Here is a 101,346-nt window from a genome sequence, read left to right on the forward strand (position 1 = left end):
ATCACAGTTTCTCCTTTGAGAATTCATTCTAATTTGCAACAATACAAGAAAATGTTCCTGCAAGGTTGCATCTGTATTTATGAGTTGAATGAACACCTTGCAGCTGACAGTGTGTAGGAAGACAGCGATTCAGACAGTGTATACCACTTGAGGGAAAAGGAAAAACAAAAAACACAAAGCTCATACAATATTTTTTGAGTTCAGAAAAAGCTTTTCAATTTTTTATTAAAATGTAATTCTTCAGAGTATAGAAATACACCTGGCAGTGACTGCTACATGTCACCCGTCTGCTTCTAACATACAGAAGAAACACCTACCAAATTCTGCCTCATCAGCATTTATTGTTGTACGTATATATAATCAGAACAACACCAAAGTGGCTGCATTTGACAGATTCTTCTAAAGCAGAGTTTTCTAACAGATTATGTTGCCCCTTGATGAAAGTTGTGACAACTGTGAAGGTTCTGAAAGATAAGCTTGAAGGGCCACATTTCAACTGTCAGGGCAAGACGCTGGAGGTGGCATGCACAGAGGGCCTGGGCGGCAGAGGCCTCGGGGGAGGGTGTGGCCGCCCCCGTTTCTGCTGTGCGCACACAACACTCTGAGGAGACGAAGCACACACAGGAAGGCATTGCCTCTGCAGGGGAAGGGTCTTTGGGTTTACATACAGCAATTACAAGACCTCACACCTAGGAGAAGGCAGGAAAAGGAGACTCCCTACACATAGTCTGGGCTTCCTCCGAAGGACAAGGACCAGTGTGGTTACAGGAATGGGGACGCCTGGGGACCCTGCCTTCGGGATGTGGAAGTGTGCAGTAAGAAGGCCTACTTCCCTTCAAGCTCATGCAAGGCACTGGATGGACTCCCTTACTTACTGTTAACAAAAACAAAACAGCCTAGAGAGGAGAGCAGTGCTGGCCCTCGGCGTGCACTCAGTAAGAGTGAAGTGTCGTCTATGGTTTGAACTCAGCCTGGTGAAATACACACAGAGTGGCCCTGAACTGCCTGTGAGAGCCCCCAGGGTCTAATCACTTGAGGGCACTGTCCTCCTTCTTCTATCCACTCTGGCTCTGGCTAAAACTTCATCGGAAAAGAGGAAGCAGGGAGCTCACCTGGGCTATGTGTTTGTGGACCTGGCATTTTACAGTGAACTCTTTCTTCCTGTTCCCACCCTCTTTTTGTCCAAAAGGAAGGCAGACCACAGTTGCACAGACTGAAAAGGAGACTGGCCAGCCTGTGTCTGGAGCCCTCCTCCAAAGAGCCCTTTTTGTCAGCCTTCTCCCACTCTTTTGGGCAGACTCACCTTTCCTAGTCAAGTAGGTTTAGCTTGATGTTTCCAGAGGACCCACTTTACACTAACTTTGCATTTTAAAATGACCTCTGAATTCCAAAAGTTTGCATGAGATAATTTTTTTCCAACATACTTCACTCCTCATGACTGCTCCCTAGCATCCTGCAGGTGGGATTCACAGTGTGCGGACATTCTGGTCTGTCTTCTCCACGTAAGCTTCTCTCTTTTGTTGAAGAAAAGACACAAAACATAATTGAAGAGGGAAAGACACAGTAAAGAGCTTGCCGTGTTTTCCAGCCCAAATGGCAGACATGTCTTTCTGAGGGATGCCCCGAGGATGTCGGGAGAGTGAAGGACAGATCTCCCTCACCCTCAGGCCTGTCAGATGGGGGCGGAAGAGCCACTCTTTATCCATAACCCAGTAAAAGGGACGACAGGCATCAGGAGAAACTGCCAGACATATGAAAAAGTGTCAAGTGCCAAACCTCTATCTTCCCTCAAGATACGGATCAATGTTAAACAATTTTAATATGTTTGTCAAAGTTAGATACATCAAATAGGCATTTTCTCTGTGGCCACAGCATTCCATAGTTATCTTGGGTTTCCCCTGGAGTGGCCCCGTTCCCTTTGACCTCATGGACACTATCCTCTCTGTGTATTTTCTGCTGGACACAGATAACTGAGGATCCCCAGGAAAGATAAATGGGGTAACAACCCCAAAACCCAATCTATAATGCCCAATGTCTGTCTCCACAGAGAGGAACACAGGCTTTACTAAGGACATGGACCACTAAAAATTATATATACATATACACACTCCCTCCATAAAGAAGACATCTGATTTTGAGTAGATTTCCCTCTCACTCAGAAGCATTTGGCCCAGACAGGAAGTCAACCCATTCTGGGTTGCAATGAGATCACAGGAATCACAGGGCCAGAGCAGAGGGTGGGCCAGAGTGAGGAAACTCCCTGCTACTTCCAGGGACTTTCAATCTTTCCTAGGAATCCACCTTTGGAAAAACGCTCACTTTATTGTTTCTACTCATCTTCCGCTCCACCCTGCCTACCTTGGGCATCTTTGTCTGGATCAGCTCTTCTGGGGTGTTACCCAAGGGGGGAAGGAGCCGCTTTTTGCTGTTTCGAGTCTCTGAGAGCCACTGGGGAGGCAATTCAAAAGGACCAAAACCAAACTGCAGGGAATACTTGCCAGAAAACATCTCAGGTTCCACAGGGGCTGCTGGTGCCACCTGGGATATAGAGTCCACTGTCCCCGGAGGCGGCACAGAGGGTGCAAACTGTGGCCGCTGCTCGCCCTCCAGGCAGGTGCTAGGTATCACCTTGGCCTGGAGGTCAGCAGAGCCAGTGTACTTGGCTTCGCTTTCTTCCTCATCCTCCGTGGGCTTAAAGATCTGCTGCTGCCCGATGTGGAACATCTCCAGGAGCTGGCTTCCTGAGCGCATGCTGGGCTCCAGGCTGGCATCAGCCAGCCCACTCCCTACACTCACCACATTACGGCGACTGTACCGCTGGTGTAGCTGTACCAGGGTCCCTACTAAGCACTTGCGAACAGATTTATTCACAGTAAGAAAGAGCACAGGGTTCGCTAGCAGGGAGACCTTGGGCAACCAAATGGCAGTGAGCAGCAAGAAGACAGAAGTGTCAGGGACATTAAGCACAGTCTGGTAGACGACCAGGGTAGCGTACGGCACGCTACATAAGATGAAGACCATCACCATTGAGAGCAGGGTGGCGTGCAGCTCAGCCTCCCGCTGGGAGGCATAGGGGATGGAGATGGTGTTCTGTGGGGTCCGCAGGGCTGCTATGATGACCTTCTTCTTCTGGCTGGCACTCAGGGCCCGTCGAATCAGTATCAAGAAGAGGAAGACTACGGCCACAGGCACAATGACTGTGGTGATGTTATAGATCAGAACATACACCAGGTGGCCTAAGGAGTTGCTCCAAGCTTCGGTGCAGGTGGACATGGCGTAGATGTCTGCCACATTGGTCACTGCAAACACTGGCACACTGGCCACCACTGCATGGGCCCAGATGTACATCACCAGCTCACGGGACCTGGCATCAGATATTTTTCTCTCCAGCGGATAGAGAACGGAGTAGTACCTGCAAAATGCACACGCAAAATTCATTTCACAGGAGAAAATAATGCTCTAAATTAGGGCAATCTATGTTACCAAAAGTAGGAGAGACTGGAAAAAAGGTCGAGTTCTTTCATTCTGCCTAAGAAAGAGGGAACCACTGGGGGAATTAGGTAGCCAGACCTTCAGTTTTGAGGACTTTGCTGTACAATTCATAACTGGCTTTATAATTATTGCCACCAGGATTAAATCCCAAAAAGTGCTCTCAATATAAAGACTGCTTCCATCTGCTGTAAAGACATTTATTTTTCAATTTAATGGTAATTTGTAAAAAGATTTTCCATGGGCCACAGAAGATTTAGGGCAAATTTCGAAGCCAGTAACATAAAGAAATTTGTCTGCACGCATTTCCAAAGCAGCATATGTATAGAGTAACTTTATAGCTGCTTGGGGCAGAACCCAATACAAAGGATAGACTCTAACAAAGTCCTTCCACAAACTCTAGTGACAAAAATTATGCCTGATCTCCCTGGCTGGTGTGGCTCAGTTGGATGGAGCATCGTCCTATAACTGAGAGGTTGCAGGTCTGATCCCTGACTCCCCTCTGCCTCCAGATCTGGAGGCTACCATCCAGGTCCAGGTGCAAATAGGAAGCAACTAATAGATGCTTCCCTCTCACATCAATGTTTCTCCCTTCTTCTCTCCCTGTCTCTGAAAGCATTGAAAATAAATGTCCTCAGATAAGGATAAAAAACAATTTAATTATGTCTATTCAATAGTTATTGTTCCAATAATAATCATTTAGTAACCCTAATAGTAAAACAATTAATGGGTCTGAAATGCCTGCATGATAAACTTCTTTTTCTTCAAGTGTAACTTGATTATTCTACAACCACCTAATCAGAATTCCAAAAGCACCTTGTTTCCGTATCAGCCATGGTTTGGTGGAAATGAGTAGTTCTTCAGACCCTAGGGCCACCTCTGTCAGGAAAGGGCTGCCACTAGCCATCAGAGATATGGTGATTACCAGAGATGAGCTCTGCCCACTTTGCTTCAGTCAGCTAATGCTGGAGTCACCTTACAACCCTGTTAACATTCGTTCACACCAGGGCCAGGTAAGCATGCAAGCTTTCCTGTCACAGGATTTCTGAGCACCACCTAAGTGCCAGGCACCAGGTTACAAAGAAAAAAGGACATACAGGAATGTTTCTAAAGTTAATGAAGAAAAATGCATGCAAACGAACAGTTATAAATGAGGAGATGATAGCTCTATTAGAGGTATGCACAGAGGTTTGGGAAAGGGAGCACCTGGGACAATGTCAAGAGAAGGTGGCACTGGTGGAGTCTGGCGGGGGGGCCAGCTGGGGGAGACACGATGCAAACACAACAAGACCGTGGATGATCAGAGATGTGTGGAGCACAGTGTGTTCTAGATCTCTGTCTGGGAGGGGGAAAGGAGAAAAAATGCGAAAGTTATGCATGCTCTCAATTTTATTTCTCTGAATATAGATAAAGTTTTCTTTATCACAACTCTGTAAATACAATGTGAAGGCCTGGCACCCACACATGAATACATGCTCAGGAGTCCACTGTCTGATTCCTCTCTTCTAACTGGTGGATAATCGACCCAGGCATCCGGCCATTTTTGCTCCTGTTATGTATCGGCAAATAGACTGCAACACGAGCACACAGGCTCACCATAAATAATTTTGTTAAGTGTGTACATCTCTAGAAAATAATGCAGGAAGTGTATGGCCTCCCAATCAACTTGCTGACTCGGTGCTGTGATAACAGAAGTCTGAGAAAGCAGTGAGAAAAAGGATCGTCCTCCCTTCATCTTCATGCACAACACACTTAAGCTTACAGGTAATCTGTACCTCTGAGTAATAAAATAGGAACCTGCTGGCCTCATTTTTCTACTAAAAGGACTTGTTTACCCTTTAAAAATAATAATGGCAAATATATAGTAGATTTTCTGATGAAAAGAAAATAAGGATTTCTTATGGCTAGCATATTTTCCCCTCTAAGCCCAAGTGCCTAGAAATAACTCACTGTTATTACTGCATTGATTCCAGCTATAAAAGTATTCAAAATAATGTGTTCCCACTCTTGTTGAATCCTACTCTTAAAAAACTTCCAGGATTCATATCAGCATTTTTCATAATAGCCAAAAAATGGAAACAACCTGACTTCCATCAGCTAGTAAATGGATAAACAAAATGTGGTAGAACCATATAATGAACTATTATTATTCAGCAATAAACAAGAATAAGTTGTTATAAGAGTAGATTCTAAGAGTTCTCATTATTAAAAAAATTCCTTTTTTTTGTATCTGTATACGATGATGGATGTCAACTAAACTTATTGTGGCAATCATTTCACAATGCATGTAAGTTCTTTATGCTATACACCTTAAACTTACACAGTGCCATTAAACTTGAAGAAGGAAAGGAATGAAGTACTGATACATGCTACCACATAAATGAGCCTTGCAAACATTATGCTGAGTTAAAGAATCCAGACATAAAAGAATACATACTGCATGATTCCACTGCAGTATGGACCTTACATGAAAGGTCCAAAACCAGCAAACACATAGAGATGGAAAGTAGATTAGTGGATTCCTGGGTCCGGGGGTGGGGATGGAGAGTGAGTGTGATGAGCAGGAGGCTTCTTTCTAGGGTAATGAGCTGGTTCTAAAGTTCAACTGTGGTGATGGCTGCACAGTTCTACAAAGATACTAAAATTCATTGACTTGTTCACCTATAATGGGTGACTTATGTGATGCATAGATTATGTCCCAATAAAATGTTTTTTAAAACTTCCAGAAAAGAAAAATCCACAATGTGGACAGAAGAGTTAAACCCTCACTAAGCAGGTAGTACAGCTAAGGCACAGATGAAAGGACACCTGCCATAAACACAGGCGGTCCAACACCAAATTCACTAAGGCACTCATCAGGATGTAATTTGACTTTTCACTCTGATTTTTCACTGTATAGCACAGTGCTGTGCAATGGCTCTCTCCAGATATTCAAAGGCCTCTTTTGGAGTATGGAAGGGTTGTACAACGTTACTGGAAAGCCCCCATGGCAAACTGGCATCACACGGTGTACATCCAGCTGGCTGAAAGGATTTGAGTGCTTCACATAGTATTTTGAATGCAAATTAATTGCAAACATTTTAAAATGACGGAATTCTAGATTTCTGATTTCTCTTCTAAGAAGATAGTCCTGCCCACTAAATTTAGATAGCCACAAAGCAACTATTGGGTGCATCTGTTAAGTGACTGACCCCAATGAACACAAATGCAGACACAACCCCAGCCTGGCTCTTGCATTTGTCACCTGCCTACTCTGCCACTATGGATGGTGAGTTTCTAGTGAGAAAATTCCAAAGAGCTAGAGTGGCTCACAGCAAGATCTGAATGTGCCAATCAGAAGCAAAGCCTATGGAAGAAGAGGCAAATATTGGTGGGACCCATCCAAGTCCAGGCCACAAACAATTCATTTAATTTTCCTTACTGCTGAGGAAACTGATGCTCAAAAAGGTTAAGCCACTTTGTCCAACCAGAAAGCAATATAGGCAGGCCCCAGGGATCCCTCTCTTAAGCCAGCAACTTCTCCTAGTATGCAAGGGCTTTGTGTGACTGTGTCCTCCATGTGAATGACCCTCCATCCACATGACCCTGAGCTAATACACTCAGGGTTCTGGGCCTGAGAGGCCAGAGTGACTCCACAATCCATAACCTCGTAAGTCATTAAGGTATCAAGTATGTTTTGAATGAACATAGAGTTTTAAAAATCCAAATTCATATAAAATGCATTTAAATTTATCATAGGGTATCAAGTCAGAAGAGCCAGTATTATCCCTTTAGCAACTTTTCCTCTCTGAAAATCTTGAAATCAAAAGTACTCATGGGCACAAAATACTTTTCATTTCTTGTTTGCTTATTTAAGTCTATTCCCTAAAATGTATTATCTCAAATGTATTCAGGACATGCTAGCAACAAAGGGAAAAGGCAGGAAGTTGTTGATTACTGAGATCTTTACACTTAACTTTGATGAATCTGATCAAATTACATGTGATGGCAGTAGCTAAGATACAAGATTCATTCCAAATGAACATTGTCTTAAAGAGGATGGGAAGAGAAAACAACAACCGAGCCAGTATGTGACCTTGGAAATAAATCCTCCAAAGGGATTCTGGTATTATCTGGCCAGGTCCAAGTGGACTAATCACGCGTTAAATAACCACTGAACTATTAAATCATGCATTAAATAACCACTGAACTGTTTTCTTGTTCTTCTAGGAATGTTTTCGTCCTACATCAAAAAGCGCTAACTGTGGACTTACCAATCAGATGAGCCTATCTACTGCAAATGGCAACACAAACACCACCAATCCCAACCACGCTGAAGCTCCACCGTGATCCAGCCACTCTGCCCAGCATCCTCAGGACGTGACCTACTATGTCACATCTTTTCTCAATGGTTCTATTTTCTGTAGTTGCTGTTCAATCAACATTGTGAGGCTTCTGTTCTGGCAATTCATTCTCTTTCTGTTGACCACAAGTTGACTAAGATGTGGACTAATGACTATTTCCCACTTGCTTCGTGATGCTAATATTTCAATACACTTAAAAAAAGTCGAGCCCCTGGCACTTGATCTTACCTGTCCAAGGCAATGGCGGGGAAACTAAGAATAGTCACAGAGCAGAAGACTTTGTGCAAAAATTTGACGACTTTGCAGAAGAGCATGGTGTAGATCCACCAGCAACAGTGAGGACTGGTGCTGAGGACGATGTCGAAGGGCACGCAGACCAGGCTGGCACAGATCCCCGAGCAGGCCAGGTTTTTAATGAACCTGTTGGTGACAGATTTGAACACGGTTGTGCGGCAAGTTGACCATAACACCATGAAGTTTCCTGGCCAGATATGCAAAATAAATAAATAAAAATAAATTTTAAATAAAAAGAAAGAAGACAAAAAAAGAAAGGAAAATACAGGTTAAAAAACACTGAAAAACTCCATTTCAGAGTTGATTTCAAAGGATTTACTTTAAATACATATTATCTTGTCTATGTATGTGAAATTATTAAATCACTTATGTATATCTCAAAAAGTCTAGAAGAATTTTTAGTGGTGAGTTTCATTACTTAATTTAGGCATATCCTGTTGTTGCCCTTCATAGCTCTTATCATCATTATTAATGTGTTTACTTGTGTTATGGTGCTGATTCAGTCTCCTCTGTGGATAAACAACCTGTTAGGTGTTACTTCATCTTAGGCAGTCTACACTCGCAAAGTTTGCGAATGAGACTTCCACCAAGATGGAGGCATAGGTGGAAGCATTGTGCCTTCTCACACAACCAAGTTTACAAACAACAAAGTTTTAGCAACAAAAACGCAGCCAAACCACAGAAAATTGAACTACACGGAAGTCTGACAACAACAAACCCTTCAGCCAAACCGGTAAGAGAGGCAGAGCCAGCAGCAAAGCAGGGTCAGGCAGGAAAGATCCACCAGACCAACCTGGACGTACAACCCAGGTGTGCCGGCAGCCGTGGGCAGATCCCAGGTGTGGAGTAGCAGGTGGACCCACTGAGGGCGCAAGGTGGTGGACCCACTGAGGGCTGACCACAGTCACACATTTGAGTGCAGATAAACCGCTGAAGGAGCGAAGCGGTGAGACAGACCGTGCAGGCCCCAGTGGTGGAAAGTGGCAGAGGGGACCGCCATTGTCCCTCTCTGACCCTGCCCCCACATACAGCATCACAAACCAGCGACCTGGGTAGCCCCACCCTGGTGAACGTAACAGGCAGGAACAGATCAAAACATGGCTCAAGAACAACTCAGAGCCCCAGAGCCGATAAATCTAAGCGATGAAGAAATAGCAAAACTTTCAGATGTACAGTTCAAAACACTGGTGATCAGGATGCTCACAGAACTGGTTGATTATAGTCACAACTTAGAGGGACACATGAAGGCTAAACTAATTGAAATGAATGGAAATGCACAGGAAACCAATAGTGACGGAAAGGAAACTGGGACTCAAATCAAAGGAGTGGATCAGAAGGAGGAAAAAAAATGACCAAACAGAAAAGTGTAAGAAACAAAAATTTGAAAAAATGAGGAGAGACTTAGGAACCTTCAGGACATCTTTAAACGTTCCAACATCTGAATTATAGGGGTACCAGAAGGGGAAGAAGAACAGCCACAAGTGGAAAACTTATTTGAACAAATAATAAAGGAGAATTTCCCCATTCTGGCAAAGGAAATAGACTTCCAGGAAATCCAGGAAGCTCAGAGAGTCCCAAAGAAGTGGGACCCAAGAAGGAACACACCAAGGCACATCATCATTACATTAGCCAAGATTAAAATGAAGGAGAGAATCCTAGAAGCAGCAAGAGATAAGGGGATAGTCATCTACAAAGGAGTTCCCATCAGAATGTCAGCTGATTTCTCAAAAGAGACCTTACAGGCAAGAAGGGGCTGCAAAGAAGTATTCCAAGTCATGAAATCCAAAGACCCACATCCAAGATTGCTCTATCCAGCAAAGCTTTCATTTAGAATGGAAGGACAGATAAAGTGCTTCTCAGATAAGATCACATTCAAGGAGTTCATCAGCACCAAGCCCTTATTATATGAAATGTTAAAGGGACTTATCTAAGAAAAAGAAGATAAAAAAGATGAACAGTGAAAGGACAGCAAACCCACAGTTACTAACAACCACACCTAAAACAAAAGCAAACTAAGAGGACAGCTAGATCAGGAGCAGAACCACAGAAATGGAGATCATATGGAGGGTTAGCAACAGGGGAGTGGGAGGAGGAGAAGGGGGGAGAAGGTACAGAAAATAAGTAGCATAGACAGTAGATAGAAAATAGATGGGGGAGGGCAAGAATAGTATGGGAAATATAGAATCTAAAGAACTTTAGACACGTGGTCATAAACTAAAGGGGGGAATGGTGGAGGAGGGGGGTGTGCAGGGTGGAGGGGAATGAAGGGGGGAAATAGAACTGTAATGGTATAATCAATAAAATATATATTTTAAAAAGTTTGTGAATGACTTCCACACTAACAAACGCAACAGAAATAGGACGCAAGCCACAAGTGCAATTTTAAATTTTCTAGTAGGCATATTTTTAAAAAATAAAAACAGTTGAAATTTTAAGAGTGTGTTTTATTTAACCCAATATATCCCAAATATTATCATTTCAATATGTAATCACTACTTTAAAAAGTAATAATCCAATTTTTTCATTCTTGTTTTTGTACTCAGTCTTTGAAGTCTGGTGTGCATTTTTTAATTGAAATATAATTGACATATACCATTGTATTAGTTTTACGTATACATGGTGTGCATTTTGTTTTACACTTGTAGAACATTTAAATTTGCACTAGTCATATTCAAGTGCTCAACAGCCAATATGCAGATAGCAGCTACTAAATACTGTGTGGTTGCAGACCTTTAACAGAAATGACACATTTGACTGGCTCTCTTTGAGCATTCTCCTTTCACGGCTTCTAAGACCTGCAGTCTCCTGATTTCCCCCTACCTTCCCGCCTCTCCTCTTGCTGGCTACTCCTTTCTTTACCAGGCTCTTGTCTATCCTCCCTCTGCAGCCTCTTCCTAGATTAGATTAATCCTTCGGATGGCTCTCTATTGAAATGCTGGTGATTCCCACATTCTTGTCCCAAACCAGGCCTTTCAACTCCAAACTTCTAATTTCCAAGCACCTGATTCCCCACCTTTCTCAGTCTATTACAAATTCCCCTGGTCCTCAGGAGCCTGGGTGATCTGGGTGCCTACCCGCCTAATCTCCCTCGTCTTTTCTTCCCCTGGCTCACTGGGCATCGGCCACTCTGGCCTTTTTTCCCTTTAAACAGGGCCAAGGTTGATCCTGTCTCAGTGCCTCTGTACACATTTTTTATTCTGCCTAACATGTTCCTATCTGTCCAGTTCCTTTTTCATCTAAGTCTTAATGTAATTGCTGCCTCCTCAAAGAGGACCTTCTCTAACCTTCTTTCTATTTTAAATACTTGCTGCTCCTCCCTCCATTATAGTCTATTACAATGTCCTACTGTGGCCTTTATAGCTCCGATCATAATTATTAATTTATTTACTTGTTTCCCCTCCATTCCATGAGGGTAAAAACCATGTCAATGTTTTTCCCTGTTATAACTCCACTGCCTTGCTCAGTGTCTGACACACAATAAGCATTCTATAAATATCTGTTGAATAAATGAATTTGTAAGATAAGGGGACAAACAGTAGTCAAAACTCCCTGCAATAAGATGACCTCTTGTGTAGTAGGTACATCATGTGAGTATACTTTAAGCCAGTAGTTTCTCAAACCTTACTGTGCATCAGAATTACTACACCAGACATTCTGAATCCCAGGTAAGAGGTATGGAACTGGGAGCCTGCATTTGTAACACGTACCCCAGATACAGCTGGGCAGTTGGCCCCCAGACTAAAGTTTCAGAAACACCTCCCCTAAACAGAATTTATACCATCACCACCCACCACTCTAGAGGCTCTCAGGAAATAAGCCTTCAGGTATGTAGGGCAGCCCGCCCTCCTGGTGGAGCTTTTACCTGGTGAGGGAGCCAGACCCACTCGGCCATCAGTCATGACCCCAGGACACTGCTGCCTCCTGTATATACACTCAGAGAAGGCCCTCCAGTGAACTGAGCCAACAGCTCAGCCTCACTCAGGGGGCGGGTGATGGCACCGGGGTAGGGGATAGCAGGGTTCAAGGCTGTAGCCGGTCACCACAAGGAGCTGCCTCAGCATCTCAGATATTGACATAACTTACTCTCAAGGGTCTCTCTTCAAACACAATATTCTACAGCTGCCTCTTACCTGCCTGACAAAATAAGAAAAACAGCCACTGTATTTAGGAAATAAACCAGCTGTTTCTAGGAAGTTTTCTACCAAACTTTCCTTACATTAGGAAAGTATTTCCTTATATATATACACACACACACACACACACACACACACACACACACATTTGTTAGGTGGAGGAACTGTTCATACTAACAACGATACCTCCGGCCCCCTCACGCTTTCCTGTCACTAAGGTGACAGACTGGGCAATAACAATATATTGAAGTTCTGTTTATTTGGGGAATTCTTCCTCCTAGCCTTTTCCACTGAAGCAAAGATTAGAATCTGGCTGGAGCACCTTCCCTCATGTCAGGTCACTTCTGGACTTAACTTCTGGCGACCATCCAAAAATGAAATAGCCTACTTAAAGAAATCTGCCATGAAGAATGTGTACATGTCACAGTCTCTAGGTGTCAAAATTAGGGGTGTCTCCAGTCCGCTGGGAGACTTCCCATAAAGACAGGTTTTCTTCGCTATAAATCAAGACCTGCAGGCATTTCTTTTTCTTTCGTCACTGTCAATCTCTGTAGTTTGGTAGGCTGTGCTGAACAAAACATTTTGAGTATCCAAACCAACAGGAAAATTCATCACCAAGGAGGGGCAGGCTGTGAGCCAGGGTCTCTCAGGCACATAGCAGATTCTGTTGAAACTTAAACTGACTTCCATCATCACCCTCTTACTCTACTCCCCTATCTTCCTCTCCCCTCTCTATTAATTAGGTCAGGCATAACTTTTCACTGTTTAAAAAAAATCATACATTTTATTAGCATGTCCACACTTGTGAATAAGGAAACTTGTTTTCAACAGCAATTATTGAAATACCTGAGACTCCTATAATCACATTTTATCTCCACTTATTTATAAAACTTTAAATGGCACCTACAGCCTAATCTCTTTTGCTATTAAGACCCTGAAATACTGACTTCTGGTCAAGACGGAGGCATAGGTAAACAAGGCTTGTCTCTTTGCATAATCACAGCAAAAATTACAACTAAATTACAAAACAACTCTCACCCAGAATAACCAAGAACCTGAAGTTAAAGAAGGCTATGCTCTTTCCATTCTCTAAACCACCCCCCTCCTCCCATCATGTAAAAATGGATTCATTTCACTCTAAGAACCTGAATTAGGCCTAAGTATCAGGAGAGGAGCACCCACACTCAATATCTGATTAACCACACACACAAACAGGTATGTGTCTGTGCATACACACACATAAACATGTGAGCATATGCATGCGTACACACAAATACATAACAAAGCAAGACATGTTTCTGATCACTTAATCTCATTGGCACTTTATATTTTCCTTGGTTTTACAAGGCACTGAGAATAGCTCAGTATATATTTTAAGTAATACAGTAATCAACCTGAAGATATTGTTTTATTTCTGAGACTATGTTCTAAATCATCTAATACCCCTTAGAAATTATTCAAGTTCTTCCCACTCTTCCTCGCTTGACATGCCCATCGCCCTTTCTAATGCTGGTTCCGTGACAGCAGTCAGTGCCGGGGCTGGGGACAGAGCAACCTGGTTAGGGCACACGCATGGCACACAAAGCCGAAAAGGGAATGGGGGGGGAGAGGGTGATGGCACTGGTACAGATCTGCTCTCCTGGGACTGCTGTTCTCTATCATTCCTCCTAATCTAAAATACAAAAAACTATTTCTCTTTACACAGTATGCTAGATATTCAAAAATGATTAATGTTGAAGACAGAGACACTTTAATGAACACCAAATCACAGATAGTGTCTTACAGACCTTGAGGAACTAACCAGGCAAATTTTTTCCAACTGAATTTGCCTCTGGAAAATATTTTTTCTAACTATTTACTGATTTATTTATTTAGAGAGAAGAGAAAGGAGGGAGAAAGAGAGGGAGAGAAATATCAATGTATGGTTGTCTCTCGTGCATCCCCTGCTGGGAACTAGCCCCTGCTAGGAACTGGCCTGCAACCCAGGCAGGCGCCCTGACCAGGAATCAAACCAGTGACCCTTTGCTTCTCAGGCTGGTGCTCGATCCACTGAGCCGCACCAGCCAGAGCCGCCCCTGGGAAATTTTAACCATAACTGTTTTTTTTTTAACTGGCTCATAGGCTATGCATCTTTGAGAGCAACAATCCTGGTGTGTTAAAAAGACTAATAATCAAAATGAAATATTCCCAAAGTGCCTTGGAAAGTAGAGCGCCTCTGAGAATCCTCCTGAGAAAATAGGTACACTACCCTTTAAAAACTACCAGCTTCCCCAGAGACTTAAAGCAGTTTTTAAGAAACTCATGGTCATGTTTTTACAGAAAGATAAACATATGCCCCAGAACATTCTAAAAAGTGAAATTTGAAAAAAATCAAAAGAAAATTAGAGGCAATATTACATTACGAGGAAAATCCTAAGAACTCAGACTGTGTCAAGAGGAAGGCCAAAGTCTATTAACAAGAATCAAAAAGACTGTAAAGGACTTTTACTCTCAGCAAACACCACGTGAGACAAGAGGAAACTCTAAGCAAGTTAGGTAATATCAATTTGATAACAGAAAACTACTTTGTATAGAGTGGAATTCTAAATTTCTTCTTTCCTTTAGTTTGCAACCAAAAAAAGTAACCAAGAACAGGGTCTCTTGGGTTAAAAGAATTATGTAAAATGAACATTAGGAAACACTTTTAATTAATCTGCCAGATAATTAAAAGTCACAGGAATGACTTTTATCTGCAAGGTAATTAAGTCATAGGAATGACTTTAGCCTATGTCTTTTTTTTTTAATCCTCACCAAGGATATGTTTACTGATTTCAGAGAGAGAGGAAGGGAGAGGGAAAAGGAGCAAGGGAAGAGAGAGAGAGACAGAGAGAGAAACATCAACCAGTTGCTCCCCAGAAGCACCCCAACAAGGGATCGAACACACACCTAGGTATGTGTCCTGACCAGGGAACGAACCCACAACCTTTTGGTGTTCAGGAGGACAATCCAACCAACGGAGCCACCTGACCAGGGTTAGCCTGTCTATGTCTTTACATTAAAAGTGGCAGGTTCTCTTACATCAATCACCTAAGACTCACGCTGTAGGAAGCAACTTCTCTTCTTCCTCTCCACCACCTGCTCAGCAACCTCGAAGCAGGTTGCTGCTTCGAGCATCTCCAAGCGTGAGTGCATCTCCTTCCACATTGGCCAGGCTGGTTTCCAAATCAGCAATGCTTGCTAGGAGCTCTCCTGCCTGGAACATGGCATCCAGCTTGATGGCCAGGTTCCAAGTGACAAGACCATTGGTGGGGGAAATGACTCCCTCAACAGCCTTTTCAGTGAGACAGGTGCTGGCAAGCATGTGCCCAGGGCAGTGTTTGTAGACCTGGAACCCAGTCATTGATGAAGTTCTCACTGGTACCTACTGCCAGCTCTTCCACCCTGAGCAGCTGGTCACAGGCAAGGAAGATGCTGCCAATAACTATGTCCATGGGCACTACACCATTGGCTAGGAGATCATTGACCTATTCCTGAACCAAATTCGGAAACTCGCTGACCAGTGCACACACACAATCTTCAGGGCTTCTTGGTTTTCCACAGCTTTGGTGAGGGAACTGGTTCCAGGTTCACCTCCCTGCTGATGGAGCATCTCTCTGTCAATTATGGCAAGAAGTCTAAGCTGGAGTCCTCAATTTACCCAGCCCCCCAGGTTTCCACAGCTGTAGTGGAGACCTGCAACTCCATCCTCACCACCCTGGAGCACTCTTACTGTGCCCTCATGGTTGACAATGAAGCCATCTACAACATCTGTCGCAGAAACCTTGATATCGAGCACCCAACCTACACTAACCTGAATAGGTTGGTAGGCTAAATTGGGCCTCCATCACTGCTTCCCTCAGGTTTGATGGAGCCCTCAATGTCAACATGACAATTCCAGACCAACCTGGTGCCCTATCCCTGCATCCACGTCCCTCTTGCCACAAATGCCCGTCACCTCTGCTGAGAAAGCCTACCATGAACAGCTTTCTGTAGCACAGATCTCCAGTGTGTGCTTTGATCCAGCAAACCAGATGGTGAAATGTGATTCTCACCATGGTAAATACATGGCTTGCTGCCCGTTGTACTGCGGTGACATGGTTCCCAAAGAGGCCAATGCTGCCACTGCCACCATCAAGACCAAGAGCAGCATCCAGTTTGTGGACTGGTGCCTCAATGGCTTTCAAGTTGGCACGAATTACCAGCCTTCCACTGTGGTGCCTGGTGGAGACCTGGCCAAAGCACAGCAAGCTGTGTGCAGGCTGAGCAGCACCACAGCTGTTGCTGAGGCCCGGGCTCACCTGGACCACAAGTTTGACCTGATGTACGCCACGCATGCTTTTGTCCACTGGTATGTGGGTGAGGGCATGGAGGAAGGAGAGTTTTCTGAGGCCTTTGAGGACATGTCTGCCCTAGAGAAGGATTATGAGGAGGTTGGTGTGGATTCTATTGAAGGAGAGGGTGAGGAAGGAGAGGAATGCTAAAGTTAAAATGTCACAATGGTGCTGCTTGTACAGAGAAGCTTATTCTGTTTTAAACACTGAAAAGTTGTGGTCTGATCAGTTTATTTGTATGTAGCAGTGTATACTCATATACAATTACTAGCCTGTGCTTTAAAACATGACGCTTCATTACTGACCCAACCAGTTCATTTTTCTGATGGGTTTGAATAAAGTATTCTGTCTTAAATGAAAAAAAAAATGGCTTTCTTGTACTTGTGTAGTTGGCTTTTGCTTTTTTAACTGATCTGATCTCTTTCAATTGGTATATTTAGATAATTTACATTTCACATAATTATTTATATGGTTGAGGTAAAATCTACCACCTTGCTAGTTGCTTCCTATTTGTCCCATTTGTTCTTTGTTCCTTTTTCTTCTTTCTCTTCATGACTTTGGACTAGTTTTTAGAATACTGTCCTATCTTCACTATTGGTTTACTATTTATAGTTTTTAATCTTCTTGTGGTTTCCCTATGATTACTACATACATCTTTAATTACTCACAGTCCACTTTAAAGTACTACGAAACTACTTCACATGTAGTATGACAGTCCTTATAATAGTACATTCCTCATTCCTCCCTCCTAACCTCGGCACTTCCATTGTCATACATTTTACTTTTACACAAATTACAAACCAAAATACACTGCTGAAATCTTTATTTTCTGTAGTCAATTAACTTTTAAAAAAAGAAATTTAAAGTAAGGGGAAAAAGTCCTTTATATTTATCTTCATTTTAACCACATCCAAAGATCCGTATCTCTTTCTGTTTATCCAAGTTTCTGCCTGGTACCATATTCCTTGTGCTTGAAGAATTTCCCTTCCTATCTCCTGTAGTGTAGGTCTGCTATGAATCAATTCTCTCAAAGTTTGTCTGAAAATGTCTCCCTTTCTTTCATTTTTGAATGACATTTTTGCTGGGTATAATTATTTTAGTTGAGAAGGTTTTTCCCCCCAGTACTTGACTGATGTCACTTTATTGTCTCCTGGATTTCATAGTTTCTGGTAACATGTTTGCTATAAACCTTACCTTTGTTCTTCTGTAAGTAATGTGTCTTTTTTTCTCTACCTTCAACATTTTCTTTCTCTTTGTTTTTTAGCAGTTTGAATATATGTTGGGGGTGTGTGTGTATGCGTGTGTGTGTGTGTGTGTGTTATCTGACTACAGTACTTTAGCTTCCTGGATCTATGGCTTGGTATCTTTAATTAATTTTGGATAACTCCTGACCAATATCTCTTTAAATATTTATCTGTCCATTCCCTTTCTCTCTTCTTATTCTGGGGTTCTAAACATATGTCATATATGTGGTAGGCAAAATAATTCCCCACTACCAAGTATGTGCATATCCTAATTCCTGGAAATTGTGAATATGTTAGGTTATAAGGCAAAGAGAAATTAAGGCTCCTAGTCAGTTGACCTTAAAATAGGAAGATTATCCTGGACTATCATAGTGTTTTTAAAATTCTCTATCTGATCATTTCTATATCTGGGTCATATCTGAGTCAGGATCTTTGTGTCTCGACACCAGGTTGTTTTCCATAGTGTTTTAGTGCATCTCATAATTTTAGGTTAAAAGCACAATAACATCTTTATGACCATAGATACTATTAAATAGTACTTACAGGACATCAGGGTAGACATACACACACAAACACCAACACCTAATTACACAAAAATGCTATTTAGGTCAGATTCCAGATCCCAGGCTGTGAGTCAGCAACTTCATTTAGTAGTCCCATAAATATTCACATGACTTCACACAGGCAAGAAACAAGAAAGAACATGTTTAATAATTTCTAACATGGGAGAACAGGAAAAGAAGAGAAGAGAAAAAAGGACAATAGGGCACTAAGAAATATAAAAAGTTTTTGTGAGGTAGACACCTGCCATAACGATACCACGCCACAGATTTCGGTTCCTAAACCTGCACGGTTAGTAAGATCCTCTGCGAGGAATTTAAAATACAGATTCCTAGGCCTAAACCCAACTGAATCAGAACCCAGGAGGGCCTGGGAAACTTTATATTTGTGTTCAGTAGAAAATTGTGATGACCAGCCAGTACATACCACAATAGCTGCTCACTGTCAGCCTTTACCATACTGAGAACCTCAATGTATTCATTTTTTTCAAATATAGAAAGAGCCTTCCCAATATTTTTTAAAAGATTCATTATTTATTTTTAGAGAGAAGAGAAGGGAAGGAGAAAGAGAGGGAGAGAAACATTGATGTAAGCGAGAAACACCAGTTGGTTGCCTCTCATATGCACCACAACCAGGGACCGAACCTGCAACCCAGGCATGTGCCCTGACCAGGATGAAACCAGTGACTTTTCACTTTGTGGGACAATGTCCAGCCCACTGAGCCACACTGGTCAGAGCAAGCCCTCCCAATACTGAAGGCAAAAACACAACAGACACACTAGCTGTAATTACAGTCTCCACAGAGCCCTAAGGAAATTCTTGTCTGGTCAAGGAACAGTGCTGAAGGGCTGCTCAGCTTCTTGACATGGCCTGCAGACACAAGATCAGCTACGCCTATGGAAATAGCTTTTCCTACCACAGGAGAAACACAAGAAAGGATGACATCCCTGACCAAATTTTTACTATCAATGCTCATGGACTGATTGCATCTCTCCCAGCTGCTTGCTCTCATTGGCCAAACGAAAGGAACAGAAGGGTCTTAATTAACTTTAATCCATTTATTTCCACTTTAAAAATAAGCTGGTTCACTCAGTAGCCATAAAGTACATTGGAACTATATATTTTGTTTTACAAAAAAGAGGAAACAACTGAAAAATATGGTTCCATACTGTAAGCTGCACAGAGAAGGCTGAGAAAGCATGATGGAACAAAAGAGAATGCAACCCAAGAGCCTTGCTCTCCAGGCTACAGTTTTGGTCACTGTGTAATCGAGTTCCCACCTGAGTAATCAGGACTGCTGTGACTACTTGAAGGTCTGGAACCTCAGGGCACCATTTTTATTTCAGGTTTGTTTTCTGTGTTTCCCAAGTGAAACACCTGTGGCTTCTCATGATTAATACAGTAACACATAGTTAAATTTTTAAAATTCAGACGATACGTAAAAGTATAAAGGAGAAAGTAAAAATAACCCACCCAGTGATAACCATCTTAAGGTTTGAGTATTTACCCTTTCCAACACACACACACAGACACACACACACACACACACACACTTCTGTTTATGCCAGTGAGACCAAACTATGCACACTAGTTTTTAATTACACTTTGTTACCATATCAAACATCTTTCTATGACAATAAAGGAAAATAGATCTCTATGATCATTTTAACAGCTACAAAGAGCAACAGTGATTTTATGATTACATCTTAATTTATTCCATCTATTGCATTTGATGAGTTTTAAAAGTGTTACCAACATATTTCTATTACAGAATGCTGATATCAACATCCTTATATAAGTAAATCTTTGGGAACTGAAAACACTATTTACTGAGGATAAGTTCCTAAAAGCAGAACTTCTGGATCAAATAAATATATACTGTAAATGGCCCTCCACATAAGACATATGAGAGAGATGGTTTTCCCATATGCTTGCTAAAAGTTCTGCAATCTCACTAAAATGTTTGGAATTTTGCATACTTCCTCAATCCTAAGGTTTTGTTTTCTATACTTCTAAACAATCCATTGCCTCTTTGAATGTTGTAGTCCCCTCTTCCTCTTTATTCTCTTCTTTTGGAACTCTTATTAGACTTACATTAGACCTCATTCTATTGGTTATATTGATATCTTTTGACCTCTAACTCACATTTTCTATCAATTTAGCCTCCTGCCAACTGGGTGATATTTCTCAGGTCTACTTTCCATTTTATTCTCAATGTATCTGGAAATAATCAAAACATACTTATTTAAGCTTGTCGAACATTGAACTTTTTGAAATTTGTATTTGGGTCTACTTCAAACTGCCTATTCTTTATTCCTAGTGTCCAGTTATTTTATTATGGCTCCTATTCCTTTACTCTGTAATCATATTATTAAATGTTTATAGTTTCAGATTATTCTATTGTATCTAGTTCTAGAAGTGTTAATTTTGCCATTTGTTGAATCTGCTCCCAATATGGTTTTCCTCATATGATTTTTAATATTCAGTTATGAGCTCATAGTTTGTGAGGTTTATTTTCTTCGGTAAAGCTATATTCCCTGTTTTGGGAAGTGTTCCAAAGAGATAGTCAAGCACACATTGGCACTTTGTTGCACTTTTGTGTGCACATAAAGTCAAAATGACTGAAGGACCTTTCTGAGAAAGATTAAGTGTACAGGGAAATTTTTATCCTAGGAGCAGCAGGATATTCTAATGACCAAGAGCACAAGTCCCAGCTCTACAACTCACTAGCTATGTGATCACATGTGAATTAACTTCTCTGTGTCTCACTTTCATCATCTGTAAAGTGGCTATAATAACAATGCCTATGTTCCACGGCACAATGCGGATTAAATGAGCCAGTACAGGTCATATGTGAACAGTGCTTAGAAAAGTATTTTGCATATCATATGTGCTATGTAAATGTTACTATTAGTAGCACAAAGATTCTAGAGGGCACCAAGGAAAGGTTTAACAGAGAGGGAGTTCTTGAGAGACTGAGCCAAAGGGAAAGAAACATGGAGCTGTGTATACAGAAGGAAAAGACACCTCAACCCACAGGCTTGGAGTCAATCAGGAATGAGAGACAACGTAGGACTGATTAGCCTTCAAGTTCCAAATGGAACTGTGGGGCCTGCCAAGTAATAATCAGCCAGCTTTACCCCATGAAGGTGTCTTGGGCGGCTCTACTCTGGGCAGAATCACAGCAGATTGTGTCGTGGTGTCAGGGTGTGTGCCTGGAACCACGGTAATTCGGTGGTTGTTGCAAACTTGGAGCTCTCTCCTCGGGCCTGTGGGACACACTAATTGTCTCCCCCCACCCACCCAACACCCCCATCTCCCTGTCATGTGAATTCAGTGACTTCACTGAAGCTTTGTCCCCCTGACAGGGAGAGCAGGAGCCACAGCAAGATCTGCTCCTTTCCAGAATGTTCAGCCTCGACTTGAATCACACATGAGAGGCCTCAGATCAAGAATATTTCTTCTTGTCCAAATGGGGCCCTGCGTATTAGAAAACATTTCAAACACAGAACAGAAATTTTACAGCAGCCCACAAACATGTCTCTTACTAGAGCAGCAGAGTAAATAAAAAATCAGGAAGGGTCAGGAAAATAAGAAGAAGAATCAATGATACAAAAACAACTATCATGTTAATAGAATATTCAACTTGGGAAAAAAGGGAATCAATAATCTGGACAGGGTTTCACTAAGAAAAAATGTCAAAGTAATGATGATTGCCCTATAATGCTTTATTTTTATTTTTATTTTTATTTTTTTTGCCTGATAATACTTTAAATTCAATGATCTAAACAGCTTGGAACGACCAAGAGATTATTTGTATCACTATTAAAAAGTCTTAACTTCCGCCAAGATGGAGACGTAGGTGGAGGAACCACCTTGCCTCTGTGCACAACCAAATCTAAGAACAACTATTTTTCACAACAATCACAACCAAGGCACACGGAAAATCGACAATACGGAGTCCAAAGACAACTAAATACTCAGCTAAACCGGTAAGAGAAGCGAAACCAGCAGCGGAGCAGGTCAGCAAGAAAAATCCCCGAACAGGTGGTGCGCGGGGCTGATCGCGGGCTGGCTACCAGAGCGCACAGGGGCACAGGGAAGAGGCGCGCGGCGGGGGGGGGGGGGGGGCTGTCTCAGTCGGTCGCACGCATCTGCGTGTGGAGAAACCAGTGAGAAGGGAAGCCTGTGCGGGGCAGCAGGCTCGCACAATTCCGATCCGATAAACAAGCCCGGGGCGAGTAGTGTGACTGGAAGGGCTGGGCTAGTGGAGAGGACAGCCGTTGCTCCCTCTCTGACCACGCCCCCACACACAGCGTCACAAACCAGCGACCTGGGTCTCCCCGTCCTGGTAAACAACTAAGGCTTCGCTCTGCTCACTTAACAGCACGAATAGACCAAAAATGGCTCTAGGACAACTCAGAGCCCCAGAACCCACAGATCTAAGCGATGAAGAAATAGCCAGTCTTTCAGATGCACAGTTCAAAACACTGGTTATCAGGATCCTTACAGAACTGGTTGATTTTAGTCACAAATTCGAGAAACATATGGAAGCTAAACTAATTGAAATGAATGGTAATACAAAGGAAACCAATAGTAATGGAAAGAAAATTGGGACTCAAATCAAGGGAGTGGACCACAAGGAAGGAAAAAATGATCAAACAGAAAAGAATGAAGAAATAAGAATTCAGAAAAATGAGGAAAAGCTTAGGAACCTCCAGGACATCTTTAAACGTTCCAACATCTGAATTATAGGGGTACCAGAAGGGGGAAAGACACAACCACCAGTGGAAAACTTATTTGAACAAATAATAAAGGAGAATTTCCCCAATCTGGCAAAGGAAATAGACTTCCAGGAAGCTCAGAGAGTCCCAAAGAAGTTGGACCCAAGAAGGAACACACCAAGGCACATCATTACATTAGCCAAGATTAAAATGAAGGAGAGAATCCTAGAAGCAGCAAGAGCTAAGGGGACAGTCACCTACAAAGGAGTTCCTATCAGACTGTCAGCTGATTTCTCAAAAGAGACCTTACAGGCAAGAAGGGGCTGGAAAGAGGTATTCCAAGTCATGAAAACCAAAGACCTACAACCAAGATTGCTCTATCCAGCAAAGTTTTCATTTAGAATGGAAGGACAGATAAAGTGCTTCTCAGATAAGACCAAATTCAAGGAGTTCATCAGCACCAAGCCCTTATTATATGAAATGTTAAAGGGACTTACCTAAGAAAAAGAAGATAAAAAAAGATGAACAGTGAAAGGACAGCAAACTCACAGTTACTAACAACCACACCTAAAACAAAAGCAAACTAAGAGGACAGCTAGATCAGGAGCAGAACCATAGAAATGAAGATCTCATGGAGGGTTAGCAACAGGGGAGTGGGAGGAGGAGAAGGGGGGAGAAGGTACAGAAAATAAGTAGCATAGACAGTAGATAGAAAATAGATAGGGGAGAGGGTAAGATTAGTAGGGGAAATACAGAATCTAAAGAATTTGAGACACATGTTCATGAACTAAAGGGGGAAATGGTGGGGGAGGGGCATGCAGGGTGGAGGGGAATGGAGGGGGGAATAGAGCAAATGTAATGGCATAATCAATTTTAAAAAATGCTAAAAAAAAGTCTTAAAAATGCTATCTGGCCAAGGATATTTTACAAATAATAAAATAATGATTATACTTATACTTTGTTTCTTTCAAAAACATTAATCATTACCCCACCATCTTCCCAACAGGTAGCCACAAAGCACCTTTGTGCGTGTGGGTTCACAGGATGAGCAATTTAGAGTTTTAACCAAATAAGGGGAAAAATTCTATTTCTTCCCACCATTACTATAAATCTGAGGGCACTGGTCAATTTTATCCAGATATGATTTGGATGTAGTTCATTATGACACTGATTTTTTAAAAGAGTTAGTTATAAAAAAAACTGCCAGAGAACAAAAACAAAGTGCGAGACTGATGAATTAAATTCACTTTAAAGAAGAGCAGAGGTACAAAAATAACTTACTCAGTTTAGCAAAAGCATTCAATAGCTCCCTAATGCCATTAAGAAAAAGGCAAATCAAACTTCTCAACATCAAACAGTACCACTTAAGATATGACCTCTGGATGCCCCCACACTTAATACCCAAAGTTTCAGCATCCAGATGGAATGGAATGAACCTCTAAATCTAAGGGTCAAATCCAGGCTTTCCTCTGAACCCTGCCAGTCAAGCAAAACCCTCAAAAGGAACTTCCTTTCTTAAGAGTGAGAGATGGAGAAAGTGCGCGTGAGGGAGAGGGAGACGGAGGGAAAGACGAGTGAGGAACAAAGAGCTCAGGGAAGAGAAGGTAAAGGCGCCCAGAGGGCTCAGAAAACGGCACTACTAATCAAGCTCTGTGAACCTGGGAGTAGGGTACACCAATAGGAAAGCTGTTTCAAACTTCAGACTTCCAAAGGAAAGTTTAAATAGTTCTAAAAAGGATTCTTATTCTGATTTTAAAAAAACTTTCTTAATATATGCAGGTAAATTTCCCAGCCACCCAGAGAATCAAGCACTAGTCAGCTGGTAAGTAGAGCTTTTTTGCCACTGGTATCAGAATTGTGGCCATCAACAAGAGTGGGGGCAAGCAGGTGGAGAACCAGCTTGTAGCCAGAGAGCTGTGCCTTGTGATGTTCAATACAATTTGCTCTTCCTCTCAGTATAAAAATTTGAGCCTCTTCCTCACTAATGAAGTGTCAATTTGCTGTAACTCTGTTTAAGCTGATCACTATTAGCATGAGAAAACTGTTATTTTAGTTACAATTAATTTGATTCCAGAGGTTTTTATGATACAGGAGATTCAAATTAAGCAGGAATTGATTAGCAGGAAGAAGCTATGTAGTAAGCTTATTAAAATTCATGGTGAATTTTACATAATTACTTTGAATGAAAAGCAGCTTATGAAATATATATTGTCAATCTAACCTCTGATGGTTTCTCCTTAGAATACTTGTTCCCAATGAATAACTTAGGTAAAAATATTAACAGGATTCATTTTGTAATACATGAGAATATAAAGAGACTAACAATAGCCTCTTCCAATCAGCTTCTGGGAGGCCACACAAAAGATTTCAGGGGAGTCCACAACAAATGCATGCATGTTTTAGCAACAATGGTATCCCCAAAGGCAAAATGTATATAGCACGATCAGGACAAAAAGATCCCAGGTAACTTTAGCCGCTGGTGCTCTCTCTTGGAAGTTATAAATCCCCTGAAATTAGCTCAATCCCTCACATCTCTTAATACACACACACATGCATGAGGTAAAAGGAAATAAACAGAGTCTGAAGTTGCTGACTCTTAACTACTCAATTTTTTTCTATAAAAACTACATTTTCATAGCTTCACAGGATACCTTGCTCACTGATCTCTCCCATTAAGTCTATTAACCTCCCAGAAAGGCACATTTTCTCTGAAAAGTTGCGGCCATCTCACTAACAGGTGCTTCCTATATTAAATTGCTCATGTTGTCTTTGAAGGCAGGGTCCATATCTTCTGCACCATTCATATTACCTTTATCCTACAGGGACATTACTCCCTAAAATTCTGTAAGCCTGAAAAAATAAAATACTATGAAGCCCAAAAAACACCTTATCCAAAAAATTCTGTTGACTGGCATGAGCACCACAGGTTTATATCTAGGAGTTGCTTCACAAATACCTAAATAAGTCAATAAACAAGAGCTTGAAGTTAGATATTGCTTTGTAAGAATTATCAGAAGTGTTTTTTGTGTACTCAGTTTTGTAGGTACACCCACTGACAGCAACTCCCTCCGGTCAACAACCTGTGTGTTTGCTAACGCCCCACTGCCAACACAGCACCAGAGCAGCATGGGAGAGGTGTGGTCAGCAATGACCCATCATGCCACATCACGATTAGTCTGGCGAACGTACACGGAATACTCACATACTCTGTTATCCTACTTCTTCTGTCCTAGGAACTATAATTATGCAGTCTGAAAGGGAAAATTATACTGGAAATATTTCTAAAGAACACAAGGGTAAGATAATTGGAGGTCTAAGAAAGGACAGTGAGCTCAATCCTGCTTCAGTCCAGGGGGACCCAGACCCAGCATGGCAGATGTGAAGTAGAGAAGTAAGATTTTGGAAAGGGGAGTCTCTTATTCCTCATGATCTGGCACAATCTGGCAATGAAATTAATTAATAGCTGAAAATTCCATCGCTGTTTCTTTAGCTGAGCTTGCACAGAAAAGCGGGAGAAAGGGGAGAGGCTGGAGGGTGAGGAGCAAGGAACAGTGTTCTAATTCTTCTAACAGATTTCAGACCACTCTCCCACTACTGAGGAGGTTAAATTGCTCTATAGTAGACCTCCAATCTTCCTTCGCCACTCTGTCCCATCTTTGCAGGTAAGAAGGCCAGCAACAGAGGGTGTCTGTAGAGTGAGGAGAGCAAGAGCAGCAGATGGGATAACAGCTGGAGGCAGCCAGATCGAGGACAGGGCCGGACAGATGGCCATGGCAGAGAAAGCTCTGGAAAGAACTGACAGATCTTAAAGTCACAGCAAAGTTGAGAGTAAAACACAGAGGCATTAAAAAGGATGAGTTACTGCACACAGCTCACCAGGGCAAACTGACAACATAAAAAATGGGATAAATATTGGATTGGCCAAATCAGATAAAATGTTGGATTGGCCAAAAAGTCCATTTAGTTTTTTCCATAAAACACACATTTTCACGTACACCAACAGCTCTATTGATTCGAATATTTTGAATATGTAATCTGTATCCCACTATTGGCTTCTAGCAGGTAGAGGCCAGGGGGTCCTGCTAAGCATCTTCCAATGCATAAGACTTAGTCAGCCAAAGAATTATTTGGCCAAAATGATAACAATACCAAGAAACTTCATAAACCACTTTTGACACATTCAATTGGTCACAGCACCTTCTCCATACACTGCACAAATCCTCTTTTGCATTTCAGTTGCATTTTACCTTTCTTGAAATAAAAAAGCATGATACACTAAAAATGTCACTTGTTTTCTTCCATCTTCAATATTAAAATGGCTGCGCAAAAATTCACCAATTTTTATGTTTTTTAAAGCACATTGATATGACAGCTATCACAATACAATCTAACAAACTTGTTTTGATGAAGTTAAAGATAACTAAGCACTACTAGAGCCATCATATGGAAAAAACTAAACAAACTCTTTGGTCAACCCAATACTAGGAGCAAAGAGCTCTGTAGGAAGGAGGGAGTGGGGTTAAGCAAGCAAAATAAGAGACTGGCACATGGGTAACAAGGAAGGAGCTGATAACAGAGACAACCTCAGTCCAGGTCCTAAACTTGGAAAATAGTTATTGTGAGGCAAGAACTAAGCCAACAAGCTGTATCTAAGGGCATTGCAGGTATAACATGATCTTGGAAGTACCTATAATGTGAATGGGCAGAAACAACACTTTCAGAAAAACAATTTTAACACTTCTCTTTCTCTCTTTTCCTGTTCTATCTCCCTCAAATGGAAGTAGAGGACAGAGAGAGAGAGAGAGAGAAGAGGGCAAATGTCAAGAGCGAAATAACAGGAGAATAATTTCATTTATTTCTCATGCCAAGCCCCATTTTGTTCGTGCATTTCCCAGTGACACATAAGGAAACCCAGGCCTTCAGTGCCTGCACTTCGTTAGTCACACTGGTGAACACCAAACAAAAGATCCCTTTGCTTTGCATCATGTTCTCAGATGCAGGGACTTGTGATTATGGTGACTACAGTGACACAGATAAACAGAGTTCTCCTAACATTTTAGCGTTCCATGAATAATCAGCTTCCAATTCCTGCATTTTTCCTCCCACATTCATTGATTTGAGCAACACTGACTTATTTATGATATAATTTTCCTGCTGGTTCAAAATAAAATCAGTATGAAATGTTATTAGCTTGTTTAAAGCAGTGAGAAGATGTGACCTCTTATTTTCCCATTATAAAACAAAAGGCAGGGGGGAAAAGTTCTATCCTATGAAACATCGATTTTCCACTTTGTGGGTTTGTAAATTACTGGCTTTCACAGTGCAATCAATGTCACTAATTAAATGCAGATGAAATCAATAAGATTAAATATCAAATCTGTTCACTCATTAAGACCAACTATATATTGGTTTGGTCCCTGAGATTTTCCTTACAAAGGTTTAAGCATCCAAATACCACAGCTAAAGACAGAACATTGGCTAATAAATATTAGCTAACAAAGTTTAATATTACCCCAGATAAAAAATAAAGGTGAGCATATGAGGTCTTTCCAGGAAAAGTCCAACCATTGTTAATAAAACAAGAATGCTTTGCACAACATCAGTGTAACCTGGCAGCCACAGAGAGTGGACCGGAATGCACATGTGTGAACAATGATGACTTCGCTCTACTAGTCAATGGGGGCACCATTGACTCACACCAATGGGGGCATCACTCACACCATTGAGTGATTACATGTACTATGTGACCATCACATTCAAAATGACTGAGTACAGCAATGAATCTGCATCAAATTTCGCATTGAGCTTGACATCCCCCCATGAAAACTGTTTGGATGATTCAGAAGGCCACTACTATGGGCAACAGGTGACCGGCAGCTTCATCATGACAATGCACCTGCTCATGAATCATGTCTTGTACAGGTCTTTGGTGAAACATCAAATCACCTCGGTGACTCAGGCCCCCTTTAGCCCAGATTTGGTGCCTTGTGACTTCTGGTTTTTCCCAAAACTAAAATCACCTTTGAAAGAGAAGAGATTTCAGACCGTCAGTAAGATTCAGGAAAATACAATGGGGCAGCTGATGGAGACTGGGAGAACTGTGTGAGAACCCAACGTGCCTACTTCAAAGGGGACTGCGGCATCACTGTCCTATGTACAAGGTTTCTTGTATCTTATTCAATAAACATCTCTATTTTTCATAGCACATGGCTGGATACTTTCTGGACAGGCCTGTATAGCAATGATCAAGGAAACACTGACATACTGCAACACTTAAAATGTTTTTTCTTTTTTTTTTTAAGATTTTTATTTATTTATCTTTAGAGGGGAAGGGAAGGAGAGAGGGAGAGAAATATCAATGTGTGGTTGCCTCTCCTGTGTCCTACTGGGAACTGGCCTGCAACCCAGGCATGTGCCCCGACTGGGAATCGAACCATGATACTGTGGTTCGCAGGACCGCACTCAATCCACTGAGCTACACCAGCCAGGGCTAAAATGTTTTCTTCTAATAAAAAAAAATCTAAAATTCTTTAATTGGAGTAAAAGGTAATTTACAATAAAAAAATAGACTTTATACACTCATAGGGATGAAAGGAACCAGAAGAATCTTCTATACCTTCCTTGTTTCCCGACAGTACTACTATAAGTTTAATACTGAGGAAAGAAATTTTTGCTAATTGTTAAGACTTCTGAAAATGCAGTATCCTAAGATCCACCCACTGTGGTAAGCAGCCTCCAAGATAGATGGCCAATGATCCAGGGCCAACTTATATAAGCAACAGGACATATCAGAAATGACAGTGAGATTTCCAAGGCTAGGTCATAAAAGGCATTACCTCTTCCATCTGAATTTCTTTTGAATCATTTGTTCTGGGGAAAGCTAGCTGACACATCTTAAGGTAAATCAAGAAGGCCTATAGAGAGACTGGAGGGATGAGTCTGCGAACAGCCATGTTAGTCAGGCAACTTGGAAGAAGATCCTCTAGAAGCCCCACTCAAGCCTTCTGGTGACTGCAGCTCTTGAGAACATCCTGACCACAACTCCGAGACGCTGAGCAAGCAATATACACCTAAGCTGCTCCCAAATTCCTGAACTGATACAATGCATGTTTGGTGTTTTTGTTGCTATGTGTTCAGATCTGCCACTTAGTTACATTGCATAGACTAAAATTTACCTCTCAGGGATGTTGTATTAAATGAGATAATGTCTAAAAAGTGCCAAACAAAAACAAACACAAACACAAACTAAGCAAATAATTAGAACAGGAACAGAATCACAGAAATGGAGATCACATGGAGGGTTATCAGTGGGAAGGGGAGGGGGCAGAATGGGGGAAAAGATACATGGAATAAGAAGCATAAATGGTAGGCACAAAATAGACAGGGGGAGGTTAAGAATAGTATAGGAAATGGAGAAGCCAAAGATCTTATATGTACAACCCATGGACATGAACTAAGGGGGCGCGGGGAATGCTGGTGGGAGGAAGGGTGCGGGGGGAGAGGAATAAAGGGGAGAAAAAAATTGGAAACTATCATAGCATAATCAGTAAAATATATGTTTAAAAAATAAATAAAAAGTGCCAAACACTGTCTTATCCACAGTGTTAAATAGCTTTAATGTTACGTATCATTATATATTTTTAAACTTTCTTTTACTGATCATCATGTAACTATAAATTAGTGAGACTTTTTTCTAGAAGCCACAAAAGGCTTCACAAGAATACTCTCTGAGCAACCACAAAATAATGTTTCTTCAGGGTTAGATTTACTTACCCTTCCTTTAAAAAATAAAAAATGAAAATCCTTTCCTTTCTCCTGGATGCAGTTCTATTAACTTCTGAGAGCAAATCTGTTTACTTTTCCCTTAATTTTCTCGGAAGTATGGTGAACGTGAAAACCCAAATAATAGTCCTTAAAAAAGGTTTACCAGCTTGATTTCATTTCATCAGTAATAAAATTAATGAAATCATAAAATGTACCTCCTAGACTGACAAGATGTGATTTGCCCTCCTTCATCCTGATAAGAGGCTATTTGAAAGAACATAAAAGCCAGAGTTAAGGCACATCCACCACTAACCCTGGAGATTAGAGATGTGGGAGGGCAGCGGGGGCCCGATGGTGGTAGCATCCACGTTTACCTCATGAGATGACCTTAACCAGGTCATTTAAAGTCCTTAGTTTTATTCCCAGTTGGACACCAGGAACTGCCATACACGTATGTCCAAAAGTACACTCTCCTGGCTTCCTACTACCACTTTGGCTACTTCTCAGTATCTTCTGTTGGCTTCTCTTCCTACATCAGGGCTCGGTCTCAGCCCTTCTCATGTTATCTCCCCCAAGTCCTCCCAGACTATGTCAGACTACTGACCTTGCCCAAATTTTAATGTCTCCCATGTCTAATGCACCACCTCACCTCTTATCTGAGCCCTAGACCCAGATATCCATTTGGCAACCAGATATCCACATCCATATGCCCCCCCAACATCTCCACACTGGACTCTTTCAAGTATCTCAAACTTACAACATGTCAAAAACTAAACTGTTTTCTGACATGACCTTCTTTCCCAAAGCGTCCCCCCTCCAGTTTAGCTGTCTCAGAAAATGATCATATTTAAAGCAATTAGGAACATCACTCCTCTTCTTGAAAACTGTAGTTTTCCCATTGTTCATTAAGACAAAGCCAAAAGTCCAGACTGCCCCACATCGGTTCTTGTGAGAATCAGAAAAGCTACCCCTTCACTGCCATCTGTTACTTAATTTTAACAGATAGAACTCCATGACTCTGAGTGTGAACAGTGCCCCCTATAGTGCAACAGCCCCTATAGACTTCTCTTGAATCCCTAAAACTTCAAAGCTCTTGCCTTCATCTGACTGTTCATTCTGCCTTTCACCCCTTCTTCTCTAAGTTTACCTCATTTTTCAGGTCTTCTTCAAAAAAACCTTCCCTGATCACCACCACCTCCAATCCAAAGCAGGCCCTGTTGGCACTTCTCATCATCCTGATTACTTCCTGTTTGCAGTACTTACGATAATGGGAATTAGTTAATCATCTGTGCCACTTTCCACTAATTCATACGCTTTATGAGGGCAGGGACTTCATCTAATATTTATACCACTACAGCGCCCATGTTTAGAAGTACCTGGTAATCATGAATGCTAAATATATATTTGTTGAGTGAAAAATAAATAAAATAAATGAACCCTGGCCAGGTGGCTCAATTGCTTGGAGCACTGTCCTGTACACCAAAAGGACACATAATGGAGACAACCCATTGATGTTTCTCTCTCACATCAATATTTCTTTCTCTCTGACTAAAATCAACAAAAACATACACTCAGGTGAGGGTTTAAAAAATAAAGAATAAATAAATGAAAAAAACGAATGAGCATAGGGGGAGCATTTCCCATGAGCTCTATGCTCACTAGTTACAAGTATATAGAATCCTATATGGACCCCACATTTGAGGGGAACCCAGAAGTACCACTCTGGCTATACATCACAAGCATTTCCTCAAAAATATTTTATTTCTTGTCTTCTGTACCCCTTGATTCCAAATTTCACATCAGCTATTATCTTGGTGAATGCTCAGCTTATTTTTTGCAAGATCAGCCCATTATCCAAGGGGGGAACCAAGAGCAAGTAGACTCAGCTTTCATCTACTTGATCACCATCTCTTGTCCTCAAATTGAGTTTTTTTAAAAGCATATCTAATATAGTTTACTTAGTATTTTAAAGTCGAATTTATAAGGGTGGCATTTGTTGGCAAAACCATACAGGTTCACTTCTTAATTTCAAAATGGTGATGTGGCTTTATACACTTCTTAGATTATTTGATCTTCAGCATAGGACTTACCTTTATGAGCTTTATATTCTTTGCATAAAATGAAAATGTTAATGCCAGTTGACAACCTCAAAAGTGTCTGAAGAACAGCTGCCAGTGAGACTGTATATAAGAATGTAATTTTTATTGTTTCAAATATTTAAATTATTTTAGATAATGAGGAAAGGTGGGACAAAGCGAGGGACAGAAATATCAATGTGTGATTGCCTCTTCAAGTCCCACACTGGGGACTTGTCCCACAACCCAGCCATATGACATGGAGCAGGGAATCAGACCAATGACACTTTGATTCGCAGGGCTTTATGAAGCTCATGGCATGTAACCCACTGAGCCACACCAGCCAGGGCAAGCATGTGTTTTTCTCACTGTAAAGTACTATGGTAATGCAAGATGTTAGTACCACAAAACCCACCACCTTTCTGTCACCACTTGGGCACCATATTTATTGATAACAGGATGTTCACTTCTTATATTAACTTGCTTTTATCCACATTTTAAAGATGAGTGATGGTTAACTTAGAGTTTTCAATAGACACTCATGTCATGTTCTGACCTTTGTGTTGGTGTTCATGTGAAAAGATTGATGAATTCTGTGTGAATTTTATCACAAATTCTAATCTATTGCCTTTATATCCATTCATTCCATTGTGAATCAATCCCAATTACTTCTTTTAAGTTTATGAAGTGCATAAGGACAATCAAAAGCTGATGTTGCCTATCTTGGAGAGTTTATGTTATTATTTACCTGTCCTCTTGTTGTGGAGAAATATTTCTGGGCATCCAATTTACCTGTGACATATCATGATTTACTGTGGGCTTTCATTAATGGATATATTTATGGACTGCTCTTTAAATATCAGTCTTAAAAATTAAATTGCAGGCTTCACAGTGAAAAAAAATATTTTATTTCTGAGGTTTTTTAAACTAACACATGTTCATTGTTATAAATTCAAATGCTTCAAAAAAGCAGGGAGAAAAAAAATAATCTGTAGTCACACCAACTTAAGGTAAACATGATTAACATTCTGATCACCATCTTTTAATGTATCTAATTCTGCATATTAACATAGTTTTATGTAAATGGTATATCATTTACACTTGCTGTTCTTGGTGGACACTATCTTCTTAAGTAACTGATATGAACACACCTTTCTCCATTTTCATTATTTAATCATATATAAATATATACTGGTACACTGTATTTACCAACATATATGTGATTTGTCATTTTTTCTTTTGTGAACATAAATTTTTTTATACATATGCAATACATAGTGGGAAAATCCCCTGCTCCATGATGTGAATATATTAGTTTATTCAGTTTTTGTTCTCCAAATGGGCATTTGCTTTTTTATGAGGTTTTGCCATTATAAACAATATTGTGATAAATATTGTTGTACGTATATGCTTATTGTATGCTGTTTCTATTTGTGATATTGATTTCTCATTTAAATCAGCAATGTGTATGCAGGCAGACCTTATTTTATTATGCTTCACAGACGTTGTGGGGTTTTTTTTAACATATACCCCACGAGCAAAAATATTACAACTTGCTTTATTGCGATACTCACTTTACTGCAGTGGTCTAGATGCAAACCCGCAATATCTCTGAGGTATCCCTACAGAACCTTTTCCTCCAAAATTCCTGCCTGCAGCAGGTGCTCTCACTTCTCAGTGACTCTTGCCAATCAATAGGTGAGAAGTCTATGAAGACCCAGAAGGAGTTATCTCTGTGCCCAGTGCCTGGAACTTCATGCAAAAGGCATCATTTGTAGGGCATCATTTTCAGAATGGATTACAGTGACATTTCTGGACAGCAACCCAGCCGGTTTGGGGGTTGAATGCTGCTCTAGTCCACCACAAGCTCAGTAATTACTTGAGTCAGGCAGACCCTCCTACATCAGTGCTTTATTCCAGGTCACGTTCACTGTCTCTAAGGGAAAAAAACACCACCAAGAGAATATTATCATGTGTTGCACCAGCATACCTGCTTAATAGCAGGCTGGATGAGAAAAGTGCCAGGAAAAGGAAAAAGAAGGAAACCTTATGCCTCAGAGTAAAGCTACAATGCACAACAAAGAAGCCCCCAGGACTTTAGTACAACTCTGGCCTAAAAGACACCCACTCTGAGTAAGCCAGAGCAGGGCAGAGAATGAGAGAATTGAGGGTGCTGACTAGAAGCAGAGCTAGAAAAATCATATACATTAATTAATTATTTAATTATTTAATTATTTAAGAAAATATGCATGTCTGTTTTATGTCCATTAGAAAAATATCAGCTATATAAAATTTTGGTGCACTTTTTTCTCCTTCACCTCTACCATTCAAATTTGACTCTAGTTTTACTCAAGTAAAAGCAGAATCATATTATCTGACATGAGAACCAAGTATTTCACATTATTAAATTAATAAAATTTAATTGAATTAGGTGTACTTTTTATTATTTTTCAGGATTAGTAACGCATCTGTCCTACGTGTCTTCCCTTTACTTTTATTTTTATTAGTAACTATGCAATGCATTGCATGTCTCTTTTCTCACATCTAGTAATATAAGTGTGCACAAGTGAAATTTCAAAGCTCAGTAACTGCATTCATAATCTACTCTTCAATTCATGTTCAGTTTCCCTTATTATATGGTCATTTTCAGAATACTTTAGATATTTTAGTCTTACACTTTCCATCATCAATTGTAAAATTTAAGATATTAATTTTAAAATGTTATTAAAATTCCAGACTAAACAACACCAGGCCCACTTGGACAGATGCTGTCATGAGAGGGCCTTGGGCAGCTGCTGCTTCGAGCTCAGCATGGCCTCCTTTGGGCAAAGCAGCAGCCTGGTAAGCAGCTCTGGCAGGGAAACTACTCTCAAAATACTGTTTATAGATTTCACTGACAGTTCCAAAGTCATTTATGTCAGCCAAAAAAAGTTGGTTTTACCACACTAGTGCAGTCACAGCCTGCAGCTTCTAGAATTTCACCCATGTTCCTAAGAGCTTATGTAGCTGCTTCTGTCCCTTCTCCTCTAGCACTAGCTGTCCACCTGAAGGGGCCATGCCTACCTGTCCTCACTGTAGGGACCAATGACCCCTAGGGCTTTTGCGGTACTAAGCACCTTTCTACTCAAGGGCAACATGGCTAACTAACCCTCTTCTCTTGAGGCCCCTCTGAACAAAGAATCCCGTACACTATTGCTGCTCACACCTCACATGGAAAGCCACTTTAGAAAAATTTGTTTACTGTTCAGCAAAGGACTTTGAGAGGGGTACATCCCAAAAGAGGGCCGAGAGATTTCCATAGCTGAAGTAGACAGGACTGAAAGGTACTTAAAAGCCAGGAAAACCTCAGGAAAGGGGGACAGCACAGAAAGATGGACCTAGTTTTAGAAAAAGTGTGTAAGAAAGGTTAGGAAGCTGGAGAGTCCTTACCATTCCACTCCACTCCACCGCACCTCACTCCAATCTACTTCATGTGCTCCTCTCTAAACCTAACATGCTAGCCACCGCTGTCCTCCCCTTCTCCCAGGAGCTCCTGCAGGTCCTGCAGAGTGCACCGCAGAGCAAGGCAGCACGCCCACAGGGTGGCCACTGCAGAGCCAGGGCGAAGCCAGAACACCCACAGCATCTGTACACACACATTATCCATTCCCTCCTCCTCCCTCCTGTAACCTTTCCGGTGGCATTTATATGAAATCCATCTTTTTGATAGTTTTAAATTCATACAGCGTACATCGGCTTCTATGACTAAAATCCATTGTGTTCACTGAAGCTGCTTCTTCATTGCTCGCCTGGAGAAAACTGCAGCCACGGAGGCCTGAAAGCAGCTACAAAGGTGCCATCGGGGTCAGCCTCGAAGAACCCTGACCACTGACATGGGTACCCTAACAGAATGGCATAAATGCAAATTTTAAAAAAGGAGATAATGTCTTCCACCAGTCTGTGTCAAAAATAAAATAACATTTATAAGAGCCAATATTAAAGAGTATAAAGATATAAGCATCTTTATGTGGTTTTTGTGGGCAACTAAACTGCTATATATCTGGAAGGTAACATGGCAGTGTCCACTAAATGCATGTACATTGAGCAGTCCTACTTTTATGAAACTATCCGACGATAAAAGAATCAACAGATAATAAAGACTGTGTTTGCTGAAGGACTGCTGACAGTGACCCCCAAATTTAAAACAACCTGAATGTACAGCATTGAGAGAAATTGTGGGGTGTTCCTACAGGAACACGGAGAAATATGAAGAAAGGTATGTCCCAGGCTGTCATCATTGCTTCCCTCGAGTAAAGTGGAGTCAGGAGATGCCGCAATAAATGTGTGAACCGTAATGTGTTTTTAAACTAAGGAAGTTAAAGGCGAAATATGTTTGTGCACACACAGACCTCTATCTCCAGCCAGGCTGGTATGAAAATGTCATCTCCAGGGGTTATTATTTTTATTTCCAAAAGCCCATTGTTAGATACAAACACTCCTAAAGTTGTTTATTGGCTCTTAACACCTGGGGATGGAAGTGAGCTGTGTTTTGGTTATTTTCTAACAGTGGCAACAGGCCGAGAGGAACCTCCTTAACTGAGACAGGCAGAGCCTGTGTGGGGAGCGTGGGAAGAAAGGCCTGACTGACACGCACCTTGCTGACGCCATTATAAAACATATCCACGCATTGCTTTGACTTTATTAGCACTGTCCTCACCTTACCACAAACTTGGCAACCTGGCTTTACGATTCCAACATGGAGATTTTAAATACCTTCCTCAAGGACAAAGTTGGCCTATTCCTCAGTCAGTCCCCATCTCTTCTCTCTGAGCAGGGAACCACTCTGCTGCCTACCACATCCAGCAGTTTTACTCCTAGGTATATAAGCAAGAGAAATGAAAGCATAGGTCCACACAGAAACTTGTACACAACCATTCACTGTACCACTTTTTGACTATTCATGAACAGTCAAAAAGTGGAAACAACCCAAATGTTCATCAACCGATGAACAGGCAAAGAAAATGTGGTATGTCCACACAGTGCAATATTCTTTAGCCATAAAAAGGAATGAAGTTATAAACTGTGATGCACATTAACCTCAAAAACACATGTTAAGTGAAGAAGCCAGTCACAAAAGACCACATATTGTACGATTCTATCTGTGTAAGCCCAGAACAGCTAAACTCTTAGAAATGGAAAGCAGATTAGTGGTTGCCTGGGGCTGGTGAGAGTGAGGGACTCTCGGGGAAATGGGGATGCCAATGAGTACAGGATTTCTCTTAGGAGTAATGAAAATACTCTAAAATTGATGGTGGTAATGGTTGGACAACTCTGTGACTATGCTGAAAACCACTGAATTATATATTCTAAAGGGTAAATTGTATTGTGAGTGAATTATATCTCAATAAAGCTGTTATTTTTTTTTAAAAGAGTTAGTGTGTGCCTGAAAGTATGTGAGGCATAGAAATGAGAGAAGTCATAAAACATATTTACATTTCCCGTAAAGGTTGCTTCTAGTGACTGTTTTTGCAAGGAATGCAGGCTCCTTACTACGAGGATAAAGACAGCTGGCACAGAAGTGTGTCTGGCATCTCAGACGCATGCCCCAATTTCATGCACCAGAGGAATCTGACATTGCTCCCTCGGTGGGATGAGCCTCTTGCTCCTCAGGAAGTGATGAAACAGGACAGCAATTAAACATGTTGTGTTTCGCTTTCAAGACATTCATTCTCTCTCTCTCTCTCTCTCTCTCTCTCTCTCTCTCTCACACACACACACACACACACACACATACACACACAGAACCCATTTTCTACTAATTCTCCCCAGACATTATAGTTTAAGTACATTCTTGCCTTTCTTACACTCCTCCTTTCACAGTTCAGCAAACAGTTTATTCATTTTGCTAAGAGCAAGCTTGTTATAATCCACTAACGACAAATCACAGGCATAATTGGAACTCTAAGCCAAGCACAGCCAATTCTCTTTCTTAAAAAGAATCTAGTTATAAATATTTTTCATAAAATTATCACTTTAATTAAAGTTCTAACTCTGCTGACTGACGAAAGCTATAAAGGTGAAACAAAAATCTTATAATCCACAAAGATCTGTTACAAGAAAGAAGTCAACCAACTGGTCTCCATTTTTAGGGATCTGAAAAAAAGAAACAGCAGTAGATTGTGCCAAAGATAGTTAAAACATTTTGTTTTGTCCTTAAGGATGATTAAGCCCTATCAATAAGCTTCCAGGAAAACTTATGAAATCACCCTTCCTAAAGGGTACTATCATTGAATCACTTATGATTAGATTTGGCTAAAAAATGAAATAATAGGTTAAGCAAGACAAAGATAATTTTTCTGTCTATCCAGAGGCAGTCCAGGGCTGGTCCCGGAGGCTCTGAGCCACAAAATTCTCAACATCTTTCCAGCTCACTGTTCCACCAGTGCAAATACAGGGCTAACATCCTCACAGACCAAGGTGGCAACCAAAGCCCCACGGAACATGTCTGTATTTCAGGCAGCAAGGCAGAAGAAGAGAAGAAGCTGGGAAAAGGGCAGCATGTGTTAACTGTTGTTAAGGAAAATTCCAGGGAGCTATCATGTGATGTTCTGCATTGGTCACATGACCAGCCCATGGCGCCTGTCTTTACTCTGGGCAGCCCTGTCTGGGCCCATCTAAAAATAAGGGTTTCTACTGTCATGGAAAGAGCAAGAAAGGCTACCGGAAAACACCCCATAGTCTCTGCCACTCGTCAATACTCATCTTTTACTTTAAACAGACCTTTCAGAAGGCATTTGTCTAAAACATATAATTATAAAGGGAGTTTTCACACTTTGTACACCCAGAAACATTGAAGTACCTCCCTATTATCCATACTTTGGGTCAATGTTTACCTTTGTTCTTCTAGTTCATGTTTGACAAAGGCTGTGATTATCCTAGCCAAACAAGAGCTAGAATATTATCAGTTCAGCACGGAATAAGCAGTTAATAAATAAAAGTATAAAATAATAAGCAAAAACATGAATAAACAAAAAACCCTTACTGTCCACAAGTCCCTACACTTAAGGCACACCAGAGGCAGTCCACAGGAGACAGGCAACAACAGTGCCGTGACAGCAAATGACTACTTCAGAGAGCGGCAGTGCTGAATCTGGGAGACCCCAGACGAGCACCCTGAGCAGAACCAGCTCCTGCAGAGCATTTGCTTCCACCTGCAATAACATAAGTAGGTCCAGACTAGCAAACAACTTCCAGGTACAGTAGAAAAACTGGGCTATTCATGACCTCCACAGGTTTCAGATGACTTTGATTTGGTTTAAATTAAGCTGCTTTAAAATAATATGTAAAGTGCTTTCTTCATATAATAAAATTTATAAATAAATAAGATATATAATTTTATTATTATTTGATTTAACAGGTAGGTTTTGTTTCTTGATAATTAATAATAAAGAGAGGTAAAACTTAATAGTAGTGATAGAGATTATCATTTTAGAAGGCACACATTACTTTAAACAATGATATATTGTGATGCCTAGACAGTCATTGTGGAATTACTTTATATGAGATTATCATTTCATTTCTTACCGAAGTTAACTGAAGCAAATATCTGTGAAATCCTCATCCTAGCTGCACGTGTTCATTATGACAATGTATGCATATCTGCCATTTTGTGCTGGAAGGGTGATAATCAGAGCTATCAGCTCCCCACCACATCAAGACACCCCCAGAACAAATTTTTATCTCTCATGCTGTCACTTTCACTGCTACGTATAAGTTCACAGTCTTAGCATCTGACTGAGATATGGCGTTCCTGACTCACCATATAATATAGGACCTTGGACCATCCCATATTAGGAGGACCCCAGTCCCATATTCCCTGACCAAACCCTTTGTTCAAAAAAGAAAATTCAGATGTTATGATAAATTTTAGCCAGTACCTTGAACACAGGAAGATGAGAAGAAACAAGTTTCTGGGGATTTGGGGGAAGAGGAGATAATCTAAGCCTAGAAGAAAATACAGAGGCAATCCAGCTTAGATGAAGAGGGCACCAGCAGATGTGGAATCAGAGCCTGATGGTTGAAATGGACAAGGAAGTAAATGTGAATGTCATGTGGGCATCCAGACTTTTGACAGCAGTTGTGAAATGCCCCAGGTGAATTTATAGAGGGCTGTGCCATGCAAATAGGGGACAAGAGCCAGAACAAAATGGCCTCGCTTATATGTATCTACAAAGTAGTTTATAATCAAGAAAAAAATTATACTTCTAAATCGTTATTTTCATTATCCTTAATTTGAGCCATTGTTAGACTAACCTATGGCCTCACTTTAATCCTGAGTATTACGACGCCTACTGTACAGCCACTCCCACCCCATACAGCACTGCCACCAGGAAAGCTGCCCCAGCTTTCCTGGTGGCAGGAAACAGAGCCCCAGATCAGCCCCAGTTACAGTGAATCAAACAGCCACTCCCAGAATCACAATTTGAAGGTTAGCCCACACCTGGAATTTGTACACACCAGTTGACTGGCAAATCAATAGCACCCTCCAATACCATAAAAGATTACTACATAAGCATAGCTCTGCCTCAGGTAGGAAAGTCAAATTCTCAGCTAAGATGTCATCTGAATTTATAATGCAATAAATATCGCCCTACAATAGATATTATTTTTAAAATACCAAACATCAGATGGCAGCAGGTGAGATTAAAAGTGAAAAAAATGCTGACTTCAACAAAAAAAATAGTTTACAGGTCTCTTGGGAATGAAGCCCAGTTTCAGAACACTGGGCAGCAGGAGACAGCAAGCGCTGTCTCCTCTATGTGATTTGGACTCATTTCCCTCATTTACTTTGCCCTTCAGCCCCAGAGGAGACTATAAAGCTGAAAGCAAAAGCTGGTAAAAAGCTATGAAGCTATTCTGTCACTTTGCACTGAAGTTCTCTCTCTCCACTGCTACACTCGGAAGGACTGGCTTCAGTAAGGTGTCGGGAGGACTGCTGCCACTGCTCTTCTGGAGTGTGCCCACACCTTAATGCTACACAGTTAGCAGAATGATACAGCTGGCTCTTAAACAACATGGGTTTGAACTGCACTTATATATGGATTTTTTCAGTAAATATTTAAATGTATTTTCTCTTCCTTATGATTTTCTTAACATTTTATTTTCTCTACCCATTTATTATAAGAATATAGTATGTAAGACATTTAGCATACAAAATATGTCTTCATTGACTGTTCATGTTACCAGTAAAGCTTCCAGTCAACAGTAGGCTATCAGTGGTTCAGATTTTTGGAAGTCAGAGGTTATACACAGATTTTAAACTGTGTGGGGGTCAGTGCTCCAAACTCCACATGGTTCAAGTATCAACTATATGTAATAAAGCCCTGAAAATTCCCAAATATTTTTTTCATGGCTCTTCAAACAAGCAGTAAAATCAGATGCTGATTTCCCCGGATATTCTCAGGACATTATTTAAATAGTATATAGAGCAACAGAAAAATGGTTCTCTAGAGTCAGGATTCATGAACATTATTACATGAGGTGCTTGTAAAAATGTACTTTTCTGGTCCCTCCCCAAACCTGCTAATTTCTAGTCTGTGGAGTTAGACCTACAAATCTGTATTTAAAAATACCCAGGTGATCCAGGAAAATGTAATTTCAGACCATACTTTGAGAAACACTGCTATAAAATATGTATTTAAAATCAACCCACATTATATAGCTGTCAGTCTGGCTTTTCACCTACCCCAGTATCCAAACCATGACTAGACAGCACTCATGGTTCTCACCATAAACACACGACAGACAAGGAAGGCAATAATAAAGGCCAAGGAATTTTCTTTTAAATTGTTCCTGCTAACCCAATGGGAGCCTCTCCCCCTAACCAGTCCCCCCCATTGAAAAAAAGATACTGGGTGAGTCTGGAGCAACAATCTATAGGACACATAGACCCTGACCCAGGAAGAACCCATTATTTTCTTTGGTTTGCTTCCTTAAGGAGAATATATGCTAGAACACTGCCTCAACAGTACAAGGCTTTAAAGAATCAAACTTGGAACAGCTCAGCAATGATCTCAAACCACTAACGCCCTCTCACCCTCTTCCTTCCCCATTCAACTAGGAAAGGTGCTGAGTTGATTCTCGGACTCTCCTGACCAACCATCCTGATTTTCCTAGGACATTCATGACTGAAACTAAAAAAATCCTGAGCAAAATGAGATGGGTTGGTCCCTCCACTCTCCCCAAGTGTAACCATGCCCCAGTACCAGCTCCTCAGACCATATGTATCCCCAGTAGCAGGGAAGCAATGCCATGGGGACCTCAGACCGGGAGGGGGAAACAGACTCAGAGGGGAAACTTCTCACTGAGAGGCCATTTCTAGACCAAGTTCAGGCTCACAAGTTCTGTTTCAAAAGTAAAAAACTCCTAACTCTAAAGTCTAACCAAGAGGTCAAAGAGATCAAGTAGCATGGGTTTCTTACTCTCGTGTATGTCTCAATCTCTAGAATCAGAAGAAGGAACCCAATCAGTACAAGTAAGAAGTTGAGTTTCCCATTCATGGACTTTAAACTTAGTTTTCCCACTAGATAAAATCTAGAAGTTACAAAAAATTAGTAGGTTAACAAATAGAATACTTTCAGGTAGTGATAAGCAATGCCCTTAGAGTATGCAAGAGAAATAGTAAAAACCTTGGAACTAGGGATTAATATGACGGAGAATTCTCTATCATATGTATCCCAAACTTAGGGCTGAAAAAGTTAGCAACCTAGCAATGCCAATAGGCATAGACCCAAAAACGGTGATGCGGGGGAGCATACAAAAAAGTACTCCTTCTAGCAAAAGAATAAGGGGCAGTCTAACAAGACAGAAAAGTTTTTGACAATTACTCCAGCCAAACAGCTCAGAAAACATTATGTTCCCATCCACATCCATGCTAAGAAAGGCCAGTGGGGACCCTAGACTTCCAGACTCACCAGGTTTTAATAGGACACCTCCCCTCCCCCACCAGCATAGTGTCAGAGAAGGTGCAGCAGAGACTCAGGACAATCCCTACCTAGCAGTAATAAAGCCAACACCTCCCATTAGGTCCTTGGAGATCATAAAGGGAACTGTAATATGGCACTTCTACCCCTCACACCCAGGGAGGTGTCAATGGGGGCCTAGTGGAGGGCCACAGCTACCACCCTACCCAGGTCTCCCGTTGGGCATCAACAGGAGCTGAGTGGGGAACCTGAGCCTCAGTCCTCACCTGACAGTAACAAAGGCGTCATACCCCCTTTCCCTGTCACAGTGGTTTCACAGGCAACAACTAAAACAGAAGAGATAAATAAGATCCAGAATCTCATAATGCCCAAAATATCCAAGCTTCAATTAAAAATCATTCATCATTCTAAGAACCATGAAAATCTCCAACTGAATGAAAGAAATCAAAAGATGCCAGCACCAAGATGGCACATGTTAGAATTATCTGACAAGTATCTTAAAGCAGACAAATAAAAAAGCTCCAATAAGCAATTATGAACATTCTTGAAATGAATAATAGAAAAGATCTCAGGAAACCTGAAGAAGAACCCAATGGAAATTTCTGCACTGAAAAATATAACTAAAATAAAGAAACTTAACGAATGGACTCACTAGCATAATGGAAAGAACAAAAGGAAGAAACAGTGAGCTGAAATATAGAATTACAGAAATTAACCATCCTGAACATAAAAGAGAAAAAAGATTGAATAATAAGTGAACAAGGCTTAGGGATCTGTAGAACTATATAAAATCTAACACTCGTGTTATTGGAGTTCTAGAAGCAGAGGAAGAGGAGGGAGAGGCTGAAAACCTATTTGAAGATAATAATAGCAGGAAATTCCCCACATTTTGCAAAAGACATAAATATACAGATTCAAGGAGCAGAGCGAACCTAAAATAAGATCATCTCAAAAAAATTCTACACCAAGACACATCACAGTCAAGTCTCTGAAAACTAAAGACAAAGACAAACATCTTAAAGACAGTAAGCAAGAAAGAAATGACATCTTACCTATAGCAAAAAAAAAAAAAAAAGATTCCGCCAAGATGGAGGCATAGGTGGAGACGCCGTGCTTTCTCACACAACCAAGTTTAGAGACAACAAAATATTAGCAACAGAAAACACAGCCAGAACACGGAAAATTGAACTTTTCGGAAGTCCGATAACAACGAATTCTTCGGCCTGACCGCAGCAGGAAGCAGGAGAGGGGGACGCCATTTCCCCACTCTGACCCTACCACCACATACAGTGTCACAACCCAGCAACCCTGCCCTGGAGGCCCCGCACCGCCCCTAAGGCTCCACTCCTCATATTTAATGGGTGCAAACAGACCAAAAATGGCTCAAGAAGATCTCAAAGCCCCAGAGCCTATAAATCTAAGTGACCAAGAAATGGCCAAACTTTCAGATGCACAGTTCAAAACACTGGTGATCAGGATGCTCACAGAACTGGTTGATCTTAGTCACAAATTAGAGGAACATATGAAGGCTAAACTAATTGAAATGAATGGCAATGCACAGGAAATCAATGGTAATGGAAAGGAGTCAAAGGAGTGGACCAGAAGGAGGATAAAAATGACCAACCAGAAAAGAATGAAGAAACAGGAATTTTAAAAAATGAGGAGAGGCTTAGGAATCTCCAGGACCTCTTTAAACATTCCAACATCTGAATTATAGGAGTACCAGAAGGGGAAAAGGAACAGCCACCAGTGGAAAACTTATTTGAACAAATAATAAAGGAGAATTTCCCCAATCTGGCAAAGGAAATAGACTTCCAGGAAATCCAGGAAGCTCAGAGAGTCCCAAAGAAGTTGGACCCAAGAAGAAACACACCAAGGCACATCATCATTACATTAGCCAAGATTAAAATGAAGGAGAGAATCCTAGAAGCAGCAAGAGATAAGGGGACTGTCACCTACAAAGGAGTCCCCATCAGACTGTCAGCTGATTTCTCAAAAGAGACCTTACAGGCAAGAAGGGGCTGGAAAGAGGTATTCCAAGTCATGAAATCCAAAGTCCTACAACCGAGATTGCTCTATCCAGCAAAACTTTCATTTAGAATGGAAGGACAGATAAAGTGCTTCTCAGATAAGATCACATTCAAGGAGTTCATCATCACCAAGCCCTTATTATATGAAATGTTAAAGGGACTTATCTAAGAAAAAGAAGATAAAAAGATGAACAGTGAAAGGACAGCAAACTCACAGTTATTAACAACCACATCTAAAACAAAAGGAAGCTAAAAGGACAGCTAGATCAGGAGCAGAACCATAGAAATGAAGATCTCATGGAGGGTTAGCAACAGGGGAGTGGGAGGAGGAGAAGGAGGGAGAAGGTACAGAAAATAAGTAGCATAGACAGTAGATAGAAAATAGATAGGGGAGAGGGCAAGAATAGTATGGGAAATATAGAATCCAAAGAACTTGAAGCACGTGGTCATAAACTAAAGGGGGGAAATGGTAGGGGTGGGGAGGTGCAGGGTGGAGGGGAATGAAGGGGGGGAATAGACAACTGTAATGGCATAATCAATAAATAAAATTTTAAAAAATAAAATATAAATAAATAAATAAATAAAGCAAGCAAGCCAGCCCTGGCTGGTGTGGCTCAGTGGATAGAGAGCCGCCCTGCAAACCAAAGAGTCGCTAGTTCAATTCCCAATCAGGATACACGCCTGGGTTGCAGGCCAGGCCCCCAGTAGGGGGCATGCAAGAAGCAATCACACACTGATGTTTCTTTCCCTCTCTTTTTCCCTCCCCTCCCCTCTCTCTAAAAATAAGATAAATAAAATATTTTTTTAAAAAAGAATAATTGCATATTTTTCACCAGAAATCATGAAGGTCAGAAAGAAGTGGCACATTTTTCAAGTACTGAAAGAAAAGAACTGTTAAATGAGAAATGTTTAGTGAAAAAAAAATGAAGGGCAAGCAGGTTTCTAAAAGAATAACTGTCGGCCTACCCTAAAAGAATAAATAAAGAAATTTCTCTTAAACAAAAGGGAGATAATAAAAGGAGAAATTTTACACTATCAGGAAGAAAGAAAAGCAACAGAAACAGTAAAAGTATAGAAAAATCTATTTTTCTTAAGGTTTTTAAGTAATGTTTGAGGGCTTAAATAAAAATTAGTATAACATGTCTAATGTAGTTCCACATACATAGAGAGAAAATATTTACAAGAATTATATTATAAATGGGGAAGGGTAAAAGACAATGAAGTTTCTATACCTTAAACTGGTAAAATGATGGCACCAATAGACTGCGAAAGGTTATATGTGCAGATAATGAAATGCCTAGAACAACCACTAAAAAAGCTATGCAAAGGGATACATTCAAAAACACTATAGATAAAGAAAAATGGAATTCAAAAAATGATTAATCCATAGGAAAGCAGGAAAGAGAGAGAAAAAAAACCTGAGAGAATAGAACAAATAGTAAAATGGCAGACTTAAACCCTAACATATCAATAATTACATTAAATGCAAATTGTTCAAGTATACCTATGAAAACATAGAGACTGTCAGAGTGGATCAAAGAATAGAACCCAACCATATACTGTCTCCAAGAAACTCATTTCAAATATAATAACATGCATGGGTTGAAAGTAAAAAAATAGAAAATGATGTATTGTACCATGAAAACATAAAGAAAGCTGAAGCTGCTATATTAATATCAGATAAAGTAGGTTTCAGAACAAAAAAAACTATCAGAGTCAGAGAAGAACATTACATAATGATAAAAGAGTAAATCCAACAAGAAGACAAAGCAATCCTAAATAGATATGCTTCAAAGAATACATGTGAATCAAAAACTCAGAACTGAAAGCCAAAATAGACAAATACCCAGCTATTATTGGAGACATCAACACCACTATTTTAACAATTAACTGCCAAACATTTGCAAAGTAAACAGTTCATTTCTAAATAATCCCTGGGTCAAAAGGGGAGTTTCGAACTAAATTAAAGGATAAACTGAACTAAATGAAAAGGAAAATAAAATATCACAGCTAAAGCAGTGCTGAGAGAGAAATTTTATAGCACTAAGTATTGATACTTACATCAGAAATGGGGAGCCCTGACCGGTATGGCTCAGTGGGTTGGGCATTGTCCTCCAAACTGAAAGGTTGTGGGTTCAATTCCTGATTAGGACACATGCCTGGTTGTGAGTTCAGTCCTAAGGAAGGGCACATGCAAAGCAAATGGTGTTGGGAGAACTGGACTAATAGATGTAAAAAAAATGAAACTCAACCACCAACTCACACCACACAGCAGAATAAACTCAAAATGGATAAAAGATTTAAGTATAAGTCTTGATACCATAAATATCCTAGAGGAAAACATAGGCAGTAAAATTTTAGACAGATCTCACACAGCAATAGTTTTGTCAATATATCTCCTAAGACAAGGGAAATTAAAAACCAAACAAATGAGACTATATCAAATTAAAAAGCTCTGCACGCTAAAGAAATCATCATTAAGGGAGCTGGGGATGGGAGGAGGCGGGGGGCATGGTGGGGTGAAAATGGAGACAAATGTACTTTAACATCAATAAAAACAAAAAAAGAAAGAAACCATCATCAAAATAAAAAGGAAACTGACTATATGGGAGAACATATTTGCCAATGATATATCAGACAAGGGTTTAATCTCCAAAATATATAAAGAACTTAAACAACTCAACACCAGGAAAACAAAAAAATTTTTAAATGGGCAAAGGACCTGAATAGACCCTTCTCCAAGGACGACATACAGAGGGCCCAGAGGCATATGAAAAAATGCTCACCATTACTAGCCATCAGAAAGATGCAAATTAAAACCACAATGAGATATCACCTCACACCTGCCAAAATAGTTATCACTAATAAAGCAACAAACAACAAGTGCTGGCAACAATGTAGAGAGAAGGGAACCCTAGCGCACTGTTGGTGGGAATAAGGACTGGTGCAGCCACTGTGGAAAACAGTGTGGATTTTCCTCAAAAAAACTAAAAAAATAACTACCTTTTGACCCAGTGATTTCATGCTAGAAATATACCCAAAGAATCCCAAAACACCAATTCAAAAGAACTTATGCACCCACATGCTCATAGCAGTGCTATTTACAATAGCCAAGATTTGGAAACAGCCTAAGTACACATCAGTAAATGAGTGGATAAAAAAAAACTGGTATATTTACACAACAGAATACTACAAAGCAAAAAGAAAGGAGGAATTCCTACCTTTTGTGACAGCATGGCTGGAACTGGAAACTATCACGCTAAGTGAAATAAGCCAGTCAGTGAAAGACAAGTACCATACGATCTCACTTACATGTGAAATCTAATGAACAAAATAAACTAATGAGCAAAATAGAAGCGGAGGCATAGAATCATAAAAGAGACTGACAGCTGTGAGGTGGAGGGGGAGAGGTGGGGACTGACTAAAAGATGAAGGGCTTAGTCACAGAACATATATGAAGGAGACATGGACATGGACCATGGTGAAGGGACTGCTTATGGAAGTGGAGGGATGGCTGGGTGGATGGGGGCAAAAGAGGAAAAACTGGGACAACTGTAATAGCATAAACAATAAAATTTTTTTAAAAGAGGAAAAGTCTCAAATCAATAATTTAAGCTCCCAACTTAAGAACCTACAAAAAGAACAAAAGAATCCTAAAGGACAAAGAAAAATAATAAAGGTATGAGTAGAAATCAATGAAACTTGGAACAACACAGAAAATCAATGAAATGAAAAGCTAGTTCTCAAAAAGATGTTTAAAAATTGACAAACTAGCAACACAGACAAAGAAAAAAAGAGAAGACACAAGTTATCAACATCAGAAATAAAGCAGGGATATCAATACAGACCTGCAGACATTAAAAACAGAATAAGGAAATAGCTCTATACATATAAATTTGACAACTTAGATCACAAGTAGCAAACACAAGGCCTGCGGGCTGTATCCAAACCTCCACCTTGTTTTATCTGGCCTGGCACCTTATTTCTACCCAGTAGCAGCACCAAGCTCTCACTTAACTGTTAAGAAGTAGTTACATTTACACAGTCCTAAAATTACATTCAGCCCTTTGAAGGCAACTGCCAGGCTGATGTGGCCCCCAGTGAAAATGAGCTTGACATGCCTGACTTAGACGAAATGGGCCAACTCCTCAAAAAACAAAAACTGTAACGGCTCATACAATGTGAATGAAACAGTTCATTTGAATAGTCCTATAACTATTAAGGATATTTAGCTTGTATTTTTAAAAATTCCCAAAAAAGAACTCTCCAGACCCAGTGTCACTAAAGAATTATACCAAATGTTTAAAGAATTCTACAAAATTCTGCAGTTGCAATTCTACACAATCACTTCTGGAATATAGAAGAGGAAGAAACATTTCCCAATTCATTCTTTGAAGCTAGTATTATCCTGGTATCAAACCCAATGAAAGTACACAGAAAAGGGAGGGGGGAGAAGGAAGGAAATGCCAGAGCATTATCATTCAGATATACACAAAAATCCTTAACAAATATTAGCAAATAAAATTCAGCAATACATAGAAATGACTATACATCATTCCGAAGGTGACTTCAACATTTGACAATCAACCAGTGTAATCTACTATATTAACACACGAAAGAAGATCATAATTATATCAATGCAGAAAAGACACGTGACAAATTTCAACACACATTTATGGTAAGAAGTCTCAGAAAAGTAAAAATAGAGGGGAACTGCCTCAAACTGATAAAGAACACTTACTAAAACTCTGATAAAATACCAAATGCCTTCTCCTAAAGATCAAGAGTAATTCAAGGATAATTGCTATCACCATTCTTTCAAAATAATGCTAAAAGTTCTAGCCATATACTCATATATTATATGATTCCACCTGTAAAACAACTTTGAACAGACAAAATTATGGATATAGAGAACAGATTAGTGTTTGCTAGGGGCTAAGGTGAGGGTGGCAGTGGAAGAAAAGTAGGGGAGATTGTAAAAGACTTTTGTGTTGATGAAAACGTATCTTGATATATCAACGTCAATATCCTAATTGCAATAGTATACTACAATTCATGAAAGATGTTCCCATTTGAGGAAACTGGTACATGGAATCTCTATATTGTTACTTACAACTGCATGTCAATTAACAGTTAACTCAAAAAAAGTTTAATATATAATATATGTATATATTATACATACAGGGTGAGGCAAAAGCAGATTCACAGTTGTGAGTACACAAAACAGAGTTTATTCTTATATTATTAATTACTGCAATATTTATTTGCATTACAACTGTAAACCTACTTTGACCCACCCTATACAATTCTATTATACACACACACACACACACACACACACATACACACACACACACATAACAGCTGTGGGGAGAACGAATGGTAATAGCAGGAGTAATGAGAGAAAGACCAGGTTGGAGAACATGAAATGCTCCAGGTAAGAGATGACTGTGCTAAAACTATCATGGTGAGAGTTGAAATAGGGAGTAGTGAGTAGCTGTGGGATATATTGTGAAGGCATAATCAATAGTATTTGCAAATGGATTGTCTGTGGAGAATGAAAGAAGTCAAAAGCAACCCCTAGGGTTCTTACTTGAACAACTGTATAGATAATGGTGTCATTTACTGAGATGAAGAAAAACCTCTTCTTCAGAAATATTTGAGATTTGAGACTACTGTTTAATTTGTTTATCCTTTTCTTGAAAAACATTCACAATTTGGATCTAAACAATTATCCCTACATATGAAGAGCTTCCAAGGTTCAACACAGGTTGCTTTGAATAAAATCAATGAAGAACACATATGCTTGAAAAGGCCACAAAGGCAGCACTCCTGAGTCAGAAAAGCTTGTCTCCATGATTTCTTCAAGAACATGAATACCGGAGCAAGACAGGATTCTCTACTCTGAAGTTGTAAACAAAACTATTTCACATTAACTGTCTACTTAAAATATTTTTTCCCGTTCAAACTGATATTCTTATTTAGGTGTTTTTTTCCTGCTGTCAGACACAGATGCTTCACCTAGTTAAAAGAATTGGAGGACCTAACCCAAAAGGGTAAGAGAATCAGAGAACTTATTTCCTCAGAGGCTCAAGATGAGGACCTGGAACTTAAAGAAACACACTCCGGGCTTACACTCCTTCTCTGAGCCAGGGCTTGGTTCTCATCCATAAACAACCCTTGTTTTCTTTAGGAGCACAAGCCAGTGCACTGCAGCCCCTGGTTGTCATAGCAACTGTAATTCCGCACATAAAATTGGTTTTCTCAGAACAGAGATTCAGAGTACCACTTTTTTTAGTATATATTTTAGTAATGAAGGATTTGGTACCATTTCCAGTCATCTCTTCTGTCTCAGATATGATTTGTTTTTAAAATGTCAGAATGACTTAAAACCAAGACCAAAAAAGAATTTCCAGCTTTGTCTCTTAATTAGACTCTGATTGTAATTGCTCCCTTGGCTGCTATCTGCCCTTAAACAGTCTCCTTTTGGTATTGTGGCACAGGGGTATCATAAGGCTATGTGATCAGATTCAGTCCACCAGGCAACAATAATCTACTGGCATATCCTGAAGGAAAGAACCTACTTATTCCTTTATTTCATGCTATTCTTATTCTTCTGGTCTAGTGTTTTCTGCCAGCCCAGAAAAGAACAATGCATGATGAGGTTGCTCAACTATAGTATCATGAAATATAGAGAAAAGAATCACGAAGGCAATGGTTTCTTACTTGAGAACATTTTTCAACTGGCCCTAGAGAGCACGTAAAGCCTCTGTACTACCACTCTCCCTTTCTCACTCAGGGCACACACTGAAAATCTACCACAGACCTCTTTACCTCCAGTCCCAGCACAAGACCTCAAAATCTGTATCAACACTGCATTTCAGGCAGCTGCCACCAATCAAATGGAGCTGGTAAGACAACCGACATTTATTTGCTATCTGGGACTAAAATCTTAGCCAGTGTTTCAAAAATCAAGTCCAGCTCTCTGTCTGCAGCAGTCAAAATGGGAACCTAAGACTTTGCAAACAAGCTGAAAATTAGTCTGTTATTTCCTGGCTACCTCACTTGTAAAACCAACTAGTCAGTTATTAATTCAGGCAATTAAAAATGAAACATATTCTTTGATTTACCTTTGATCCATGGGTTATTTAGAAATGTGTTTGCTAATACAAATAAGGTCAGGATGGAAGCTCAGATGTGCCTATTAACTTTTTCCTCTTGACCAGAGATTATATGTTTAACATTAATCAGCTATGCTATGTATAGGAGGTCTGTCCAGAAAGTATCCAGCCATGTACTATGAAAAATAAAGGCATTTATTGACGAAGATACCAGAAACATTGTACATAGGACAATGATGCTTCAGTCCACTCCAAAGTAGGCACCTTGGGATGTCATACACCTCTCCCAATTACCATCAGCCACCCCATTGTATTTTCCTGAATCTCATCAGTGGTCTGCAACCTCTTCCCTTTCAAAGGTAACTTTAACTTGGGGAAAAGCCAAAAGTCGCAGGTTACCACATCTGGGCTGTAGAGGGACTGAGTCACCTGGGTGATTTGATGTTCCACCAAAAAACTCTGCATGAGACATGAGACATGATACATGAAGGGGCACACTGTCATAATGAAGCTGTCAATCACCAGTTGCCCCTAGCTACAGCCTTCCGAATCATCCAGAATTTCGGCAGAGGAATGTTCAGGCTTAATGCAAAATTTGGCGCAAATTCGTTGCTCTACTCACTGAATCATTTTGAATGTGACAGACACACAGTACACATGCTCACTCAACAGTGTCTACTGCCCCCACCGACTAGCACAGTGAAGTCATTATTGTTCACACATGCACATTCCGGTCCATTCTCCTTGGCTGACAGGTTACATTGATGCTGCACAAGCCATTATCATTATATTAACAATGCCTGGACTTTTTCCAGATAGACCTCATATACTGTATCAGATTTTTTTTAAGTATCAGATTTAAAAAGTATGCATGTGTAATCAGCTCAAAACTAACATGGAAAAACAACTTGAGGTACATGTTTAAATAAGCCCATTTTGAAGCTATCACAAAAAGACAAGCAGTAACAAGTGCTGGTGAGGGTGTGGAGAAAAAAGGAGCCCTCATGCACTGAATGTGGAAATGTAGATTGGTACAGCCATTACAGAAAACAGTATGGAGGTTCCTCAAGAAAAATTAAAAACAGAACAACCATATGATCCAGCAAAGGATTATATGGCCAAAGGAATTGAAATCAGGATCATCAGTGGATGAATAAAGAAGATGGGGTATATACACAATGAAATAATATATTCTGCCATGGGAAAGAAGGAAATCCTGCTGTTTGTGAACTTTGAGGACATTGTGCTATGTGAAGTAAGTCAAAGAGAAAAAGAAAAATACTATGTAATATCACTTATATGTGAAATTTTAAAAAGTCAAACTTTTTTTAAATAAAAAAATTAAAGCAGTGGTGACTAGGAACTGGAGTGGAAGAAATGAGATGTTAGCCAAAGTCTACAAAGTTCCAATTATAAAATTACAAGTACTGGAAATATTATGTACAGCATGACAATTATAGCTAATACTGTGTACATACTTAAATGATGCTAAGAGAGTAGATCCTAAATATTCTCACCACAGAAAAAAAGAAATGGTATCTATGTAATGCAATAAAGGAGTTAGCTAATACAATGGTGATAATCAGTTTGCCACATATTAATGTATGGAATCAACAAACTATACAGTCTTAAACTTACACAATGTTACATATTGACTGTATCTCGATGGAGGGTGGGTGGATGAATGAATAACAAAGCAAGCGCATTAGGGACAGGGCTTATTCATCTTATTTGCCACTGTATCCACAATGTCTACATTATTTGGCACACAGGAGGCACTCAAAAAATACCTCTTACTCTCACATCCATTAGGATAGCTATCGAATAAAAAATATGTAAGTGTTGACAAGAATGTGATGAAACTGGAACATTTTTGTGCTTCTGGTGGGAATGTGAAATGGTACAGCCACAGTGGTAAACAGTATGGTGGTTTTTAAAAAAAACTTCAAAAACAGAATTACCATGTGGTCTACCAATTCCATTTCTGGATACATGTCCAAAAGATTCAAAACAGAGACTCAGAGATGTTTGCACACCCATGTTCACAGCATTATTCACAACAGCCAAGAGGTAGTAGCAACCCAGGTGTCCATCAATGGGTGAATCAATAAACAAAATATGATAGACACATACAATGAAATAGTATTCAGGCTTTACTTTTTTCTTCCCTTTTATCTATTATTTTAAATTTAATCTTTATTGTATTTTTTCCCATCACCATTTAGTCACCTTATGCTCCCCTCCCCCCAGCATAACCAGGCTGCTGTCCAGGTCTAAGAGTCCTTTTTTCCTTTTTGCTCAATTCCTCTACCCCTCCCCCAAATAGCTGTCATTTGCTCTCCATCTATGAACCTGTCTCTGTTTTGCTTGTTATTTCAATTTGTTCATTTGATTCCACATATGAGTATAATCACATGGTATTTGCTTTTCTGTCTTATTTCATTTAGCATAATGTTCTCCTGATCCATCCATATTGTTGTAAAGGGTAAAAATTTCTTCTTTTTTAAGGCCATGTAGAACTCCATTGTGTAAATATTCCATAGTTATTTTATCTACTCATCTACTGATGAACCCTTGGGCTGCTTCTATATCTTGGTGATTGTAAATAACAATGCAATAAACATAGGAGTGCTTATGTTCTTTCTAATTAGTGTTTTGGGTTCTTTTGGATATATGCCCAGAAGTGGAATCTCTGGGTCAAAAGGCAGATCCGTTTTTAACTTTCTGAGGTATCTCCATAGTGCTTACCACAATGGCTGCATCAATCTGCATTCTCACCACGAGTGCAAAAGGGTACCCCTTTCTCCACATCCTCATCAGCAGCACTTGTTCATTGATTTATTGATAATAGCCATTCTAACAGGTATGAAATGGTATCTCATCATGGTTTGAATGTGCATTTCCCTGATGATTAGTGACACTGAGCAACTTTTCATATGTCTACTCCTATGCCATCTTTTCACATGCCATCTGTATGCCCTCTTTGAAAAAGTGTCTATTCAGGTCCTTTGCCCATTTTTTAATTAGGTTGTTTTTTTATGCTGAATTTTGTTAAGTTCTTTATAAATTTTAGATATCAACCCCTTGTCAGATGCATCAGCAAATATGTTCCATTCTGTGGGCTTTTTATTTTGCTGACGATTTCCTTTGCTGTGCAAAAACTTTCTAGTTTGATGTAGTCCCATTTGTTTATTTTTTTCTTTTGTTTCCCTTGCCTGGGGAGATATATTTAATTTAAAAATTCTATTAGCAATATCTGAGACGTTGCTGCCTATGTTTTCTTCTAGGATTTTTATGGTTTCAGGTCCAACATTTAAGTCTTTGATCCATTTTGAATTTATTCTCATGCATGGTTTTAAGAAGGTGGTCTAGTTTCATTTTTCTGCAACGTATCTGTTCAATTTTCCCAACACCATTTACTGAATAAACTATCTTTAGCCCATTGTATATGCTTGCTCCCTCTGTTGATTAATTGACTATAAAGGTGGGAGTTTATTTCTGGGGTCTCTATTCTGTTCCATTGATGTATGTGTCTATTTTTATGCTAGTGCCAGGCTGTTTTGATTACTATGGCCTTGTAGAATGGTTTGATATTAGGTAGCATGATTCCTCCAATTTCTTCTTTCTCAGGATCACTGTTACTATGCAGGGCCTTTTGTGGTTCATATACATTTTTAAAATATTTGTTCTAGTTCTGTGAAATATGTCATTGGAATCTTGATAAGAATTGTGTTGAATCTATAGATTGCTTTGGGTAATAGGGACATTTGAATGATGTTAATTCTTCCTACCCATGAACACAGTATGTGCTTCCATTTATTTGTATCTTCTTCAATTTCTTTTGTTAGTGTCTTATAATTTCCTGAGTACAGGTCTTTCACATCCTTGGTTAGGTATATTCCTAGGTACTTTATTCTTTTTGAAGCAATTGTGAATGGGATTGTTTTTCTTGAGTTCCCTTTCTATTCATTCATTATTGGCATATAAAAATGTGACTGATTTCTGGATATTAATTTTGTATCCTGCGACTTTGCTGAACTCATTTATCATTATAGTAGTTTCTTGGTGGAATCTTAGGGATTCTCTATGCATCATATTGTGTCATTTGCAAATAAAGAGTTTTACTTCTTTTCCAATTTGGATGCCTTTTCTTTTTCTTGTCTGATTGCTGTGCCTCAAACTTCCAGTACTATGTTCAATAAGAGAGGTAAAAGTGGACAATCCCTGTCTTGTTCCCAATCTTAAGGGGAACACTTATAGTTTCTGCCTGTTAATTATGATGCTGGCCATGGGTGTGTCATATATGGCCTTTACTATGTTTAGGTATGTTCCCTCAATTCCCACTTTGCTGAAAGTTTTATCGGAAATCAGTGCTGGATTTAACCAAAAGCTTTTTCTGCATCCATTGATATGATCATGTGGTTTTTTATCCTTCATTTTGTTTACATGGTAAATCACATTTACTGATTTGTGAATGCTGTACCAACCTTTCATTTCTGGAATAAATCCTACTTGATCACAGTGTAGAATCTTTTTGATGCACTGTTGTTATTTGGTTTGCTAATATTTTGTTGAGGATTTTGACCATCTATGTTCACCAAGGATATTGGCCTATAGTTTTTATTCTTTGTAGTGTCTTTACCTGGTTTTGGAATTAGGATAATGCTGGCCCTATAAAATGAATTTGGGAGGCTTCTATTCTCTTGAATTTTACGAAACAGTTTGGGAAGAAAAGGTGTTATTTCTTCTCAGAATGTTTGGTAAAATTACCTGTTAAGCCATCTGGCCCAGGGCATTTGTTTGTTGGGAGTTTTTTGATTACTGCTTCAATTTCATTAGGTGTAATCTGTCTACTTAGATTCTGATTCTTTCCGATTTATTTTTGAAAGATTGTATGTTTCTAAGAATTTATCCATTTCATCTAGGTTGTCCAGTTTATTGGCACATAATTGTCCATAATATTTTCTTAACAATCCTTTGTACTTCTTTGGTGTCAGTTGTTATTTCTCTGCTTTCATTTCTGATTTTATTAATTTGGCTCTTCTTTATTTCTCAGTGAGCCTAGTTAAAGGTTTGTCCATCTATTTTTATCTTTTCAAAGAACCAGTTCTTGAACTCACTGGTCTTTTGTATCATTTTTTAGACTCTATTTCATTTATTTCTGCTGTGATCTTTATTATTTTCTTCCTTCTAATCACTCTGGGCTTTGTTGTTCTTTTTCAAGTTACTTTAAGTGTGGTTAGATTGTTTATTTGAGCTTTTTCTTATTTTTTGAGATAGGTATGGTATTGCTATGAATTTCCCTCTTAGGATTGCTTTCCCAGTGCCCCACAGATTTTGGATTGTTGTGTCCTCATTTTCATCTGTTTCAAGCTATCTTTTGATTTCTTCCTTGATCTTGTTGTTGACCCATTCGTTGTTTAATAGCATGTTATTTAGCTTACATGTCTTTGTGTGTTTTTAGTGTTCTTCTTGTGATTCATTCTACTTTGACAGCACTGTGGTCAGAGAAGATGCTTGATATAATTTCAATCTTCTTAAATTTATTGAGACTTGTTTTATGTTCTAACATATGGTCTATCTGAGAAAACATTCTATGTGCACCTGAAAACTACATATATTCTTCTGCTTTGGGGTGAAATACTCTGAAGATACCAATTAAATCCATTTGATCTAGTGTATCCTTTAAGGCCACTGTCTCCTTGTATTTATGCCTGGAAGATCTATCCATTGAGTCAATGGGGTGTTAGAATCTCAACTATGACTGTATTTCTGTCAGTCTCTTTTATGTCCATCAAGATTTGCTTTATATATTTAGGAGCTCTTATGTTGGATGTATAAATGTTTACTAGGGTTATATCCTCTTGTTGGAGTGTTTCCTTATCATTATGTAGTGTCCTTCTTTGTCTTACTATAGCCTTGATTTTAAAGTCTATTTGTTGGACTTTAACTACTGCTACCCCAGCCTTTTTTTTTCTTTTCCATTTGCATGAAGTATCTTTTTCCATCCCTTTACTTTTAGTCTGCGTGTATCTTTTGATCTGAGATGGGTGTCTTGGAGACAGCCTATATATGGGTCTTATTTTCTTATTCATTCAGCTATTGTCTTTTGTTTGGAGCATTTAAGCCATTTACATTTAAGGTGATTATTGATAGATACAAATGCAGTGCCATTTTGTTTTTCTCTGTTTTTCTTTCCCTTTTTCTTCTTCTTATTCTTCTTACAGCAAGCCCTTTAACATTTGTTGCAGTAATGGTTTGGTGTTAACAAATTCCTTTAGCTTTTTCCTTGTTTGGGAAGCTCCTTATTTCTCCTTTAATTTTAAATGATAGCCTTGCTGGGTAAAGTACCCTCGGCTGTAGGCCCTTGCTTTTCATCACCTTCAATATTTCATACCACACCCTGCTGGCCTGAAATATTTCTGTTGAGTAATCAGATGCCAGACAGTCTAACTGTTGCTCCCTTGTAGGTAACTACCTACTTTTTTCTTGCAACTTTTACAATTCTGTCATTAAGCCTTGTCATTTTAATTATGATGTGTCTCAGTGTAGGCCTCTTTGGGTCCAACTTGTTTGGGACTCTCTGAGCTTCCTAGACTTGTGTGACTTTTTCCTTCACCAAATTAGGGAAGTTTTTGTTCATTATTTCTTCAAATAGGCTCTCGATCCCTTGCTTGCTCTCTTCTCTTTCTGGTATTCCCATGATGCAGATGTTGTTACACTTCATGTGGTCCAAAATGTTTCTTAAGCTCTCCTCGTTTTTCTTAATTCTTGTTTTTTCTTTTTTTGCTGCTATGCCTTGGGTTTTTTTCCCCCACCTTGTCTTCCAAATCACTGATTCTATCCTTTGCTTCATCTAACCTACTGTTTATTCCTTCCAGCATAATATTTATCTCAGATATTGCATTCTTTATTTCTAACTGATCCTTTTTTGTGGTTTCTACGTCTTTTTTCATGTTGTCAGGTATCCTTATAATCATTACTTTAAACTCTCTGATAAATTGCTTGCTTCCATTTCATTTCCTTCTTCTAGAGAATTCTATCGTTCTTTCATTTGGAGTCTTGTCTTCCCATTTTGCCTGATTCTTTGTATTTTCTGCTTTAGGTTTTAAACTAATCAGTCCTTAAGCTGATCAATTGTTGATCTAGTCAAAGTGTAATTAGCTTAAGCCCCATAGGGTGGGACAGAGTAATTCCTGAGGTTGGGGCTACTGCTTCCCCTCAGGCTGATGCCACTTAGAGAGAAGTGCTCTGCCTGAGAAAGATGGCTTCTGCATATGGTGAATAACTAAGCACAGGGATCCTTGTAGCTGTTCCTTCAGTTCTCTCCCTAGAGCCACCAGCCCCAAACTTGTCTTAAACATCTTTAGTCCACTCTGCCCTCCTTCCCAGAGCCCAGGGTAAATGGCTGCAAACAAAATTTTGTGCATTGGCCCTGTGAGAGGCTCTCTGCATCCCTAGCAGTGTCTCCCTGGCAGACAAAAACACTGTGGCTTTTCACAGCTGGATGTTATCTGAGTTCCTTTCTGGCTCTGGTACTGTAGGCTGGGGAGCCCACCTTGGGGTTTAGATCTCACACTTCTCAGGGGGGATTTCCCCAGCTGCTGAAATATGCCTCTGGCCGTGTAAGCCCAGCCAGCCCTCTCATGCTTCCTCTACACTGCCTACCGGTCTTGCTGTGGTGAAGTAGTGTCTTCTGTCAGTCCTTGGTTATAAGGCTTCTCTCCAGCTAATGTTCATTGGTTACTCAGGATGATTTCTCTACAACTCAGTTGTAATTCCAGATTGGTCCTGGGAGGAGGTTAGTGTAACTTCCACTTACTCCCAGTATTCAGGCTTTAAAAGAAAGAAAAACTTGTCACATGCTACAGCATGGATGAACCTGGAGGACATTACACTAAGTGAAATAAGCCAGTCACAAAAAGACAAATACTGCATGATTACACTTATGTGAGATGTCTAAAGTGATCAAATTCTTAGAAAGGAGAATGGTAATTATTAGTGGTTTGGGGGAGTGTGAAAAAGGAAGTGGTTTCTCAGTGGGTATATGTTTTCAGTTTTGCAAGGTGAAAACGTTCTAGAGATCTATTGCACAACAAAATATATATAGTTAACACTACTATACTGAACTTTGAGGACATTATGCTATGTAAAATAAATCAAAGAGACAAATACTATATAATATCACTTATATGTGAAATCTTAAAAACCCTAAAAGTATATTTAAAAGTAATTAAGATGGTAAATTTTATTATGTTATATGGTTTTCAACCACAATTTTTTAAAGACTCAAACTGGAGAAAATGCCAATCATATTTTTGCTAATTAAAGAAATGATTAAAACTGGTCACACAGAAGCCTCTTAATTCCCTGGCTCTTAGTCTTCAAGGTGAGTGATACTCCTCTGAAAACAACACTAGAGTTAAAAAAAGAAAATCCACCCAACAATAAGCATGAATGAATGAACATTGGAGTGAACACATGATTTTCACAGTGGATGAGATCATTTTTATTTTACTTTTTAAAACATTTTATTTATTTATTTTTAGAGCAAGGAGAAAGTAGGGAGAGTGGGAGAGAAACATGGATGTGAGAGAGAAACATGGAATGGGTGCCTCTGGCATGCACCCCAACCAGGGAATAAACTCACAACCCAGGCATGTGCCCTGACCAGGAATTGAACTGACGACATTTTGGTTTGAAACCACACCAGCGAGGACTGACTCTGCATTTTTCTATTTCAATTGTTTTTTATAATATTCCCAATGCCAAAGCTCTATCTGAAAATGAAACATAAATTCTTTTCTTAATCATTACAGTGCTGGACACTTTGGAATATCCAGAAATTGGCTCCATTTAGAAAGCAGGAACCAAGCGGACCAACTGAAAGAATAAGCATCTATTAATTATTCTGAAGAAGAGAAATTCTCCTAAGGGACATACTGATATAGTCCTCATTGCAAGCATTCTGTCGATCAATAAATCCCTGGCCCCAATAAATCCCTGAAATGTCCCGAGAATTCAATGTTACAGCAAAGTGTGACTGAATGAAGTCAAAAAAGTCTACACGGAAATCCTCCAAGGATACATGGCTATCCTTATCTAAGAAAAAAAATCCACACAACCTTGGCAGCTAGCGAAGTTTATCAACCATAATACGATGTAGACAGGGAAGTAAATATTTTCAGGAATCAGATCGTATAGAGGTTGCTTTATCTATAATATAAAGAATGTTTAAATAATTTAATTATAATATATTTTAGTGTCAACCTGACAGTAACTGTACCTTTAACATGACTTTGCAAAGGAAATCACTTTTTTTAAAAAAAACAGATTATGAAAATCACCATTTAACATTTGCACCCTTTATAAGTGAGATAAATGGTGCACCCAGCAGGAAATTTGACATCAGCTCACATCAAAGAAACATCACTTACCTGTTACTGGGAGAACTAGTACTCCAATTCAGAAATTTTTCATAATGAACATTAAAGACGTGCTTGACAAAGGAAGTGATAACTGCATGTTAAACTTTACAAGGTGACTGTTTCAGATCATTAGATTCAATGTTGGGCATTCTCCTTTTGTTCTAGGTAATTGTTTAGGATACTTTTTTCCCTTGGAGGCCCTTTAGGAACTCACCATCCCGTGGCTGTGCTATAGATTCAATGTTTGTGTCCCTTCCAATCGCATGTTGAAACCTAATCCCTAATAAGATGGTATATGGAGGTAGAGCCTTTGGGGGGTGATTATGCCATTAGGGTAGTACCCACATGAATGAGTTTGGTGCCCTTATCGAAGAGACCCAGAGAGCTTCCTGGTCCCTTGCACCATGTAAGGACAGAGAAAAGATGCCTGTCTGTGAACCATGAAGAGAACCCTCACCAGTCACTGAATCTGTTGGCACCTTGACCTTGGACTTCCCAGCCTCCAGAACTGTGAGAAATTAATTTACATTGTTTATAAGTCATCCTGTCCATAGTATTCTGTTATAGCAGCCCAAATATACTAAGATAGGCTGTCTACTACCTGGTGACCCTCTTGGCTTAGTCCCTGTTTCTAGCCCTGCCTCCACCCTTTGAGTGAGAACTCACTTCTCCTAACTTTACTCTCAGTGTTTGGATTGTCCTGTCCCCTGTGCTCAGCACTTACTGCTCCTAGTTCCTTGGGTAACACAGAGTTACCCAAAGAAAGAGTTACCTTGCACTTAGAAATAGAGCAGCTAACCTCCTCTTTCACACACACACATGAGCATATGCACACACACAATCTGAAACTGAGCTTATTTCCATATTGTTTTGTTTGTTTGGTTGGGGGTGGGGGTTGCTGCAAATTGTTTGAACATAAATTTCCATAACACGATCTAAAATGAAAGCCTAAAAAAACTAGAGTTGGCTCATGTTTTACCAGTCCTTTTGCTAAAAGGTAAAAGCTTTTCCTACAAGAATATGAGGTAAGAACTTTTAAACATGATACCCTACCTGCTAATATTAGTGACAATGTTCTCAATGTTAGGAAAAGCAGGTTCAATAGTGAGTTTGCTGAAATGTGATCTGGTTCATATGAATAAAAAACCACAGAGGTTAAAATTAAACAGATTCTAAGAATCCTTTCCAAAAGTCAATAAACCACTACAATTAGTTGCAAGTCACGCATTTGCAACAATTCTATAAACAACCCATCTGGTCTTCAAGTAATGTAGCAGCTGTTGCAGTAAAATCATTCATTTTTATGTTTATTCAGTACCAATGAAGCTTCTGAAATCATTTTGTGATCATCAAATGAGAATTGACAAGTTTGCCATGTTTGAATACTTCTGATACCTCCATCTGTTCTTGAAGGGATATGAATGAAGTCTCAACTGCCAAAATTTAATTTTAATCATTGAAAATGCTACCATTATTTGATTAAATTTTCAAAAATCTCTGAAAAAAACTGAACCAAAACTTAAACATTGCTTGCTCATGCCTAGGACTAGTCAGCATTATAAATAGATAACTTGTATGAGGTTTACAATAAGCCAGTGGCCCATACACAATGAAGAACACTATGTTAGGGTCTAATGCAGCAGTCAAAAATTAATCTTTCAGCTGTTTCTGTTGTAGTTCCCATTTAGCATGATATCAAAGAGTAGGGATAGTCTATAAAGAAAAACTGAGGACTAAAAAACCATTCTCTTTAAATATAGTTCACTGATTATGCTGTTACAGTTGTCCCATTTATTTATCCCTTTTATCCCCCTCTGTCCTGCACCCCCCTGCTTCCAACATCCCTCCTACCCTGCCACCCCCCGACCCCCACTTACTTCAGGACCATGGGTCATACATATAAACTTTCTGTCTTCTCCATTTCCTATATTATCCTTAACCTTCCCCTGTCTATTTTATGTTTACCAATTATGCTTCTTATTCCCTGTACATTTTCCCCCCATTCTCACCCCATTCTCTCCCTGCTGATAACCCTCCATGTGATCTCCATTTCTGTGATTCTGTTCCTGTTCTACAACAATTGTTTGCTGAGTTTAATTTTGTTTTTTTCTTAGGTTCAGTTGTTGATAGTTGTGAGCTTGTTGTCATTTTATTGTTCATACCTTTTATCTTCTTTTTCTTAGATAAGTCCCTTTAACATTTCATATAATAAGGGCTTGGTGATGATGAACTCCTTTAACTTGACCTTGTCTAGGAAGCACTTTATCTGCCCTTCCATTCTAAATGAAAGCTTTGCTGGATAGAGCAATCTTGGATGTAGGTCCTTGCCTTTCATGACTACAAACACTTCTTTCCAGCCCCTTCTTGCCTATAAGGTTCTTTTGAGAAATCAGTTGACAGTCTGATGGAAACTCCTTTGTAGGTAACTGTCTCCTTTTCTCTTGTTGCTTTTAAGATTCTCTCATCTTTAATCTTTTGCATTTTAATTATGATGCGTCTTGGTGTTGTTCCTCCAATTTCTTTGGGACTTTTGAGTTTCCTGGACTTCCTGGAAGTCTATTTCCTTTGCCAGATTAGGAAAATTTTCCTTCATTATTTGTTCAAATAAATTTTCAATTTCTTGCTCTTCCTCTTCTCCTTCTGGCACCCCTATGATTTGGATGTTGGAAAGTTTAAAGTTGGCCCAGAGGTTCCTAAGCCTCTCCTCATTTTTTTGAATTGTTTCTTCACTCTGTTCTGGTTGAATGTTTATTTCTTCCTTTTGTTCCAAACCATTGATTGGAGTACTGGTTTCCTTCCCTTCACTGTTAGTTCCCTGTATATTTTTCTTTATTTCACTTTGTATAGCCTTCACTTCTTCCTATATTTTATGACAATACTCAACCATTTCTGTGAGCATCCAGACTGCCAGTGTTTTGAACTCTGCATCGTATAGACTGACTATCTCCTTGTTGCTTAGCTCTTTCTCTGCAGTTTTGATCTGTTCTTTCATTTGGGCCATTATTTCTTTGTCTCCGCACACTTGTTACACTGTGAGGGGTGGAGCCTTAGGTATTAACCAGGGCAGGGCAACCCACTTCCCTATGTTGTGGCACTGTATTTGGAGGAGGGATCAGACAGGGTACAATGCCGCTTGCTTGGCTCTCTCCCTGCTTTCAGTCACTTCCCTCACTTCCCACAAGTGGACTGTGCTCTTTTGGGTGCTGATTCCCAGGTGGATCATCTTATGTACATTCTAGGATCCTGTGGGCACCCCCAACAAACTCTCCTGTGAGACTTGGAGCTTCTCCCTTCACCATAAACCCCCAGATTTTTACAGCCAGAGATTTGAGGCTTTAGTTTCCCACACTATAACCCTGGGTTGCACGGTCTGTCTCACTCCCCAGTTGCTCCTCCTGGCTTATCCACATTTAAATGTGGGATATCTCAGTCCACAAGCCACTGCCTTGTCTCACATTCTCACCACCCCAGCTTCCCATCTCCTCCCCTCCTACCTGTCTGGATGAATGTTTCTTTAACTCCTTGGTTGTCTGACTACCATACAGTTTGATTTTCTGGCAGTTCTGGTTATTTTTTGTTTTAAAATTGGTTGTTATCCTTCTTTTTGGTTGCACGAGGAAGTAAAGCATATCTACCTATGCCTCCATTTTGAGAGTAAAATGTACCACCATTCTTTGCTAATATCCTTCCATCTCTTACCACCAAGGTAAGGTGGAGAGTGGAGATGTAGGAATATATTTCATGCAAAGTATTTCTGTGGAAATACAGCACAGCCTCCCTCTCTCAATGCCCACATTACTCCTTTTAACAGTTCAATATGCAACAGGCAATGCCTACCATATGCTAAAGTTATCCCCCTCATCACCTTGACCCCAGGCCTTCTTCCCTAACATTCTAATGTGGTTCCTCATTGCTCTCTGGTTAAATGTTTCAAAACCCTTCTTCCAGTTTCCTCAATAAACCCAAAGTCCTTCCCCTTCATCTCAAGAGTATCTATACAAACTCTTTTCTATCTATTCAGATGCCCAATGCCTGGTGGAGTAACACCTTTTAATTATATGATTTCCTAGAAACAAAAAAAAGCCAATCTAGCTGGGAATCTAAACCATCATGCTTTGAATTCAAAGCATCTTTCTTATCTGATGCCAATATTATGCTATGTACTGATCCCTACTGAGTGACCCAAAAGCAAAAATGTAAAGACATTCAGAAATAAACACTGGATTAACACTGCAAATGAAACTGCTGTTAAATGGGCAAGGGCTAATGAAGTTATAATCATTTTTATATAATTCAGCATTTATTTTCTGAGTACTTACAAATATGCAGTCCACTGAGTGAGGCTCTATAGAGAAAACAAAGATTCCAAAAGTTAAAATGTAATGGGGCAGATGCATGAAAATAACTCAGTAAACTCTTTTAAGGTGGGAAGAGATGAGCTGTATAACAGAGATACAAACAACACTGCAGGAGAAAGGAGAAGGTACAAAGTCTGCTTTGGTGGGCCTTGAAGACTTTGTATGTTCTCCTTTCTTCCTGCAGAGTAGATGAGGACAGACGGGATGCTCCATCCACACTGAAGGAGGATACAGTCAAAGACACAGAGAAAACTACAAGTGCATGATGTATGTGGAGAGGGTGAGTACTATGAGAAGGGGGAACACAGGCTCACAAGTGGGCACAATAGGACATGAAGCTTGCAAGGCAAGATGGGACTCAAGAGTAAGAGTTCATACAGGTAATAAAATGCCGGAAAAGGACTTTTATTATATTGTTATTGCTATTACTGTATTGCATGAGAGTATGTGTGTTTAATAATAAATAATAGAACCCAGACACTGCTTTATTAAAAAAATAACTTGACAACAGTAGGAAAGTTTGTAGATGCAAAATATTAGAAGTGAAAACCATTTAAGAGTCCGTGATGCACATTCTGACAGCCAACACCTATTCAACACTAAGCACTGGACTTGTATTATCTCATTTAATCTTCAAGTCAACCTCACAAGGTGGACAACAGTACTAACCTCATTTTCTAGCTGAGAAAAATTAGCGTTAGAGAAGTAACTTGCCTAAGGTCACAAAGCTAGTGGATGGCAGTATCAGGTTCCCAAATCAGGTCCAACTCCTGAGCCCAAGGTTTCACTGCATTATATCTCAGGTGACAAGGACTACACTAGTGAAGTAGCAGTTAGTAAGGAAAATATTTTGGAAATAAAATCAATTGGACTTTATGCCAGACTAGAGTTTGAAATGGGGAAAAAAGAGATATCAAATATGACTGAAAGATTTCTGGTGGGAGTGTCACTCACTACCAAGATGACATAACAGGACTGAAAAATCCAAAACTGGCTACAGTAAATGCGGAGCTACTGAAACAGTGAGTCTCACGAGTGACACTGCCTTATACATTAGCACTTCACTTTGAGAAACTAACCAGCCGTGCACTAACGTTCTTCTCACTAACGGACAGGCACTGGGAGACCCACCTCCAAGTAGACTAACCAAGTGCAGTGACTTCTATGGGCCTCCTGCACCTTCACCACCACCACCAGCCAGCCAATCCCCAAGGTTGCCTTTAAGGTCATTTCATTTCCATTTTATTCTCTTTGTGGTCCTCCTTTTGACCAATCTATTCATTAACCACATCTTTACCACTAAGCAGAAATGTGAAATGTCAGATGATAACATTTAAACTGATAAAATTTGTCCCTTTTAGTTCTAATTTAAAGATTTTCCAGGCCAGATGTTAAAACTACTGGGGAAAATGAAAGTTGTGAAATCAACTAGCCATGCTTTTCCTAAAACCTAAAAGCATGAAGAACTCAAAATTCATTATCTAAAAGTTATATCCATAAGTCCCAAGTAGCTTATTTAATTTTTCAGTCTCTAAATGTGTTTCAACCACATAAGTGGAAAATAATTCAGAGCTTCAACACAAATCATCTTCCTCTTCTTTTCATTGATTTTCCTTAGAGTTTGGCATCTTTTTCTAAAACACACACCTGTAGTGGTAATAACCCCCCCTTTCCTTAATGACTAACTCCCCAAGAGCTGACAGCCCCTCAGGAGTGATGTCAGTCACTCAACAACAACTCTTCACGTGGATGGTTTGATGATGAGAAGTCTGCAAGCCTGTGGAACCATCCATTTTCAGCAGACCAAGTCTTCTCCTTACCTTCCCCTAAATTACTATGAGGCTAATTGGCATCACTTTTAAAACGGATTGACTCCATCTTGAGTAACAAATTCCAAAGTTTTCCCATTTTCTCACTTTTCTTTCACTCTTGCAGTGTACTGTTACGAGTTGGCATGTGTTATACGACTTAGTTTGTCCTTTAGAAACACCCTGATGTCCAATGAGTTATCTTTTACATTCTTGCAGAATTCATCATTGTCTCTTCAGCTTTTATCATCTTTATTCTCTTAAGAACAAATAAAAATTGGAGCAATAAAATGCTTCTTCTTAACACTTTCACAGACATTATATGAGATTAATAACATTTCTAAAACCCCTCAAAATTAAGCAAACCACAATTTGCTGGGTCTACCATGAGTCTGCCACAGACTAAAAGAAAAGGAAGCCAGTACACAACCAATAGTGCCATCTGTTGGTGGCAGGCAGACTTGACTCACTTTTGTATCTACCTATCAAAGTCAGTTTTAAAATTCCTGAATATATAGGAGGTGCTACCTCCCAGCTGAGCATGGTAAAAGTAAAAGCAACCATTTCTGAAAACATCTTAAATTACCATGACAATAAGAATTTCAATGCCTATTTTATATTTAACTACAAAGGTATCATAATTTGTTTGGTAGGGTTTGTTTTCAGAGAAATGTCTTGGCAGTAAACACAAATCACTCTCAGAGCTGACATTTTAAAAGGCATTCCTGAAAAATGCATATGTTCTTATTCAAAAGCAAAGTTGACTCATTCAATAAATATTGAGCTTTTATAGTTGTGAAAATCAAGATGGCTGGGGAAGGACATTCAAATATATTGAGCTCATACAGTTGACCTCAGAACAGCATGGGTTTGAACTGCACAGGTCCACTTATATGTCCATTTTTTCTTCAGTAAATAGCTATACTGTTTTCAATCCATGGTTAGGAGTCCACCAATGTAGAGTATGAACTGTATGCATAATTTACTCCATTTTATATAGGGGATTTGAGCCCTAAACAAAATTAGGGTCCTTTAAAATAGGAATAATCAGAGGACATGTACTAAGTAGAGAACAAGCAATGGCTGTCACATGATCAAGGACATTTTAAGTTTTTGCTCAAACTTCACAAGTCAAAAGCCATCGACTCAAACCTCAAACTGCCTAACTTCTCCCTCTAAGAAATAGCTCTAAATTCCTGATTCTTCACTACCAAACCTACTCTTCACGACTGACTGATGTTACCCTGCTCCCGCAAAGGACTGACCACACCCTAGAAAACATCACTTTAGTAACAATCACAAAAAGCATTTGAAAAGAAGATAAAAAGAGTCACTGGCTCATCAGTATACTCTGAGGGAATCAACAAACCCTCTAGCACTACTCGATTAAGTTGAATGCTTTCCTACTGATTCCACAGTAGAAATGTAGGTGTGCTCTTTTATAAAGCCAGGATGGCCTGCAGAGCATATCAGGTAGAAGGGGTAAGAAGAAGGAATGAAAATTCAAAATAAAACTAAACCCATCCTCCACCACCTTGCTCCTTGGCAGCTGCTCCAACCCAGTAACTAAATCACCTGTAAGTCTCCAAAGTAATTAGAGACAAGTCTTCCAATTAAGTAACTGCAGCACAATTATCACAGGACTTGATAATTACAGCACACTATCAGTGGCCCTCAGAGACACTAAAAGCATCCCCTGGCCTAGGTTATTTCAACCAAGGACTATCCATCTCCTGTAAAAGGTAACTACTCAATGATGCAGAACAAGACAGAAAGACACAATTTCTCCGAATCTCAGACTGACTAGACAATTCAAAGCAATAACCCTGCTTTCACAGGGAAACACTAAATAATATGTGTCTTTAGAAATGGGAGTATTATATTTTGTCTGCCAAGAACTGTGAGATTCAGCAGAGAATTTTATAGGGATGCTTTCCTCCTGCTGGGAGGCAGCCTAAGAAAAACACGACACTCAGGCAGAAGTGGCAAGACCTGGGGGCTTGTAACAGCTAGGCATGCCCATGTAAGTCACTTTATTCCCCTTCCCCAGCCATCTTGATTTTCACAACTATAAAATCACAGCACTGGATCAAATTAAAAACGTCTGTGTTGTTTTTCCCCAACAACAGGCCAAATGGTCCGAAACTTAGATCTAAGTGTGAAGGCTGAATGATTTTTTAAAATGTTACAGAGCTGAAAAAAGCTATGCTTGGCTAGAATGACAAAGCATGGGCCAAGGGCACAACAAGGGCCCAGAGACATATAAAAAAGATGCTCAGCATCACTAGCCATCAGAGAGATGTAAATTAAAACCACAATGAGATACCACTTCACACCAGTGAGAATACCCATCATAAACAAATCAACAAACAAGTGTTGGAGAGGATGTGAAGAAAAGGGAACCCTAGTACGCTGCTGGTGGGATGCAGACTGGTACAGCCACTGTGGAAAACAGTATGGGGTTTCCTTAGAAAACTAAAAACGGAACTGCCTTTTGACCTGGCAATTCCACTGCTGGGATTATACCCTAAGAATCCTGAAACACCAATCCAAAAGAACTTATGTACCCCAATGTTCATAGCAGCACAATTTACAATAGCCAAGTGCTAGAAGCAACCTAAGTGCCCATCAGTAAATAAGTGGATCAAAAAACTATGGTACAAGCATAGGTGGAGACGCCGTGCTTTCTCACACAACCAAGTTTAGAGACAACAAAATATTAGCAACAGAAAACACAGCCAGAACACAAAAAAAACTGAACTTTTCAGAGGTCTGATAACAACAAATTCTTCAGCCTGACCAGTAAGAGGGGCGAAGCCAGCAGCTGGCAGAGTGGGGTTCCACAGGAAAACTCGGTCAGACGGACTCTGGCCAGTGGATCCCAGGCATGGGGTTGCAATGGGCAGACCCAGTGAGCCACCCAGTGAGCGACCAGCACGCCCAGAAAGGGCACAGGGTGGCGGGTTGACTGTGGTCGCACATTTGTGTGCAGACAGACCAGCGAGGGAGTGGGCAGTGAGACAGGGCCAAGCAGACCCCAGCGGCGAGAGGCAGCAGAAGAGGCCGCCATTTCCCCGCTCTGACCCCACCCCCACATACAGCATCACAAACCAGCAACCTGGGCGGCCCCGCCCTGGTGAACACCTAAGGCTCCGCTCCTCATACTTAACAGGACGAGAACAGACCAAAAATTGCTCAAGAAGATCTCAAAGCCCCAGAGTCCATAAATCTAAGTGAAGAAGAAATAGCAAAACTTTCAGATGCACAGTTCAAAACACTGGTGATCAGGATGCTCACAGAACTGGTTGATTTTAGTCACAAATTAGAGGAACATATGAAGGCTAAACTAATTGAAATGAAGGGAATTGCACAGGAAACCAATAGTAATGGAAAAGAAACTGGGACTCAAATCAAGGGAGTGAACCAGAAGGAAGAAAAAAATGGCCAAACAGGAAAATATGAAGAAACAAGAATTCAAAAAAATGAGCAGAGACTTAGGAACCTCCAGGACAGCTTTAAACACTCCAACATCCAAATTATAGGGGTACCAGAAGAGGGAAAGGAACAGCCACCAGTGGAAAACTTATTTGAACAAATAATAAAGGAGAATTTCCCCAATCTGGCAAAGGAAATAGACTTCCAGGAAATCCAGGAAGCTCAGAGAGTCCCAAAGAAGTTGGACCCAAGAAGAAACACACCAAGGCACATCATCATTACATTAGCCAAGATTAAAATGAAGGAGAGAATCCTAGAAGCAGCAAGAGCTAAGGGGACAGTCACCTACAAAGGAGTTCCCATCAGACTGTCAGCTGATTTCTCAAAAGAGACCTTACAGGCAAGAAGGGGCTAGAAAGAGGTATTCCAAGTCATGAAATCCAAAGATCTACAACCAAGATTACTCTGTCCAGCAAAGCTTTCATTTAGAATAGAAGGACAGATAAAGTGCTTCTCAGATAAGGTCATGTTAAAGGAGTTCATCATCACCAAGCCCTTATTATATGAAATGTTAAAGGGACTTATCTAAGAAAAAGAAGATAAAAAGATGAACAGTGAAAGGACAGTAAACTCACAGTTATTAACAACCACACCTAAAACAAAAGCAAACTAAAAGGACAGCTAGATCAGGAGCGGAACCATAGAAATGAAGATCTCATGGAGGGTTAGCAACAGAGTAGGAGGAGGAGAAGGGGGAGAAGGTACAGAAAATAAGTAGCATAGACGGTAGGTAGAAAACGGGGGGAGGGCAAGAATAGTATGGGAAAAATAGAATCTAAAGAACTTAAGACACATGGTCATAAACTAAAGGGGGGATGGTGGGGGCAATGGGGTGCAGGGTGGAGGGGAATGAAGGAGGGGAATAGAACAACTGTAATGGCATAATCAATAAAATTTTTAAAAAAGAAAAAAAAACTATGGTACATTACACAATGGAATACTACACAGAAGAAAGAAAGGAACTTCTACCCTTTGCAACAGCATGGATGGAACTGGAGAGCATTATGCTAAGTGAAATATAAGCCAGGCAGTAAGGGACAAATACCATATGATTTCACCTTTAAGTGGAACCTAGTCAACAAAACAAATAAGCAAGCAAAATATAACCAGAGACATTGAAATTAAGAACAATCTGACAGTACCCAGAGGAGAGGGGGGGAGTGGGGGAAGGGGGGAAGGGTTTTCAGGAACAACTATAAAGGACACATGAACAAAACCAAGGGGGGGTGGAAGCAGGGGAGGGAGGTGGGGATGGCTGGTGTATATGGGGGGAGGGAGATAAATGCAGACAACTGTAATTAAACAACAAAATAATAATAATTTTTAAAAAAAACAGTTACTTTTTCAAGCCAAGATGGAGGCATAGGTAGATATACTTTGCCTACCAGCATTACCAAAAGAAGGATAAGAACAAATTTAAAAACAAAAAACAACCACAACTACCAGAAAATCAACTGTATGGAACTCCGACAACCAAGGAGCTAAAAAGGAAACATTCACTCAAACTGGTAAGAGGGGCGGAGATGGGCAGGAGGGGCAGAGAAGAAGCATGGAAATGCAGCAGCAGCAGCCAGAGGACTGGGCGGTCCCACATTTGTGTGTAGATAAACCGGGAGGGAGGAAAAACTGGGGAGAGAAGAGAAACTGCACAACCCAGGGTTCCAGCGTGGGGAAAAAAGCTGCAAAACCTCTGGCTGTAGCTCTGGCTGGTCTGGCTCAGTGGTCAAGTGCCAGCCAATAAATAAAGGGGCTGCCAGTTTGATTCCAGTCTAAGTTACATGCCTGGGTTGCTGGCTGGGTCCTCAGGGGTAGAGGCCTGTGGAAGGCGACCACACATTGATGTTTCTCTCCTTCTCTTCTCCCTCCCTTCCCTTCTCTAACAAATAATCTTTAAAAAAAAAAAACATCTGGCTTTAAAGACCCCCCATAAAAAACTACGGGGGTTGAGGTCACAGCACACTCATAGCCTTACAGGACAGTTCCCTGACAAGGTCATAGAATGTACACAAACACACCCATCCAAGAATTAGCACCAGAAGGGTCCAATTTGCTTGTGGGTGGCAGGGGAAGTGACTGAAAGCTGGCCCAGAGCTGAGGAAGTGGCATTGTTCCCTCTCTGACCCCTGCCCACATACAGTGCCACAACACAGGGAAGTGGGTGCCCTGCCCTGGTGAATACCTTATGACATAACAGGTACGCCAAGGCAAAGAAATATGGCCCCAAAACTGAACATATAAAAGCTCCAAATATAGAACTGAGCAATGAAGAGACAGCCAACCTATCAGATGCAGAGTTCAAAACACTGGTAACTGGATGCTCACAGAAATGGTTGAGTATTCTCACAAAATAGAGGAAAAAGTGAAGGCTATGCAAAGTGAAGTAAAGATACACAGGGAACCAACAATGAAGGCAAGGAAATTGGGACTCAAATCAATGATTTGGAACAGAAGGAAGAAATAAACATTCAACCAGAACAGAATGAAGAAACGAGAATTCAAAAAAATGAGAAGAGGCTTAGGGACCTCCAGGACAACTTTAAACATCCCTACTTCTGAATCATAGTGGTGCTAGAAGGAGAACAGAAAAACCAAGAAATTGAAATTTTATTTGGACAAATAAGAAGGAAAACCTTGTAGGAGACCAGTTTGTCTTGGCCTGGTAAATGTGACTCAGCTCTGTATGGAAAACCTACAGATGGGAGGTGGTGGGCAGGAGCCACACCTTCAAACCGAGCTTTCCTGTGGGAATCAGGCCTAGAAAATGCTTACAGACTGTTATGGCTTGCTCTTGCTAAAACTCCCTCACCCTGGTCTAAAGCAACAAATGTATATTGTTTATCCTCAAGGTAACTTCCAAAGCCTGTGTGAGCTCTCCCAAGGACAGAGCTAATGAGTTCATTGCCACCCCCTCTGCATGCTATTTTTATTTCCTTGATTGTACCTAAAATGTAGACAATAATGTTCTATGTGATAGATAATAAATCTTTCTTAGATGTAAGACCCAAGGAAAACAATAAAAGCCTGTCTAGGCAAGGGCGCTCCCCTCTTGAGGGAGTGGCCGAGGCACCACAGGCACTCTCCCCTTGAGAGAGTAGTCGTGCCTGTTCCCTTTTTCCACACAGGAGTGTTGTCTCCTGTGCAGTGATTCTCATTGTCCACCACAACAGGTGGACTCTGCTGGACAGGGTCTGCAACAAAACCGCCCCAATTTGGCAAAGAAAATAGACTTCTAAGAAGTCCGGGAAGCCCAGAGAGTCCAAAAAAAGTTGGATCCAAGGAAGCACACACCAAGGCACATCATAACTACATTACCCAAGATTAAAGATAAGGAATCTTAAAAGCAGCAAGAGAAAAGGAAAGAGTTACCTACAAAGAAGTTCCCATAAGACTATCGGCCAATTTCTCAAAAGAGACCTGACAGGCAAGGGACTGGAAAGTATTTGAAGTTACAAAAGGTAAAGACCTACATCCAAGATTACTCTATCCAGCAAAGCTATCATTTAGAATGGAAGGGCAGATAAAGTGCTTCCCAGATAAGGTCAAGTTAAAGGAGTTCATCGTCACTAAACCCTTATTATTTGAAATGTTAAGAGGACTAGTCTAAGTAAAATATCAAAAGTATGAATAGTAAAATGACAACAAGTTCACAACTATCAATAAATGAACCTAAAACAAAACAAAACAAAACAAAAAAACTCAGCAAACAATTGTTGTAGAAAAGGAACAAAATCACAGAAATGGAGATCACATGGAGGATTATCAGTAGGGAGGAAGAGAAAGGGGAATGGAGGGAGAAGGTAGAGGGAATAAGAATCCTAATTGGTAGGTACAAAATAGACAGGAAGAGGTTCAGAACCATATAGGAAATGGAGAAGCCAAAGAACCCATATGTACAATCCATGGACATGAACTGGGAGGGCACAGGGAGAAATGCTGGTGGGAATGCAGGGCAGAGTGGTATAAAGGAGAGAAAAAATGGGACAACTGTGATAGCATAATCAATAAAATATACTTTAAAAAAAGATATTCATCATAGCACTGTTCATCATGGTTTAACCAAAAAACACCCTCAATGTCCAAAAATGTAAAAATGGTTAAATGATTAAATAATCAAATAGCATATAAATGTATGAAATGGTGCTTCAAAGCATGTTTAATATGAGAAAATGCTCATACATTATATGACTATTCTTTTCTTCATAATTTTCTGCTTTCTAAATTCTTTATGATTTTACAATGAGAAAGGACTTTTTTACAAAAATAATAAAAGCTGGCTCAAAAACAAAATGTTAGCAAGGGGCAAAACTAGAACTTACACCCAGAACTGGCTGATTCTAGAGCCCTGTGGCCCACTACCCAACACTGATCTTATATAAAGTCCTATTTTTATCCTGGGAATGTTATCCAAAAATAAGAGGAACAAGTATGGCATGACCAAGTACTATTTCACAAAATAGACCATATGAGCTTTTATAATTTAAAATATTACCTCTAGCTCTGGCTGTGGTTTCTTGGTTATCTGGAGCAATCTATACCAAGAGTCAGAATTCAGTTTCAATCAAATATATTACACTGAAAAACAACATAAACCACAAGAGTCATTACCCTGAGACAGAGTGGCCAGGAAATCAGTGACAAGAATGGAGACCAGAGCTCCCACTCCAAGCATTTCAGCTAAAAAGTAATTCATCAACAGTTCCATATCCCTGGGAGGAAAAGGAAATGATATCAATACATGCTGTATCCTTAATGAAACAGACAATTCTTATTCTTTTTTGCATGCCTTTCTCTGAAATCACAGGGATCTAGGACCCAGTGTGATCACCAGGCACAAAATCACACTACAAAGATCAGTCCATTAATAAAAATAAAGGTATTTGCTTCATTAATTTAAATACTGCACATTTTGAGTCACAGCTAAGATGGAGGCGTAGGTAGAAACTCTTTACTTCCTCACACAACCAAAGGAAGGATAACAACCAATCTAAAATCAATAAACAACCAGAAGTGCCAGAAAATCAAACTGCATGGAACTCCAACAACCATGGAATTAAAGAAACAATCAAAAAGAACAACCATACCAGTATCACTACAGCGCAGCAAGGAGGGTTGCCCTGCCCAGGTGAATACCTAAGACCTACCCCCTTATAACTTAACAGGGGCCCTGAACAAAGAAATATGGCCAAGATGAAAGAACAGAGCAAAATCTCAGAAAGAGAACTAAGGAATGAGAAGACAGACAATCTATCTGATAGAGAATTTATAGCCCTGGTAATCAAAATGCTCACAGAACTGATTGAGCTTGGTCGAAAAATGAAAGGTACCCAAAATGAAATAAAGCAAAATATTCAGGGAACCAACAATGACAGGAAGGAAACTGGGACTCAAACCAACAATTTGGAACAAAAGGAAGAAATAAACATCCATCCAGAACAGAATGAAGAAATAGGAATTCAAAAAAGTGAAGAGACTCTTACAAACCTCTGGGACAACCTGAAACGTTCCAATAGCTGAATTATAGGGGTGCCAGAAGGATAAGACTAAGAGCAAGAGACTGAAAACTTATTTGAACAGATAATGAAGGAAAACATCCCCAGTCGGGCAAAGGAAATAGACTTCAAGGAAGTCCAAGAAGCTCAGAGAGTCCCAAAGAAAATGGACTCAAGGAGGAACAAACCAATGTACATCATAATTAAGTTACCCCACATTAAAAATAAGGAGAATCTTAACAGCAGCAAGAGGAAAGGGGAGAGATACCCACAAAGGAGTGCCCATCAGACTGTCAGCTGATTTCTCAAAAGAAGCCCTGCAGGCAAGAAGGGGCTGAGAAGACGTGTTCAAAGTCATGAAAGGCAAGGACCTACATCCAAGATTACTCTACCAGCAAAGCTTTCATTTAGAATGGAAGGGCAGATAAAGTGCTTCCCAGATAAGGTCAAGTTAAAGGAATTCATCATCACCAAGCCCTTATTATATGAAATGCTAAAGGGACTTATCTAAGAAAAAAGAAGATCAAATATATGAACAGTAATATGACAACAAACACAATTATCAACAAATGAACCTAAAAAAAAAAGAAAAACAAACAAAAAAACCCTAGGCAAACAACTAGAACAGGAACAGCATCAGAGAAATGGACATCACATGGAGGGTTTTCAGTGGGGAGGGGGAAGGGAGAAATACAGGGGAAAAGGTACAGGGAAGAAGAAGCATAATTGGTAGGCATTAAATAGACAGGGAGAGGTAAAAATGGTATAGAAACAGAACTCAAAGAACTTATATGTACAACCCATGGACATGAACTAAGGGGGGGGATGCTGGAGGGTTGGAGGGTGCAGGGTGGAGGTGGGGATAAGGGGAGGGAAACTAGGAAAACTGTAGTAGTAATAATTGTAAGTAATTACTATTGTAACTAATAATAGTGAAATTGTAATAATCAATAAAATATATTTTAACAAGTAAATAAATACTGCACATTTTTGTATTTACACATTTATAGAATACCTGCTATGTGAAAAGGATTAAGATTCATCTCTGAAGCATACACATTAAGAACATTTTGCAAATAAGGTTTTAGGTTTCTTCTCCCTTCAACTTCCACCTATTGCTGTCCCTTCTCATATCTGCAAGTGTCTAGCAATGAACATCTATCTGATAACAAACAACATTTGTTGCCTGAGAGATCATGATCAAAGCTATGGGAAATATTTTTAATTTTTATTAAAATTTTTCATTTGGCCATAGCCTAGTTTCTTTTGGACAATTTATTTCAAGCCCTGAGCCTCCACAGCTTAAATAATCAGCTAATAATCCATCACAAGGCCTGTGTGTGCAGCTTTTCAGGCAGCTCTCCATCTCTATTCCCTGTTCCTGTCAAAAAAAAAAACTCCAATTAGTTCAGTGATTTGCATGAGGCCACTCTCTGAGCCGGCGTGTGACCTTGTCACTGCTCCCAAGGGTGGCTACTGCAAGGTGTTATCAGAGTTCTGAGTTATCATCTGAAAACTCTGCCATTCATCCCTGTGTCTGTGGACCACATTAGTGAAATTATTCTCATCTGATAAAATTTATGATTTCTATTTTATTTTTTTCATTCCCGTGAAGCTATAATGTCAATGAATATTGTGTAGGTCAGCTAGACAAATTCACATAATGATAAACTTATTAAATGTATTCCTCTTCATTTATAAGGTGAAGTATTTATTCCCTCTTTAAAAAAATAAGATGTATAGCCCCGGTTCGAGTGCCTCAGTGGACTGAGTGTCGGCTTGAAAATTAAAGGGTTGTCAGTTCAATTCCCAGTGAGGGCACATGCCTGGGTTGCAGGCCAGGTTCTCTGTAGGGTATGCGCAAGAGGCAACTGCACATTGATGTTTCTCTACATCTTTCTCCCTCCCTTGCCTTCTAAAATAAACAAATACAATCTTTAAAAAAGTCTTTTGTGAATTTACCAGGTGACTTGGTCTCTTTAAAGCCCTTTAACAACAATGATCAGCATCCTGTTAGAGTAACACTTCCTTACAATTCCATAATTACAGCTATAGTCTGGTAGGTGGCCAAGGTGGCTAATAAAGGACCAGGAGCCAGAAAGGTCCAATTAAGGGGTTTTATTCGAGACGGGACACTGCAATCGGGCGGACTGAGTCCGAGCAGGCCCTGCAGCAAGGGAAAGGGCAGAAGGGCCTTTAAGTGTGTGTAGCAGACCCCCAGAGAGGGTGGGTCACCCTGCCAATTAGCTCCATGTGTCCTGGATATAGGTGTTTGCAAGGCAGTGTCCTCTGATCAGGGATGGCTGATTCAGCAACAGAAAGTCTATGAGATTTATAGGCCTTGTTTCTGGGAAAAGCTCAAGGGAGAGGAGAGGGGCGGTGAGGATTCGACCAGTTTCTAGCAGGATGCCCACAGCCATGCCTCAGTTGCTTCTGATAATGGGGAATCTTGTAGTCAGGTATTTAGCTGGTGACATACCTTCTTTGTTCCAGCATAAGCAGTGGCTTAGGTCCTTCATGAACCAGTCTAGAAGAGGAAAGCCCTGACACTCCTCCTTTCATTCTTGAATTATGCAAATAAATATAAGCAGTTAGAAATGTACATTTCTAAGGGAAGGTATAGTGAAAGGAATATCTGAAGAATGAGAAGTTAGCCAGGTGGTAAGGCAGGGAAGAGCTTTTATGGATGAAGGAATAACAAAAGCCAAGGCAAGGAGAATGGAAAGAGAACGAGCTCTGAGAACCACATGTAGTTTGGAATTCCACATGTTAAGAGATGAGCTGGAGAGGAAAACAGGAGCCAGGTGTGGAATGGCAGTATAAGGAGCTATGGGGAGCCAGGGAAGGGTTCCAAAGAGGAGAGTGACATGATCAGAGTTGTTGATTGAGAAATAACAGGGAGAGGATAAAATAAAAGTATGGAATATAAGGCTATTATCCCAAGATGCCAAACTATAAACAGAAAGAAGAAAGGCTCTGATGAGGCAAAGGAGCCTCTGGGAGCAAGGGACATTGAACATAAAGGAATCAGGGGATAACTGTTGGAGGAAAAGGCTGCTGTGGGTTTCTAAGTGTAGGAATAAGAGCTTGAGAGCATTATCCACCAGAGACGACCTTCCTGCTCTAGATGAGTACTCAAATCTAGATCTCCTACACAGAACACCAAGTCTTCTCATTTCTAGCTACCCAAAGTACAGTGTGTTAGAAATGCAGAATCTCGGGTCCCACCCCCAGACCTCCTGAATCTGACTGAACATGCACTGTAGCGAAATTGCTAGCAAATTCCCTTACAACACTGAATCTTGAAAAGCACCATTCCACACAATCCTGGAGAACTTGAAGGAATTATGGAAACTAGGAATGGAACAAGAAGACTGGAGGTGGGGAGAAGGAAAAGAAGAAAAATACAGCGAAATTCATATTGGCAACCTAGTGCTAGAATAAATTACAGATAGGAAGGCCAGACATAATCATAATCTCTAAAGGCCAGCAAAGACACATTAAGAATAAATCATGTCAGATTCTCCTAATTTTCTTGTACCAGTAAGCCTAGGAGATGCAGTAGACATAGTGCATCTGAGTTTCAGTAAAGTACCTGATGATACCTTTCAAAATACTTTTATAGACAAGAAATGTGGGCTCAGTGACAGTTCTATTCAATGTATTAATAACTGGTTCAACAATTATTCCAAAAGGATTTTAACTAGTAAGTTAAAATTAACCTAGATCTATAGATCTCTGGTGACAGGACCTCCAGCTATCTCTCTCCACACCATTCAAAACTTTTTTATTGATCATTTAGATGTTAATACAAAAAGATACATAACTAGTGTCACTGAGAGCAATGTTACATAGTGGCATAATCACGCTCCCCCACACACACACAAAATTAATAGACGGATAGAGAGAATGAAAACATTATAGTTTAATTTAGAGAAATTAAAATGATGATAAAATTAAAGTGTTAATCCGGGCTCCTAAATTGAATGAAGACAAGGATGATGAAGAAGAAGCATAACAGCAGTACATGAAACAAAGTCTCGGGAGTGTTGGTAGATGCTCAGTACAATGACCCAACATACTGATGTTAACATGAACTCGGTAGGAGTATGTAAGCTCAGTTCGACCTACCTGCCAAACCCCACAACATCACCAGACTGGAGTTAAGATTAAAAGTGGGCAGCAGAGGTTTAACCTAGATTTTGCATTCTACAACTTGAGATAGTACACAAAGATCCCACAGTCAAAATTAAAGATGCCTGATATTAACAAAAAGAAGCCCTAACAAGCAGACCAAATTGGAGTGTACTTTTAAAGCTGCCCACCTGCTCCCATTTGTATTCTAACGAGATTTGCATGTCAATCAGGCACAACCACACCCAAAGCCAAATAGCCCTTAATTGGTCCTTATGATCCCCCACTGGTCCCTGCGCCCTCTCTTGTGTCAAGCTGAAAGTGACCCCTGACTACCTTAAATGTGTTCCCGTATCTACACTGCTCTTTTCATAAACACTTGTTTCCTACTTTGGGAAGATCACTGCATACCTACTGGCCATTGGAGGACACAATTAGGATTCAAACATCTCAGGGACACTGGGAAACCCAGACTAGTGGCAGGTGGGTAGAAGTTCAAGGCCTTAATCACAGAGGTATCAAGAAGTGCCAGAAAAATGGCTGTAGGTGAGAAGGGCCCCAAATAGTAGGAATGGTATGTGACAAGTGTCTGTGAGACGGTGCATACTGCCTAAATTTTTATTTCAATTTCAATGAAAATGTGATTTTTAAAACCATTCTGCAGAGATCAAGTAGAAAGATGACTTAGGGTTTTCCAATTCACGTGGCTTCGGACTGTCGTGAGTCTGACAGCCAAGCTCCATTTTCAGATATTGGAGTGAGAAGGAGAGAAGGAGCACCTGAAGATAAGAGACACATAACCCACCGCTCCTTTTACAAAGGGACACACCTCAAAGGCAACCATCAGAAAACCCACTCCTGCCTCTGTGAATATATAATTATTACTTATAGGACAGAGATTGAGACAGAGATGGAAGACAGGGGCAGAATTAGGAAATTAGATGATTTCATTCACAAAATTGTGAGGTAAGTTTCTAAGTCATATTTGAGAAGAGGGAGGCCCTGACTAATCATACTGAGAGTCTTTATTTTTTCCATATTATCTTTAAGCCTTAAGCAACACTAGCTATTAAAAGATGGGTAGAACTGGTACCGATAACCCCAGATTAAATTCCTACTTCTTCCCCATGCCAACCACCTCTTTGGAAGAATAAGTTGGGGGAAGGCAATGCTTGAGCAATGACTTGAGCACTTAACTTAAATAACCAGTCTTCTCCCTTCCATCCGCCTGACATCTACTCTCATTGCCTGACTCCCAAGAAGATGCCCACCTGTCACTAAGAAACTGGCCAGGCATCCCTCACATCACAGGTGGCAAACACAAGGCCTGAGAGCCGAATCCCACCCTCCACCTTGTTTTATCAGGCCTGGCCCCTTGTTTCCACCCAGTGGCAGCACTAAGCTCTCCTTAACTGTTAAGGAGTAGTTACATTTACACAGTCCTAAAACTACATTCAGCCCTTTGAAGGCAACCACAAGGCTGATGTGGCCTCTAATGAAAATGAGTTTGACACTCCTGCCTCAGATCATTGTTCAAGTGTGAAGCACCTACATTAAAATCACATTGCGTGTTCATTAAAAATATAGACTCCAAGACCCCCGTGGCAAACCCCCTGAAACAAAACTTCTGTTGGTAGAATTCAGGAATGTGCATTCTTAACAAATGATTTTTATGCACACTAGGTTTAAGAATCTCTCCCTCACGATTACAGTCACAGTGAGGCAAAGTGGTTTACCAACAGTCAATCAACCTACGCAAGATCAGGCTAGAGTCCACCCTTCCTATGAGCCTGCTGTGATCTTTACCAGCCAGAGCCCACTAACTTGTTACTAACAAGAAAAACGATCTGACACTCTTCAGAGAGAAGTCTGGTCCAATCAACAATGACAGCACCCTGCTGGTGAGACAGGCAGTCAACCCCTACAGACCCTAATACTGCCTTTTATGCGGCAGAGGCACAAAGCTTCCTTTTAGGACTTCTGATAATTTGTAGAATCATCGTTGCTACAGATTTGTAACCTTGAGACAAGGCCACAGAAACAACAGGACAAATACAAAAGGTGCTATTCTCATCAATCAATGAATGGGTCTGGAAATCGAAATTTGATTATTTTGTCTCTGCTTGAGTCTCGCTTGAACTCTGTGTTCCTGGAAATTAAATTCACACTCAGGCTGACTCGACAGAGTCATTCCTTCCTTTCCATTTGGCAGCCTTTGAAAGTGTTTCTTGCCTTAAGAAACTGCACAGGAGGCCCCAACAAAAAGTAGTTATAATTAAAGGTGCAAATGAACACACACAGGGATGCCCAGGAAACCAGGGAGTAAGTATCACACACCACCCAACACAAGGCAGAGGTGTCCTCAAACATCCTCTCAGGAAATACAAAGTCACTCTTAATACAAGGCATTCTCTCAATTACTTTATTTGAAACAAGTAATAAATCACTTTATTTGGCATTTTGTTTGGAGAAAGCACAATGATCTGTTGACCTCAATAAACACTACTTTGGGCTTCTTATAAAGGTCACTGGATGGAATAAGTAAAAAAAAAAAAAATGGAGGCAACTGTATCATTCATCATTCCTGGGCATGTAAATTCACAACTGCAAATTTTATAAAATCTTATTATAAAACCATAAATGATATGTCGTGGAGTTTGTGAATGGCAATCAAATAGCAGGAGAAAACTTCCCTAAAGAAATCTGAATGGTTACTTGTGGCTTAGGTTGAAATTTCAGTGGCCACATCACACATAGGTTTTAAAAAAATGACGTAGTGTCTTGCTCTCACAGCTTAGAAATGATAGCGGGCCCTGAAAACTCTATGAGGTGGCTCCAAAATGCTTCTAGCAAAAGCAGTTGCTGAAGTCAAGAGGTATGTGGGGAATCAGAACATAAATGAGTTTTAGTTAGAAAACAGTAGATCTAACAACACACTACTTTGTCACTGGAATTGAAAAATTCTACCAAGGCATCAAGACACAACAGATAGAGTATACAAAAATAAGGTGTCAGATAAAGACACACATTTTTCAAAGTCATGATAAGGTGGCTATAACATTTGAACCCTCACCCACCTTGAGGGTCCCCAAGAACACACAGAGAGCTGTGGGTGGACACCAAGCCCCCACCCAGCCAGGCGAGAAGGCATGGGTGGTATCTTCCCCCAGAAGCCTAGTCAGAAGGCTCCAACAGGCCCATGCAGTCAGCTTGATGTGCGACTCCCCATGACTGGGTTCACAGTGAATTTTGACTGGCTCCAATCTGAGAAACCTAAAGGGCAAGAGATGGGCTGATGAGCTGCTCAACGAGGCAGAGTGGACAGCAAGCACTCCCAGAATTTAGCAGGGTCAAGGATGTGTGTATGTTTGCTTAAACTGGGTGTGGGCCAATGGCAGGAGGTCATGTCAGGGCTGTCCAAGAGGGTCACCTGTCGGGGCAGACAGTCCTCAGCAGAGAGAAGCTGGAGGTCCAGCAGCATCCACAGGCTGAGGTTAAAGCAAGCTACTAACCAACAATACAGGCGGGCATCACCGCCATCCACGGACACACCAGTGATCATCCAGGCAGCATGAAGCCACTTACAATAGGATCAGTGTGTACAGCCAGAAACCTTGGCCAGAAGCTCGAAACAGGGGAGGAAGCCAACCAGTCCTCCTCTGCCCAACTTCAAGCTTCTCTCAGGCAACAGGTCTGGACTGGGGCGTTGTGGGGAGGGGGGAATTGTTCATCTTCAATCAAATTTGGTGTTCTGACTCCTTCATCAGACTGCACGTTATATATATTAATTCCCCTTTAATTGTGAGGGATGCGTTCCAAGACCCTGCGTGGACACCTGAAACTGTAGATAGTATATACTATCCCTGTACATACCATATTCTTGTCTATACGTACATACCTATGATAAAGTTTAATTTAAAAATTAGGCACAGTAAGAGATCAATAACTAATAATAAAATAGAACAATATGCTGTGGTAAAAGTTATGTAAATGTGGCATTATTAAGTAAAAACGGGTAACTTGAACACAAGCACTGTGACCTCAGGACAGTCTGCCTCACCACTGCGAGGGCCACTGGGTAACGAGCAGGGTGCACACACGGCAGAGACGCTGGACAACGGGAAGGATCCACATCCCAGGTGGGACATGGTAGGACGTCAAGAGATTTCATCATGCTACTCAGAACAGCGCACAATTTTTAAAAATTATGAGTTGTTTACTTCTGGAATTCTCCATTTTGTATTTTTGGATGGTAGCTAACTAAGGGCAACTGAAACCTGGAAATTGAAACTGCAGAGAAGAGTGACTACCGTATTAAATTCAGAGTGTTCATGACTGAGGAATAACCAGAAAAGCTGTGCAGTTATCCATGCTGTCATGCAAGAAGGTCATGTAAATGAAATTGAAGTAAAAAGGAACAAACATGGATATACACACACTATTTGGCTGAATCTCTAGGGAATTACACTGGATGAAAAAAAAACAATCCCAAAATGTTACATACTTTTTATTCCATTTATAAAATGGCTGTGAAATGACAAAATTAATAGAACTAGAGATGAGATTAGTGGTTACCAAGAGTTAAGAAGGGGGTGAGGGTGAGAGGGAAGTAGATGTGGCTACATAAGGGCAACAAGTGGACTTTCTGTGGTGATGGAAATGTTCTGTATCTTCACTGTATCCATGTCAATATCCTGGCTATGACACTGTACCCCCCTTACAAACCAGGTACCATATATGTACTATTAGGGGAAACTGGGTAAAAGGTATACATGTCTCTGCATGTTTTTTTACAACAGCATGTGAATCTACAATTATCACAAAATAAAAAGTTTAATTTTTTTAAAGGTGCTGAAAGCTGTATGTATACCTGTGGATGACCAGCCTTTATTACACTAATTCACACTCTATCAGCTGGAGATGCTTTGAATCTTTTGTAAAACCTACTGCATCCAGTTGTGCAAAAATGAGGGTTTTCAACTTAATGTTTTCTGGCTGTATTGGTCTACTAGTGTACTAGGGCTGCCATAACAAAGTGCCACAAACTGGGTGATAAAACAACAGAAATTAACTGTCCGATGGTTGAGAAAGCTGTAAGTCTGAAATCAAAGTGTTGAAGGGCCATGCACCCTTGGAAACCCGTAGGGGCATCCTTCCTTCCTTGCCTCTTTTGAGTTTTTGGTGGTTTGCCAGCAGGCGATCTTCAGTGTTCCTCTGCTTATAGCTGCCTAACTCCAATCTCTGCCCTTACCACACAGTGTTCTCGCTGTGCGTCTCTATCTTCACGTGGCTACCAGTCATGTTAAAGATCCCTCCTACACCAGTATGACCTCATCTTAAATAATTTTATCTGCAAATGACTCTATTTCCAAATAAGGTCACATTCTGAAGCACTGGGCTAGAACTTTCACATATCCTTGGGGAGGGGCACAATTCAACCCATAACGCTTGGCCAGAATCAAAATATTCTGTTTGTTGTTTTCAGACCCCCTTCAATACCCCCATTTCCACCACTGAGCTTCCAGGACAGAAAGGTAGAAGGAGCGGTTCCCTAAAAGTTGGTTGAAATTCAAGGACACCGCCCTGATCTTTTTTTTTTTCTTAATTTTATTTAGTTATTTTTCAAGTACAGTTTTTTTGTCTATTTCTCCCATCCCAGCCTCCCCGCCCCTTGCTCCCCACCTCCCTCCCATTTCCACTCCCCTTAGTTCTCGTCCCTGTGTCCTTCCTATTTATTCCTCCAAATCCCTCCCCCTTTTTCCCCTTAACTTCCCTTCCCTCTCCCCTCTGGTCACTGTCCCCTTGTTCTCTATTTTGGTGTCTTTTTTTTTTCTGCTTGCTTGTTTTGTTGTTTAGCTTCCTGTTAAAGGTGAGATCATATGGTATTTGTCTTTCACCACCTGGCCTATTTCACTCAGCATAATGCTTTCCAGTTCCATCCATGTTGTTGCAAAGAATAGTAGCTCCTTCTTTCTCTCTGCTGCATAGAATTCCATTGTGCCCTGATCTCATATATCTAGGATCCATCTGTCTCCGGATAGGCAGCCAAATACCACCTGGAGCTCCCTGATGACACCATCTCTCAGCTACTATCCCACAGGCAGGGTCAGGCCCCCAGGCTGCTTCTAGCAGTAATTTTGACTACCTAGGATCTAAACACCTCTAAAAGTAACAGTGACATCCCCACACACATTATACTACTGGATTCAAAATGTTGCCTGTTTTATTTCATTGGCTCACTCTAACTTAAATTAGGTTATAACTTCTGTCCTTCTAGATTTCCTATCAAAAGACCAGCTGTCCCTACAGACATCTGCCTTTTGTGAACATTGCTCTAGGCTACTGGCTATAACCATGAGTGTCTGAATCCTGGCTGTAGGCAAAATACATGTTCATTTTCAGAAAGCTCTTAAGCCTTATGCAAATCAACATAGTGGCTATCTAATTAATTGTTCTATTTCATTTCCCCCAGGCATTTCATGCCATCGGTCACTACTTACTGAGCACCAACTATATGGCAGACACTGTTCTAGATCTTGGGGACACAGCACTGCATGAGACAAAGCCAAAGTCCCTATGGCTCTGCATTCTAATGGAGGAGGACAAACAAGGTAATAGCTGGGATTATAATCAAACAAACAAAGTAATAGCTGGGATTGTAACTGCTATAGAGGAAACAAGCAGGACGATGTGAAGTGCAGCTGGGCCACTGAAGATGGGCTGTCTTGGAGAAAGTGACATATGAGCTGCAATTTAAAGGATGAACACAGGTCAGCCACAGGAAGCATGTAGGTAAGAACATTCCAAGACAGAGAGAATAGCAACAATGACCTTCAGTGGTACCAAACTTGACATGTTAAAGAAACTGAAAGGTGGTTTGGAAGATGTGGGGGATGTCTCTCTGCTTTGCTCCTCTCTACCTTTTGCCACTTGCTCTGTGCCTTCTGCCTTTGCAGTTAAATATAACTGGACAATGTCCACATGAGCCTGGCCCAGGTTCTTCCCAATTCCTGGATGCCTGGGCCTTGTACCGACAAAACTCCTGCTCACCCTTCTATGCCCTGGGCTTGGATCAGCTGAGGACACACATCTCCCCCACCCCCTACCCATGCTTAGACCATCCTGAGAGATGGACGCCGGCCATGGTGAAATCTGAAGCAGAAGACATTGAGCAACTCACTCCCCAACATGCCAGATGTCTGAACTTCCTCCATACCACTCAACTGACTGTGGGGAGGGTTGTGTATCTCTGTTGTGTATCACCCACAGCCTTCAACAGTGACTTCACCATAGCTTTTATAAACACTGAAGAAAGCAGAGGCCAGCTTAGGACCCAAAGGCTATTGAGACCACCATCCCCTGGGAGGCTACAACTAACAATGGCACTATGTGTCCCTTTTCTAACACAGCTTGATTTTTAAATACCAAGTTTTCGTATTAATTAACCATGAACTATTTATGTGTAAATACTCTTGATTTTTTTAAAGGGGTGTTTTACTTAGATAAAGGGAGGCTATCTGCTGATTCAGGACAGTTGGAGTTTCCTGATCCAGTGTGCACTCTTCTGGGCCCTGTCTCTGACTGTGAGTGAGCCTCTGACAGCCCTAAGGGGGACAGCTTTAGGGGGCCACATTCCTTAGGGGGTCACAGTCCTGGGCCTGAGGACGACCTTCCACTCCTGACCTCTTACTCAGCCATACTTACAGTCCTCAGTGTCAGTGAGCACCTCTCCAGCTATATAGTCTATCTCTATCTTCTGCTCAATTTTCAATTCTCAGGACTCTGGGCTTCAGCTGGTCTTCATTTCTGGGCATCAGACTCTCATTGCATCAGGCCCTGCCTGGCTGTGAGAGGGGGCTAATGAGCAAGTCAAAACCCTTCTAACTTGTTTACCTAAACAGAAGATACGAATGATGACTATATATATACATATATCAGGTTATTTCTGTTGTGTGACAGGACCACAACTCATACACGTTTAAAAGGGAGGTTTGGGGTTTTCTAGTTCACATAATTGGGAAATACGAGCTTAGGAACTCTCAAACAGTATCATCAGGATAGCCTGCTCCCCCACCCCCTGCCCCACTTCCCTCCCATCCTTTCGGCTTTCTCTCACCATCACCTCTGCCTCTCTCTCTTCCCTTATTCTCTTCTAAGCAGGCAGCTCCTTTGAAATAAAAGACCAAGGGGTGCTTCTCTACCAGCAACTCTAAGTCAAGTACTTTGACCAAGCCTGGATCCTGTGACCATCGCTGGACTAATCACTGAGGACAGGAATAGGACCCTGGGACCAACAAAGTGTGGATCATGTACCTACCCCTATCTGCCGGGGTGGGAGTGGGACTCTACAGAGGGGCAGGCATTCCGTGAGAGGGGCTTGTCACACTGAGTAAGACTACAGTTTGATTCTCTTCATTCCATAATCTTTCAACTATGCTACCCTCTGCTACATACGCTGGAAAGCTAAAAATACTACTTTAAGACAGCCCTGCAGTTAGGGCACAGGCTCACAGTTTAGATTCTGCCCAGCAGCTGTTCCCTAAGGAAACAGACTCAATTAATCTGAGGTAGTAGCTGGGTGCAATCATCAGGTTTTCTTGTACGTGCAAGGAGATGACAGATGCCTTTGCTTCTTCTGGACCAGCTGTGCCTTGGGTTCCACAATCTACTCCCATACGTCACTGGCGGGACATGACTGCAGCTTCATGATTCCTGCTAGAACCAGTGGTATGACTTTGCATATTTCTTCACTCTGTCTCTAGCTCTGTGACATGCAGGCTCTCATATAAATTCTGAAAGCAACCTAATATCCTGTAATAAATTTCTTTCTTCATAAACTGGCTACTTTGGTGTAGAAATAAAATTAATACTTTGTCCTGCTGCATTATGGAAAAAAGGTGCCCGTTATGTCCCACAGTCAGGAGAGAAAAAAAAAAAAACTTGATCCCTGAGCCCTTTTCCTCCCTCAAAATAAAGACATATATTAAAAAGGCCCAAGACCACTCTATCTAGTTCTGGTCCTCACAAAAAAAAATGAAATCTTGAGCCTTTCCTGTAAATTACCAACTTCTAATAAAAACTTTATTGTTTTATAACTTTGACTTTTACAATGCTGATATGTGAAGCTATGACACTATCTTTGAGGTTAGAACACTCATGCAAGATAAATGCTTTTTTCTTCCACAATAAAAATGACTATAAATTCGGTAATTTTGCAGTGGCTTTCTTTTAAATGCTTGTTTTATATTACATTTGGCAAGCCAATCCTTCTAAAGCCTGAAGTCCTTTGCAGTCCATCTTAACAGGTAAAAATAATTTTCTTTAGTAAATGCTTTTGCTGTTGTGTCTCCTTTTGACAACGGGCTCTTTGTTTACAACTAAGAACTCTGATGAACACTGGAAAGGAGGCTCACCACGGACTACGCTTGTTGCTGGGGGAGAGCAGTGCTGTTGTGGGGATGGAATATGCTAAAACAATATGATTCAATAATGTGGTATATGTTATAAACTATAACCCCAGCAAAAATATAAGGTGAAAGCAGTACTCTTAATTGGTAGTAACCATGTTGGCGGGTAAACCAAGGGCACTGACACTGCACAAGAAGCATGCATCCCCATTAGCAACACTCTCCTTGTCCTTCCTCATTACAGACCCTCTGTGAATTTCCTAAATGAACTGACCATCACTGCAATTCAACATTCCTGTGTTCTCTTCCTTCATTCTACTTACTATAACTTACTTTCCTCAGTTTTCCAAAATATTCTTACTCTGACCAGATGCTCCCGCCTCACTTTAAAGTAACCTAACTTTTGGTTACATATCTTCTAGAAACAAGTCTAGCAATCATTTCACCTTGTGCCCAGAATGGGTCCCACTCACTCTCCACCTTCTGATTCTGGCAACATAAAACTCAGAACACTGCTATGAACACCTGGAAGTGCTGAATAAAACAGAAGACACCTTTAAATTCTAGCTGAGCGTACAAGAAAGAAAAATTCCCAGTTGTCTGAGACAGAGAACAGAGTGCTTGCATTGAGGGGTAACTTTCAGACCAGAAAATAGGCCGTCACTGCTAACTTTAGGTCTCAACATCCACACAAGGACTGAACTGACCATGTACTCTCCTGAAGCAGGTAGTTTAAATTCCTGCATAAAGCCAGAATCCTCAAAGGGTACCCACCTCAATAAAAGAGAACAGGAAAAAAAACTCCATCCTCAGAGAGATGACAAGGAAATATGTCTTCTCCTAAATACCTAGCAAAGGCAAATGTGAAACTGTTGTAAAGGCCACTTCTGCACCCAAGAGCAAAGAACCCTCCAGAAAAAGGAAAGAGACTCACATTCAAAAGCTTAGAAACACACAAGGAAATGATTCACAGTAAGAGAGAGTCAGCAGACACAATAAGCATCCCAAGGTAACAATGTGAAAAAGTAAGAGACCCATCCAAAAAGTATCTGGCTGCGTAATATGAAAAACAGAAGCATTTTATTGAAGATACAAGAAACATTGTACATAGGACAAGACACCTCACTCCCCTTCAAAGTAGGCACCTTAGGACTTCACACAGTTCTCCCAGTCTCTTCCACTGTTCAAAAACACTCTGCAAAATCCTTTGTTGGACTTGCCATCAGCTTCCCCTTCGTATTTTCCTGAATCTCACTGACGGTCTGAAATCTCTTCCCTTTCAAAGGTGATTTTAGTTTTGGGAAAAGTCAGAAGTCACAAGGCACCAAATCTGGGCTATGGGGGGATGAATCATCTGGGTAATTTGATGTTTCACCACAGAACTCTGCACAAGATGCGATGCATGAGTGGGCACATTGTGATGAAGCTGCCAATCACCAGTTGCCCATAGCTGTGGCCATTTTCATCATATTGCATCTCTCAACCCATAAAGAACACTGAGATAGTACTCCTCATTAATTGTTTGGCTTAGAGGAGTGTAACTGTGACGGACGTAACACAATCAAAAAACATAGTTAACATGGTCTTGATCTTGCTGTGACTTTGCTGTGCCTTCTTTAGATGTGGAAAATCAGGCGACTTCCACTGGGATGACATGGCCTTTGTTTCTGGATCATAGCCCATAGCCATAGATCCACTATCCATAACTGGTTATGACCTTCTTGATGAATTCTGGTTCATTGGTAGCGGTTTGAATCAAGTTATTAGCAACTGCAGCACAATTCCCCTTTTGCCCTAGTAGCAGAAGCCATGGAACGAATTTTGTCACAACACATTTCATTCCAAAATCCTGAGTCAAAATCTGGGATACAGAGGTTTTGGAATCCCCGGATCAGCTTCTAGTTCTCACAATCAGTCCCTAATCTTTGTTGATTGCAGCTGTACACCTTCAACATTCTCAGGCATTCCACTAGTTGCGGGCCTTCCAGAATGTGGAACCCTTTCAACAGCTTCTTGATCATCTTTGGAGTGTCTGTGCCACACTTTTATTTGGCTACACTCATTGCATTGTCTCTGAAAGCCTTCTGAATCATCCAAATAGTTTCCGTGGAAGAATGTTTAAGCTAAATGTAAAATTTGATGCAGATCTGTTGCTCTACTCACTCATTTTGAATGCAACAGCTGGCCACACAGTACACATGCTCACTCAACAACAGCTACCGTCCCCCAATGACTAGTACAATGCAGTCATCATTGTTCACGCTTGTGCATTCCAGTCTACTCTCCTTGGCCGCCAGGTTACATCAATGTGCAAACTGTTCTTGTTATATTAACAATGGCTATACATTTTTCCAGGCAGACCACATATGTTTTAAGTTATCAAAATAAAAATAAAAGGTATTAAAGCCATAAAGGAAGAATAAGACACTAACATCAACTAATAACTGCCTGCTCCTTTACGTGCCACTGTATGCCTATGCCCTCAGTTTTTCTAAATGTTTCATATGTAATAAAGGTTTATCTGTATGATGTGACTAGAGGTCCCTAAATATCCACCCCACAAAGATCCATCTCAGCCATTTCCCCCAATCACCTATCAAATATATGAAATACTCAACTCACTCACGCTTCTTTGCTTAAGATAACGAACTTTGTCTTAAAGCATCTTTAAAGATCAATACATTAACAAACTAACATCTGTTAACATCTATATCTAAAGTGGTTTATTAATTAGCAGGCCACCATGAGGGAATAGAATATAGATACTATTACATTTGGAAGACAAGTTAGGCAATCAAAAATAAGGCCAATGGCCATCTAAAAGGACAAGAAAATAAGTAGTATCTGTAGAGAGGTAATAAAGACAAGAAAGTAAGAACTCTAAAAATGGATTGGTTTTCTGAAGATAGTTGGTTTTTTTTTTTACTTTCTATGTTTATCTCAAGCACATTCTTACTTCTAAATTTTGGTTATAGTCATGCATACCTTAGTCTAGCCCAAAACTCTAAGAACAATTTTAATAATGTGACAAACGTGACTAATAACAATTTCCCACCCAGCCAATGTGGAAGTTTCTAGACAATAAAAATGTTTTTACAACAGTTTCCAGTCACTACTCAATTTAAATGTCTTATTCTGCAAATGACAAGTAGAGAAATTCTTTGGCAAACTCTACAGAAGAAATACTTTGGATGTCCCCAAGAAAAATGAAGCCATTGTCTATTCCTGTTTTGAGAGACAAATTTCCTCCCATTCTACAGAATCCCACCCAATAAAGTGAATGTATATTTCTTGCAGAACTATAGATATTTGGAGCTGAGACTTTGGGACAAGAAAAAAGTAACTAAAATGAAGATTCTAAACAGTAAATTAATTAGTTGTTTTGTTTACTAGCATCAAAAATATCCTACTTATATACCTTAACTGTCAACATATAAAAAAAATAACTTTGCACCATGTAAATGCTGCTCTGATTGGGGAGGGGATTCTTGAATGGGTTACATTTCTAATCCTAAAGGCCAAAGATTTCTTTATTTCAGTAGCACAGACCACAGGCTAAAGTCCAGAACATAACAGAACCAGGTAAAAAAAAATACAACAACCAAACTTTTGGTTGTTGGAGCAGTATGCCTGCTCCAATGGGCTCATTGCTATTGGAACATTTGGAAAGCTACAGTTATTTCAAATAATTCCACAGTGAGTTATTTTAGATGACATCAGTTCCCGTCAGGAATAATTTAATGTAGCATATTTACGATGCAGCCAGTTCATTTATTTGCATCCCAGCAGGTACACATGACTGAGCCCGAACAAAAACAAGGCAATATTAACACACATGAAAAGGGCTAACTGCTAGTCTGTGTGGAAGAATCCAAGGACCAGAGAAAAAAGCAATTACCTGATTAACAAATCTTTTTTAAATTTTTATTTTATTGTATTTTTCCCATTACCATTTATCCCCCCCTGTACTCTCTTCCACATCTACCCGCCCCCGCCATCACCACACTGCCGTCTGTGTCCATGAGTTTTCTCTTTTTTGCTCGACCCCGCCAACTCCTAAACCCCCCACCAGAGGTGTCAGCCTGCTCTCTATGAGTCTGTCTCTATATTACTTCTTAGATCAATTTGTTCATTAGATTCCACATATGAGTGAAATCATATGGTATTTTTCTTTCACTAATTGGCTATTTCACTTAGCATAATGTTCTCCAGGTCTATCCAAACTGTGAAAAGGGTAAAATTTTTCTTCTCTTTTACAGCCAATTACTATTCCATTGTGTAAATGTACCCTCCCTGTTTTATCCACTCATCTACTGATGAACACCTGGGCTGCTTTTAAATCTTGGCAATTGTAAATAACACTGTAATGAACACAGGGGTGCACATATTCTTTAGAATTACTATTTGGGGTTTCTTCGAAGTAAGTATTAATACACTGCCCACAGAATAAAAGAAAATATTTACAAATCATATACCTAATAAGGACCTAGTATCCAGAACATATAAGGAAATTTAAACTCAGTGACCAAGGGGCAAATATCCCAAATTAAAAATGGGTAAGGTATCTAAACAGGTATTTCCCCAAAAAAGATATACAAATAGCCAATAAGGGCATGAAAAGATGTTCAATATCATTAGTAATTAGAAAAATGTAAATCAAAGTCACAATAAGACACCATGTAACACCCACTAGAATGGCTATAATAAAAACAATAATAAATGTTAACAAGGATGTTGAGAAACTGAAACACTCATGAACTGCTGGTAGGAAAGTTCCCTCATAGCGCAGCCACTTTAAGAAGGCAGTCTGGCAAGTCCTGAAAAGGATAATTTATCAAGTTACCATATGACCCAGAAATATCACTCTTGCCATATATCCAAGGGAACTGAAAACATTATGTCCACATAAAAACAACACACATGTTCATAGTAGCATTATGCTTAATAGCCATAAGTATATGCTACATTTCAACCCAAATGAAGTACATGCTATAACATGGATGAACCCTGAAAACACTATTTTGAGTGAAAGAAGCCAATTACAAAGAACCTCCTATTATATGACTCTAATATATGAAATATCCAGGACAGACAAATCCATTGAGACAGAAAGTAGATGAGTGGTTGCCTAGGGCTCAGGGTATTGAGGAGAAATATTATTTCAGTAATATTGTATATAATTCTTTAGTTGTAAAATACACAGCAATTAATGTTTCCTACAATTGGAATATTACAGTTATTCCAAGTTGTTGGGGATTTTTCCTAATCCTGGGCACTAAAATGGTTTTCAAAGAAAGAGCTGTAAGGCACCCGTAGTACAAAGGCATTGAAGAAAAACAGTTTGCCACACTAAAATGTCTTTTGGGGATATTGAATATTTTAAGGTGGTTGTTTTTCAGGAAAAAAAAAACTCAGAAGCACCTTTGGCTCTCCCCTTTGTCTGCCTCATGGAATTCAGATTTTAAAAACCTGTTCCAGGAATGAATGAATGAATATATGAATGAATTTAGTGTGGCAGACAGGGAGGAACCTAGCACTGTTTCTTAGAATCCCCTCACAGTCCCATTGTTTCTAGATGGGCCAGCAAGAATTTGTTTACCAAATTTTGCTCATCTACCTGCCTTCCTTCCTTTGAAGTCCAAACCACTACCCACTTTCTCTTTAGTTCAAGATGGCACATAATCCCCAATTACCCGATCTGTCCTCAGGTCCCATATTCTTACAAAACTCCTGTATGTGCATACATAATACATTTGGTTATTTACACCTGTTAATCAGTCTCACAACAATTCAATTAGACCAGCCAAAAGAACTATGAGGGAACAAGGGAAAAATTCCCCCTCCCCCACAGAATTATTTTCAAATAATAGAGGGCCTCTGGAAATTCCAACAAAAAATTCTAGAGAATAAAGGAAGTATATTTGAATTTATTTAAAGGGAAAAGAGAAAACAAAGATTTATTCATTTATGTTTTGGGACAGGGGAAAAATGTGGATTCGAGTCAAATGCTATTCTAGACACTATTCCATCCTCCATTTACTTTTCAGCCATACAGATTCTTCCATGAGAAATCTTTTTATTCCTAATCTCTGCTTTTTTTTTTCTACTGGGGGGGAATGCTTCATTAAACTATGCTTCCCAAGTTTAACTGCCTTGCAACAGACTGCACATGACTCTGGAACTTAGGTTCTGAGCCTCAACTGTTATCACCTGGAAGATTCAATTACATAGATGTGTTTGTATGGGTCAAGTTCTCAGAGAACAATGAATCAAGAATAGCACTAAGCAACAAGTACACAGGGGAATGTTATTTAGCTAAGCTTTTACGGAAACTGAAGTGTCTTTCACTTTTGCTCACTTTCACTTTTCTCTCTGACTTTTGATTTCTAGACATTTAACCATATTTATGTCATATTTAACCATTTTACTTTTTCTGAAACTAAAATGGACCAAATAGAATTTTCTCTTAGGAGAGCCCAAGTAATGTGGAGGGGAAAATATGCCCCCTTCAACCAACTCAAATATAATGAGATCAAAGGGAAAATCAGTCTCCTGTTTGGAAATATTCACAGAAGTAGATTTGGCGTGTCAATTTAAGTACTTTGTGGGAAAAGAGTTGAAATAGGGGCAGATTTACATAGGAATTCCTGAATCCAATGCAAGTTACAAAAACAGAAGTATTAGATGGGAAGCAGGACATTTGTTAAATGTGTATCATTTGCCCTGCCTGGCAGCTCAGTTGGTTGGAGTGTTGGGCAGATGCACCCAGGTTGCAGATTCTATCTCTGATCAGGGCACATACTAGAAGCAACCAATGAATGAGTGAATAAGTGAAACAACAAAAATCAGTGACTCTTCTCTCCATCAGGAAGGAAGGAAGGAAGGAAGGAAGGAAGGGAGGGAGGGAGGGAGGGAGGGAGGGAGGGAGGGAGGGAGGGAGGAAGGAAGGAAGGAAGGAAGGAAGGAAGGAAGGAAGGAAGGAAGGAAGGAAGGAAGGAAGGAAGGGAAGCTCCATTTGCCCTGCCCTTTACACACATGCTCTGCCTTCTATTAGACTATAGGAAAATTTCTCCCAACACCATCTTCAGGGCTGAAGCTACCCGGGGGAAAACAGAACAAACCATATATATAGACATATAGGAAAAACGCAGAAATAAAAATGTAGGCACTTTCACTATCCTCCCAATAATGTACATTTACATTAAGTTAATGTGGCAACACTAGAATTTAACTCTTAATAACCTACAGTGCATTGGGTCTGGTACCTAGTAGGTAATCAGTATTCCCTCAGTTGTTTGTTAAATGAATATTGAAAGTACTTCAAAAACAAGCTTTTGCTTTGTCAGTGTATATTTAACATTCCACTCATAAAAACATATTTACACATACACACACATACTCAGTACCTAGACACAGCCACATAGATGTTTACTCCTGAAAATACCATCATGACAGAAAGTGGAAGATAAATATTATATTAGACTGAGTCAGGATGATAACAATAGAGAAATTCCAAACACTTAAAATTCTTCCAATGTCTTTTGATATCAGTTATCTTGGTTTCCACTGAAATTCATAGGAATCTACAAAAAGTAATTTATTCCTACATTGAAACTTTAATACTGACTGCTATAGGTCATAAAATCACACACAGTCATAATCTTTGTACATATTATAAATGCCACATCAGAAAATTTACATTAAAGCAAAGCCACAAATTTACAAGAAATATGCAACACGTTCAACAAAGCTCAACAGAAATGAATACTGATTGTACCATTTATCACTTAAAGAGTAGCTACCAGAACTACTGGTAATTCTCACACTAGTGGAGAAACGTTTTTTACTAGTGGCTTAATTCTATTCAGTGATCTTTTCTTCCAAACAATTATACCTAAAACTGTTGTGTGTGGTGTTTAGTGGTTTTTTTAATCCAGTCTTTATTCTGTACTTCAAACAAAACACAGGTAGAGAAATAGACGAGACTTTGTTTTGGTGTTTAAAAACGTCTGACCGCAAGAGTTTAACTCCACAGGGTTGCTTACCAGCAGGTCGATGCTCTGAAAAAGCAAGCCATGCAAAAATAAGGCTCTTTCAAAATGATTTTACATATAGGGAATAGACGGGATAGGAAAAGACATCCGTCATCAGCAACAAAACAGAAGCTTTGTTCCTCGCTATTTGTAAACAAGAGCACGGGCCAGCGCTCTGCCCTGGGACGCAAGATGTAAGAAATGATGGGCACCCATCCCGAAGTGTTCCGCAAGGGGACCTGGGGAGGGTGACCTCGGCCTTGGCCGAGAACGCTCCTCAGGCCGGGAGAAAGCCCTACCCGAACTCCTCAGCTTCCAGAGAGGGGCTGGAGTCGACAGTCCCTGCTTAACTTCCCCGCAGTTACCCGGGCATTCTTCAGCCTCCTTCAACTATCTGCACTTTGCCACACAGAGAACAACAGATGGGCTCCTGTGCCCCGGAGGCAAACCCCCTAGAAGGCGCCCACGCGGACGTCTTACCGAGCAGCGAGCCTATGAAGATGACGACCTGCACAGTTGTGGTGAACTGGCGGTACAGCTGAGCCTCGACGAACTCCCCAAGTGCGCTGCGGTTGGCGCCTGCCGCCTCGGTACCCGACGCGTTGCGCGGGTCGCTGGCGTTTCTGAAGATCCAGCTGCCGTTATACCCCATGGCTAAGCTGGGGCTCCGGCTCTGCTATTTGCCCGCGCGTCCGCCCGCCCGCCCGCCTCGAGCTCCACGCCAGCGTCTCCTGCCCCGGGCGCAGGGAGACGCGCGGGTACCTAGGGGAGTCCTGGAGAACCCGGGGCAGCCTCGGATCCCCTCACGACGCCACATCACCAGCCCCAGCGCTTTGGAGGCGGGGAGGGAGTAGGGCGAGGCTGCGCCCCATGCCCGTTCCCTCCTGGGTCCCCGTCAACGCCCACTTGAAGGTGGCCCGGTCAGAGCCGGCCGAGTGTCGCCCGTCCCTCCTCCTGGGTGGTCAGCACTGCCAAGCCCAGTAAACGGAGGTGGAAACACTAAAGGATGCATTTGATGGTCAAGGAGGGAGCTCTCCGCTCTCGCCGCCCCTTTCAACCTCTGCCTCTTCCATTCCCCCCAGCCCCCGAGGGCCGGGACATCCCTCTGGAGTCCCCTAGGCTGACGGGCTCAGCCCCTCTCCTAAGAGGGAAGGGAGAATTTGGCTGAAGCCGTTTTTCAATTCTACGGCCTTCGAGGCTCGAGGACGATGAGACACCAAACCAAGTGGTCGAGCCCCGAGGTGGGGGCCCAGTCCCCGACGGCGCCCACGGCCTGGGAGGAACGCCGTGAATCTGCCCCAACAGCCTCGCCCTCAGCACCTGGCCGTTCCCCAGGACGCCAGCACGGTCTCCTCCTCCCTTTCTCGGCGCCAGCTGCAGGGACCCGTCCCACAGCCCCTTAGCTTCTGCACGGCCTAGCGCCCCCTTTTCTGACCCTGCTCCGGCCCTCGGTTACTGGGAAAGAGCCTCGCAACCACGCCAGCACTAGGAAGGACGCCCCTAAAAGGGTAGGGCAAGATCTGCGCGGCCGCGGGACTCCCGGAGCGCGCCTGGGGCAAAGGGAACGGGGCGCGCAGCCCGCGGGGGAGGTCACGTGAGGTGCCTGGCCCCGCCCCCCACGGCGGGCCGAACGCGAGGACGGCGCCATTTTGGCCCTTCCGAGCGTGAGATTCCCGGCTCGGAGTGTGGGAGGGGTGCAGGATTCTCCTATGGTTTTGTCTCGCCGCGATGGCCAAGCTTGCGGCGCCTTCTAGGCTTCGCTTCCTTTGTTACTGTTGTTACTGCTCCTTACCTCGTCTGCAGAGGTTGCCTGAGGCTTAAAATTACTCGTCGCAATCTCTTGGGCTGGGAGCACAGTCTTCCGGCTCCACAGGCCTCGGGTGTAGCCGGTGCATTTAAAAGGATGAAATTTAGGAATCCAGTGCACGGTTTCCTTAGCTTTTTTTTTTATCGAATCTTATTTCTAAAAGGTACACGATATAACCCAGGGCTGGTGAATTCCAAGAATGAAGAGCTGGGAGGTAGCAACTTCCTGCAGGCTAATGTAAAAAAAAGGGATAACCACATAAGCAAGAAGAAACAGTGAAGTAAGAGAGGCTGAATGCG

The 101,346-nt window shown here is 40.5% G+C and overlaps 1 protein-coding gene and 2 pseudogenes across 1 annotated transcript; 1 reads left to right on the forward strand and 2 right to left on the reverse strand.

The window, feature by feature from the left end:
* Positions 1-338: 338 nt before the first annotated feature.
* On the reverse strand, positions 339-100,763 carry GPR176 (G protein-coupled receptor 176). Its single transcript, XM_037161833.2, has 3 exons — positions 99,721-100,763; positions 8,061-8,313; positions 339-3,412 (listed from the first exon to the last, which is right to left on the reverse strand). The coding sequence occupies exons 1-3, from the start codon at positions 99,890-99,892 to the stop codon at positions 2,290-2,292; spliced, it is 1,548 nt and encodes a 515-aa protein (XP_037017728.1). The 5' UTR covers positions 99,893-100,763; the 3' UTR covers positions 339-2,289.
* Positions 13,747-16,758, forward strand: LOC119061295 (tubulin alpha-1A chain-like; annotated as a pseudogene).
* LOC119061228 (2-iminobutanoate/2-iminopropanoate deaminase-like) lies at positions 35,701-36,113 on the reverse strand (annotated as a pseudogene).
* Positions 100,764-101,346: the final 583 nt, after the last annotated feature.

The sequence above is a fragment of the Artibeus jamaicensis genome, unplaced genomic scaffold, assembly GCF_021234435.1.
Source record: "Artibeus jamaicensis isolate MK-2021 breed Jamaican fruit bat unplaced genomic scaffold, CSHL_Jam_final contig_1132, whole genome shotgun sequence".
In the NCBI taxonomy this organism is placed as follows: Eukaryota; Metazoa; Chordata; class Mammalia; order Chiroptera; family Phyllostomidae; genus Artibeus; species Artibeus jamaicensis.

Bases quoted from the DNA above. Each gene is read 5' to 3' on its own strand.
- GPR176 (XM_037161833.2), bottom strand. From the start codon at position 99,892: ATGGGGTATAACGGCAGCTGGATCTTCAGAAACGCCAGCGACCCGCGC. The intron at 8,314-99,720 runs GTAAGACGTCCG...ATATCTGGCCAG, and splicing joins CTTCATAGGCTCGCTGCTCG to GAAACTTCATGGTGTTATGG. The intron at 3,413-8,060 runs GTAAGATCAAGT...TGCATTTTGCAG, and splicing joins CCCGCCATTGCCTTGGACAG to GTACTACTCCGTTCTCTATC.